General features: G+C 32.8%; 3 protein-coding genes and 1 pseudogene across 3 annotated transcripts; 3 read left to right on the top strand and 1 right to left on the bottom strand.

Annotated features, from left to right (window-relative positions):
• Nucleotides 1-23,414: 23,414 nt before the first annotated feature.
• On the bottom strand, nt 23,415-53,648 carry LOC132804514 (uncharacterized). The gene is made up of 2 exons (XM_060819054.1): nt 52,634-53,648; nt 23,415-23,476 (listed from the first exon to the last, which is right to left on the bottom strand). Exons 1-2 carry the CDS (start codon nt 53,252-53,254, stop codon nt 23,432-23,434), a joined length of 666 nt encoding a protein of 221 aa, XP_060675037.1. The 5' UTR covers nt 53,255-53,648; the 3' UTR covers nt 23,415-23,431.
• LOC107424181 (SPX domain-containing protein 3) lies at nt 39,944-42,468 on the top strand. Its single transcript, XM_048479195.2, has 3 exons — nt 39,944-40,370; nt 41,424-41,589; nt 41,792-42,468. The coding sequence occupies exons 1-3, from the start codon at nt 40,125-40,127 to the stop codon at nt 42,163-42,165; spliced, it is 786 nt and encodes a 261-aa protein (XP_048335152.2). The 5' UTR covers nt 39,944-40,124; the 3' UTR covers nt 42,166-42,468.
• LOC132804573 (SPX domain-containing protein 3-like) lies at nt 53,406-98,197 on the top strand (annotated as a pseudogene).
• On the top strand, nt 77,944-80,874 carry LOC132804537 (zinc finger BED domain-containing protein DAYSLEEPER-like). The gene is made up of 2 exons (XM_060819170.1): nt 77,944-78,814; nt 80,440-80,874. The coding sequence occupies exons 1-2, from the start codon at nt 78,643-78,645 to the stop codon at nt 80,742-80,744; spliced, it is 477 nt and encodes a 158-aa protein (XP_060675153.1). The 5' UTR covers nt 77,944-78,642; the 3' UTR covers nt 80,745-80,874.
• Nucleotides 98,198-122,311: the final 24,114 nt, after the last annotated feature.

The following is a 122,311-nucleotide window of genomic DNA, read 5'->3' as shown; positions in this document are numbered from 1 at the left end:
CAAACCCTCCCGTACAATCAATATTCTGTTAAAAAAAGTAAATTTTGCTTAAGAAATACTTAATGCATCCATAAGTAATTGAATATGCTTTTCAGCATAATAACGACAATAATTTTTGTATATGAAATGTCAATGAAGGGCAATACACGTCCAATTCAATCTGTATCAATAATTACAAAATACATAATAGTAATTTTAATATATCCATACAGCAAATTGACTATGAGGTGCCATTTATATATGTAAAACATACCTATTCACATTACAGAGGAAGAATTATTTGTTCTGAGGACAGCTACTTGTAAACAATCTTGACGACATAACACAGCCATAAGATAAAGCAGAACCACCCAATAGCTGGAAAAATGATCTGCAGATGCAAAATGGAAGCAAGAGCGCCAAACAAGAGCCGAGTATTGCTTAGAAGTCCAGTATAATTTGATCAGGGATAGTGGAGTAGGAGTTTGATCTCTGCCGCCAAGGCAACAATATAGATATGCGAAGTAACGACAACGATAAACATGGTTCTATGGTGTGTTCCAAATGGAGACACAGTTTTCGGTTTGAGCATTAGTTGCGAAAAGACAGCCAACATGTTCATTAGGAACTCAAACAACTTCTGCCATAACATAGTAGCATTCTCTGGTTCCTCTTGCACCCTGTCATAAAATAGAATGAAAAAGAGCAGGTTTTACAATCCTTTTAAAGTGAAACAAAGCAACTACAAAAAAAAATTATCAAATTGATGGAATTTGAAAACAAATAAATGGAAGCGATTTGAACAAAAAGTATCTAATTGACGGAATATGAAAACAAATAAATGGTAGAGATGATCAAATTGATGGAATTTGAAAAAAAATAAATGGCAGCGATTTGAATAAAAAGTATCTAATTGATAGAGTATGAAAACAAATAATTGATAGAGTTTTAACCTTGACAGAGGTACAAGACTCGTTACTGAAGAAGATAAAACATTCCCCATTATCCTTAATATAGTGGGAAGGAGGAGGTAGGGTGGAATGCTTTGCAGTGAAAGAGGAGGGATATAAATAAGGTTTGAATGAAAGATGAGAGGTATAGAAGGAAAGAGGAGTTTGGGTGGATTGCTTTGGAGTGAAAGAGGAGGGACAGAAATAAGGTTTCATGAAAGAGGAGAGGCATAGAGGGAAAGAGGAGTTGGGGTGGGGTGGAATACAGAAAATTTGTCAGCACTTGGTGGGGTCGCTTTTTGAAGGAGTCGCTAGAGTCGCGCCTTCTGAAGGAGTCCACACTTGAAGGTGTCGCGTGGAGTCGCATAGAAAACATAGCATAGAAAATTTGCGCAAGAGTCAAGTTGCATAGAAAATTTGCTAGAGTCACATAGCTAGCATAGTATTACACCATTGAAACTTACAACGAAAATTCATGAAAAACATTAAATATTTAGACTTATATTTTCAACTTTGATGATCAGGTCCCAGCTGCATGCTATCCGAATCACTATTAATTATCATTCAAGCAAATCAAACCCTCCCGTACAGTCAATATTCTGTTAAAAAAAGTAAATTTTGCTTAAGAAATACTTAATGCATCCATAAGTAATTGAATATGCTTTTCAGCATAATAACGACAATAATTTTTGTATATGAAATGTCAATGAATGGCAATACACGTCCAATTCAATCTGTATCAATAATCACAAAATACATAACAATAATTTTAATATATCCATACAGCAAATTGACTATGAGGTGCCATTTATATATGTAAAACATACCTAGTCACATTACAGAGGAAGAATTATTTGTTCTGAGGACAGCTACTTGTAAACAATCTTGACGACATAACACAGCCATAAGATAAAGCAGAGCCACCCAATAGCTGGAAAAATGATCTGCAGATGCAAAATGGAAGCAAGAGCGCCAAACAAGAGCCGAGTATTGCTTAGAAGTCCAGTATAATTTGATCAGGGATAGTGGAGTAGGAGTTTGATCTCTGCCGCCAAGGCAACAATATAGATATGCGAAGTAACGACAACGATAAACATGGTTCTATGGTGTGTTTCAAATGGAGACACAGTTTTCGGTTTGAACATTAGTTGCGAAAAGACAGCCAACATGTTCATTAGGAACTCAAACAACTTCTGCCATAACATAGTAGCATTCTCTGGTTCGTCTTGCACCCTGTCATAAAATAGAACGAAAAAGAGCAGGTTTTACAATCCTTTTAAAGTGAAACAAAGCAACTACAAAAAAAAATTATCAAATTGATGGAATTTGAAAACAAATAAATGGAAGCAATTTGAACAAAAAGTATCTAATTGACGGAATATGAAAACAAATAAATGGTAGAGATGATCAAATTGATGGAATTTGAAAAAAAATAAATGGCAGCGATTTGAATAAAAAGTATCTAATTGATGGAATATGAAAACAAATAAATGATAGAGTTTTAACCTTCACAGAGGTACAAGACTCGTTACTGAAGAAGATAAAACGTTCCCCATTATCCTTGATATAGTGGGAAGGAGGAGGTAGGGTGGAATGCTTTGCAGTGAAAGAGGAGGGACATAAATAAGGTTTCGTGAAAGATGAGAGGTGTAGAAGGAAAGGGGAGTTTGGGTGGATTGCTTTGGAGTGAAAGCGGAGGGACATAAATAAGGTTTTGTGAAAGAGGAAAGGCACAGAGGGAAAGAGGAGTTGGGGTGGGGTGGAATACTAAAAATTTGTCAGCACTTGGTGGGGTCGCTTTCTGAAGGAGTCGCAAGAGTCGCGCTTTCTGAAGGAGTCCACACTTGGAGACGTCGCGTGGAGTCGCATAGAAAACATAGCATAGAAAATTTGCGCAAGAGTCAAGTTGCATAGAAAATTTGCTAGAGTCATATAGCTAGCATATTATTACACGATTGAAACTTACAACGAAAATTCATGAAAAACATTAATATTTTAGACTTATATTTTCAACTTTGATGATCATGTCCCAACTGCATGCTATCTGAATCACTTTTAATTATCATTCAAGCAAATCAAACCCTCCCGTACAGTCAATATTCTATTAAAAAAAATAAATTTTGCTTAAGAAATACTTAATGCATTTGTAAGTAATTGAATATGCTTTTCAGCATAATAACGACAATAATTTTTGTATATGAAATGTCAATGAAGGGCAATACACGTCCAATTCAATCTGTATCAATAATCACAAAATACATAACAGTAATTTTAATATATCCATACAGCAAATTGACTATGAGGTGCCATTTATATATGTAGAACATACCTAGTCACATTACAAAGGAAGAATATTTTGTTCAGAGGACAGCTACTTGTAAACAATCTTGACGACGTAACACAGCCATATGACAAAGCAGAACAACCAAATAGCTAGAAAAATGATCTGCAGTAGCAAAATGGAAGCAAGAGCGCCAAACAAGAGCCGAGTATTGCTTAGAAGTCCAGTATAATTTGATCAGGGATAGTGGAGTAGGAGTTTGATCTCTGCCGCCAAGGCTACAATATAGATATGCGAAGTAACAATGGCGAGAAACATGGTTCTATGGTGTGTTTCAAATGGAGACACAGTTTTCGGTTTGAACATTAGTTGCAAAAAGACAGCCAACATGTTCATTAGGAACTCAAACAACTTCTGCCATAACATAGTAGCATTCTCTGGTTCCTCTTGCACCTTATCATAAAACAGAACAAAAAAGTGCAGGTTTTAGAATCCTTTTAAAGTAAAACAAAGCAACTAGAAAAAACAATTATCAAATTGATGGAATTAGAAAACAAATAGGTGGAAGCAATTTGAACAAAAAGTATCTAATTGACGGAATATGAAAACATATAAATGGTAGAGATGATCAAATTGATGGAATTTGAAAACAAATAAATGGTAGCGATTTGAACCAAAAGCATCTAATTGATGGAATATGAAAAGAAATAAATGGTATAGATGATCAAATTGATGGAATTTGAAGTCAAATAAATGGTAGCGATTTGAACAAAAAGTATCTAATTGATGGAATATGAAAACAAATAAATGGTAGAGATTTAACCTTGATGGAGGTACGAGACTCATTAGTGAAGAAGATAAAATGTTCCCCATTACACTTGATATAAAGGGAAAGAGAAGGTGGGGTGGAATGCTTTGCAATGAAAGAGGAGGGATATAAATAAGGTTTTGTGAAAGATGAGAGGTATAGAGGGAAAGAGGAGTTTAGGTGGATTGCTTTGCAGTGAAAGTGGAGGGCTGTAAATAAGGTTTCGTGAAAGAGGAGAGGCGTAGAAGGAAAGAGGAGTTGGGTTGGGGTGGAATACAAAACAATTGTCAGCACTTGGTGGGGTCTCTTTCTAAACGAGTCGCTAGAGTCGCGCTTTCTGAAGGAGTCCACACTTAGTTCCATCGCGTGGAGTCGCATAGAAAACATAGCATAGAAAATTTGCACGAGAGTCGCATTGCATAGAAAATTTGCTAAAGTTGCATAGTTAGCATAGTATTACACGATGAAACTTACAACCAAAATTCATGAAAAACATTAAATATTTAGACTTATATTTTCAACTTTGATGATCATGTCCCAACTGCATGATATCCGAATCACTTTTAATTACCATTCAGTCAAATCCAACCCTTCTGTACTGCCAATATTCTGTTAAAAAAAGTAAATTTTGTTTAAGAAATACTTAATGCATCCATAACTAATTGGGTATGCTTTCTAGAATAATAACTACAATAAATGAAGGGCAATACACGTCCAATTCAGTCTGTAACAATAACAACAAAATACATAGCAATAATTTTAATATATCCATACAGTAAATTCACTATGAGGTGCCATTTATATATTTAAAACATACCTAGTCACATTACAGAGGAAGAATATTTTGTTTTGAGGATAGCTACTTGTAAACAATCTTGACGAGGTAAAACAGCATTAAGATGAAGCAGAACCACCCAATAGCTGGAAAAATGATTTGCAGTAGCAAAATGGAAGCAAGAGCGCCAGACAAAAGCTGGGTATTGCCTATAAGTTCAGTATAATTTGATATGGGATGGTCGAGTAGGAGTTTGATCTCTGCCGCCAAGGCAACAATATAGATATGCAAAGTAACAATGGCGATAAACATGGTTCTATGGTGTGTTTCAAATGGAGACACAGTTTTTTGTTTGAACATTAGTTGCGAAAAGACAGCCAACATCTTCATTAGGAACTCAAACAACTTATGCCACAACATAGTAGCATTCTTTGGTTCCTCTCGCACCCTATCATAAAACAGAACAAAAAAGAGCAGGCTTTACAATCCTTTTAAAGTGAAACAAAGCAACTACAAAAATCAATTTTCAAATTGATGGAATATGAAAATAAATAAATGGAAGCGATTTGAACAAAAAGTATCTAATTGACAGAATATGAAAACAAATAAATGGTAGAGATGATCAAATTGATGGAATTTTAAAACAAATAAATGGCAGCGATTTGAACAAAAAGTATCTAATTGACGAAATATGAAAACAAATAAATGGTAGAGATTTAACCTTGACAGAGGTACAAGACTCATTACTGAGGAAGATAAAACGTTCCCCATTATCCTTGGTATAGCGGAAAAGAGTAGGTGGGGTGGAATGCTTTTCTGTGAAAGTGGAGAGATATAATTAAGGTTTGATGAAAGATGAGAGGTATAGAGGGAAAAAGGAGTTTAGGTGGATTGCTTTGCAGTGAAAGAGGAGGGCTATAAATAAGGTTTCGTGAAAGAGGAGAGGCATAGAAGGAAAAAGTAGTTGGGGTGGGGTGGAATACAGAAAATTTGTGAGCACTTCGTGGGGTTGCTTTCTGACGGAGTCGCTAGAGTTGCGCTTTCTGAAGGAGTCCACACTTGGTGGTGTCGCATGGAGTCGCATAGAAAACATAGAATAGAAAATTTGCGTGAGAGTCACGCTGCATGGAAAATTTGCTAGAGTCACATAGTTAGTATGTATTACGCGATTGAAACTTACAACCAAAATTCATGAAAAACATTAAATATTTAGTCATATATTTTCAACTTTGATGATCATGTCCCAACTGCATTTTATCCGAATCACTTTTAATTACCATTTATGCAAATCCAACCCTCCTGTACAGCCAATATTCTGTTAAAAAAAGTAAATTTTGTTTAAGAAATTCTTAATGCATCCATAAGTATTTGAATGTTCTTTTAGGCAAAATAATGACAATAATTTAACTATATGAAATGTAAATGAAGGGCAATACACATCCAATTCAATCTATAACAATAATCACAAAATACATAGCAGTAATTTTAATATATCCATACAACAAATTGACTATGAGGTGCCATTTATATATGTAAAAGATACCTAGTCACATTATAGAGGAAGAATATTTTGTTCCAAGGCCAGCCACTTGTAAACAATCTTGAAGAGGTAACACAACCATAAGATGAAGCAGAACCACCCAATTGCTGGAAAAATGATATGCCGTAGCAAAATGGAAGCAAGAGCGCCAGACAATAGCCGAGTATTGCTTGTCCACTGATTCCGACCTCCTGAATCCAAATCCGGCATCCTTTTTCACCAATTCGCGACAGTTTGGGAGAATTGAGGAGTCGAATCCCAAAAGCTTTCCGGCGAGATTCCGGCCACCTCGGGTCCGATCACCGGAAAGTAAAACCGAATCCGTGATCCTCATCACTCAAGCTTCGATTCGGTATATAACTCGTAACTTTTAGTTGTCATTTGTGTTCGCTCCCTGGGTACCCATTTGGGAGTTACCCAATTAAAATATTAATATATTTGGTTGGCATACTGTGGATGTTTTAGGTGCGCGTACGAGTAGTGGAGTTGATCCTGCGGAGGATCTTAGCTGATATACATGCTTAAGGTGAGTGACCCACCTTTGAAAATATTTTTTTGGGGTAATTAATTATATTTATGTTGTGTTAATTTGATTTCTGCAGTTATGTTCATGTGGTGTACTTTAAATATAATCGGAAAAAATATTATTTTATATATATATTTACCCATTGGTGCTAAACGGAAATTTTGGGATCATTAAGAAATTCCCGATTATTATTTTATCGTGATTAAATTGTATTTATTACACATGAGCAAGTATTTTCAGCAATTAATTGTGTCTGGATTTTATATTATTTTTGGGCATAATTGGTTTGAATATTTTGTGAAAATATTTGCTTAAAGTGGTGGTTGAATTTTTATAATTATGCCCTTGGTATTTTATTTGTCAAACCTTGTATTATGAGAAAAAATTGTTGTTTTACTGTTATCGATGTTTTCATACCGGGTTGTTAAAAGGAAATGTGGGATGGTAAATTTGAAATTGGTATATTTCCCACGGTAATTTTGGAAAACGGTACGGTTGATTTAATAATTATTTTTAGACACATTCACATAGTATTGGTGTTCTGGTATATATGTGGTTTAGCGCGCAAGTATTATGTCTCCCGTGAGTTGCCATTGGACCGTGGGCAGGCAGGTTTGATATAGGGCACATAGCCGCCCCCCTCCTTGGCCGGGATGACGGTTTCAGCAGCGGTACTGTAGGGACGCCGAAGTGCCGTTTGCAAGTTTCTCTGTTTAATCTCCCCGCCAGTCGGTGCTCAGGACGGGTATCGGAGGGCATCACCGGTATATGGTGTGGTGCATCAAGTGTAAATTTTCAGATAAAGTTCCAAACCCCAAAAGTGTTCAAAGTTATCTATTATGATTTATTACATTTTAATTATATATTGGGGTATTTATTTATTTATTGTTATCAAATAGTTTGATCCCTTGGTTTTCGGGAAGTACGAATATTGGGTTTTGTGAAATTGTTTTAAAAAGGCAACATTTCCAACAGAGTGATTAGTGAGAGTTTTGAGGGAAAATTATTATTTCCAACTGTTATTATTATTTATTTATTAATTATTGGTATTAATTCAATTCCCTTATTTGTTATAATATTATTATTATTATTAAAAGTGTTCAGTAGCTAGGGTCACTCATTGAGATGATTAGCATCTCACGTTTTTAAGTTCCGTTCTCTTAGGTGCAAGGGGTGGTAGATGTTCTTCCGGGGCGAACCAATTCTTCGCCGCTATCGTGTTTCGAGAAGTACTTTTGTACTCATTCATTTCAGTTGTATTATTTCTGTCATCTTTGTTGTACTTTCAGTTGATTAGCACTTCATGAAGCTCTGTATACTATTTGGACACTTATGTTTTATTTATGCACTCGGCTGCTGTTATTGTTGTCAAGTGCTATAAATTTGTGGAAACAATTTGTAGTTTTGCGGGAGGAATAAGGGGGTGATTATAGAAGTGTGTTTTTAGTGCAGGTAATTTTTGGTAAGTCCTACCCTTAGGGGAGGTGCTGCCGGATTTTCCGTTACAAGGTTCGGTGGTATTTTCCTGGGCTCAGGGCTTGTCTAGGGTTCCGGGGAAGGAATTCTAGGCAGGCCCTGACATCGCGTGGAGTCACAAAGAAAACATAGCATAGAAAATTTGCGCAAGAGTCACGCTGCATAGAAAATTTGCTAGAGTCACATAATTAGCATAGTATTACACGATTGAAACTTACAACCAAAATTCATGAAAAACATTAAATATTTAGACTTATATTTTCAACTTTGATGATCATGACCCAACTGCATGCTATCTGAATCACTTTTAATTATCATTCAAGCAAATCAAACCCTCCCGTACAGTCAATATTCTGTTAAAAAAAGTAAATTTTGCTTAAGAAATACTTAATGCATCCGTACGTAGTTGAATATGCTTTTTAGCATAATAACGACAATAATTTCTATATATGAAATGTCAATGAAGGGCAATACAAGTCCAATTCAATCTATATCAATAATCACAAAATACATAACAACAATTTTAATATATCCATACAGCAAATTGACTATGAGCTGCCATTTATATATGTAAAACATACCTAGTCAAATTACAGAGGAAGAATATTTTGTTCGGAGGACAGCAACTTGTAAACAATCTTGACGACGTAACACAGCCATAAGATAAAGCAGAACCACCCAATAGCTGGAAAAATGATCTGCAGTAGCAAAATGGAAGCAAGAGTGCCAAACAAGAGCCGAGTATTGCCTAGAAGTCCAGTATAATTTGATCAGGGATAGTGGAGTAGGAGTGTGATCTCTGCCGCCAAGACAACAATATAGATATGCGAAGTAACGACGGCGATAAACATGGTTCTATGGTGTGTTTCAAATGGAGACACAGTTTTCGGTTTGAACATTAGTTGCAAAAAGACAGCCAACATGTTCATTAGGAACTCAAACAACTTATGCCATAACATAGTAGCGTTCTCTGGTTCCTCTTGCACACTATCATAAAACAAAACAAAAAGTGCGGGTTTTACAATCCTTTTAAAGTAAAACAAAGCAACTATAAAAAACAATTATCAAATTGATGGAATTTGAAAACAAATAAATGGAAGCGATTTGAACAAAAAGTACCTAATTAACGGAATATGAAAACATATAAATGGTAGAGATGATCAAATTGATTGAATTTGAAATCAAATAAATGGTAGCGATTTGAACAAAAAGTATCTAATTGACGGAATATGAAAATAGATAAATGGCAGAGATTTAACCTTGACAGAGGTACGGGACTCATTAGTGAAGAACATAAAACGTTCCCCATTATCCTTGATATAGTGGGAAAGAGGAGGTGGGGTGGAATGCTTTGCAATGAAAGAGGAGGGATATAAATAAGGTTTCGTGAAAGATGTGAGGTATAGAGGGAAAGAGGAGTTTAGGTGGATTGCTTTGAAGTGAAAGTGGAGGGCTGTTAATATGGTTTCGTTAAAGAGCAGAGGCATAGAAGGAAAGAGGAGTTGGGTTGGGGTGGAATACAAAAAATCTGTCCGCACTTCGTGGGGTCGCTTTCTAAAGGAGTCGCTAGAGTCGCGCTTTCTGAAGGAGTCGACACTTGGTGGCGATGAGTGGAGTCGCATAGAAAACAGAGCATAGAAAATTTGCGCGAGAGTCGCACTCGATAGAAAATTTGCTAAAGTCGCATATTTAGCATAGTATTACACGATTGATACTTACAGCCAAAATTCATGAAAAATATTAAATATTTAGACTTATATTTTCAACTTTGATGATTATGTCCCAACAGCATGATATCCTAATCACTTTTAGTTACAATTCAGTGAAATCCAACCCTTCCGTACAGCCAATATTCTGTTAAAAAAAGTAAATTTTGTTTAAGAAACACTTAATGCATCCATAACTAATTGGGTATGCTTTTTAGAATAATAACTGCAATAATTTAGGTATATGAAATGTCAATGAAGGGGAATACACGTCCAATTCAATCTGTAACAATAACAACAAAATACATAATAGTAATTTTAATATATCCATACAGCAAATTGACTATGAGGTGCCATTTATATATGTAAAACATACCTAGTCAAATTACAGAGGAAGATAATTTTATTTTGAGGACAGCTACTTGTAAACAATCTTGACGACCTAACAAAGCCATAAGATAAAGCAGAACCACCCAATAGCTGGAAAAATGATCTGCAGCAACAAAATGGAAGCAAGAGCGCCAAACAAGAGCCGAGTATTGCCTAGAAATCCAGTATAATTTGATCAGGGATAGTGGAGTAGGAGTTTGGTCTCTGTCGCCAAGGCAACAATATAGATATGCGAAAGTAACGACGGCGATAAACATGGTTCTATGGTGTGTTTCAAATGGGGACACAGTTTTCGGTTTGAACATTAGTTGCAAAAAGACAGCCAACATGTTCATTAGGAACTCAAACAACTTATGCCATAACATAGTAGCACTCTCTGGTTCCTCTTGTACCCTATCATAAAACAGAACAAAAAAGAGCAGGTTTTACAATCCTTTTAAAGTGAAACAAAGCAACTACAAAAAACAATTATCAAATCGATGGAATTTGAAAACAAATAATTGGAAGCGAATTGAACAAAAAGTATCTAATTGATGGAATATCAAAACAAATAAATGGTAGAGATGATCAAATTGATGGAATTTGAAAACAAATAAATGGCAGCGATTTGAACAAAAAGTATCTAATTGATGGAATATGAAAACAAATAAGTGATAGAGTTTTAACCTTGACAGAGGTACAAGACCCGTTACTGAAGGAGATAAAACGTTCCCCATTATCCTTGATATAGTGGGAAGCAAGAGGTAGGGTGGAATGCTTTGCAGTGAAAGAGGAGGGATATAAATAAGGTTTCTTGAAAGATGAGAGGTATAGAAGGAAAAAAGGAGTTTGGGTGGATTGCTTTGGAGTGAAAGAGGAGGGACATAAATAAAGTTTCTTGAAAGAGTAGAGGCATAGAAGGAAAGAGGAGTTGGGGTGGGGTGGAATATAGAAAATTTGTCAGCACTTGGTGGGGTCGCTTTCTGAAGGAGTCGCTAGAGTCGCGTTTTCTGAAGGAATCCACACTTGGAGGCATCGCGTGGAGTCGCATAGAAACATAGCATAGAAAATTTGCGCAAGAGTCACGCTGCAAAGAAAATTTGCTAGAGCCACATAGTTAGCTTAGTATTGCGCGATTGAAACTTAAAACAAAAATTCATGAAAAACATTAAATATTTAGACTTATATTTTCAACTTTGATGATCATGTCCCAACTGCATGCTATCCGAATCACTTTTAATTATCATTCAAGCAAATCAAACCCTCCCGTACAGTCAATATTCTGTTAAAAAAAGTAAATTTTGCTTAAGAAATACTTAATGCATCCGTAAGTAATTGAATATGCTTTTCAGCATAATAACGACAATAATTTTTGTATATGAAATGTCAATGAAGGGCAATACACGTCCAATTCAATCTGTATCAATAATCACAAAATACATAACAGTAATTTCAATATATCCATACAGTAAATTGACTATGCATGCCATTTATATATGTAAAACATACCTAGTCAAATTACAGAGGAAAAATATTTTGTTCTGATGACAGCTACTTGTAAACAATCTTGACGACGTAACACAGCCATAAGACAAAGCAGAGCCACCCAATAGCTGGAAAAATGATCTGCAGCAGCAAAATGGAAGCAAGAGTGCCAAACAAGAGCCGAGTATTACCTAGAAGTCCAGTGTAATTTGATCAGGGATCGTGGAGTAGGAGTTTGATCTCTGCCGCCAAGACAACAATATAGATATGCGAAGTATCGACGGCGATAAACATGGTTCTATGGTGTGTTTCAAATGGAGAAACAGTTTTCGGTTTGAACATTAGTTGCAAAAAGACAGCTAACATGTTCATTAGGAACTCAAACAACTTCTGCCATAACATAGTAGCATTCTCTGGTTCCTCTTGCACCCTATCATAAAACAGAACAAAAAAGAGCAGGTTTTACAATCCTTTTTAAGTGAAACAAAGCAACTACAAAAAACAATTATCAAATTGATGGAATTTGAAAACAAATAAATGGAAGCAATGTGAACAAAAAGTATCTAATTGATGCAATATGAAAACAAATAAATGGTAGAGATGATCAAATTGATGGAATTTGAAAACAAATAAATGGCATCGATTTGAACAAAAAGTATCTAATTGATGGAATATGAAAACAAATTAATGGGAAAGATTTAAACTTGACAGAGGTACAAGACTCGTTACTGACGAAGATAAAACATTCTCCATTATCCTTGATATAGAGGGAAAGAGGAAGTGGGGTGGAATGCTTTGCAGTGAAAGAGGAGGGATATAAATAAGGTTTCGTGAAAGATGAGAGGCATAGAAGGAAAGAGGAGTTTGGGTGGATTGCTTTGGAGTGAAAGAGGAGGGACATAAATAAGGTTTCGTGAAAGAGTAGAGGCATAAAGGGAAAGAGGAGTTGGGGTGGGGTGGAATACACAAAATTTGTCATCACTTGGTGGGGTCACTTTCTGAAGGAGTCGCTAGAGTCACGCTTTCTGAAGGAGTCCACACTTGGAGGCATAACGTGGAGTCGCATAGAAAACATAGCATAGAAAATTTGCGCAAGAGTCACGCTGCATAGAAAATTTGGTAGAGTCACATAGCTAGCATAGTATTACACGATTGAAACTTACAACCAAAATTCATGAAAAACATTAAATATTTAGACTTATATTTTCAACTTTGATGATTATGTCCCAGCTGCATGCTATCCGAATCACTTTAACTACCATTCAGTCAAATCCAACCCTCCCGTACAGCCAATATGTTGTTAAAAAAAGGAAATTTTGTTTAAGAAATACTTAATGCATCCCTAAGTAATTGAATATGCCTTTCTGCATAATAACGACAATAAATGAAGGGCAATACACGTCCAATTCAATTTGTAACAATAATCACAAAATACATAGCAATAATTTTAATATATCCGTACAGGAAATTGACTATGAGGTGCCATTTATATATTTAAAACATACCTAGTCACGTTACAGAGGAAGAATATTTTGTTGTGAGGACAACTACTCGTAAACAATCTTCACAACAATCTTGACGACGTAACACAGCCATAAGATAAAGCAGAACCACCCAATAGCTGGAAAAATGATCTGCAGCGGCAAAATGGAAGCAAGGGTGCCAAACAAATGCCGAGTATTGCGTAGAAGTCCAATATAATTTGATCAGGGATAGTGGAGTAGGAGTGTGATCTCTGCAGCCAAGACAACAATATAGATATTCGAAGTAACGACGGCGATAAACATGGTTCTATGGTGTGTTTCAAATGGAGAGACAGTTTTCGGTTTGAACATTTGTTGCAAAAAGACAGCCAACATGTTCATTAGGAACTCAAACAACTTTTGCCACAACATAGTACCATTCTCTGGTTCCTCTTGCACCCTATCATAAAATAGAACAAAAAAGTATCTAATTGACAGAACAAAAATACATAACAGTAATTTCAATATATCCATACAGTAAATTGACTATGCATGCCATTTATATATGTAAAACATACCTAGTCAAATTACAGAGGAAAAATATTTTGTTCTGATGACAGCTACTTGTAAACAATCTTGACGACGTAACACAGCCATAAGACAAAGCAGAGCCACCCAATAGCTGGAAAAATGATCTGCAGCAGCAAAATGGAAGCAAGAGTGCCAAACAAGAGCCGAGTATTACCTAGAAGTCCAGTGTAATTTGATCAGGGATCGTGGAGTAGGAGTTTGATCTCTGCCGCCAAGACAACAATATAGATATGCGAAGTATCGACGGCGATAAACATGGTTCTATGGTGTGTTTCAAATGGAGAAACAGTTTTCGGTTTGAACATTAGTTGCAAAAAGACAGCTAACATGTTCATTAGGAACTCAAACAACTTCTGCCATAACATAGTAGCATTCTCTGGTTCCTCTTGCACCCTATCATAAAACAGAACAAAAAAGAGCAGGTTTTACAATCCTTTTTAAGTGAAACAAAGCAACTACAAAAAACAATTATCAAATTGATGGAATTTGAAAACAAATAAATGGAAGCGATTTGAACAAAAAGTATCTAATTGACAGAATATGAAAACAAATAAATGGTAGAGATGATCAAATTGATGGAATTTTAAAACAAATAAATGGTAGCGATTTGAACAAAAAGTATCTAGTTGACGAAATATGAAAACAAATAAATGGTAGAGATTTAACCTTGACGGAGGTACAAGACTCGTTACTGAAGAAGACAAAACGTTCCCCATTATCCTTGGTATAGCGGAAAAGTGTAGGTGGGGTGGAATGCTTTGCTGTGAAAGTGGAGGGATATAACTAAGTCTTGATGAAGGATGAGAGATATAGAGGGGAAGAGGAGTTTAGGTGGATTGCTTTGCAGTGAAAGAGGAGGGCTATAAATAAAGTTTCGTGAAAGAGGAGAAGCATAGAAGGAAAAAGGAGTTGGGGTGGGGTGGAATATAGAAAATTTGTCAGCACTTGGTGGGGTTGCTTTTTGAAGGAGTCGCTAGAGTTGCGCTTTCTGAAGGAGTCCACACTTGGTGGTGTCGCATGGAGTCGCATCGAAAGCATAGAATAGAAAATTTGCGCGAGAGTCACACTGCATAGAAAATTTGCTAGAGTCGCATAGTTAGTATGTATTACACAATTGAAACTTACAACAAAAATTCATGAAAAACATTAAATATTTTGACTTATATTTTCAACTTTGATGATCATGTCCCAACTGCATGCTATCCGAATCACTTTTAATTACAATTCAAGCAAATCCAACCCTCCTGTACAGCCAATATTCTGTTGAAAAAAGTAAATTTTGTTTAAGAAATACTTAATGCATCCATAAGTAATTGAATGTTCTTTTAAGCAAAATAATGACAATAATTTATGTATATGAAATGTGAATGAAGGGCAATACACTTCCAATTCAATCTATAACAATAATCACAAAATACATAGCAGTAATTTTAATATATCCATACAACAAATTGACTATGAGGTGTCATTTATATATGTAAAACATACCTAGTCACATTACAGAGTAGAATATTTTGTTCCGAGGCCAGCCACTTGTAAACAATCTTGCCGAGGTAACACAGCCATAAGATGAAGCAGAACCACCCAATTGCTGGAAAAATGATATGCCGTAGCAAAATGGAAGCAAGAGCGCCAGACAATAGCTAAATATTGCCTATAAGTCTAGTATAATTTGATCTGGGATAGTGCAGTAGGAGTTTGATCTCTACCATCAAGGTAACAATATCGATATGCACAGTAACGACGGCAACAAACATGGTTCCATGGTGTGTTCCAAATGGAGACACGGTTTTCCGTTTGAACATTAGTTGCCAAAGATAGCCAACATGTTCATTAGGAACTTAAACAACTTATGCCATAACATAGTTGCATTCTGTGGTTCCTCCTGCAACCTATCATTAAATAGAACAAAAAAGAGTGGGTTTTACAATCCTTTTAAAGTAAAACAAAGCACCTACAAAAAACAATTATCAAATGGATGGAATTTGAAAACAAATAAATGGAAGTGATTTGAACAAAAAGTATCTAATTGATGGAATATGAAAACAAATAAATGGTAGAGATGATCAAATTGATGGAATTTGAAAACAAATAAATGGCAGCGATTTTAACAAAAAGTATCTAATTGACGGAATATGAAAACAAATAAATGGTAGAGATTTAACCTTGATGGAGGTACAAACTCGTTACCGAAGAAGGTAAAATGTTCCCCATTATCCTTGATATAGCCGGAAAGAGGAGGAGGGGTGGAATGCTTTGCAGTGAAAGAGGAGGGATATAAATAAGGTTTGATGAAAGATGAGAGGTATAGAGCAAAAGAGGAGTTTGGGTGGATTGCTTTGCAGTGAAGGAGGAGGGCTATAAATAAGGTTTCGTGAAAGAGGAGAGGCATAGAGGGAAAGAGGAGTTGGGTGGAATGCAGAAAATTTGTCAGCATTTGGTGGGTTTGCTTTCTGAAGGAGTCGCTAGAGTTGCACTTTCTGAAGGAGTCCACACTTGGTGGTGTCGCATGGAGTCGCATAGAAAACATAGCATGGAAAATTTACGCGAGAGTCACATTGCATAGAAAATTTGCTAGAGTCGCATAGTTAGCATAGTATTACACGATTGAAACTTACAATGAATATTCATGAAAAACATTAAATATTTCAACTTATATTTTCAACTTTGATGATCATGTCCCAACTGCATGCTATCCGAATCACTTTTAATTACCATTCAGGCAAATCCAACCCTCCTGTACAGCCAATATTCTGTTAAAACAAGTAAATTTATTTTAAGAAATACTTAATGCATCCATAATTAATTGAATGTTCTTTTCAGCATAATAACAACAATTATTTATGCATATGAAATGTCAATGAAGGGAAACACTCGTCCAATTCAATCTGTAACAATAATAACAAAATACATAGCAGTAATTTTAATATATCCATGCAGCAAATTGACTATGAGGTGCCATTTATATATGTAAAACATAACTAGTCACATTACAGAGGAAGAATATTTTGTTTTGAGGACAACCACTTGTAAACAATCTTGACGACGTAACACAACCATAAGATGAAGCAGAACCACCCAATAGCTAAAAAAATGATCTGCAATAGCAAAATGGAAGCAAGAGTGCCAGACAAGAGCCAAGTATTGCTTACAAGTCCAGTATAATTTGATCTGGGATAATGGAGAAGGAGTTTGATCTCTGCCGCCAAGGCAACAATATAGATATACAAAGTAATGACGACGATAAACATGGTTCTATGGTGTGTTTCAAATGGAGACACAGTTTTCGGTTTGACCATTAGTTTCAAAAAGACAGCCAACATGTTCATTAGGAACTCAAACAACTTATGCCATAACATAGTAGCATTCTCTGGTTCCTCTTGCACACTATCATAAAACAAAACAAAAAAGTGCAGGTTTTACAATCCTTTTAAAGTAAAACAAAGCAACTATAAAAAACAATTATCAAATTGATGGAATTTGAAAACAAATAGGTGGAAGCGATTTGAACAAAAAGTATCTAATTGACGGAATATGAAAACATATAAATGGTAGAGATGATCAAATTGATGGAATTTGAAAACAAATAAATGGTAGCGATTTGAACCAAAAGTATCTAATTGACGAAATATGGAAACAAATAAATGGTAGAGATGATCAAATTGATGGAATTTGAAATCAAATAAATGGTAGCGATTTGAACAAAAAGTATCTAATGGACGGAATATGAAAACAAATAAATGGTAGAGATTTAACCTTGACGGAGGTACGAGACTCATCAGTGAAGAAGATAAAGCATTCCCCATTATCCTTGATATAGTGGGTAAGAGGAGGTGGGGTGGAATGCTTTGCAATGAAATTGAAGGGATATAAATAAGGTTTCGTGAAAGATGAGAGGTATAGAGGGAAAGAGGAGTTTAGGTGGATTGCTTTGCAGTGAAAGTGGAGGGCTGTAAATAAGGTTTCATGAAAGAAGAGAGGCATAGAAGGAAAGAGGAGTTGGGGTGGGGTGGAATACAAAAAATTTGTCAGCACTTGGTGGGGTCGCTTTCTAAAGGAGTCGCTAGAGTTGCACTTTTTGAAGGAGTCCACACTTGGTGGCGTCGCATGGAGTCACATAGAAAACATAGCATAGAAAATTTGCACGAGAGTCGCACTGCATATAAAATTTGCTAAAGTCACATAGTTAGGATAGTATTACACGATTGAAACTTACAACCAAAATTCATGAAAAACATTAAATATTTAGACTTATATTTTCAACTTTGATGATCATATCCCAACTGCATGATATTCGAATCACTTTTAATTACCATTCAGTCAAATCCAACCCTTCCATACAGCCAATATTCTGTTAAAAAAAGTAAATTTTGTTTAAGAAATACTTAATGCATCCATAACTAATTGGGTATGGTTTTTAGAATAATAACTACAATAATTTATGTATATGAAATGTCAATGAAGGGGAATACACGTCCAATTCAATCTGTAACAATAATCACAAAATACATGGCAATATTTTTAATACATCCATACGGCAAATTGACTATGAGGTGCCATTTATATATGTAAAACATACCTAGTCACATTACAAAGGAAGAATATTTTGTTCTGAGGACAGCCACTTGTAAACAATCTTGACGAGGTAACACAGCCATAAGATGAAGCAGAACCACCCAATAGCTGGAAAAATGTTCTGCAGTAGCAAATGGAAGCAAGAGCGCCAGACAAGGGCCGAGTATTGCCTATAAGTCTAGTATAATTTGATATGGGATAGTGGAGAAGGAGTTTGATCTCTGCCACTAAGGCAACAATATAGATATGCAAAGTAACGACAGCGACAAACATGGTTCTATGGTGTGTTTCAAATGGAGACACAGTTTCTGTTTGAACATTAGTTGCAAAAGACAGCCAACATGTTCATTTGGAACTCAAACAACTTATACCATAACATAATAGCATTCTCTGGTTCCTCTTGCACCCTATCATAAAACAGAACAAAAAAGAGCAAGTTTTACAATCCTTTTAAAGTAAAGCAAAGCAACTACAAAAAACAATTATCAAATTGCTGAAATTTGAAAACAAATAAATGGCAGCGATTTGAACAAAAAGTATCTAATTGACAGAATATGAAAACAAATAATTGGTAGAGATGATCAAATTGATGGAATTTGAAAACAAATAATTGACAGCGATTTGAACAAAAAGTATCTATTTGACGGAATATGAAAACAAATAAATGGTAGAGATTTAACCTTGACGGAGGTACAAGACTCGTTAGTGAAGAAGTTAAAACATTCTCCATTATCCTTGATATAGTTGGAAAGAGGAGGTGGGGTGGAATGCTTTGCAGTGAAAGAGGAGGGATATAAATAAGGTTTCGTGAAAGATGAGAGGTATAGAGGGAAAGAGGAGTTTGGGTGGATTGCTTTGCAGTGAAAGAGGAGGGCTGTAAATAAGGTTTCGTGAAAGAGGAGAGGCATAGAGGGAGAGAGGAGTTGGGGTGGGGTGGAATACAGAAAATTTGTCAGCAGTGGAGTCGCTTTCTAAAGGAGTCCACCGGTGGAGTCACATAGAAAACATAGTTAGCATTGAAAATTTGCTATAGATACATAGTTAAAATTTGCTTGTGTGGAGTCAGCATAGAAAATTTGTTTTTAGAGGAGTCGGAGTCGAAAGCACGGAAAATTTGCTAACGAGAATTGTTGCTGTACGAGATATTTTTTTGCTGTACGAAGATTATCGTATGTTATATTAATTTTCGAAAAAATGCATCAATCTACGATGTGGGACTAATTTATAGTAATCAAATTAAAGTTTTGGTAATTAACACTTAAAACAATGCGTCATATAATTACTTCCTCGTGGTTGCATGTCAAATAGTCAATATACAAACTTTTATTACATATTGAAAAAGGTATATATCAATCCAGTTCCTCTTTATGCCTTCAAGACTGTCTATGGAGATACCTGTTTCTATATACAAAAAATAGATAAGAGAAAAACATGTTCAATTTGTGTGTTTCGCTTTTTTCTTTTCTTTTTTTTTTTTTTGAAAAAAAAAAAGAAAGAAAGGAAAAGAAAAGAGTATATTTTCGAACGGGGCACATCAATCTTATAGAATTAACTGTTTTATTAACAGTTATTTTTGTTTGCCGATCATTGTGTTAACTTACAGAATTAACTGTTTTATTAACAATTATTTTTGTTTGCCGATCATTGTGTTAATCGTAAATGTTAGTTGAGGTTCAAAAAATACAAGAGTGTGTGAACTCTTTTTTTTTTTTTTTTTTCCCCCTCTTTTTTTCTCTTCCTTCCTCCTTTTTGGCAATAAGTTTTGAGAACACTTTTTCATAACACCATTGATATTGATATCATTGCACATCAAATTATAACGGTATTTACAAACTTGTAGTGTTGGTCTTTTCTGCAGTATCAGTCCAATTAATATAGGAAACTGGGTAGCGGATTTGGGGGGTCCCAGCTTAGTTCTCCCCCGTGGTTTCTCTACCGTATCAATAAGACACTAATTTAGTCTCTTATTTATTTGGTCTAATTATTATTATTAGTTTAAGAAGCTATCTGGTTTGCAATAAGCCTTTAGTATGTGTATTCTATCCCCAAAAAAAAAAAAAAAAAAATGGGGAAAAAGAAAATATGCTTTTTTTTATGAATTTAAAAAATATGTCGGATTTCAAAATTCAGAAGAAAATTAAAAATAGGAAATACAACATAAGGTCATAACATATTTTAAGAAAGTATTAACAAACAAACAGGAATTAGAGATGGTAATACAAAGATATAACATATATGGTACCCACTATGAGTGGCATTTAATGTATTTTCTACATACCACGAGAGCTTTTGAAGACAGCTACTCGTAAAATAAGACGAAGTAGAACCGCCCCAAAGCTGTAATGATAATCTGCAACAGCAAAATGGAGGCAACAAAGCAAGACAAGAGGCTAGTATTCCCACAATTCCAAGGAAATATGAATTGGGATAATGGAATAGTATTTTTTTCTCTGTGGCCAAGGAAACATTATATAAATATGCAAAGTCATGAAGAAGATAAACATAGTTGTATAGCGTGAGTGTCAAATGGAATCACAGATTTTGGTTGGAACAGATCAGTTGCAAAAGGACAGACAGCGTGCCTATAAGAAATATGAAGATCTGATGCCATATCATGCTACCATTCTCTGGTTGAACAATGAGATCGACAAGTTTAATGCGTTTTTCATGGAGCAGGAGGAGGATTTCATTATCCGTCATAAGATACTGTTTTTTTTATTTATTTTTCTTTCCTTTTTATAAACTCGGCGTCCAAACAGCTTTTTCGATACGATCAGGTAGCTAGTTAGTAAAATAGTTTTGGTTTTTGTTTGGTCGCTGAAAAAAGCAACTAATCGATATAGAAGCCGCATATGCTAGTTAGAATGAATTTCTCGCTTAAATTGACAAAATATTTGATATCATTCATGATTCAACAAATTTAATGGTCCAGAGTGAAAAGTTACGGTAGGGGTGGTTGTATCACATTGCTCCCACCACGAGATATTTTTTTTTTTTTTTTTTTTCCTTTCTTTCTAGGGATGCTTGTGCTTTTATTTAAAAAAAAATAAATATTGAGAAAAGAAAGTTTCATCTTAATCATTTATGTTCAAATTATGTAAAAATATATTTTTCTTTTTAATAATATAAAACAACAATGTTAAAGTGATCAAAATTTTCACCAAATTTATTTTTTAATTTTTTTATATATAATTTATATGAAATTATCAATTAATAATATTTTAATATATGTCATTTGTATATAAATTTAATTAATATTTTGGCTTATATATTATTATTGAATGTAAAAATATATTTTAAAAACTGTCATATTACTTGTATTATAGAATTTATACGTCAAATAAATTAATGATTCCACATTATTTATTTTGCCTTAATTTATTATAGCTTAAATATGGTCAAAAGCTAGAATTTAACAATCATACTAATTAAAATCTAAACAATTACACAATAGAGGCTATGAATTTATGAGGTAAACAGTATAACATCTTCCTAGCATCTTGAAATGATACAATATAAATGACGTTAAAAAAAAAAAATGTAGTTTCCCAAAAAGCCTTGTGAAATATTATGAGAGAAGAGTCAGTGTAAAAAGGCCGCTTTCAATTAATTGAAGAAAGAGATTGAATACAACATGATTCTAACAACTAGATATAACTAGATACATACATACATATACATATACATATATATATATATATATATATATATATATGTATATATATGTATATATATATATGTATATATATATACATACTGATGCTTAGCCTAGTGGTACAGCCAAAAAAAAAAAAAAAAAAAAAAAGAAATATACAACCAGAAATAACAACAGATAAACAATAGATAAATTTACAAATTATATATTGACTATTAAGTGTAACATTTTGTTTTCCTTTTTTAGCCAAAAAAAAAATAATTTGTTGTTTTCCTTGAAAAAGTGAAGATTAATAAACTGTTGTTAGTCCAAGGCCGCACCAAAATGAAAGTAGTCCACAAATATTAGATAAATTAATCAAAATTGCCCAACTAATGCTGGCCCAAAGGTATGTTCAACCGCAGTTTATTTTTATGTCCGCGCTGCCAAATGATATTTTTGAACGAGTGTCACGAAATAAAGAATTAATATAGAAAATTTAGCAATCCTGTTAATTCACTATCTTTTAGGATTGGCAATTTTTATGTACAACAAACGATTATACGCGCTATGGTAGTTGTTGAAATATATATTTACAAATGCAGGTCATAGATAAGTGGGGTCCAAGCTCCTGTGTAATTGCAAAGATAATCCACCTCCTAAACATCATTAATGCTGGATACTAAAAACATTGAGTTTAAATTATATACCGTAGGATTGGCAAAAATATTGAAGAAGTATGACAAGAGAATAGGAGGACTATTGCAATTGCCATTCATTCAAAAGGTACTAGAGCAACCCTTTTTTCACTACCGATCGTTTTATCAATTTTCTCCATCTCCTCTCGTATTGGCAGATTCTGATCTCATTCACTCCTTCCAACTCAACTCTCCCATACCAATTGTATAGATACTTGATGGATTAGTTATTCAATTAAGCAAAAACACTATACGATTGCAATAGCATAATTGAAATATGTTTTGCGGGATATATGCCACTATCCCCTGATCATATATGTGCTTGCCCTGCTTTGCTAGTGAGCAGGCAGTTTAACAAATTTCAATAACATCTGTTCTTTTTTTTGGTTGTGTAACATAGTCTAGTAATCACGAATATTAATGGAGACTATGTTGTTGTAGAAATTGTATCTGGAAAATGAACCATTTAAATTTCAAGAAATTATCAGAAAATAAAAAGAAGGTGCTTGCAAAGTAGAGGAAACATAATTGATTATTATTCTTTTAAAATAAGGTGCATGCACCATTGGTCCCCTTCAGAATCTCATAGAGTCTGAAAATATAAGAGGATCGAACTTAAGCTACAGTAAAACAAAAGATAAAACAGATGTCATGAAATATTCAAAAAGAACTTTGCAGATTTAAAACTCCAGGTACGTAAATGCATAATGGCTCCTGTAACATGCTAAGAATCAAAACATTACAATGAAAAAAGTACTTTAAGCTGCGGGCTCTGTCAGGAGTCAAAATTGTTATGAATCTAAAATAATGACAGTTTATTAGCATACCAACTTTGTTTTAGGAATGCTTTCAAAATTAAAGCCAGAAAGTTATTTCTTTATCTCGCATTATAGACCAGCATTGGTTTGGATATAATGAGAATCAAGAATAAAATCTCCAGGCCGTTGTTTTCAACAATACCAAAAACCTTGACTCAAAAAGCCAATTATAAGTTGAGAGTTATGACCATAATCTCTGTGTGTTTATTTATTAATTATTATTATTATTATTATTATTTATATATTTATCTTTGTCTTCCAGGGTAAAACTGTCTCATTCAACTTGCAATCCAACCGCTCAGAAGAAAATAAATTAAATAAAAAGACTTTTATTAAGCTTATGAACTTGGCTTAAAACTCAATTAAAAAAAAAAAAAAAAAAGCTTAAACATCTACCATAGTGTGATTCACCAATCCAACGTCCACTATATTGGTATTAGAAGACTGAAACTTACAACGAAAATTCATGGAACATAAAAAATTTAGAAATATATCTTCCACCATTAAATTTTCAATAAATGATTGTAATTATTACATATATTTATGACTTCAATTTATTTTTTTTGCAAATAAAATTAAAAAAATTAATATATAAAACTATTTTTTTTCTCTCTTTTTCTTTTTGATTTTCATGGATCAACCCTAAGTTTTTTTTTTTTTTTTTTGCTTGTTGTTTTATTTTTTTTCCTTTTCTATTTTTTTTTTCTTTTTGCTATCTTCTTCGTTTGGGTTTTACATACCCACTCAAATAATAATGATAATAATAATAATAATAAAATAAATTGGCACCATGGGTAATTATGATTTGAGTAGTTCATGTTTTTAGTCATTTTATACAATAATAGCTATATTTTTAGCAAAAATAAAACAAAATCTCAGAACAAATAATTAATTAATTGATAGAACAATCTTTTATTTATTTATTTTTTTTAAGACTTATGAACCTTGATACATAAAATACTTGTTGGAGTTTTACTATAATATTGGTACCCATTGATATGAAATTTAAAAAAAAAAAAAAGTGAAAAAAGTTAAAATTAATCTCCAATAACTAAATTTTTTATTGAATTTTGGTTTGTATTGATCAACTATAAATTTTCTTTTCCAAACATGTTGCTGTAGTGATGCACCCAGAAAATGTTCTCAAAAGGGGCATCTCCCAGTAGCCAAATTATTACTTGTCTAGAAAAGAGGTCCGAAATTCCAATTTCCCACCCAATATTGAAAACGATATATATTTATATTAATATATATATATATATATATATATACACATAAATGATAAAATACAAACTAAACTATATATTCATAATATAAAATAAAATCAACATTTTTCTTTTTATTTTTTCATGTTAATTTTCATTTTAAAAAATGTACGTGAAGGGGTTAATTTTGTTAGCAATTATCACTTAAATAATGAACTAATCATTCAATATGTTGGGTGTATATATATATACATATAGAGATTTGCTATAGAGTGAGAACGTGCGCAGCACATGGAGTGAGATTTAACCATTGACACAGAAACATTAACTTCCTTTATCTGCTTTAATGAAACGGTGCATGGCACCCATTTAAAAAAATAAATAAATAAACAGCAGAGCCAGAGAGTGTGTGAGGTGATTTTTCCCGTCCACTTTTTTTTCCTGCTTTAATGAAACAATGCGTGGCACCCATTTTCAAAAGAAAAAAGTTAAACAGCAGAGCCAGAAAATGCAGGTCTTTTTTTTTTCTGCATGAAACTGTGCGTGGCACCCTTTTCTTTTTTCTTTTTCTTTTTTTTTTCTTTTTTTTTTTTTTTTGTGCTGAAGCAAATGCTTAGATATAAACGCAAAAAAGAAATTTTGTTAGATGAATTGATATAACATTAAAAATTTAGTGCAGTCATCGTGTTGCTATTAGTTTCAATATTTTATTTTTTGTTTTTTTTTTTTTTTTTGGCATTCAGTGTTTTGTAATTGATAGGGAAGTTGCTCAAGGGGTTTGTGATTTGTTTCGAAATTATGATTATTTTTCTGGCTTAATGTCTAGGGAGAACTGAACAGGGTTGTCTTCATAAAGGTTAAATCTTTATTGGATGCAAGATTTGGAAAAATGGAAACAATGGGATTACTGATGGAATTTGTTATTTACTATGTATGTATATATGGCACTTTGAGGAAATAGGATATTTAAGTTAGGTTTATGATTAACGATGGGGCAGAAAAGATTAGACATTCTATAAAGGGTTGGATTTTATGGCAACAAGAAGCTGGTTTTGGAAAATAAAACTTTCAGAATTTGAGTTGAGAAGTTTCGAGTTGGTTAATTTAAGAAGATCAGGCTGTTAGAGTTATGGTTTTTTTCAGGACTATGTGAGTTAATCGTTTGTTTTCTGGTGAATGGAAATTGGGTGGAGTTTGAGCTTAGCCTGGCCTCGTAAGACATAAGTCCCCTAACTTGATAGTTTGTTGCCACTTGCTAGGCCTGCCTTTTAAAATCTAATTCCTAGGTCTATGTTCATCATGAAAACACTCTGTATAAGGGTATAAGGGACTAGAACCTTTCTTGTCTAGACAACATTTAAAAGCTATCATCCTGTTGGAGTTGGTTTAGGGATTTGGAAAGAAAATTCTGGAGCTGGAGCTGCCGAACTTGCATTTTTTGGCTCTGCTGTTTAACATTTTTTTTTTTTTTTCGGGAAAATGGGTGCCATGCACCAAAGTAGGAAAAGAAAGTGGATGGGAAGAATCACCTCACACACTCTCTGGTTCTGCTGTTTATTTATTTATTTTTTTAAGTGGATGCCATACACCGTTTCATTAAAGCAGGTAAAGGAAGTTAACATTTTCATATCAATCCGTTGAATCTCACTCCATGTACTGCGGACATTCTCACTCTATAGCAAATCTCTATATATATATATATTTAGAAATTATCCTTTTAAACTAAAAAGTTATCTAAACAATCTAAATGAAAGAAATTTAAAATTTAAAATAATATTTATTAGTTATAATTTTAACAAACTAAAAATAGAAAATTAATTAAGATAATAACATTTTAATACAACAAAATATAAAGCTATAAAACATATTTATTTATGTAAAGACCAAATTAGACAAAATCGTGATGGGACATTTCCATAATTAAGGGGTAGAAAAGTAAATAAGTAAAAAAATGAAAAACAAATTGAAAGTGAAAAAATTTGAGGGGGCGCGGACCCCACCTGTGTCCGTCCTTGTGTTGTTGGAGTTGAGAAGAAAACTCACATGAAAAAAATAAAAAATAAAAAAATAAAAATCAAAGATGCAAAGAATCCCAATTAATTAAAACAAGACATGCGAGGGAATTTCGGGTAAAAATTGGACACTGGATTGTTGGTTGGGGGGTCCCATTTGTCTCGGAGGCTTGTTCAGCTATTCTGTCTGTTTCTTTTCTTTTCTTTTTTTTTTTTTTTTCTCTGTTTTGTTTTTAGGAAAAAACCTTATTCATGTAATCCTTCATAAGTTATGTTGGCTGAATGAACTTGAAGGACAATTAGATTGTGGAGTAAAAGAAATGGTAAATTGACTGTCTAAATTGTTTCCAAGAAATGGTTTTGAATATAAGTGAGTTACCTCTTTACCTTTCATGAACATATATAAAATATAGTTGTATACATTCCATGTAAAAATTAGAATGCTTACAACTTGGAGCTTTTTCAACGAAAATCATACAACTTTCGAGACTGGATTATGGAAATTTATTAAATATAATATATAAGATGGACAAAATATCTTACACAAATAGCAAAGCATATGATAGAAAAAGGTCAAATCCTCTGTATCTGCATGGCATTTTTTATTTTTTCTTTTCCCCATTTCGCTCTTGTTCCCAAATCATTCATAAACCTTGAATCATCTTGATTCACAGGGGCTTAACAAATTTGCAATTTGAAAGCAGAGAGAATTTTCCCACTTGGACATCCGTGTATGGACAAATCCATTTCCACTCATTATAATTGGATTTTACAAATTGTCTGAAATCTTAATTCTTTATCATTAAACTTGCAATCAAACCAGTCATCATCAGAAAAAAAAATAAAAAGCAAAAAAAAAAAAAACAAAAAAATTTGCGAACAAACCGTTTTTTTGGAAATTCGTGGAGTTTATTAAAAATATAAACTTGGCTTAAACATTAATATTAAAAGTCCCTACGGACAATCAATCTAGTGGTAAAAATTCCTTTTTTTTTTCTTTTTTTTTTGTTTTTTGACAATGGTCAAATTCGAATCCCAACACTCCTAATATCAAAATAAATAAAAATTGATTAAAAAAATGGTTAAACATCTAACAAAGTGTGTTAGACTTATATCTGCCACCATATTCATCAGCCTAGGTTTTCTTCATGTCCACTGCATGCTATCCAAATCACTTCAGTTATCATTCAAGCAAATCCAACCCTCACAGGGAGCCAACAACAGTCTGTTAAAAACCCAAGTAAATATAATTAAGAAATACTTTATGCATCCATAAGTAATTAAATATGCTTTGCAGCATAATAAAATAATAATAATGTATAATTACATGAAATGTCTATGAAGAGAAATACTTGCCACTTCTATCTGTAACAAAATTCACAAAATACATGACAGTAATTTCAATACATCCATACATCACTACAGCAAATTGACTACAAGGTGTCATTTATATATTTGTTGTGAGGACAGCCACTTGAAAACAATTTGGGTAGGTTATAAAGCCATACGATGGAGCAGAATCACCCAATCGCTGGAAAAATGATCTGCAATGGCAAAATAGAGGCAAGAATGCCGGACAAGAACCTAGTACTGCCGACAATTCCAATATAATTTGATCTGGGATAGTGGAGTAGGAGTTTGATCTCTGCCTCCAAGCTAACTGATATGCAAACTAAGGACAAAGAGTATTTCAAATGGAGGCACAGCTTTTGGTTGGAGTATTAGTTGCAAAAAGACACCAACCCGTTCATTAGGGATCGGAATATCTTTTGCCCCATAACATAGTAGCATTCTCTGGATGTTCCTGCATCCTAGCATAAAACAAAACAAAACAAGTGCAGGTTTTGAAATCCCAAAGTAAAATAAGTAGCTACAAATAACAAAAGGTATCTATGCGACAAAGATGGATACATGAAAAACATGCGAGGGAATTGCGGGTAAAAATTGGATACTGGATAGCGGGTTTGGGGATCTTTTTTTTATTTTTTTTATTTTTTAACCGTACAGTATTTTAAAAAAAAATAAATCTTCCGATAAATAAAACGTGATATTATACAATTAATTTTTCCTTTTATAATTATTAAACATAAATAATTTATTAAATATTCAAATAGTATTGTTTATCAAAATTTTAATAAATAAAATTTGCTAAGTACAGTATCACTCAATATTTTTTTTAGTTATTACAATTCCGCAATTGTCTGCTTTCTCATTGTAAATGACCGTATCAGTACATGACCATATTATCCGTGGGTATTTATTTATTAATTATTATTATTATTTTATCCTTGTTTTGGAGACTAAAACTGTCTTATTAACTTGTAATCAACCCGCTCACAAAAATGATAAATAAATAAATAAATAAAAATAAAGACTTTTATTAAGAATATAAACATGGCTTAAACATAAAAATAAATAAATAAATATATAAACATCTAGCACACACAGTATGGTTCACTAATCCAATATCTTCTTTATTAGAATTACACGATTGAAACTTACTACGAAAGTTCATGAAAAACATTAAATATTAAGACTTATATCTTCCACTATAAAACATTAATTCATCTGCCAAAAGTTTCCTTTTCACCGTTGATGATCATGTCCCAACTGAATGCTATGCTATCGAATCATTTTTAATTTCCATTCAGGCAAATCCAACCCTCTTTTACAGCCAATATTCTGCTAAAAAAACAAGTAAATTTTGTTTAAGAAATACTTAATGCATCCATAAGTAATTGAATATGCTTTGTAGCATAATAATGATAATAATTTATGTATATGAAATATCGATGAAGGGCAATACACGTCCAATTCAATCTATAACAATAATCACAAAATACATAGCAGTAATTTTAATATATACATACAGCAAATTGACTATGAGGTATCATTTATACATAGGTGTGGCAATTTATATTATCATGCCTGTCAATCCGTTTATTAATCATATCGAAATAGCTCAATCCGAACCTGATCCGTTTATTAATCGTATCAGAAATCTTTAACTCGAACATGACCCGTTTAATAAACAAGTAACTTGACACGACCCGTGTAACCTGTTTATTAAATGGGTCAATTTGGATCAACACGACTCATTTATACGAAATTAATCATTTTACATGAAATTTATTCAATTAAATAAATTACCCTATTTAAATTAATTATTCATATAAAATAAAAATAATTTAGTGATTAATTGATCCAAAATTAAAATATATATGTGAAACTATATAATTATAGTTACAAATTTACAATGATATAACATATGATATAATAATATAACAATCTCATATAATAGTTAAATATATATATATACATAATAAACCTAATACTACTTTTCTAAAAATAATATAAATTTTTTTATTAATAATTATGTTTATTATTTTCTACATCTCCAATATTCTTAGGCATATTAATTTTTATTTTTTAAATGTGCATAAATACATACATGTATTAAACATATTATATTTAAGCAAATAAATACTATTTTAATAATTTTTAATTTTTATTTCTTTAATTAATAAAAGAAAACTAATAACACAACCTTAAATGTCAGGACTCGTCCAAAATTCCTCGCCGGAACCCTAGACAAGCCCTGATCCCAGGGAAACCTTACCGGATCCTCTAATGGAAAATCCGGCAGAACCTTCCCTAAGGGTTGGACTTACCACAATTTTCCTGCACTGAAAATACACTTCTATATACACCATCTTATTCCTCCCACATTACTACAATTTAAGTTCCACAACTGGCAGTACTTCGATAACAAATTATATAAAAGGCATATAATGGAATTAATTTAGTAAATAACCAATTAAGATATACCATCATAGATTCTCGTCCACCCACACCACCCACTTAGTGCTACACATGTCAAATACACTTTAAATATCGTTTTACAAATATGTTAATGCGTAACATAGAAAGAAAGGTAAAACAACATCACATTAACAATCAAGAAAAAAAAAACTATAACAAACGTTTTAATGATGATGGTATTGATGTAACTTGCCTGAGGGCTATTATATTCCCATACATATATTAATGTAACTTGCCTGAGGGCTGTCATATTCCCATACATATATTAATGTAACTTGCCTGAAGGCTATCTCACCTACCCAAAGGCTACCACTTGTCTGAGGACTATTATACTTGCCCGACGGCTATCTTTCTTGCCCGTAGGTTGTGATACTTATCCGAAGGTATCATATGGTAGTAATAATAATAAAAACAATAACAAAATTAAAATTAAAGATCTCCTAATAATATTAATAAAAATAAATATAAAAACAAAAATAATAATAAATATTATTTACTAAAATCTCAATAACTGAGAATAGCAACTGCAATAATACTTGATAATAGTTTTGTTAATATATACCATTGATAATAACAATAATATCAACTATAATTATAATAATGATAATAATAGAAATTGGAATTATAATAAAAATAATCATTATAAATAATAATAACAATCCCGATAACAGTGACAATAATGATTAAATAAATAGTCAAATACAATTAATAGTAATAAGAATATAATAACATCGATTAAGAATATTAGTAAGAAATTAAATCACAAATAGATAACATAACATAAATACATAAAATCATATCTTAAAATCCATAGCATAAAATGAAATATGCACGCTCGTAATGGAGATACGTACGATACCTTCTGACATGCTACGTGATCAATGATTCCAGCTGTCGCCGGCACTTTGCTACCAATACAAACCAGGGTGGTTGCCTATATTGGCCGTCCGATCCCCTGGACTCGTAGGCAACATGGTTATGAGGCTAGCTCTACATGGACCACATTGGTTCGCCGCCTCCGTATGGTGCGGTATATACAGTATAATATCAATAATATAACATACAAATATATGTACAAACATATAAAAAATACTTGATGCACCATACTATGTACCAGTGGTGCCCGAAGGTACCCAGCGTCCCGAGCACCGACTGACAGGAGGTTAAAGAGAGAAACTTGCATACGGTTGCTTCGGCGTCCCGACAGCGCCGCTGCTTAAACCGTCATCCCGGCCATGGAGGGGGGCAGCTTATGTGCACTATATCAAACTTGCCTGCCCTCAGTCCGGTGGCAACTCACAGGAGACATTATAACTTGTGCGCTTATCATAATCACGTATGCAGTACAGAACACCAATACGTGTATGGGTGCATCTTTAAAAAAACTATAAATTTCGTAATATTATAAAATATTAAATTTAGATAAGATATAATCCAATTCATATGCTTTTATCAAATATACCAAAACAATAAAAAAAGAGATACATAGAAATTCATACAGTATTAAAATCACATAAGTGCATTATTTATGCATCAAAATTTCAACATTTAAATCAACAATAAACTCAATAAAATTTAAATCATAATTTCATAAAATTAGTCTCTTCCACAATAATTCAATTCAACACAATTTGGCATCTTCAATATCAATAATAACTTAGTTAAATATCCAACACATAAAATTCATTTTTTCAAATATTTAATTAACACAAAATATACTTAATTTAACAATCCAAAATATAAATATGAGGCAACATATATACTAAATCAACATAACTTAGCATCATAAATTTAAATAGCAGTTTCTTAAATATTAAACACATATGATATAATAAATTCTATATAACGAATATATTTAAATCACATAAAAATAACACATTAAAATCAAATAACAAGCTATCTTAAAATTTAAAATATATATGATATACTTCAAGATTTTGAATGATATAAAATACAAATGTATAAATGTCTTGATGCACACAAGTACATAGATATATATATTCACACACACACACATATATATATCCACATATATATAATTATATATTTTCATATAACATCACACATCTCCATATATATATATATATACATATATATATACATATATATATATATATATATATATATATGTATATGCCCATTAACAATACATATAAATATATATATATATATATACATACATATATGCATCATATATATGTTCACAGTACATGTGTATACATACATATATGCATCATATGTTCACCGGACCTGTGTATATATATATATATATCAATCTATACACATGCTAACTATAATTTTTGTATAATAATTCCAACCAACATAACAATCCTTTTCCACCTTCTGCTTAATATTATCAACATTGTCCACTCTAATTTGATAGAATACCGGATGAACCCGTATGGCCTAAACGGCAAATTTGGGATTTTTCAATATCTTGACAATTAATTCAAATTAACCATTCATTTAGCCTCTAACAATCATTAAGAACCCAAATGTAATGGCAATTGGCTAAGGACTTGTCCAATCTCTATCCAATTTCAACATAAACACAACCTAACTCCATCAATGGCAACTTTCTAATTACTCAATTATAATTCATATTCTAGCTACCAATTTGAAGATTATGATGAGAGCATCAAGAAGATACCTTCAATTGGTCCAACCGCCGCCGGAGGTCGCCGGAATCCTGCCGTGAAGTTGCTGCCAAAATGGGCTCTTGTCATATCTCACGAATGAGCAAGATTTGAGCCAATCCGAGCTTGGAAACGGACTCAGGGCCCAAATTCATGGGAAAGGACTAGTCACGCCACTGGTAGCCGCCGGAAAACTGGTCAACAGGGAGGACGCCGGTTACCGATGTTAGGCGCCAATCCCAGTGCGTCCGTCGGCCGACCGGCAGAAGAATCAACGGCTAAGCACGCCTGGCCGTGGGCCGTCCCGTCGCCTGGCGTGTGTGGCCGTCCGATGGCCCGAAAAAAAATTGCAGACTGAGGGAGAGGGGTAGTCGGGAGGAAGAAGAAGAAGAAGAAAGAAATACCGAGCCGCCCCCCCCCCCCCCCCCCCCCCCTGTTTTTCCCACGTGGGGAGAAGAAAAGAAAAAGAAAATAATAAACAATTATATAAAATAATATTAAAATAATATTATTGTATAGAATAAAAATAAAATAATATGGTATTTAATCATGGTTGACATGTGGCATCTCATCCTTGTGACACATGGCACCCTTTATTAAGTAACATGTGGCACACTATTCACATATTTAAAAATAATATTAAAATAATACTGTATTTGAAAATTTGCAGGTCCATAACTTTTTAACCAGATATCCAATTTAAGCGTGCCGCTAGTCTATGAACTCGTATCGATGAGTACTTCACAACCATGCATGAGTCAAAGCTCAACTTTGCATGAACAAAAAGTCAACTCCGGCATCTCTTGGACAATTTGGACCTCAACTTGTTTTGCTCATAACTTTCAAACCGTAGCTCCGTTTTCAATGTGCTACTAGTCTATGAACTCATGACAATGTGTACTTTTTAATGGTACCTTGGTCAATGTGAAATTTCATCATGAGCAAAAAGTCAACATTTGACTCCTACTCGGTCAACGACGGTCAAACCCAGTCAACCTTGGTCAAATTCGAAAAATTTCCGGTGTACTTCGGGACGGGGTGTTACATTAAATATGTTTGATATTTCATAATAAGAAAGTATAAGTTAAGTTTTATTAATAATAAATTTAATATACTAAAGTTATAAGTTAAACGAGTTATAACTATGTCGGGTTGAATTGACATGTTAATTGACACGTTTAATTAAATATGTCAATTTTATAGGTTAAACAGGTCAACCCAAAACTGACACGTTTATTGATCGTGTTAAACGTGTCGATCTGAATTTGATCCGGACCCATTTATAATAAACCCAAACTCGCTAACTTCGTGTCGTTTTCAAATCGTGTCACCATGTTATGACCTAAATTGCCATCCCTAATTTATATATGTAAAACATACCTAATCACATTATAGAGGAAGAATATTTTGTTCTGAGGACGGCCATTTGTAAACAATCTTAACGAGGCAACACAGCCATAAGATGAAGCAGAACCACCCAATAGATGGAAAAATGATTTGCAATAGCAAATGGAAGCAAGAGTGCCAGAAAAGAGCCTATTATTGCCTATAAGTCCAGTATAATTTGATCTGGGATAGTGGAGTAGGAGTTTGATCTCTACCGCCAAGGTAACAATATAGATAAGGAAAGCAACGACGGCAATGAACATGGTTCTATAGTGTGTTTCAAATGGAGACAAAGCTCTTGGTTTGAACATTAGTTGCAAAAAGCCAACCAACGTGCTCATTTGGAACTCAAAACATTTTATGCCATGACATAGTAGCATTCTCTAGTTTCTTTTGCACCCTATCACAAAATAAAACAAAAAAGAGCAGGTTTTGAAATCTTTCTAAAGTAAAACAAGTAACTGCAAAAAAACAATAATAATAATAAGTGTCAAATTGATGGAATTTAGAAAAAAATAAATGGCAAAGCTTTTAACAAAAAGTATCTAATTGATGGAATTTGAAAACAAATAAATGGTAGAGATTTAACCTTGATGAATGTAAAAGACTCCTTAGTGAAGAAGATAAAAGGTTCCCCATTATACTTGATATACTTGATATAGAGGGAAAGAGGAGTTGGGGTGAATGAGGAGGGTTATAAACGCAATGCTTTGGAGTGTAAGAGGAAGGATATAAATAAGGTCCAGTATAGTTTATTTTTAAGTGTGGAGTGAAATTACCAATATGACATCTCCATCGTCGTCTACCAATATGACTAGTATGTATTGTCGTTTACCAAAGTTGGTAAAAAGTGTGGAGTGAAATTACCAATATGACATCTCCATCGTCATTTACCAATATGACCAATATGTATTTTCATATACCAAAGTGTGGAAATCTCCATCGGAGTGAAATTACCAATATGACATCTCCAAAACATATGTATCATCATTTATGTTCGTCGTTTACCAAAGTGTGGAGATCTCCATGTCCGTAAACATATGTATATGATCAATATGTATGTGGAGCCATATGTTAGAGCTAACGAGATATTTTGTTGCTGTAAAAATGTTATCGTATGTTATATTAATTTTCAAAAAAATGCATTAATTTACCATGTGGGTGATAGGATGATTATCGAAGTATACGGATCGTATCAAGTAATAGAGTGATGAGTGAGTATCGTTCCTACGAAGATTGGTTTTAATATTTAATTAATTACCAAAATTTTGATTAATTGTTTTTATCTAGGCACACAATTAAAATGTAGCAATTGAAATTAAAAATAAGACAAGAATTTAAAAAATGGAGTAAATAAAACCTAAATAAATGACAAGAGAAAAGAAATCCACTCACAAACACACAATTCAACAACTTAAAATGGAATTACAATGAACTAAAAACCTAGGATTTTGATGCACCCTTTACCCTTCCTATATTAGACTAATTAGGTTGACATAATACCACATTTTATCAAATTTCTAGCATAGAGAAATTCCAATTTAATCTAATCATTTTTTCAAAAATGAAATTAGAATCTATGAGTTCTTAAAGGAAATGAGAAATTCCTTCCCAAAATTCCTAAGTCCTCATGCCTTAAGCCCCCTCTTTTGTAGCTACTCAAATGCTAATTAAATTTTTCAATATTAACTAGGGCCTAAGTTGTGCCAATCTAGCAATGAATTCACCAAATTAAACCTTCCCAAGTTTAAAATAGTGAATCTACCCAATACCCAAGCAAATTTTCAAATGCAAGAGTGTATTGAATAATAAATGCAAGATTCACACAAGCAAATTGGATAAAAAGCAAAATAAAAATCAATCAATTAATTAAATATCATCCAAGTAGAGGTTTATCAAAATCCTAGATAGAAATTTAGCTACACATGTTTATCATAAATGCCATAACAAAAATCAAAGAAAAGTCCATGAGGGAAGACATAATATTCAATAATTAACAATAAACCCAATAAAAAGTAGAGAAAAAAAATGGAAGAGAAAAAAAAAAAATTTAGTTGAAGAATCTTGATGCTTCAATATCTTGAAATGCTTCAATCCTCTTCAATCTAAGCTTTCTCTCTCCAGCTCTTCTTCTTCTCTCTCTAAAATCTTCTTGGGTATCTGTGCCTCCTTTTTTTTCCTCCCTTTTCTCTACAATGGTGGCTGCCTCGCTTTCTTGTTCAACCCTAGCCAAGAATGAAGATCCACCCTCCATTTTGATCAAAAGCCCTTTTCTATTTGACACCTCAACATCCATTTTTTTATCCTTCAAAAAAATGCTATAAGTGTAAAAAAATGTGGCATGGAGCTTAAGGGTACACACTATTTTGGTGTGACTCCACGCCACTCCCTCTGTGAAAAGAAACAAACTGATGGTTGGTGTGAAGCTTGTAGCATGGAGAGTGGTGTGGAGGTTGGTGTGGACCTTGGAGTGGAGGGTGGTGTGGAGCATGGCTTGGTGTGGAATGAGGCCTTCTAGCGTCAAGCTTGGCGTGGACTGGGGTTCACTCTATCCTGGTGTGGAGCTTGGCATGGACTCCATTTTTGACATAGAGCATTTTCATGTTTGCCAAAATTTGCTCTACACTTGATCTTTTGTTCAATAACAAACCATTAGTTCCAATCTAAAGCTTACCTTCAAAATTTTCACGAAAAAGCATTAAAAATAAAATAAAACTTGAGTTATTAGGCCATTAATCAATAATTAAGGGTAAAATAAGTGAGTAAAAATCTCACTTATCAGTGGGACTAATTTACAGTAGTCAAATTAAAGTTTTGGTAATTAACACTTAAAACAATGCGTCATATAATTACTTCCTCGTGGTTGCATATCAAATAGTCAATATAAAAACTTTTATTATATATTGAAAAAGGTATATATCAATCCAGTTCCTCTTTATGCCTTCAAGGCTGTCTAAGGAGACACCTGTTTCTATATACAAAAAATGGATAGGAGAAAAGCATGTTCAATTTGTGTGTTTCGCTTCTTCTTCTTCTTTTTTTTTTTTTTTTTTTTTTTTTTTTGGGACAATGGTCAAATTCGAATCCCAACATTCCCAATATCAAAATAAATAAATAAATAAATATTGATTAAAAAAAATGGTTAAACATCTGACACAGTATGCTAGACTTATATCTTCCACCATATTCATCAGCCAAGGTTTCCTTCATGTTCACCGCATGCTATCCAAATCACTTCAAGTTATCATTCAAGCAAATCCAACCCTCCCAGAGAGCCAACAGCAGTCTGTTAAAAAACCAAGTAAATATAATTAAGAAATACTTTATGCATCCATAAGTAATTAAATATGCTTTGCAGCATAATAAAATAAGAATAACGTATAATTACATGAAATGTCGATGAAGAGAAATACATGCCAATTCTATCTGTAACAAAATTCACAAAGTACATGACAGTAATTTCAATACATCAATACATCACTACAGCAAATTGACTACAAGGTGTCATTTCTATATTTAAAACATGCCAAATAACACTACAGAGGAAGACGATTTTGTTATGAGGACAACCACTTGAAAACAATCTTGGGTAGTTTATAAAGCCATACGATGGAGCAGAACCACCCAATCACTGGAAAAATGATCTGCAATGGCAAAATGGAGCAAGAACGCTGGACAAGAACCTAGTACTGCCTACAATTCCAATATAATTTGATCTGGGATAGTGGAGTAGGAGTTTGATCTCTGCCGCCAAGCTAACAGATATGCAAACTAAGGACAAAGAGTGTTTCAAATGGAAACACAGCTTTTGGTTGGAATATTAGTTGCAAAAAGACAGCCAACCTGTTCATTAGGGATCGGAATATCTTTTGCCCCATAACATTAGCAGGCATTCTTTGGATGTTTATGCATCCTAGCATAAAACAAAACAAAACAAGTGTAGGTTTTGAAATCCCAAAGTAAAATAAAAGGTATATATACCGAGGGAATTAGAAAACAAATAAGTGGCAGATACATGTAAAAAAGCGCGACTAGAAGAGCATAAAAGCCAAACCATTGACCCTAACCTTGATGAAGGTAAAAGACACCCTAATGAAGAAGATAAAAGAACTAATGACTTGATTTTTGAGTGACTCCTCTGCTTTGTAATTACTTCTTCCCAAGTACCCAAGCATATATATATAGATGACTCCTGCTACTTTTCATTCTCAGTCAGAATCAGTCAGATTACCCAATATGTCATTTTCAATCAGAGTGAATCTTGCTGCTCACTCTGCAGCTTTTCTGTCGGAGTGCCCAAGTACGTGGATGACAATGGGTTAGTGTTAGCGTTGGGGTTTGAAGAAGGGAGGGAGTGAGAATGGTAGAAAGAGATGTGGGAGATGAGCGAGTCGATTTTGAGCTGGTCCTAAGTCACAAGCGAGTTTTTGCGAAGAAAATTGAGTTTGGATTTGGACATTTTCACTGGTTGCACAGAGCGACCATGCGACAGAGATGGAGACATGAAAAACATGCGAGGGAATGGCAGGTAAAAATTGGATACTGGGACTGCTGGTCTATGGGTCCGATTTTTGTTCTCTACAGTGGATTTCTCTGCTGCATCAGAAAATAAAAACGCACATCTGTTGGGCTATTGTTGGGCCTGGACAAGTGGCCTTGGCCCATTTATTGAGAATAGAGCATCTTCTCTAATAGGTTCAAAAGTCCCACATTCCCATATTTGGTTTCATCTAAAGCGTCTTCCAAACTCCCAAAATACTTAAATATGTCTATTTTGTTTTATTTGTTCATTTGGAGTGAAACTTATACGTCTGTTTCCTTCAACTAGAACATAGATGATTCTTGGGAGATTCCTCAGAATCATCCTCTCTCCAGGTCCTTTTCTCATCTAACAATTCTAATCTCACAGCCCATCTCTCAACCCCTAAATCACAAACCCAAGCGAAATAACCAGGACCCACTTCACATAGTATACGGCACCAATCAAAGGCTACCTTAATGAAACTTTATGGCACATCTACCACTTTTATTTAATGAGAGAGCATATTTTCATTGGTCATAAGGATGACCATATAGTATTCAAGCAAAAAAAAAGGATGACCATATAGTAACCGAATATGCCTAAGAATTCTATTTTCTTCAACGACTCGCTTATACCTTTTCTAAACGCACTTCGTCACGCCAGGCATATGCCCTTTAATATTCTACTAATCTTTTCCGCTAATAAAAACCTTTTCACAAGTCCCAAACATTCCCACACTCATTGCCAAAAATCTTTCACAATTCTCCCTCTCAATTTTTCTTTTATTACATTTTCACTGTCTTATTTTTAGTTAAAAAAGCAAGAAAGTAGTTTTTTTTTTTTTTTTGGGGGGTTGTGGAACAACCAATGAAGTTTGGGAAGCGACTGAAGCATCAAATTCAGGAGACATTACCGGGTTGGCGGGACAAGTTCTTGTCGTACAAGGACTTGAAGAAGCTGGTGAAGCTGATTTCTTCTGCTCCGACGCTGTTGAACGGATCGTCGGAGTATGGGAAGGCGGAGGAGGAGTTTGTATACTTGTTGAACAATGAGATCGACAAGTTTAATGCCTTCTTCATGGAGCAGGAAGAGGATTTCATTATCCGTCATAAGGTACTTCTTAATTTTCTTTCCCTTTTTATATAATCTCGGCGTCCAAACAGCGTTTTTGATTAGATCAGATAGTTAGTAAAATAGTTTTTGTAAAGTTCGTTTCTCTAGCTGCTAAAAAGAAACAAGTGATCGAGATAGAAGCCCCACTACTTGTTCGAATGAAATTCTTGCTTAAATTGACCAAGTTTTTTATGTGATTCATGATTCAACAAATCTAATGGTCCAAAATGAAAAGTTACGATAGGGGTGGTTGTAGTTGATCGAGTCATCTGAGTTGACTGGTTGACAACTAAATTGGGACATCGAATAGGACAACATATAGTTTACTTGCTTGCCTCCTTAAAGCAGTCACGGGTATATAATAACATTGCTCCCACCACGAGATTATTTTTTATTTTTTGAAAAAAAATGACTTCTTGTGCTTGCTTTTATTTAAAAAATAAATAAATAAATAAATAATCATTGAGAAAAGAAAGTCTTATCTTAATCATTTGTGATTGGATTATGTAAAAATATATTTTCCTTTTTAATAATGTAAAAATATCTTTTAAACTGTATATTACTCTCATTTAAAAATATTACTCATATATTTTGCGTTAATTTATTATAGGTTAAATATTACTAAAAGCTGGGATATAACTACTATACAAAATTAAAGTCTAAACAATTACACAATAAGGGCTATTAAATTTATGAAGTAAAAAATATAATATGTTTTTAATTTGAAATGATTCAATATAAATGATATTAAAAAAAAAAAAAAAAAAAGGAACGAAAATAATGAAGTTTCCCAAAAAGCCTTGCAAATTATATATTGTTGTTTTCCTTTGTTTGGCAAAAGAAAAAAATGGTGCTTTCCTTGAAAAAGAAAAGATTAGTAAAATGTCGTTATTCCAAGGCCCCCTCCAAAATGAAAGAGTAGTCCACAAACACTAAATAAATTAATCAGAAAGAATTTGCCGCCCAATTAATGCCAGCCCAAAAATATTTTCAAGTGCTTCTTACAAACATTACAACAATGGAAGCTGCTGAAATATGTATCTGCAAATGCAGGAATTACAACAAAGGATCCAAAGAGTCATAGATAAGTGGGGTCCGGACGGAAGTCATCCTTCAGCGGCTCTCTATAAAGAAGAAATGGTGAAAATCAGAAAAGACATTATTGATTTCCACGGTGAAATGGTTCTCTTAGTGAACTACAGCAATATCAATTACACAGGTAGTTGTTGAGGCAAATCTCTTCCTATTTTCTATATAAAATTTACACTACTAGAAAAAACAATAAAAAAATGGAAACAATGATCCTGAAAAAAACAAACTTGCTGTGTGATTGCAAAGATAATCCAATGCCAATCCACCTTGTAAGCAGCATTAATATTGGATATACTGAAAACATTGAGTTTAAATTATTATACATGTAGGATTGGCAAAAATTTTGAAGAAGTATGACAAGAGAACAGGAGGGCTCTTACGGTTGCCATTCATTCAGAAGGTACTGGAGCAACCCTTTTTCACTACCGATCTGATATCGAAGCTGGTGAAGGAATGTGAAATGACAATAGATGCAGTGTTCCCCGTCGACAAGGAAGAAAAGAAAGAGAAAGAGAAAAGAAAAGAAGCAATAACAGTGGCAGGGGAAGGAATATTTAGGAACACAGTTGCAGCTCTAATGACCATGCAAGAGATAAGAAGAGGAAGCTCCACTTACAGTCAATTTTCTCTGCCTCCTCTCGTATTGCCAGATTCTGATCTCATCCACGCCTTCCAACTCAACACTTTCATACCAATTATCTAGATTTTATTATTCAACTAAGCAAAAAACACTACCACACGATTGCAATAGCATAATTGGAATTTTATACCTTTTGAATATGTTTTGGGGGATATGTGCCACTCTCCCCTGCTGGTTATTGTATCTGCTTGCTCTGCTTTGGTTGTAAGCAGTTTACCTAATTTTATTCACATCTGTAATTTTTTTTTTTTTTTTTGGTTTTCTTTTAGGGGTTGTGTTACATAGCTTAGTATTCACAAATTAATGGAGACTATTGTTGTAGAAATTCAAAATAACTATCGTATTTGGAAAATAACCATTTAAATTGCGAGTAATTATCACAAAATGCAAATAAGGTGCATGCAAAATAGAGGAAACATAATAATTATTGTTCTTAATTTTTTGGCAATTTCATTCAAATTAAGATGTATGAGCATTCCTTAATTGTGTTTTTGGACCCTAAGAGAATCAGCACAAATCCTGTTTGTGAATGACTTATTCATTTATTTATTTTTTTGCTTTTCTTTTTTGTAAAAAAAATTAACTCAAACACCAGACATTGCAAACATACATTTCCCCAGACGTTGATAAGCTGGTAATGGTGGATATATATAAATTTAACTTCTTTTTCATTTTTTTAAGAGAAAAATTAACAAATAGTTGCAGGAAACTTGGAAAAAACAATATAACCAAAAAAAAAAGAAGAAATTTGCGGGGTACGATAGCAATTAACATTGAAGCCCAAATACAGTGGCAGAGCCGCACTTGGGCTGGCGGCACGGCCCCTGCTCTTTTTATGTTTTATTTTTTATTTTTTATTTTTTGCTATATATATATTTTATTATATTTGAGATTTATTTTAGTATTTTACATATACTGGCCCCAATATTTTATTAGCTTTTTTTATCAATTAAATATGACCATAAAGAGTTTATAATTATATATAAATTATTATTAAAATAATTAAAATAATAAATAAGTTGTATAAAAAGAATATAAATTGGTCTGTTATTTAGATATAGATAACTAAGCATGTATGTTATAATCTTTAATTCTAAACTAAATAATTTTTATAGAGTATGAGAACTTGAGTATTTTACTATCAAATTGACAAATGAATCTTTGCTCTTTCTCTTCCAACATATTTTTATTTATATTCAATAAAATTAAATAATTTAATTTATGATTGTTTAATTTATTTTCAGAGAAAATAAACATTTTATTTTTTTTAAATAGTTTGATTATAAATGTTAATTTTTTTATAAACAGTAATTTAACTTCCAGCCCCTACATCCTAAAATTCCTGGCTTCCTCTTGTCCGTCCGATTGAGCTCGATATCGAAAATGTTGAATTCCATGTCAAATTTTAAAACCATATTTGGCCAGTTTTGCTATCCAAGTCCAACCTATTAAATATTGGAAGAAACATAATCCAAGAGTATTCTCTTTTGGGCCGTTACAACTTTGGAACTTTAGCTTAAGGGTTTTTTCGATAAATAGCCACTATACAACTCTATTTTAGAAAAATAGTAAATTTTTTTATTTTTTTAAAAACTAACCAATATTTTATCCATTTGGACTAAAGTACCCTTATCTATATATATATATATATATATTTTTTTTTTTTTGTTCTTTTCTCTATCAAAACGCAGGGCCATGTATAAGGGTTTCAGTTTTTTTTTTTTTACTTTCCCTTTGAAAACGCAGCTAGGGCATTTCAAAAATTACCATCCCGGCCACCATTTTCACCGACATTCGTCTCCCATTCGCCGGCATCGTCCTCGTCCATTGTAACATAGCATCCTTATAAGTGCTCAATCGTTTTCTCCCATATTCTGTTTTGGGCATGTGCTAGGCGTACACTATGGAGTTGGAAGCAGAGGTTGCAAAGTTGAAAGAAGAGAACCAGGAATTGAAGAAAAAGCAGGTAAATTTTCATGCGTACGCTTATATAAATCAGTGATTGCAAATAAGCTTGCATTCCATTCCTGTGGCTAACAATTTTGTGGTTATCTTTGGTTGCTGCAGGCAGAAATGCTAGAAATGCAGAAGAATCAGGTATTGCTCCGACTTATTATATCCTGTCAGTCCCCCTGAAATATTCAATTTAAATATTTGATTCTTTCAGCTAATATTGCATCCAGATTCAGTTCAATTCAACCATGTCCAATTCTTAATACTCGCTATCTTAAGCAGATTCTATTTTCCTTATGGTAAATTGGACAAAATGTTGGTAACCGAACTCAGCAAGGATATGATCCATAGTTTTCGGATTACTTGTTATTGTGTTTGCAAATTTAATATTGCTGTTCCAGTTTGACATTTATCATAACTAAAGGTAAATTCTATTATAATGTAGGCAATGGAGATGATGAATGTGCAGCGGGGAGTAAAGAAACGGTGCTTGAGACGAACGCAGACTGGTCCATGGTGAAGCATGAAGGGATTGTGATTTCTGTGGTTGAAAATTATGGCACTCAGGCTGTAAATATCTTTTAAGGCAAATGCGTTTTTCTGGTGTAGATCAAGAGAGGTTTAGTGTGCTGTAGATTAAACCTTCCTTAATATTTTACTTGCTAGCTTTGTACATTTATTTATATTATTATTTTTCATTTTTTTATACATTTTCTTACTCTTGCATGATGAAATAGCACTCTAGGTACCCATATGTCATTATCTGCTGGCAAATTGTGCATTATTGAAGTTCTAAAGAAACAAGTGGCAGAAGACAGGGGAGCCATACATATATGGTAGGAAATGTGTGTGCGTATATATATATATATATATATATATATATTAGAATATTTTATTTTTTTGGATGACTATATTATAGAATATATATTTGTATATATAATATATATGATAACATTGTCATGCTGGCAAATTGCAAATTCTTTATGGATCAGCAATGCGTAAATACATGTATAAATATGAAACATCTAAATAATCAGTTAGTCTTGAGCTTCTTTGAAAATAATTTCTATACTTAGATCTAAGCCATCTAGAAATGGAATTTGTAAATGGAATTTGTTGAGTTGTATAGGATAGCAAGGTGTTTGAAGTGACTTTCACAGTTCACACTACAATCTTGCCAAACTATTTTGGTGGTTTTGTTTACTTTCTTAATAAAAACATCACATTTTTTGTCCACTCTACACCAATATATATATATATATATATATATATATATATATATATATTATCTCTGTTTTAGAAAACCTGCTGTCCACGGATTATCATGAACCCACTTATACATATAAATAAAATTGTTGAGCAATCAAAACCAAAAGATTATTACGCATGTGATAGATTCAAAACTATGTCATTTTGAGTATTTAATCCTGATATGAATCTTCAACATGACATATGATCTGGTTTAGCTATCAATGCAATCTATCTTGCTTGCTAGGTCCCAACCGATATTATATATTATATGCATATATATTCAATAAAATATCAGAGATATCTATATCATGTATCTATAATCTATATATTAATAATATGTGTCTGTCTGAGCTTGTTATTTTCCAATCTTACCTAAATTTTAACTGCTATATCTTCATCATGTTATATATACAGTTTTCTAGGGAGACCAATTTAACAATTTTACAATATAGTACGATATTATAAGAGAAATGGTAAAGATTTGCAAGTAGAGTCCAAAAGAAAGTGAGACAAGGATTTGAAATGAAATTAAAGAGAGAGAAATATCTGCCTCCTGTCTAGGTAGAAATAATATCTTTGAGATGGTGATGGATGAGAGGCAAATTTTGGAATACAACAATATATGTCTTCTCATGAAAGACATGAACATTTCATGGAAGGTAGATCATAAATGCATGCAAGTTGCATTCGATTTGGAGACGAACTACATACATGTATTTATGTATGGACCATTTTATTACAAAATTACATATTTCCTGGCCTCTTACTTCTATCAACTCAGTCCCATTAACTTTTGGTCATTAACTTTTGGACCTTCAATTAATTTTTATGTCACAAATGTTCCCACCACATTACCATCCTCACCTTTTTCATTAATTTTTCGTTTTCAATTTTATTTTCAGTTGCATTGTTTTTTTGCTATTATATTCTCCATAAGAAAGACAGCTCCATATCTATATATGCATTAATTGTTTGCAATTTGTACTTCTCTACTATGTTCAGTTGAGCATTGAACTTTTTTTCTTTTTCTTTTTTTTTTTCCTTTATTTCTTCTTTTGTTTTTGGCCAAAGCAAACGGTAGAAATAATTCCATGCCAAACAGGAGGTTGATTAGCTATCAATGTTTATCTTAACCAGCCTGATAATTTGCTCAACTTATTCAATAAGGCAAATGATATGGAATTGTATGGATTATATTTGTTTAAAAGGGTTTATGCTTCTTGTGGTTTTTTTCTGTTGGTGGAAAATTTCCAAATTTCTCATATGCTCTTGTTCATATGCACATCTTACACATATAATATGCTAAATTTGATTGCTGCATGGTTACTAATATTGATTTTCTATTTCTTTCAGCATTGGAGGAGCAACTGATGGACTGAGCAGAAAATTGAAGCACAAAATTTGCGATCGTGGAGTTACAAGTGCAAGCTGATAAAATTACACATAGACTCACAGAGATAGATAAAGAGAGAGAGATATATATAAATAGATAGAGAAGCATTGGTGGTGGTTTGTCCCCCATTAATGTAAGTTGCTTCTCTGTACAACATAGAAAATATTTTGCAAACTAATTTCGCTTTAATGTAACGAACTTATCTGAAAACCTTTAGTTGTGCTGTATTGAATGAGTTTTACAATTTTGAACTTTGTCATTATGCGCTATGCTTATAATATTGTTTTATTTGGTGTGACAGAAATGTTTGTGTTGCATGGTTAGAATGTGAAATGTGAAATTAGAACTATTGTGAAGTTGTGTTTTTGTTTGAATTTAATGGGAGGTTTGAATGTGAAACCATAATATATCTATAGGTTATCTTTACGAAGCAATGTATAATGTACACTATTAATGTATAATGTATTATGCGCTGGTTTGAAAATCCCGTTGGTGTATGTTATTTTGGTTCTGGAAAATTTTCCACCCCGAGGAAAATATTTTCTCTTTTTTTCCTCCTGGCGGGAATTTTTTTACTCCTGGAGGAAAAAATTTCCTCCAGGCGGAAAATGTTTTCCTCCTGGAGGAATTTTTTTCCTCCAGGCGAATTTCCTCCAGGAGGAAAACATTTTTCTCCTGGAGGAAATTTTTTCCTCCAGGCGGAAAACCTTTTCCTCCAGGCGGAAAAATTGTCCTTCAGGCTTTTCTCGTGTCGGAAAAAATGTTTCCTCCATCTGTTATGTTTTGTTGTATTTGATTTGCAGATAAATGGATTCAGATTACCAACGAAGGTTTTGGGACTCGGAGATATCGAGGGCAAAGGTTAATTGTAGATCGAACTTCTGGAAAGCCGTGTCGGATATTAAGTTCAAACTGACTCCAGCCCAAATAAAGAAGTTTGAGGATAGCTCCACCGAGGATAGCCCAAAGACAAACATTATATAAGATGAAGATGGAATTAACAAAAAATGTAGTGACATTTAAAATCAATAACCATTTTAAATAAAAATAAAATTGATATATGTTTGTTTTTATTTTCAAAATCATTTGGACATTTCATAAAATGATATGTAAACTAAATATTGAAAATCAATTCCAGAAAGCATCTGTGTACATTATCAAAAATTCTCACAACAAATATTTCTCCATTTTTAAATGTGGTTGCACGTAGTCGCCATTTACAAGTATTTTCCAAGCATACAACCTCATACCGTTGTGTAGTTGATCGTGTCACCTTGAACTCCTTATTTTCTCGCATGCAATAGATACTCAGTTTATTCTGTAGGTCACGTTTGTTGCGAAATAATTGTCCAACTACTATGCTCTCACAGCCAGTGAACTTTGACGAAAATATGGCCATAGAACCACTTCTGTTGCTCGATGATATGTGGTCACTTGTAGCACGATGAACCCTAACATTATCAACTCCTTCATTGTTCATTTCAGGATGCATATCATTATCATTATCCGGCAACTCATGATCAAAATCTACATCATTATGACCAACATCATCCCCTGCTGCATTGTAATTCTCATCATGATCAATATGATGCAACTGCTCATACTCCTCGTCGTTAGGAAACCGTTCAGCATAGTCACCTCCAACATCAACTCCTTCGTGAATGTTAAATGATGTCCAGGCCCCCCCACGAACATCAACTTGATCTCTAAACTGAGTTTTTTGAACCATAATTTCCTGAGATGTAGCCTGAATTGGTTCAGTACCGGAAGCTTGTGGTAGACGACCGCCAATTGGAGGACAAGAAAAAGAATGAAGATTACTCCCACTATCCGAAGCAAATGCTGTTTGATGAACATTTCTACATACATGTTCAACTTTTGAAATCACCTCAACATACAATGGAGGCCGCATCATTGTCATCCCTCCATTCCTCACTTCTTGAAGAAAGCATTTCACATCCCTATCACATCGTATTTCTGTAGGATCCAACTTTTCTGCACATCGTCCATATATCCATTTTAGCTTTAGCAAATATTCATTTCGATCTATCTCAATAGAATTGAAAATCTCATCCTCTAACTCTGATTTTGTGCATCTCTTGCCGATGGAAACCATTACATTTTTACCATTTCGATATTCCCAATCACCACTATCATTTTGTACCAATGTTCCATTGTATAAAACCGCAATTACAATGTCATCATCTTCCATTTGACTACAAAATTAAATGAATAACGTTAAACTAAATCAATAAATATATAAAATTTTGAATAATATTAAACAAACATATTAACTGTATTAAAAAAGTTGATTCTGTTTTTTTTTTCGGGCCAAATATAGCTTTTTCCTACTGGCGGAAAACTGGCGGAAAATTGGCGGAAAACTGGAGGAAAACTGGCGGAAAAATGGCGGAAAATTGGCGGAAATTTGCGAAAACTGACAAACTGGAGGAAATTGGCGGAAATTCATCTTTTTCGCCAAATTTCCTCTGTTTTTACTGTTTTTCGCGATTTTTCAGTTTTACACAAAATTTCTCCCATTTTCAAACCATATGCCACCTAAAGTATCTTTAAAATCACATAGAACATCTCATAAATCAATTTCTTGCATACCCATATCAAATAAAAAGCTTAAAAAACCCTAAACTAATAAAACTTACAAGAAAAAATAGAAAGAGAAAAAACAAAAAAAACATATATTTCCTTACTTTCATTTAATAAGAAAAAAGATAAAATTTTTACCTGATTTTAGTTTGAGATATGAGAAAATACAAAAAAATGAGAGTGAGAGGCGATGAGATGCAAAGAGTTTAGAGAAACCCCACGAACAGTTTTGTATAAACCCCACCCCCACGAACGAACGGCTGTGTAGAAGAAAGGAAAGCTTTTGTGTAATTTTCAATTTTATCAAGGGTATTTTTGTTCCAAGGTGGCTAGTTTTTTTTTAAAAAAAAAATTTTGCTATTTTTCTAAAATGTAGTTGTAAGGTGGCTATTTATGGGAAAAACCCTTAGCTTAATTTTTAGGATCTTTGCTACCATCGTGACCACCTGAAAGTTGTGTTTGAAATCCAAAGTTTCCAATTAGCTGAAAAGACCTTTTGGAAATAAACTAAGTTTAGCTCGATAATACTAAGATTTTAAAAAATTGCTGTAGTTCTATTGAAGAAAAAATCAACTTCTTCTATATTGAAGAAAAAATCATTAAAGTGTCTGGTAACTCATATTAATAATAGTATTGTTAAATGTAAAAGTTACAAATAAATATTTGATTACTTACTAAATTGAATCGTTGTAAATTTTATACTTATTAAAATGGACATGATGTATATAAATTCTTTTCAAAATATATATATATATAAATTATGTTATGATATTTTTAAAAAAAAAATCCAATAAACCAATACTTTATAAAAATGCTTAACTTAAAAAATTTTTTATTTTGACAAAATGGCAGAAGGTGTTGCGTTAAAATATATGATTTTTTATTCATTTTATCCAGATCCTAATTTTAAATTAAAATATTTAACAGCCAAAAGATTGTTTATATATATATAACGTTTATTTATATATTAATTTAGTTAATTCATATTATAATTTATATTTGAGTTTTTATTTAGAGAGTTTTAATTTGTGTATGATTTTTAATATGATAAAAGATAAATATAATTTAGTATTGTATTAATTAATTAAGGATATTTTAGAAATTTAAATTTATTTATCCTTATTACAAAAGAATCAAATTTGAAAAATCATCTTAGAACCTACCTGATTCTAGAAATTGCTTTGCAACTGTCAAACTTCTCAAACAATCAATTTTATTAGAGTTTTAACAAAACCTAAATGACTTTAAATTCTTTTATAATTGATTTTAGAACTTGCAAAATCATTGTCAAGGGAAGCCTAAAGCCATGTTTGGCATAGCTTATGAGAATCTAAATACAGCTTTTGAGGCTTAAAATATGTTAATTAAAATGTCTATTATTTTATTTATTTATTTATTTTTATCAGTTACGATAATTTCTTCCAACATCTTGAATTCATAATCTTGAGTGATATATTAATTGAACCAAACTTATCATTGAGGGCAAAGTGGGACATTTGAATTATTGACTTTTATAAGGAGAAACAATGGAATGCATATGACACTTTACACCTTACCATGTATAATGGCCAACTAACCTCTTAGATCTGTCTCAAAAATGCTAGTTAAAAAATTTATTTTGTTTTATTATGCTTTTTTTTTTTTTTGGTTAGTTTATGTGATATACCAAAATATGAATATATGTATATATATATATATACATGTAAAACTTTAAATAATTTTATATTTGTAATTTTTTAAAATTTTTCAACATTTATTTCTGTGTTTTAAGAAAATCAAAACGTATCACTAATATTATGATTATTAATTAGAAAATATTATTTTATGTCCAAAAAATATCTATTTGGAAACAAAACTTATGTAATATGAATGAGTTTTTTTTTTTCTTTTAACACAATTAATGGCTTTTTTTTTTAGGGTAAATATTATTATAGCACTCCCTAATTTTTTATTTTTTGAATGCTACGTATATTCCTATTATAAAACATTATTATTATAGCCCCTTTACATTTTGTTTTTATTTCAGTATATCAACATTTTTTTAAACTCTTACTCATAAAATCAGAATTTAATCCATTTTCCCTTCCTTTACCATTTCTTTTTTTCACTTCTATGTATATATATATATATATATATATTTTTTTTTTGAGAACTTTGGAAAAAGAAAAACAAGCGCGCGCACGCACACGCCAGCACGCATGCACCCACACACACACAATGTTTCAATCCCCTTTCCCAATTTATCAAAAAGAAAAAGTTATACATAATAACCTTGACTTGACTGTGTCAAATATAAATTCAAGATTTAAGTTTAATATATATAAAACTATTTCTTTTTCATTAAAAGAAAGAAAAAACAAATTATAAATTTGATTTTATTATATATTATTTTTATTCATTAATTTTCATTTTTAAAAATGGATAAAAAAAATTTATTAAATGCAGAATAAATTGATCAAATTTTAACTTAATTGTTAATATTTTTTTTTTAAAAAAAACCTATATTGAAAAGAAAGTGAAATGTAAAGAATTATATTGATATTTTTCTTAACAAAAATGTCATATTAAAACAAGGAATGAAGAACATATCAAAGCTTTGGAATATTATTTTCGGACACTAGAACGGAATTTATTTTTAACACAAACTTTTAATAATATGGTCGTGATCTGTCATTATGTGTGACTATCTCCACAATAGGCTGTGGTTATATTTATCCTTTTATTTTTTTAATTGGGTAAACCATTTGAAAGGAAGTTTAATTAAATATTGAGGAGATCGAAACACTTATGCGAGTAGAAGAAGTAGAGGAGTTACCATTTGAAACATTTTAAAGGAAAGAAAGCAAGCAATAAAAGTTTATTATAATAATTTTGACCCCCCCCCCCCAAAAAAAAATAAAAAAAAGGTTGATTAGAATCAATGCAATGGGAGCAAAGTTGACCAATAAAGCTAAAGGCTGAGTTGCAGCTGTGATAACATCTCCGGCGTTCCAATTTGAAAATTGCATACCAACATATTTAGTCTTTTAACAGACCCAACATTGATTACGAACAAACTTCAGCCTCTTAGGGAGAATCAGATTGAACAAGTAATTACCTCAACATTTCTATTTAAAAGCTTCTCTCGATCAATGCATATCACGATCATGCAGTATTGAATGCCAACTCTAATTAGCTAGTACAATAACTCCACTCTTATTTTCAAACAATCATTTAGCGATTTCCTAAATTGTCAACCAGCCAGTAATAGTACACAGGTATAATACTATCAAAAAATGAGGGCAAAAAAAAAAAGAAGAGCTTTTAGAACAATATAGTAGCGATAAGTACCAAATATTTAGCTATTTTTCCCAAGACCGCAGTCAAGAGTTTTCCCCTAGTTGTAATATCCAAATTCCGCCACCAATCCATACAACCCTTTTTCCTCCAATACACATTCGCAGCCACTCCCACGGCATTTGCTTTTTCTTTCAATTTCACCCCTCTTTTCTTCTTATTATTAGTGTTGTTATTTAGCCACGCCAACCTCAGAGCCACCTCTAGCCCGTTGGCCACAAATGCTTCAATACTGTAATACCCTTTTGCTTTCAACCACTCCAATTCTACCCAATCCGATCCCAATTCACTACTCTCTTCGCCTCTCAAGAAGCTTCCGTTAGAAATTCCATCCATGGCCTCCACGAACCTATCCAAATTCTCCACCAAGTCCTCGCTCACGGTCAGGGAATCCATATCCTTCACTGAACACGAGCACTCCTCGATTCTCTCACCTTCCCTCGAATTGAACAACCGAGTTGCCTCAAATATTCTCCTCTCCGACCGGTTCGACTCGGCAACCCTAGACAGGAGGCCACGTGACTTCTTGGAGCAGAGGCCTGGAAGGTCGCGCGTGGGCAGGTCCGGGAGGACTATGAAGAGGCCGTGACCGCGCGTGCGTACTGTTCCGAGCATCTGAATGAGAACCTGGACAAATTTCGAGTTCGACGACCGTGAGGTGAGCTTGACGCTGGTGGAGGCTGAGAGAGGAGAACCATTTGAGAATGGAGGACCTTGGGTTGGGGTTGGGGTTGGGGTTGGGGTTTGAAGAAGGGAGAGAGTGAGAATGGTAGAGAGAGATGTGGGAGGTGAGCGAGTCGATGAGCTGGTCCTGAGTCATGAGCGAGTTGTTGCGAGGGAGATTGAAGCCGGATTTGGACATTTTCGATGGTTGCAGAGACTAAGCGGCAAAGATGGAGACATGAAAACATGCGAGGGAATTGCGGGTTGGATACTGGATAGCGGGTTTGGGGATCCGATTTTTATTCCTTATGACCGTACAGTAATTTTTTAAAATAATTCTACCTTCCAAAATTTGGATAAACAGTAACACAATTGATTTTTTCTTTCATGATTATTAAACATTAATAATTTATTAAGCATTTAAATACTATTACATTATTGTTTTTCAAAATTTTAATAAATAAATTTAATAAGCATAGCATCACTCACTAATTTTTTTTTTGGGTAATTATTATTCCGCAATTCTCCGCTCTCCCCGTGTTAATGACCGTATCGGCAAATGATCATACTCTCCGTGGATATTTATTTATTAATTATTATTATTGTTTTATCTTCCTTTTTTTTTTTTTTTTTTGGTTTACCGATCAATGAATCTCGAACTCAAGACCTGCAATTTGGAATGATTTGCATTGCCCACAAGCTGAGCTCACGGATCGGTTATTTTATCTTCGTCTGGGGGGCCCAAAGGGTCTTATTCACTTGTAATCAACCCGCTCACAAAAAAATAAATAAATAAATAAATATGGCTTAAACATTAAAAAAAAAAAATTAAATTAAACATCTAACACACACAGTATGTTACACTTATCCAACATTTTCTTTATTAATATTGCACGATTGAAACTTGCAATGAAAATTCATGAAAAGCATTAAAATTAAATATTTAGACTTATATCTTCCACTATGAAACATTAATTCATCTGCCAAAATGTTTCCCTTTCAACTTTGATGATCATGTCCCAACTGCATGCTGTCCGAATCACTTTTAGTTACCATTCAGGCAAATCCAATCCTCCTGTGCAGCCAATATTTTGTTAAAAAAAAAAAAAAAAAAAAAAGGTAAATTTTGTTTAAGAAATACGTAATGCATCCATAAGTAATTGAATATGCTTTGCAGCATAATAATGATAATAATTTATGTATATGGAATGTCGATGAAGGGCAATACACGTCCAATTCAACCTGTAACAATAATCACAAAATACATAGCAGTAATTTTAATATATCCATACAGCAAATTGACTATGAGGTGCCATTTATATACAAAATATACCTTGTCACATTACAGAGGAAGAATATTTTGTTCCGAGGACAGCCACTTGTAAACAATCTTGACGAGGTAACACAGCCATAAGATGAAGCAGAACCACCCAACAGCTGGAAAAATGATCTGCAGTAGCAAAATGGAAGCAAGAGTGCCAGACAAGAGCCGATTATTGCCTATAAGTCTAGTATAATTTGATCTGGGATGGTGGCGTAGGAGTTTGATCTCTGCCGCCAAGGAAACAATATAGACAAGCAAAGCAACGACAGCGACGAACATGGTTCTATGGTGTGTTTCAAATGGAGACACATCTTTTGGTGTGAACATTAGTTGCAAAAAGACAGCCAACATGTTCATTAGGAACTCAAACAACTTATGCCATAACATAATAGCATTCTCTGGTTCCTGTTGCACCCTATCATAAAACAGAACAAAAAAGAGCAGGTTTTGAAATCCTTTTAAAGTAAAACAAAGCAACTACAAAAAACAATAAACAAATAAATGGTAGAGATTTAACCTTGACGAAGGTAAAAGACTCCAAAGGTTCCCCATTATCCTTGTTACAGAGGGAAAGTTCCTCATTATCCTTGATACAGAGGGAAAGCAACCAAACCGCTGGCTTTGATTTCCGGATGTCCTAGCTGGAAAGAAAGGAAGGTTGAAGTGGAACCGGGAAAGAGGAGGTCGGGTGGAATGCTTTGCAATGAGGGAGGGGGATATAAATAAGGTTAAAAAAATCCTGTCTTAACGTCAAACCGATCCAATCTTTTCATTTATATTACCAATCTTTTGATTTAACGTCAAACCAATCCAATCTTTTCATTTATATTACCAATCTTTTGATTTATACAGCAATATTTTTGCTTGTGCGAACGTTACCGTATCTTATATTAATTTTCAAAAAAATGCTAATTTATGATATGGGACTAATTTATAGCAATGAAATTAAAGTTTTGGTAATTAACACTTAAAACAATGCGTCATATAATACTCCCTCGTGGTTGCATATCAAATAGTCAATATAAAAACTTTTGTTACATATTGAAAAAGGTACATAATACATATCAATCCAGTTCCTTTTTATGCCTTCAAGGCTGTCTAAGGAGACACCTGTTTCTATATACAAAAAATAGATAAGAGAAAAGCATGTTCAATTTGTTTGTATCGCTCTTTTTTTATTAAAAAAAAAAAGAAAAAAAAGAAGAAAAGAGACTATTTTCGAACGGGGCACATTAATCATACAGAATTAACTGTTTTATTAACAATTATTTTTGTTTGCCGATCATTGTGTTAATCGTAAATGTTAGTTGAGGTTCAAAAAATACAAGTGTGTGAACTCTTATTTATTTATTTTTCTTCCTTTCTCCTTTTTGATAATAAGTTTTGAGAACACTTTTTCATAATACCTTTGCTATTGATATTATTGCACATCAAATTATAACGGTATTTACACCCCAAACTATATAAAAACTTGTAGTGTTGGTCTTTTTGCAGTATCAGTCCAATTGATATAGGAAACTGGGCAGCGGACTTGGGGGGTCCCAGTTTAGTTCTTCCCCGTGGTTTCTCGGCCGTATCAATAATTGACCTTTGTGGGTGTACCGCGCGTATCAATAAATTCACCATACACTAATTTAGTGTCTTATTTATTTGGGTCGAATTATTAGTATTAGTTTAGGAGGCTATCTGGTTTGCAATCAAGCCTTTAGTATGCGTATTCTATCCCCCCACACCCCCCCCCCCCCCCCCAACAAAAAAAAAAAAAAAAAGAAAAAGAAAATATGCTTATTTTTTATGAATTTAAAAAAAAAAAAGATGTCGGACTTCAAAATTCAGAAGAAGATTAAAAATAGGAAGATACAACATAAGCTCATAAAATATTTTAAGAAAGTATTAACAAACAAACAGTAATTAGAGATAGTAATAAAAACACATAACATATATCATACCCACTATGAGTGCCATTTAATGTATTTTCTACATACCACGAGAGCTTTTGAAGACAGCTACTCGTAAAATAAGACGAAGTAGAACCGCCCCAAAGCTGGAATGATAATCTGCAACAGCAAAATGGAGGCAAGAAAGCAAGACAAGAGGCTAGTATTCCCATAATTCCAAGGAAATATGAATTGGGATAATGGAGGAGTATTTTTATCTCTGTGGCCAAGGAAACAATATATAAATATGCAAAGTCATCAAGAAGATAAACATAGTTCTATGGCGTGAGTGTCAAGGCGAAACACAGATTTTGGTTGGAACATCAGTTGCAAAAGGACAGACAGCGTGCCTATGAGAAATATGAAGGTCTGATGCCATATCATGCTACCATTCTCTGGTTCAACAATGAGATCGACAAGTTTAATGCGTTTTTCATGGAGCGGGAGGAGGATTTCATTATCCGTCATAAGATACTTTTTTTTAACTTTTCTTTCCCTTTTATAAACTTGGCGTCCAGAAGCTTTTTCAATACGATCAGGCAGCTAGTTAGTAAAATAGTTATGGTGAAGCTGGTTTTTTTTGGTCGCTGAAAAAAGCAACTAATCGATATAGAAGCCGCATATGCTAGTTAGAATGAATTTCTTGCTTAAATTGACAAAATATTTGATATCATTCATGATTCAACAAATTTAAATGGGTCCAGAGTGAAAAGTTACGGTAGGGGGTGGTTGTATCACATTGCTCCCACCACGAGATTTTTTTTTTTTTTTTTTTTCTTTCTTTCTAAGGATGCCTTGTGCTTTTATTTAATAAATAAATAAATATTGAGAAAAGAAAATTTCATCTTAATCATTTATGTTTAGATTATGTAAAAACTTATTTTTCTTTTTAATAATATAAAACAATAATGTCAAGGTGATCAAAATTTAATTATTTATGTTTACATTATGTAAAAACTTATTTTTCTTTTTAATAATATAAAACAATAATGTCAAGGTGATCAAAATTTAATTATTTATGTTTACATTATGTAAAAACTTATTTTTCTTTTTAATAATATAAAACAATAATGTCAAGGTGATCAAAATTTTCATCGAATTTATTTTTTAACTTTTTTATATATAATTTATATAAATATATCAATTAATAATATTTTAATATATATCATCTCGTATATAAATTTAATTAATATTTTAATCTATATATTATTATTGAATGTAAAAATATTTTTTAAAAACTGACATATTGTATTATAGAATTTATATGTCAAATAAATTAATGATTCCACCATTATTTATTTTGTATAATTTATTATAGCTTAAATATCGTCAAAAGCTAGAATTTAACAATCATACAGAGTTAAAATCCAAACAATTACCCAATAAAGGCTATGAAATTTATGAGGTAAACGATATAACGTCTTTCTAGCATCTTGAAATGATACAATGGAAATGACGTTAAAAAAAATGTAGTTTCCCAAAAAGACTTGCGAAGTATTATGAGAGAAGAGTGAGTGTCAAAAAGCTGCTTTCAACTAATTGAAGAAAGAGATTAAATACAACATGATTCTAACAACTAGATATAACGCGATACATACATACATATATGTGTATATACTGATGCTTAGCCTAGTAGTACAGCAAAAAAAAAAGAAAAAAAGAAAAATGCATCCAGAAATAATAACAGATAAATAATAGATAAATTTACAAATTATCTATTCACTATTAAGTCTAACATTTTGTTTTCCTTTTCTAGCCCAAAAAAAAAAAAAAAAAAATTTGTTTTCCTTGAAAAAGTGAAGATTAATAAACTGTTGTTAGTCCAAGGCCGCACCAAAATGAAAGTAGTCCAAGGCGGCCCAAAGATATGTTCAACCGCAGTTTATTTTTATGCCCGGGTGACAAATGACATTTTTGAACGAGTGTCACGAAATAAAGAATTAATATAGAAAATTTAGCAATCCTGTTAATTCACTATCTTTGAGGATTGGCAATTTTTATACACAATAAACGATTATAAGCGCTATGGTAGTTGTTGAAAAATATATAATTACAAATGCAGGTCATAGATAAGTGGGGTCCGAAGGGGAGTCATCCTCCAGAGACTCATAAAAAGAGGGAATGTTGAAAATCAGAAATGGCATTATTAATTTCCATGGCGAAATGGTACTCTTAGAGAACTACCATTAGAGAGGGGAAAAAAAGAAAAAAAAAAGGAATCGATGATTTTGAAAAAACGAACTTCCTGTGTAATTGCAAAGATAATCCACCTCCTAAACATCATTAATGCTGGATACTAACAACATTGAGTTTAAATTATATACTGTAGGATTGGCAAAAATATTGAAGAAGTATGGCGACAGAATAGGAGGGCTATTGTGGTTGCCATTCATTCAGAAAGTACTAGAGCAACCCTTTTTTCACTACCGATCTTTTTCTCAATTTTCTCCATCTCCTCTCGTATTGGCAGATTCTGATCTCATCCACTCCTTCTTATTTAACTCTCCCATACCAATTGTCTAGATACTCGATGGATTAGTTGTTCAATTAAGCAAAAACGCTATACGATTGCAATAGCATAATTGAAATATGTTTTGCGGGATATATGTCACTATCCCCTGATCATATATGTGCTTGCCCTGCTTTGCTAGTGAGCGGGCAGTTTAACTAATTTCAATAACATCTGTGGGTTTTTTTTTTTTTTTTTTTTTTTTTGGGTTGTGTAACAGAGTCTAGAAGTCAAAAATATTAATCGAGACTATATTGTTGTAGAAATTGTATTTGGAAAATGAACCATTTAAATTTCAAGAAATTATCAGAAACTAAAAAGAAGGTGCTTGCAAAGTAGAGGAAATATAATGATTATTAATCTTTTAAAATAAGGTGCATGCACCATTGGTCCTCTTCAGAATCTCATAAAGTCTGAAAATATAAGAGGATGGAACTTAAGCTACAGTAAAAACATGTCATGAAATATTCAAAAAGAACTTTGCAGATTCAGAACTCCAGGTACCTAAAATGCATAATGGTTCCAGTAACATGCTAATAATCAAAACATCACAATGAAAAAAATACTTTAAGCTGCGGGGCAGAGACATACCATTTTACTCGAAACGGATGAAAATATACCCGCTATACAGTGAGAACAAAGAAAGTTAAAAAAATCTAACGGTATTTTAAACTTGGGCATGTTACCATACAGCTTTTACCAGAATATACAAAGATGTTAAAAAGGTCACTGGCTTCAATCACACTGATCATATCGATTACAATTGCACCTCAACTAATCAAACCAAATTCCAATGAGAATTGAACTTAACGATCCCAGGCTCTGTCAGGAGTCAAAATTGTTATGAATCTAAAATAATGACAGTTTATTAGCATACCAACTTTGTTTTAGGAATGCTTTCAAAATTAAAGCCACAAAGTTATTTATTTATCTCGCATGATAGACCAGCATTGGTTTGGATATAATGAGAATCAAGAATAAAAACTCCAGGCCGTTGTTTTCAACAATACCAAAACCTTGACTCAAAAAGCCAATTATAAGAAGAGTTTTGACCATATTCTCCGTGTGTGTTTATTTATTAATTATTATTATTATTATGATTATTTATTTATTTATCTTTGTCTTCGAGGTTTAAACTGTCTCATTAAACTTGCAATCAAACCATTCAGAAGAAAAATAAATGAAATAAAGACTTTTATTAAGATTATAAATTTGGCTTAAAAATCAATTAAAAAAAAAAAAAAAGCTTAAACATCCACCGTAGTTTGTTTCACTAATCCAACATCCACTCTATTAGTATTAGAAGACTGAAACTTACAACGAAAATCCATGGAACATAAAACATTTAGACTTATATCTTCGCCATGAAATTTTCAATAAATGATTGTAATTATTACATATATTTATGACTTCAATTTAATTTTTTTGCAAATAAAATTAAAAAATTAATATATAAAACAAATTTTTTGCTCTTTTTCTTTTTGATTTTCATGGAATCAACCGTAAGTTTTTTTTTTTATTTGTTGTTTTATTTTTTTTATTTTTCTTTTTGCTATCTTCTTCGTTTGGGTTTCACATACCCATTCAAAGAATTAAAATAATAATAATAATAATAAAATAAATTGGCACCATGGGCAATTATGATTTGAGTAGTTCATGTATTTATGTTTTTAGTCATTTTATACAATAATAGCCATATTTTTAGCAATGATAAAACAAAATCTCAGAACAAATAACTAATTAATTGATAGAACAATCTTTTTTTTTTTTTTTTGTTTTGGTTTTTTAAGACTCATGAACCTTGATACATATAATACTTGTTGGAGTTTTTACTATAATATTGGTACCCATTGATATGAATTTTTTTTATATATAAAAAAAAGGAGTGAAAATAGGTAAAACAAATCTCCAATAACTAAATTTTTTATTGAATTTTTGTTTATATTGATCAAATATAAATTTTCTTTTCCAAACATGTCGTTGTAGTGATGCATCCGGAAAATGTTCTCAAAAGGGGCATCGCCCAGTAACCAAATTATTACTTGTCTACATAAGGGGTCCGAGATTCCAATTTCCCACCCAATATTGAAAATTATATATATATATATATATATGTATATAAATGATGAAATACAAACTAAACTATATATTCATAATATAAAATAAAATCAATATGTTTCTTCTTTTTTTTTCATGTTGATTTTCATTTTGACAAATATTTTCTATGAAATTTCAAAATAAATTTAAAGAAAACAAATATACGTGAAGAGGTTAATTTTGTTAGCTGCTATCACGTAAATAATGAATTAATCATTGAATAAGTTCGGTATATATATATATATATATAGAAACTATCCTTTCAAACTAAAAAGTTATCTAAACAATCTAAATGAAAGAAAATTAAATTTTAAAATAATATTTGTCAGTTATAATTTTAACAAACTAAAAATAGAAAATTAATTAAGATAATAACATTTTAATAAAACAAAATATAAAGCCAAAAAACATATTTATTTATGTAAAGACCAAATTAGACAAAATCGTGAGGGGACACTTTCGTATTTAAGGGGTAGAAAAGTAAATAAGTAAAAAAATAAAAAACAAACTGAAAGTGAAAAAATTTGAGAGGGCACGGACCCCACCTGGGTCCGTCCTTGTGCTGTTGGAGTTGAGAAAACTCACATGAATAAAAATAAAAATAAAAACGAAAACGAAAAGCCGAGATGCAAAGAATCCCAATTAATTATACTGGATTGTTGGTTGGGGGGTCCCATTTGTGTCGGGGGCTTATTCCCTCTGGTTTTTTTTTTTTTTTTCCTCTGTGTTTTTTTTTTAGGAAAAACCTTATTCATGTAATTCTTCTTAAGTTATGTTGGCTGAATGAACTTGAAAGACAACTAGACTGTGGAGTAAAAGAAATGGTAAATTGACTGTCTAAATTGTTTCTTTGAAATGGTTTTCAATATAAGTGAGTTACCTCTTTAACTTTCATGAACATATATAAAGTGTCGTTGTATACATTTCATGTAAAAATTAGAATGCTTACAACTTGGAGCTTTTTCAACGAAAATCATACAACTTTAGAGACAGGATTATAGAAATTTACTTTAATATTACATACAAGATGGACAAAATATCTTGCACAAATAGCAAAGCATGTGATAGAAAAAGGTCAAATCCTCTCTATGTGCATGGCATTTTTTGTTTTTTCTTTTCTCCCTTTCGCTCTTCTTCCCAAATCATTCATAAACCTTGAATCATCTTGATTCACAGGGGCTTAATAAATTTGCAATTTGAAAGCAGAGAGAATTTTCCCACTTGGACATCCGTGTATGGACAAATCCATTTACACTCATTATATTTGGATTTTACAAATTGTCTGAAATCTTAATTCTTTATCGTTAAACTTGCAATAAAACCACTCATCATCAGGAAAAAAAAAAAGAAAAAAAAAAACCTGCGAACAAACCATTTTTTTAGAAATTCGTGGAGTTTATTAAAAATATAAACTTGGCTTAAACATTAATATTAAAAGTCCCTACCGACAATCAATCTAGTGGTAAAAACCTTTTTTTTTTTTTTTTGACAATGGTCAAATTCGAATCCCAACACTCCTAATATCAAAATAAATAAATAAATAAAAATTGATTAAAATAAAAATGGTTAAATATCTAACACAGTATCTTCCCTTCTCTCCCAAGACTCGAACCAGCGTCCACTGGCCGGGCTGTGGTACTCTGACCACCGAGCTTACATGCGAGCCTCTTAACACAATGTGTTAAGATTTATATCTTGCACCATATTCATCAGCCAAGGTTTCCCTCATGTCCACTGCATACTATCCAAATCAGTTCAAGTTATCATTCAAGCAAATCCAACCCTCCCAGAGAGCCAACGGCAGTCTGTTAAAAAACCAAGTAAATATAATTAAGAAATACTTTATGCATCCATAAGTAATTAAATATGCTTTGCAGCATAATAAAATTATAATAACATACAATTACACGAAATGTCGATGAAGAGAAATACATACCATTTTTTTATTTGGTTATCCAGCTTAACTATTTATTTATTTTTTTATACAAATTTATTTTACAAACTATTTAAAAAAAATTTAAATTTTAAAATGTTCAACCATTAAAACTATACGTTTCATCTTAACTACTTATTTGAAAAAATTAGTATCAAATTAAGAAGTTACACCATTTCAATATTGCTTTTTTGGGAACTATAATGTAAAATAATTCCAATCCTAAAATAAAATTATCTTCTCCGCCTCCTCATTAAAAACCGTAAGGTAGAAAATCATTTTGCGCGGACTGTGTATAAAGTGTAGTGCATCAAAAACCCTACTTTATCATATTATATCTTACTGGACCAAATCAAGGCCAACTGGATTGCTAACTACAAATTAAGGACCGAGGCCCATGGCTCTTACCCAAACCACCAGACCACGGACACGCGGTTGTCCTCCTTTAGAAGTTAAGATATGATCAATACCAACTCATTTTCTATATTATTTGGTAAATTAATTCTTTTACGGATAAATTATTATTTATTTGGCACTTCTAGTTTATTCAATTTATAAGACATATGATTATAATAAAAATATATGAATACATTTGGTCCGCAACATGCCATCAGAAAATTCGTCAGACTGTGTTGACACTGTACCGCCATTTAAATGTAGATATTACCATGTACACATTTGCTTTTGAAAAATAAAATAATAATAATAAAAAATCATACTTAGATAATTAATATGGGGAAGATGCTTGGAATAAATTATTGATATCTAACGCATAATTATCATTACCTTCCATTTTCGCAACAATAATAAAATATTAATTGAACGAATAATACCAGGAACCGCAGATAATTGATAAATATATATTACAAACACATAAAACAGACCTCGGAAACCATCATTATATTATTCACTTACACGATAATAATATATACAAGTAGTAAAATATAAATATTACAAACACATAAAACATGCAACTAACTAACAATCATAGAAGCTCAGTGGAATCTAGTCTTAGGAGATGCTTGTGGGAATTGGAGTACTACTGATCACTTGTAATAGTTGGTGCAGCAGTTTCAACGGTTGACGGAGTTGAAGTGGTTTTCTTCTCACCAACGGATCGGCGAGGACAAGGCAAGTTTGGGGGACCTTCGCGTTCGCGACCATCGTAACTCATGGCTAGTCTTGATCTAGTTATAATAGAACCACATATAGCTCCTAACACAAACGCACAACCAGTCTTGAGCATACTGTTTGGCTTATGTCTCAAATTCAATCAGTAATGATCACGAAAAAGCTGATAAGCTAACCGAGTTTAGAGAGATAAAAAAAGGGTTCTGAAAGTATGCAGGAAAAGGAAAATTTTGATGGGTTTTTTATATTGTGAGGAAAATTTTGTGTTGCTTGAAAGCCAAGATTTTTACGGAGCAGGTTGATTTTTTTGACCAGGTCATCTTATAAATTAACCCTTGTCCAAGCGTCAACACACCTCGTTAAAGAAAAAAACAAAAAAAAAAAAAAAAGAAAGACAGGAAGGTATTCGATTAAAAAAAAATACGGCAGTCAGAACAGACGGCTTCAGCCCTCAAATCTTGTGCTCAATGAGGTCCCGGTACCTTCTTCTCGGAGCTAGGCTAAAACTCGTCCACATCTCCTGTCCGAACGATCATCTCCTGTCGCCAGTCAAGACAGATTTGTCAATGCCCATCCCAGTTCTATTCTTTGGGATAGTTTTATTGTCATCTGCAATGCGTGCAGAACCTAGGTATTCAAGAAGAAACGATTTATTGCGAGTGATCCATACACAGTAGATCCAATCAATTCGTAGCCAAACACTAACAGCAATTTCATTACCTTTTTTTGTTGCCGATTTTTCTGTTTTTCGAAAGCAAAACAAAAGGCAGAAAAAAGCTTGGAACGTGTTCAGTTTCTGGGGCATTTACCTGAAAAAAGATTGAGATAAACCCTAAAATAAATTCTTATTATCTGGCTTTTCTTCTTCCTCGTCGTCCAAGAAAGAACAGAGCTTTTTTTTTTTTTTTTGGGTGATGGTGGCTTGAAGGAGTTTTTTTTGTTTTTTTTTGTTTTTTGGGTAGATCATGTTTTAATATAATTATAAAATCTAAAAATAAAATCTAATTAATTAATTAAGAATTTTATTAATGATATGGCATTATTAGGTGAAGTGCCATGTGAAATGCCATGTTATTTGAGTTATAATTTGATTAAATTTTTTATGTACATAGCATTATTGTAATTGGAAAGTATAAATTTAAAAAATCAAGTAGGAAAATAATTATTATAGTTCAAAACATTGATGGGAAAAAATTAATGCAGTGATTAAAAAACCAAAAGAATTAAATAAATTAAGGTGCCACGGATGATTTTTTTTTTTTTTTTTTTTTCCTGGGGTTTTTGGAATGAACCGCTAAGATTTTCCAAGAGGGAATGTTTGGACTGTACACACAACTCCCAAATCCTCCATGTAAAATGGAAAGGCCGAAATAAATTTACGCCGAGGAGTGTGTATATATTGTATAAAGAACCATCGTTGTAGAAACTTATTGGGTCCAATACGAGGCCCAAGAGGTAGCTCTCTACATATTATGGACTGAAGCCCATTGGATTTTCCCAAAGCATTAGATCCGAGAGAACCAACGCAATCGGGTACGCATTGGTACGTGCACGCCAGACTTCAAACTCAATGAAAGGAGCTTGGATGCAGAAAGAAAGAATCCTGCCTTGAAATGATGGTGCACCACGGTAGTATTGACTTGCCTTATAAACATCGGCATATATAATACACAAGGAATTGAAGGCAACCAAGTCTGAATTAGCAAATCCAACCATGTTCATGCGTATGAAATATTATTGAGCCTTGGCAAAAAGTAAAATTAATGCGAAATGCATTGATTATAATGGTATGCGTATATTGATCACCTTCCAAACCTGCTTCTCTATCTCCTCCAACACTTTGGCGGCAGCTTTATAGTTTTTTGTTGTCTATAAGACAGATAGAGTGAAGCGTTATAGCATACTAATCAAGTTGAATATTATTTATTATTCCTATTCCCGATATAACTCATAATCTGGTCCCTAAAGTCATTTGCCTCTTTCATCCAACGTGCCTTAAACAAAGCCACCAATGATTGTGCAATACCCAAAAACATCCAAGCTGAGTCCGTCCCTCCTTATGTCGGAAACAATTGATCATAGTCCCTTCTCCGAAAGAACAAACCATTTTATCAATGTATTGTTATACACTATGGCATTTTGATTTCATAGGATCCAACAGGATTACCCTTTCCGTCCACAAACAGCCTATCTTGCGAAACGATTTGAAAACATTATAGTATGTCTCCAATTCAAGAATAAATCCCTCACGCTTGATTCGATAACCTAGAAAACCCTAAGACCACTCTGTGCAGACCCATCCCCACCAAAAAAAAAAAGGGTCAAAACACGCATATTCAAAAACCATTAATCACGATGTTGAATGTCTCTGGAGTAGGAGATGGAGGAGCATCACCACCTCTAACATATGCTTGAAAATAAAATAGGCTCGATGTGTCGTTCCAGATTTAAGTAAAATTTGCAGCATATATATGCTATTGAAGCTCCGTACATCTGAAGGAATCCCTGATACTATGCCTTGAACAATAAGTACTTCAGCTTTCCCCAATTTCTTCCTCTTGCAATTTCACATCTTCTCAAAATTATAATTGTTTTCGTTGTATCCATCATCTACAATTAATGTTAATGCCGATGCCTCCGTACTCAAAATTACAAACAAGATTGATTGCAAATTATATAGCTTATAAGAAGGTGCATGGCCAATAAAACAGTAACGCTGATCGTGCTGATCCAATTTAGATTATTGTAATATATTGTCTATATGTATATTATTCATGAGTCATATAATAATTTTTTTTTTATTTCTATAATTGTTATAGTATAATTATGTATTACATGGAAAGTTTTGATGTTTTTGTGTATTGTGTTTCTTATGTATTTAAGGTACGTAGCATTTAGTAAAATGTTTATTATTTTATATTGTTTGTCTATTATTATTGCTTTTCCTTATTTTTTGGTGAAAATTGTTTGTTTATGAATGTGAAAATCTTTATTTTTTTGGGTCAAAAATGACAAAAAAAATGCATACTCTTTGGAAAAATTCAAACTAACAATTGTTTTTTAATTTTTTTTTGTGTTATTATTATTATTATTATTATTTTCTTTTTATAACCGTCCCAAAGATGATTTAAGATCTTGTTCGGCCCTACATGTGACCTAAACCATACAATAAGATTTCATTCACCGTTCCCCTCATCAATACAAAATTAAAATTTACCAACAAAAGAATAGGGAAAAGAAAAAAATCAATACGAAGTTAAAGGTTTTTGTTTTTGGTAAACCATTCAAAAGGAAGGTTAGATATTGAGAAGCGATCGAAACATTAACAGTGCTGTGTTGAAGAAGTAGAGATCGTTTACTGCTGCTGACAGCGCCCGAGAAGAGTTATCGTCCGTCTGGACCTGGTGGCTTCGAGTTTGTATGTCCAGGTTTGTTTCACCATGAAGAAAAGGAAATTGAAAAAAAAAAAAAAAAAAAAAAAAAAAGCTCAAAGCAAGCCAAATTAATTATAATAAATACGGTAAATTTGAACGAGTCCAAAGAAATCTAAATTTGTCTCTTTATCGGGAAAAAAACAAATCTGAATCTGTCAGAAAAAAAAAAAGAAAAAAGAATACCAGAGTTGCTTTCCCAAGACAGGGGATTTTTTATAAGTTTACTTAGTTGACTTGATTTCAAAAAAATAAAAATAGGATATGTACTCACGTGGATAAGGAATCCAGCTCATTGTCAGTAATAAACCATAATGGTGGAATGGAACGACCCTTTTTCTCCTGAAATTGTCAAAAGAAGAAAGAAAAAGTCAAATTCACACTGTATTTGCAGCATATGAAAAAATAACACATCTACATCGTAACGGTCAAAACTGAAAATCAATCTCCCTTCATGGTTCAAATGTACCAACTTTTTGAAGTGCAAGAAAAAATTCATAACATCAGAATACTCTTATGCTTAAGTGATGCATCCTAGTACAGAGTAAGAAGAGCTCCTATTCAAAAGATATAAGCAATTATTCACAGCCATCACACTACACTGTCCAGCCTGTTCACTGCAACAGATTGGAGGGGGCAACTACTCTTTAGTAACATTAACACCCAGAGGCAGTTCCAAGTTAATGGTGTTTTGGCCAGCACATTGCTGGCAGAAAGGGGATTGGAGACAGGAGATACTCTTTTATTAACTGATATCATGCTGTAGATTTGGCCCTCCCCTGTTTTACATACTTTTGTTCTTTCATAATTGTTAAGTAGGCCAAAAGTCACTTCAAGGAGATGCTCTTTTATTAACTTATACCATGATGTAGATTTGAGCCTCTCCTTCGTTACATACTTCTGTTCTTTCATAATTGTTAAGTAGGCCAAAAGTCAATGTGCTGGCTAAAAGTAATACCTGCTCGTGCATTATCAGTTTCACATGCACAGAGACAATTCCAAGCGGTTATTGGTTAAAAAATAAAAAATAATTACTACCATGAGTCAAATGTTACAAAATATGTAGCCATGGAAGATTGGGCAGTATTTTCCCATTAACAAGAATGACAATCTTTTTTAAGAAAAATTACTAGCCATAGGCAATATCTAGAAGTACAGAATCATGAAAAGGACATTCAGTATGATTGCAGATTCAAGTGGAAGTTGGAATTCTGGCTTAGTAAACATCATCTACAAGAAGAAAACTATATGATATCATTTTGCTTTTAAGTAAATTAGCTTCTCATACATGCAAGTCAATCAAAGAACATTTAGCACATTTCAATGAATCTTCTTCTGACTATACCATGCTTTAAATTGGAAGGTCTAGAGACATAGAATGAAAAGATTACAAATCTTGTTATAAATAAATTAGATTCCTACTAACACAAAAGTTGAACATCCAGAATGAATGACATTAAAGAATAGAAACAACTTAACCAATTTCCACATAGCTTTCTTTTAATCTATTCGATATGCAATCAAAAGGACTAATTGGTCAAGACATACATAAACAAGAGTGTTCAGAGATTCAAATATAAATGAAGTTTCCTCAACTAACACCAATGATTTCAAGTTTCAATACCCAAGTCTAAGAAAACCCCCAATAAACTAGTTAGGTATTTATTGCATTATGATAAATGGCTAGCAAAAAATAACAATAAAAAAAAAGATAAGAAAAAAATTGTATTGTAGCTCACCTCCACAAGAGCATCGTGTTGTTCGGTTTCAGCCATCTCCACGTACATCTGGCAATATTCCTCCTCCCATTCCCTTTCAGCCCTCTCCACCATATGTTTGCAAATCACCTGGCAACGTTCCTCCCGTTCCCTTTCAGCCATCTCCACCAGACGTTTGGAAATCACCTGGTAATATTCCTCCCATCCCCTTTCAGCCATCTCCGCTAGACGTTTGGAAGTCATACGACTCATATTGTTCATTTCCATATACTTCTGAAATTCCTCCTCAAATAGATGTTCATCGTCATCGGGACCTTCTTTCTTGCTAGGAAGATCCCGGACATGAGTAGATGAGGCTTCATTACTTTTCTTCTAGTCGTTGGTGGGACCTTCTTTCGTGCTAGGCAGATCCCGAATACGAACAGATGAGGCTTCATTACTTTTCTTCTGGTCGTCATCGGGACGTTCAGACTCTATGTACATCTGGCAATACTCCTCCCATTCCCTTTTAGCCATCTCCTTGAAAATCACCTGGCAATATTCCTCCCATTTCCTTTTAGCCATTTCCGCCAGACATTTGGAAGTGACATGACTCATATTGTTAATTTCCATATACTTATGAAATTCCTCCTCAAATAGACGTTCAACGTCGTCGGGACCTTCTTTCTTGACAGGAAGATCCCGAACATGAGCAGATGAGGCTTCATTACCTTTCTTTTGGTCGTCGTTGGGATCTTCTTTCTTGCCAGGCAGCTCCTGCGCACGAGCAGATGAGTATGCAATGGCTGCAAGTCTGGTCATTCTAGCCAGTATTAGAGTTGCCGAAAGGCTGGCCATGTCAGAGTAGTACAGCGAGAGAGAGAAGATTTGAGTGAGAGGGAGAAAAGGTTTGAGAGAAATGGGTTGTTTTCTAAAACCGTTATTTGTGGGGCCAAAGCGTGTGTCTGCTAGAAAGAATAAAAAAAAAAAAAAAACATTCCAAATTTCTCTTATTTTGGGCCCAAAAAATCCCAAGGTTTTGAAATACAGAGAGATGTTAGAGAGAGAAAGAGAGAGAGAGAGAGAGAGAGAGAAGGTTTGAGAGAAAATGGAGATAGGGACAGAATTCTGTTATTGTAAGTGAGGCCAAAATAATCCCCAAAGCGCGTGTCAGCTAGAAAGCAGGGGAGAGAAAGAAAAAAAAAAAATTCCAAAATTCCAACCTTTTGTGAATTGCTCGTGTCAATGCCACACAGCTTTTTCTTGTATTTAGTGGTTTTTATCAACTGTATGCTTTATGGTGTTTTATTCTAAAATCCACCTTTTAATTTATCAATTGGAGGATGGGGTTTATTTATTGACTGTAGTTATAAATAACATAACTTTACCTTCAAAGACAACTATTTTTTATTACTGATCAGTAAAGGAAACAATTAATATCCAATGCATCATGTTCAGCTAATAATTTTTTTTTTTTGTCTTCGCAAATGTCAGTTAATCAGTCCATTTTAATGTCTTCTTCATAAGATATAATTTATGATTGATGACGCATCAAATTATAGTGACATGTATGAACTGCTAGTACACATGTGAAGTCCCACATCAGTTGGAAAAAGGGAACGAAACACTCCTTATAAATGGGTGTGGATACCTTTCCTTGAGAGATCTTTTAAAACCTTAAGAGTTGGGTTGTAAGAGGATTCCCCAAGCTCAAAGAGAACAATATCGCATGCGGATGGTCTGGGCTGTTACAGTTGGTATCAGAGCCAGTACCCAAATCGATGTGCCAATAAGGACGCTGGGCCCCAAGGGGGGAGGATTGTGAAGTTCCACATTGGTTGGAAAAGGAAACGAAACACTCCTTATAAGTGGGTGTGGATACCTTTTTCTTTTCCAACCGATGTGGGACCCCTAGCTTTCAAAGCGGAAAATATCTCGGTTGGGCCTGGGGGGCTCGGACTAGTGGGAATGGCAGGTGAAGGGGTAGGACCCCTAACCACTGAGAGGCCTTCTCCAAAAGAGCCCAGATAGGCCTTCCTCACAGGAAACATAAAATCGTGAGGGGTAGGATTGAGTTCACCACCTAGCTTCCAAAACAGACAATATCTCGGTTGGGCCTGGAAGGTCCGGGTCAGTGGGATCGGTAGATGAAGGGGTGGGACCCCTAAACCATTGAGAGACCTTTATTGTGGAGTCCCACATCGGTTGGAAAGGGGAACGAAGCATGCCTTATAAGTGGGTGTGGATACCTTTCCCTTGCGAGACCTTTTAAAACCTTGAGGGCTGGATTGTAAGAGGATTCTCCATGTCCAAAGAGGACAATATCGCATGCGAGTGGTTTAAGCTGTTACAGTTGGTATCAGAGCCAGTACCCGGATCGATGTGCCAGCGAGGACACTGGGCCCAAGAGTGAAGGATTGTGAAGTCCCACATCAGTTGGAAAGAGGAACGAAGCATTCCTTATAAGTGGGTGTTGATACTTTTCCTTTACGAGGCCTTTTAAAACCTTGAGAGCTAGGTTGTAATAAGATTCCCCAGATCCAAAGAGGACAATATCGTATGCGGATGGTCTGGACTGTTAAACACAGATCATTTAGATAAATATAATAAATTAAGGTACATTAAATTTTCTTTTAAAAGATAATATCCGATTTATTTATAGGACATAATGATTATAAAAAACGCAAACAATATAAAAATATTTAAAAATAATAAAAGATATATCAATTCCTCTTGGATAAAAATAAAGTAAAATAAAGTAATATGAAATTCAGAAACATGTATTAGTATAATTAGCGGCCAATTGAAACAAGAAAAATTATGCATTTTTTTTTATTTTTAAAATTGCCTATTCAAGGTTGTTCAAAATCATGTATATAAAAGCTTCATTAGTATGAAACTTAATGAGATATTAAAAGTTAATAGAGCTAATTAAATTATTTTGCTGATCTTGGCTGTTTCTTCATAATATATAATTAGGACAAAGGAAACTACTTCTTAATAATATGCTCCACTGAAAAAGCCTTGAATAGCTTTGTTTTATCAGCTGCCGCTGCAAGACAATCACATTTTGAATCCTTCTACAAGAAAACATACATGTTTCGAAGCAATCACGTAATAATCTTTATTTTTATTTTTATTTTTACTTTTTAACAAAATCCACTATAAAAAAAACTACATTTCTGGAACTGCTGTGGCCCAAGAAGGATGAATCAATCTTTGAACCATTCATCTGCTGATGGATTTGGGCCCAGTTTCCGAGTCCTCTGACTTTAGCTTACGCTCAAGGTGTTTGGTTGCTTTTTTTTTTTTTTTTTTTTTTCCTTCTTCTTTGTTGAAAATTTTTATTAAATATTTTATGGTATTAAATAACTATAAATAACTATTTTTGAATATTAAACAACTGTAAGGTATTAAAGTATTAATAACTATAAAGAAACTATCAATTTTTTCCTATTAAATAATTATTTTTGAATATTTGCCACCCTTAGGCTTGGTTTAAATTCCAAATATTATTTGTTATAAAGGAAAAAAAAATTAACAATTATAATTCTACACGGAAATTTTTTTTTTGGGACAAGTGAGAAAGAAAGTTGTATTCCCATAATAGAGTAGATTTTTAGTCATTGCCTGAAGTTATCTGTAAGCCATTATTTTTGATAAATTACGATGTTTGAGATATTAATTTTCTTATTTAATCTCTATTCTTTGTAGGCTATTTGTAACATCCCAGATCATCCGTATGCGATATTGTTCTCCGTATGCGATATTGTTCTCTTACAACCCAGCCCTCAACGTTTTAAAAGACCGGAAGCGATATTGTCCTCTCTGGGCCTTGGGAATCCTCTTACAATCCAGCCCTCAAGGTTTTAAAAGGCCTCGCAAGGTAAAGATATCCACACCCATTTATATGAAGTGTTTCGTTCCCCTTTCCAACCGATATGGCACTTCACAATCCTCCCCCCTTGGGGTCCAGCGTCCTCCCCGGCACACTGATCTGGGTCCCGGTCTGATACCATCTGTGATAGTCCAGACCATCCATATGCGATATTGTCCTCTTTGGGACTGGAGAATCTTCTTACAACCTAGCCCTCAAGGTTTTAAAAGGCCTCGCAAGGAAAATGTATTAACACCCACTTATATGGAGTGTTTCAGTCCCCTTTCCAATCGATGTGGGACTTCACACTATTTAACTAGTTATTTTGAACTGAATGAAGAAACATTTTATTGATAAGTTGAAGAATCCGACATTAAAAAAGTAGTCAATTTATGCTGGTTAGAGTGGTCCCAATTAAGTGGCAACATACCAATAAGGACCTGTTTAGCTATCCATTCTGGGTACTAGATGGATGAACAATGTGTAAAACGATTGCATGTATGGCGTATATCTTCTACAAGCAGTGCAATATTTTAAATATTGCCTGTAGGCAATTTATGTTAGTTTGACCTAAAGAATAGAGGAACTGACAAGCATGATAGCAAAATAATTAAGAGTTCATATTCCTTTTGGCTTTGCTTTTGCTTTCGCTTACTGGTCAAATAGAATCTATTTGTCATGACTCTCATCCAAATATCCAATCTATCATGCATACATATAATAGTACATCTAGAAACATAATTTAAATAAACATGTAAAAAAAAAAAAAAGAGTCAAAAGCATTTCTGTAATTATGGATCACGTAGGTCCGAGTGCACTAAGTTAATAAACCCCAAAGAAGGAGGTGAAGGCTGTACTTTAAATGGAAAGAGATGAACATGCATGATTGAGAGTGTCATATCTTACATGGCAAAGACACAGAGAGCCGGTCGTGAAAAGACTTTCTTTTATATATATGTATATATATATATATAATTCCTTCCATGAAAACGATATACAAAAGTAGACTGGCTTTAATTTTGTTCTAGCTGGTATTCATAACAATACAACTGATGCACACTGGAAATATTAGCTACAATAGAATTGCAATAGCGGGACCATCGATGATACTAATGTCCATGTTGTTGTTTGATCAGTTCAAACTAATTAGTGAATTAGGCCTACGTGTATGCATTATATATTTTTTGAGATGAGATGGTGATGTTGCGGTACTAGCAAGCTAGCTAAGCGATGCTGGAAGTAACGTTGCATGCCTCTGCTCTGATTGCCCCTCGTATGCACTGTCGTATTCGTAACATACATAACATAAAACGTCCTCACACAGCCATATAGAAGTAGAATGGCAATTAATTAACATATACATGCATGGTAAAGAGAAGAGACCATTTATTCCATATCTATGAGATTGCAGATTCGAGATATCACACCTTCTTTTCCTTCTAGATTAGAAATTGTTGTAATAACATATACGTATATGTATATGTATATATTGGAAGGTCATCTAAAAGGGAAAGAGAGAGTGTGTGGAGGAGGATGACTGGCTTTGTTTGATTAATCCATAAAACTAAACAGACAAAATTTTAATTTTGATTAAAATTTAGAAGTTATAATATATAATATAGGACATGGATCGCACCTTTGGTGTGCTGTTTTGTTTCTCTTCATGATCATCAGATCCCTCTTTAAGGAGGCATTGCTATGTCTCCCTACCAGAAAACCACCACTTTGTCCACTTCTCTGATGTTCTCTTGTTTCCATGTTTCTTGCCTTTTTAGCGCACTAATTAAGCTTCATATTCTTCTTTTTATAAATAATCTCATGGAAAATAGAATTACTACTTGGCCTACTTTTCAGCACATGAGCGTGCCACCAAGTAATTGTCTGCTTCAAAGAGTTCTTTTTTTATATTTATTTTATTATTATTATTTTTGGAGATAATATTGTCTGCTTCAAGAGCTTAAGTAAATGACCATTATGCCTACTGTCTATTTTTATATTTATTATTAAATTATCTTATTTAATAACATATACGGTTACATGATATAAGCATTTAATTCTATATAAGCTTGTTTGTCTGGTAGATGTCACATTTTAATATTTTTTACAGGTCCCAGGACAACTTAGTAGCATTGTAGCAACGTCTAAACTAGACCTGGCAATTTAGGTCATGACACGGTGACACGACTCGAAAACGACACGGAATAAATGGGTTTGGGTTTATTATAAATATGTTCGGGTCATAATCGGGTCAACCCGTTTAACACGATTATTAATCGTGTCATTTTCGGGTTGACCCATTTAACTCGAAATTGACCCGTTACGATCCATTTATTAAACGGGTCAGTTTCAACCCGACACGATTATACACCTATTACAACCCATTTAAATTTAATATTAAATTAATATTTTATTACTAATATAATATTTAATAATTAAAAAATATTAGAAATTAAAAATTTTATACAAATAATTTTCTATTATTAATTTTTTAAAAACAAAAAATATATTTTTAATAAAACAAAAAAAAAAATTCAGATCTAAAACTCAAAAGTCGAGAGTCAAGCCCTATTTTTCAATTTTGCATCTTATTCTCCAGCACACAATGCAGCCACCACAGACCACACCAGCCAGCCCCATCTCCAATCTCCATCAGCCATCAAAGCCTCCTTCCTCTACCCCTGCTTCTTCTCTCTGCCTCACCAGCCAGCCCCATCTCCAAACTCCATCAGCCATCAAAGCCTCCTTCTTCTACCCCCTGCTTCTTCTCTCTGCCTCACCAGCCAGCCCCATCTCCAATCTCCATCAGCCATCAAAGCCTCCGTCCTCTACCTCCTGCTTCTTTCTCTAAGAACAAAGGAGAACAGTGAGTCGTTTGAGAGTTGAACTGTTGAAGCAACTGAGAGTTGAAAGAACAAAGGAGAACGATTTGGGTTCGGCATTACAGGGTCTTTGAGAGTTCTCTGCAGATTCTTGACAAACGGTGAGTCGTGCTAAACTTTCAAATTTTTGCATATCATAAAGCATTTTTGAGTTACATCAAAAAAAATATATATATATATATATATGTGAAGCTGTTTTTGCAATTGTCATAAATGAAAGAAAACAGATATTAATATTTGAATGTATGTTTCACACTATCTACCGATCTTACATTGCAACCCCCACTTTTTGTGGATCTTCCATGGTCCGGCCTAAGTTTTTTCCCATGGGCGTAAAAGTGCAGCTGAAATTCCAACTAGAAATTGTATAATATAATAAATTATCATATATAGCAATAATATAAGTCTCAATAAAAGATTAGATGACATTTATGTGCTGATATCATATATCAGCCCAGAACTTGATCAATCTAATCCCATTTTGTACTGATAAGGAGACCAATCTCCATCTTGGTTCCACCAGGATAGATCTCTTTTGCCACTTTCAATTCATTTTGTACTGATATATTTGGTTGTATCTGAATCTTGGTCGACGCTGATGATTAAAAAGGAACCTAATAATCTCTACCTTTTTCTGTCAGGCATGCTTTAGAAACTACATGTCATAGATTTTGGGTGTGTAGCATACTTTCTAAGTGTTTGGATAATAGATCAACAAAAATTCTTCTTTTTTCTTAAAATCTTATTTTTGTTTGCCATAATTTTTTCTTGTTTTTTAATTTGTTAGGATATGTAAAAGGATAAAGTTCCGTTCCCTTGTACCTCCTCTCTCTTTTTCCCATGCAAACTTTCCAACTTCTCTAACTATTGGTTGTAATGTAACACTTCCAACAAACTTCTATATTTAATTTTTCCAACAAGTCTCTATGTGCATTTGCTTGTTAACTCCTCCAACTCCAGTGATGATAAAGGAAAAGTTATTCAGAATATATATACGAAATAATTAAAATTAGATAAGGTTGAGTTTCTGGGATGTGCTAATTCTTTTTTTGTAAAGAAGGTTATTACCTGTGGATTCCTTCCACTGGAGGACAGAGAGAAGTCACTCAAGGTGCTTGTTGGATATGGCTTTTTTGGTGGTTGTATACTAACAAAAGAGTAGACTGTATCGTATCAATTATTTACTGACATTCAGCACAGTTAAAACATCAGTGATTCATTTTCTGGAGATATTTGAACTTATTGAATACTATTTGCTGATGCTTCCTATACACTTATCATAGTTTAGACTTGTGGGTTTGGAAAATAAAGCATTTAATGATATGTTGTCATATTCTCTGATGTGTGGCTGGACAATGAAGAGGTGATTCATTTCAGATTCCTTCTATCTTCCAGTAATTTTTTTTCTCGGGAGTAGTCCTGCTGCCTGCGTAACTCAGATGCTATTCTTTCTATAGAGAAGGCTTTCTTGGTGTTTTTTAGAATGGACGAGGTGGTTCCTTGTTTGTGTGTTCATGGGGAATTTTTGTTCCCACCTGTGCAACCTTTAATTTCACTCTTTCTTTAATTTCACTTTTTTTCAAGTCTCAGGTGAGCAAGACATTGAATATCTCTAGCATATTTTTAATTGATCTCTTAATGATATTTTCGTTGTTCCATATACAAAAACAATAGTAATCAACCTGGTTGTGTAGATCACAATTTGGCAAGCTTGGCCAAATGATCGGAAACCATCCATGGCCGAAAGAGCGACAGTTTCTATTTGTCCCATGATAGCAATAATATAAGTCTCAATAAAAGATTACATGACATTTATGAAGAGTTACTATTTCTTGCTTCTTCTTCAATTAATTGGTATTAATCTTATAAATTTGCTCTATATATTTGTGGTTCTAAATGGACAGATATGGTTTTTAGATAATTTTCTTTTCCTTACTCTCCAATTAATTAATGTTACTTTTACATATTTATTCTTAATATTTGTGGTTATAAAATGAATGTAATATGATTTTTTTGGTCTTTTTATTTAATCTATCTCCTATATATGTAAATGCTTATGTTAGAGTTGGTATTTATCAAGAAACAATTTGTTAATGCTCTCGATCCTCTTCATTTTTGTGGTATTTCTCATTTTCTCTTGCTTCATTTTTATTTTGTAGTTTAGAATACATTTTATATTGTATTTTACTTCATATGCTTGAGTAGTGTATAGATTAAAAAGGAAAGAATTAGACAAATTTTAACTTTAAAAAATGTTGATGACTCAAATAAGAAATGACAATGCATATTAGCTAAATTGTCATTGTTGGAACTTGGAAGTACTAATTTGGAAGATTGCATAAATATTTAGCCATCTTGTACCTCTTATAGCTTGGGAAATGAAAAAATTATATATGTGCATATGTGTGAATATATTTTGCTTTGTGATTTGGAAACAAAAAATTATATACATGTTTATTATAAGGTTGTTATAATATTTTATTTTAATATATAATTTTTTTTGGTTTGAAAACATGTAGATAAACATGGATGGACTTCAAATAAATCTTGAATCAAGTAGCTTTGAAATGCCTATTAATTTAGAAGATGTTGCAAGTCCTATGGAGGGAGTCACAAGTGGGCATAAAGTGAAACGCAAGAGAAAACTCACTTCAAAGGTTTGGTCTTACTTTGATGTGCTTCCTTTGGATGTTGATGGTAAGCAAAAATGTAAATGTAAAGCTTGTGGTACCATTTATCTTTGTGATAGTAAATATGGAACGGGAAATTTGGTGCGTCATTTGAAAAATTGTGTGAAAAGAGACACTCGTGATATTGGTCAATTATTGATATCTCAAGATAGAGGGACTATCTCATTGAATGCATCTAAATTTGACTTTGAGCATTTTCGAGAATTGGTAACTTCGGCCATAATCATGCATGATTTGCCTTTCCAATTTGTTGAGTATGAGGGAATTAGAACCATATTTCAATATTTACATCCTGATATACAACTTGTTTCTAGAAATACTGCTAAGTCGGATGTTCTTAAAATGCATTTGAAGGAAAAATGTAGGATAAAATGTATGTTGGATGCAACTCCTGGTAGAATTTGTTTGACTTCTGATTTATGGACTTCTGCAACTACTGATGGATATATATGTCTTACTTGCCATTTCATTGACAAAGAGTGGATCTTGCAAAAGAGAGTATTAAATTTTTGTTATATGCCACCTCCACATACCGGTATAGCATTGGCAGAAAAACTATACTCTTTGTTGTGTGAATGGGGAATTGAGACAAAGTTATTTTCTTTAACTTTGGATAATGCTTCTTCCAATGATGTCTCTGTTGATATGTTAGTTACTCAATTGCAATTAAAGGGGGCTGTAGTTTGTGATGGTGATTTTTTTCATCTTAGATGTTGTGCTCATATCATTAATTTGGTAGTACAAGATGGGTTGAAAGATATTGATAATGTTGTTCATAAGATTCGGGAAAGTATTAAATATGTAAGAGGGTCACAAGTAAGAAAACATAAGTTTTTAGAATGTGTTAAATTGTTGTCAATGGACTCTAAGAGAGGTTTGAGGCAAGATGTGCCTACTAGATGGAATCTGCATATTTAATGCTTGAAAGTGCATTGTACTATCGACGTGCCTTTTGTCATTTGGAGCTAAGTGATTCAAATTATAAGAGTTGTCCTTCTAGTCATGAGTGGGAGAAGATTGAAAAGATAAGTAGATTCTTGGGTTTGTTTTATGATATCATTTGCATATTTTCGGGCACTAAATATCCTACTTAAAATTTGTACTTTTCCTCGGTTTTCTTTTGTTATGTTACATTCAAGGAAAATATTGAAAGTGAGGATGATTGCTTGAGAACCATGGCTAATCAAATGCTTAAAAAATTTGAGAAGTATTGGTCAGAATTTAGTTTGATATTAGCCATTGCAGTGGTTGTGGATCCTCGATATAAGCTTCAATTTGTAGATTGGTGTTATAGAAAAATTTATGGAGCAAGTGGTTCTAGTGAGTTTATACGTGTGAAGAGCAAATTATTTTCAATATTTAAGGAGTATGTTCAAAAAAGATCTTTGACATCTTCTACACATTCTTTGGAGAAAGAAAAGAGTAACACATCTTGTGGTGTTGGAGAAGATGTCATTTCTTTTAGAAAGACAGCTAGTTCCATTTTGAAGGTAAATAACTCTTAATTTTTTTATTAATTTTAATTGTTTGTATTTGTGTTAATTAGTGATTATTTATAATTTTTTGAAAAATAATCTTATTGAAATTTTTATTTTCTAACACTGTAGGAATTTCATATTTGTGAAATTGAAGAGTTAGGTGCCAATACACAAAAATCACAATTGGAGCTTTATTTAGAGGAGCCAAGGATGGCTACTGAAATTGAATTGAATGTGCTTGATTATTGGAAAGCAAATCAGTTTCGTTATCCTGAAGTTGCTTCAATGGCTCGTGATCTATTGAGTATCCCTATATCCACCGTTGCTTCTGAATCTGCTTTTAGCATTGGTGGACGAGTATTAGATCAATTTCGTAGTTCATTAAAGCCTAGCACTGTTGAAGAGATAGTTTGTACAAGAGATTGGTTATTTGGGCAAAGAGGTAATTATTTTTATTAATGTTTTCTTTATTTCATTTGCATATATTAATAATTTTTTTGTTTCACTAATTTATTTTATTAATGATTTTTTTGTTTCACTAATTTATGGAATGCAAGAAAAATTTGAAGCACAACTTGAGGATCTTACTGAAGATGTTTTGAGCTGTGACATCAATAAAGAAGAATCTTCAAGTCAATGCTCTAATTATGCCAATACTCAAGCATAAGGTAATATCAATGTTAAAATTTATTTAATTTAATTTATTTTATTTTAACATTTTAACTTTTGTATTATATTTAATTGATTTTTTTTTATTTATTTTGATATTATGGTCCCAGGTTGGATTGTTGAGCACCAAAAATCGACATATTTGGTTTGGAATCTGGACATCGATAAATAAATTTGGAGCATAATGATAGTTATGTCCTTTTTCCTTTGGTTTTATATGTATTATGATAACAATTTGATACCATTTATTTTATTTTGTATTGGTGTTTTACTATTATTAGGACATTAAATTTTATGTTGGTGTATTGAATTTGTCTTTTTTAGCACATATTAAGACTTATGTATTGTGAATTATAATTTTTGGCATTTTAAACAAGTTATTTCAATAAATAGGTTAGTTTTCAGGTTAATAGGTTAATTTTCGGGTTAACGGGTTAATCGATTAGTTTTCGGGTTAATAGGTCAATTTTCGGGTTAACGGGTTAATAGGTTAATTTTCGGGTTAATAGGTCAATTTCAGGTTAACGGGTTAATAGATCAACACGACCCGTTAAAATAATCGTGTTAAACGGGTCGTGTCGTGTTGACCTGTTTATAAACAAGTCGGGTTAGTGTTTTGGATACCTGACATGATTAATAAATGGGTCGTGTTCGGGTTAGGCATTTTTGACACGATTATTAAACGGATTGACACGAACACGACCCACGAATCCGAATTGCCAGGTCTAGTCTAAACACTTTTTTTTTTTTTTTTCATAATGTGGTCTTGGGTTGAAATCAACCAATGATCAATATTGTGAAGTCCCATATCGGTTGGAAAGGAAAATGGAGCATGTCTTATAAGGTAGTGTGGATATTTTTCCCTTGCAGTGCATTTTTACAAAACTTTGAGGGCTGGGTTGTAAGAGAATTTCCTAGGCCCAAAAGAGGACAATATCGCATACGATCAGAGCCAGTATCCGGATCGATGTGCCAACGAAGATGCTTCCCCCCAATGGGGAGGATTGTGAAGTCCCACATTGGTTGTAAAGGGGAATGAAGCACACCTTGTAAGGTGATGTGGATACATTTCCCTTGCGATGCGTTTTGACAAAACCTTGAGAATTGGATTGTAAAAGGATTCTCAGACCCAAAAAAAACAATACCACATACGGATCAAAACCTTAAGGATTGGATTGTAAAAGGATTCTCAGACCCAAAATGACAATATCGCATACGGGCTGTTACAAATATATATATATATATATATTGGGTTTTATAATAACTTGATTAGTCAAGTGAACAAATAAAATCCATTCAGACAATTTATGAATTAATTAATTTTAAACAATTGATGAATATATAAAAGAAAAATATATTCCTCTCTTAAAGGAAAATATAAAAAATAATAATAATAACAATAATCTACCTCTGGTTAGCTCAAATTTTTTAAAAGGAAAATATAAGATTTTTATTAGTTTAAATTTTTAGAATAAATAATAATTTAATTTATTATTTCTTTTATATATATTTTTTTTCTAATTCCCACAGTTAATCTAAGGTCAGTACAAAATTTTCAATCTTATTTGAAAAGTACTATTTTTTATTATACATATATATATATATATATATATATATATAGAGAGAGAGAGAGAGAGAGAGAGAGAGAGAGAGAGAGAGTTGATCGACGAGAAGGATAAAAAAGCAAAAGTGGATTTTAGTGACAATATCAATTAATATTCGTGGGTTGTAAATAAAATGTGAGGCAATAGTTCAAACTAACTAATTATGGTTAAACTCCTTTCCCTTTCCTTTACATATGAATTAATTACAATTGTTATGTGAAAGAGAAGTCCAAAGTGTCAAGCGAAGGTTCGGCAGTCATAATTAGTTTATGCAGTCAAATCAGTTAAATTAGTTAGACTGCTTGTAACTAATCCTTGGACAAGAATTTTTGTTCAATTATAAATTGGGTATTTCTATGGTATAGAAAAACTGATTAAGAGTTAGTGACATATTCAATCTTTTATTATTTTTTTTTGGGTCAATATACATATTCAATCTAATTTGTCTCACGTTGCCTGAATAAAATGATAATTGAACATTGTGTTTTTAATATATAAGGGAAAAAAAAAAGATGGAATATTGTAGTAAGAATATATATTCATTTTTATTTATGATATCATATCTGCATTATTTGTCGAAGAAAAAATTATATTTGCATTTTTTGTGGGTCAGCAATAGCACATTAATTAAAGCTGCATTCAAGCAGAAAAAAGATTAAAAAAAAAAAAAAAAACCCAGTTCTGCGTGTCAAACAGAAATGATGAGTGAATTTTGGGACTATTTGTGATGACATGTCATACAACTATTATATGAATCTGGACTTCCGATATTTTCACTTGTGCTTTTAAAATTGCTTCAAGGGAAGCTTATTACTTACGTTATTCTGAACTGGTCCTGTTTTTTCTCTGCTTTAATTTATTACTTTTCTAACTCGATCTACAGGATAATATATGTTTTAAAACTAAAGTAAATTTTAGACCACCTAATTGTTATCAGCCTAAAGTTAAAAATGAGATTAATTAAATTTGTAATAAAATTTTGTTTTGTTTTGTTCATTTATTATCTGTTTTTTGCTTTTCTCATACTACTTTATATAAATGTTCAATTAGACAGACCATTCATCTTATCCTTGTCATGGACTCATAGGTGATGATAGTGCGAGTAGACACCAGGCGTCTTGGAACATGCAAAAACCGAGACCATGACTCAATTCCGTGGGCCCTAAAGTGATTTTCCCTTCATAACTCAAAAGCTGGAGGATGAAGAAATTTCTTAGTAATTGGTGTAGCGAACAAATATCATGAAGGTAGCTTCTTAACAACTAGTTTATTAGAAGGAAATTAAATATAAAAAAAATTGTAATCAAATGTAGCTGTTAATCACCTGCTCAATCCCTTTAAACTGTAATTAATCGATTCTCTCTTTCTATCACTGCAATTTATTTAGAGGTACGTAATATTATATAGAAATATGGATGTTTTCTCATGTTAATTGGAGTTTACAATTTTTTAAAAACAATTATGAGAAAGAAATTATAACATATACAAAAGCTAGAGCAAATTTTCATAACATGTTTGAAATTATAATCTCTTTCTAAATATAATATATATATATATATATTTTTTTTTTCTTTGTAATTTTTGTTTATGGTCACTAAACTATATTCTAAACATAATTTTTAAGCTTGTTAAAAACCTTACTTCAACTCTAAGTGGTCCGTATTTCAAGTTTTAATTTGTCTTATCTCACATATATATATATATATATATATTTATATATACATACATTATGATGGCAAATGATGACGAAATTTTTTGTCAACCAGAACTGTTTATCTCTTTTTTGTTTTTTTAAATTTCTTCACCAAGTGTGTCCCACTTCAACATGTTTTATCAAGTTGAGCGTTTAGTTTGGGCCCTCCACTATGTTTTATCTTATGAATGGAAATGCTAGAGTTTCTCGCTAAAGCTATATCCTTCCTTTTGCAGTGTATGAGACAATCAAAATGGCCTTAATATCACATAAAAGTCTATGAAAAAATACCTGTTATGCATTGTTGCCAGAGGAATAAACACATATATCGGAAAACCAAGTCTAAGATTCTTTTTTTATTGGGACAGAAGTTTAAATGATTTTTTTCTCTCTCTATTCCTATTCGATTCACAAGTTAAAAGAAGTAATGTGGCTGTGTTTTAGCTTAGCGTACCTCTTTATATTAAGAATATTATATGATAATATATAACTATATATAACTATATATAACTATATATATATATTGATATATAGTATTATTATCATTTTTAGAAAGCATTTGGACTAGTTGGATTATCTCTGAATGGAATTGTGTCCTGAACAAACCATAGGGATTGGAAGAAGCGCACTAGTATTAGACAACATTGGCCACCTAAAAGACAAACAATATCACGTAGGAAATGCGACATTGTTGGCACTTTTTGGAATAACTAACAATGCGTGAAGAGGACAATTTGTACCCAATTAATTCTTAGGAACCATATATCATATTTTTGAGCTATCATAAACTTTAAATTGAAAAAATAATTAAAAGTAGGTTTCGTTTCATTGGTTCATACATGGCGAAATTTTTCTTGAGAGAAGATAATAATTTGCTTTTTCTTTTGGTCTACCATTAACCGAATTTTCAAACTAGACCGAGAAAACTATAGAGATGGGATTAATGGAATCGAAACGAGAAACTTCAAAGAAAGTTACACAAGGGACAGTGTTGAGAAATTGCATAATTAACCGTATACATTTTCTATTCCATTAATTTTTCCATTGATGAGTTAACCGGGATATATTCACTCCAAGTAACCCACACAAAAGCGTGCCATTAAACATTTTGTTCTCAGCAGCAATAAATGTGAACTTAGACAAATATTAGATAAGAGAAAACTGATTTGAGATTTTTTTTTTTTTTTTACTTTTTCCCCTTTTCTTTTTTATGTTAAAAGGGACCACATTGACTATATGAGAGTTACTACTTTAAAGGCAACATAATTCAATAATAGAATTTAGTGCCATATAAAGTGAAAAAAAATCACTTGCAGCATAACTCGGTTAGATCCGTAAATCAAATCAACCAAGATCATATCCTTAAAATCTAATTAAGAAGTTCTTTTCTCTTCCACAAGTTCATCAATTATTTATTATTATTATTTTTTTGTGGATATTGACGAGTTCATCAATTTGATATATAATACATATTTATACAGAAAATAGAGACATATATTGAAGTTCTTCAAAGTACCCTAAAACGGGTCAATGTACCATTGTGGTTCAACCTGCCCTCTTCCATCATCGATCAAAAGAACAATTTTAAATTTATAGTAGTTGCTTGTGGATCTAAGGGGTTCACATATTGTAGATATATATATATATATATATTAATTTAATATTGACTAAATGAAGTGATATATAAGACTTTTATCCACACGAGTAATTAATGAATGCCCAAGACACGAAACCCATGAGGAAAACAAGTGTCTCACTGCTTATAATTTGGGTTAAAATCAGAATTTCTATGCTTTTTGAATGGGCAGCTGTGAAAGACACGCATGGCTATTAATCAACCATATCCGAGGAACTAATCCCTGTTTGAACAAATCATAACGTCCATCAAATTAGTATATATTTTGATACAATTTAACCACGTAAAAGATTCACACGCCCTCTTGTAAATGTTGTAAATCTCTTTATTCATCGTCAAAATTGTCGCTTGAAGACAAATATCCTTGCCATAATTGTGCTGTAGAGTAGTGAGTCACTTTTACTCCATATTGTTTAGATTACATCATTTTCTTATATATGCCTGGGCTGTTGCGATCAAGCCAAAAATCAGACCAGATTCAAAAATGCAGAAACAACACTACTTTGCTGTCGGCCTTTTACAAAGAAAAAACCTAATAAGCTCTAACTTTGATATTTTAATATATTCCAGTACTTTATTTTATTGGTTAATTAGAATATACACGGCATGCTCCAAACAGGGGAAATTTACATTTAGACAGGCGGTTGTGGCTGCTGCTCAAGCTCAGTCAAGTTGCTGGCCCTGAACCCATTTCCAACGATGTTAAGAAATAGAGCAACTAGCTTTCTGGTCCACTGGAATAGCCAATGAAATATGTGATGAATGAATGTGCGTGCGACGATTAGGGGCAAAATGGTCCAAAGGAAGAAAATTAAGCGGCGAAGCACCCATGGAAGTAAGATGGAGAGCAAAGCAACAGAAGAAAGAGATCCAGAGAGGAGAGCAACATGGCCTGAGATTTGAGAGTAAGTTTTGCTTTTGCGCCGATGACATTTTATATTAGCAGCGAAGGCAAAGCAGTAGACTAATGTGGCCAACAAAAACGTCCACATATCTCCTCGATGTGTATCGAAGGGTGAAGCGTTTTCCCCTTGAGCTTTCACCTGAAGGACACCTATCAGCAACGGATTAACAAATGCAAATATGGCATGCCACGGCATCGAGTAGATCAGATCTTGTACCCTACACAGTACAATTTTTAATTACAAAAAAAAATAATAATAATAATAAAAAAATTATATATCTTAATTTCCTAAAACCAATATTCCTATTAAAATGTATAAGCCTTAATTAATGATTCATAATACATATGATGTATGATAAGATATTATATTCTTATTATACTAATATAGTCCGAGGACTTGGGATGATCAGTACTGATTAAGGATTGTACATATGTGATGGAGCTGGGTGTGGATATTTTAAAGTCCGAATCTTAATTACAGAAAAAAAATAAAAAAGAAAAAAGAAAAACAATGATAATTAAGATTAACTAAGAATTGACTTGAACATATATACCCTATCATATTAATTATTTAAGAGTTTTCTTTTATGTATCTAGAAAATGCATGCAACTAGCTAATATATATATATATATATATAGTTAGTATGAACATAAATTAATCGAGGTACATATATATTTTTTTGGTTTCGCATGTCACTAACTCTTTCATTAGTTCTGGCAAAAAAAAAAATAAAAAAAAAAGGTCTTTCATTAATTAGTTTTTGGATAACAAATTAATAAGTGCTAAGAGACCCTTTTTTTCAAAGAATGCTTTTATAAGCCTACAAGATATAATTTCCTGCAGGTTATACGAGCATATATATAAAGAAGCGAGATCAGAGAGTTTTAAATTTAATCCTTGAGCAATAATTTATAAGGCAATTAATATATTCCTTTGGAGAAGTTATCATGATCTACTTAATGCATGGTTTAAAGAATCAATCGATCAGCGCAAATGAAATCCATTAGTGCTTGTCTTTCCCCCATGAAGTAATAATGCTTGCCATTTAAGTGTCTTTAGAAAGGCCTGTAAAGCTAGCTTGACTAAAGTTTTTTTTTTTAAAAAAAAATATTATATAATTCACAAAAATCACTGTACTGTAAGCATATCATTACCTATTAATCAACCTCGTATGTTTACATTTCAATTAATTGAAATGCAAAAGAAGACAGGAAAACTGAAATTAATGCAAAGCTTTTGTTTTATCAAGGTTTTAATAAATCTTCTGATCCTATATTTTTATTGTATTTCAAAAGAGTTTGCCATCGAACATTCATGTAATGTAAATTTAGCTGTTTGACAACTTGAGCTTATGCATATATACGGTATTGCATATATGATATAATGGTGTGGTTTTGGAGATGGAGATGATGGTTGTTTATCACGATCTGCGATCAAGCTCAACGAACCACAGTAGTTAATTATAAAAATAAACCAACTATATGAATTGAAGAGACTCTATATATTATTTATATAGAAATAATTAATCTCACCTCTGTCTTTTGGCTAATTTCCTTTTTAAGGCTTTGAAACTGTTCCTCCTAACTGGATAACCTGCACTACTCAGCTGCTTGCTGCTATCCATATGTTTATATGTTGGTGTTGGAAATGATATGAGCTTAATTATCTTCTAGCTAGCAAGCTATGGAAAATTAATCAGCCCTTAAGTAGCGCAGCTTGTCAACGAAGAGGAGGCGGTTGGGGGTAATCATATGCGCTTTGCAAAGGATAGGAGAAATTAAGCACTCCTTTTTAATTTATTATAATCTCCTCACACACAACTTTGTCATAGAAAGTGAGATTTGAATGATTAAACCTTAAAATAATACACCTAGTACAAATCTAGCTATAGCTAGCTCTTAATGGAGTTGACCTATCATAACTACGGCTCACGATTTTAAGATTTAAAAATTGAAACATGAAAGACGACCAAAATAAGTTGTTTTGGTGTGTATGTATACATATTAATATTAAATATTAAAATATATCTATTAATATTTAATAGTAATTATATGTAATATATATGCATGGGGCATCGGACATGAGCAGCATCCTTCTGAATCTACTAAGATTTTTCTGCTTTGTGGACCACTAATTAACTAGCTAGCTAAGAAAATTTTCACCGGATAAATTATTTAACATTGTTTTTTTATGAAAAATAATTATTTAACATTGTTAATCTTGTACAAACACATATAATGAATCAACAAAATCACATGTAAACCAAATTCAAAGAAATGTATGAATCCCCCCGCGCGCCCCCTCCCCTACCCTCGAACACAAAAAAAAAAAAATAAATAAATAAAATAAAAAGGGGACCCCTCCCTAGAAATGAAGGTGTAAATAAAGTAATTGAGACAGTGAATTGTTTGTGATATATAGTTGAGCGCAAACGTCATGGTTGAGCACACCACACAGACATCATATATTAACATAACATATGGTGATGGAAAGGCCTCTAGAAGCACTTCTTCATTATTAATGCCCTTTAATATATAAGAAGGAAAGGCCTCTAGAAGCACTTCTTCGATATTAATGCCCTTTAATAAATAAGAAGGAGGTTCCCCTTTCCAAAGGTGGTGATCAAGTCTTTACTGTTCTATCACTTTTTTTTTTAGATGTTTCTTGGAAATTGGAATGGCGACTCCAAAAAATGCTAGTTAATTTCCTTTTTGACTACAAGCTCTAGTGAAAAAATAACAATAATATCGTTCAACTTTTATATGTATAGTAGCTCTAAATGGTGTTCTAGAATTCCAAACCTTTTTTACCCCTTTTTGACGGATTATGTTTCTAATATCAACAATTAATTGATAATTTCCGCATTATATAATGGCACACTCACGGTTAGAATTTTTTTCACACTATTTTTTTGCATTCCAATAAACCCCACTAATGCTTAAGAGATAAAATATGATGGCGTGCTTTTCTGATTTGGGCCCTCCATTGTCCATGGACTTCAGACTTCTTAGGGTATAAACTATGAAGATGCTCTTTCAGACTATACTACTTCATGCGGAAAAGCACATCTTGATGTCGTTTGAGAGTGATTTTTTTTTTTTTTGTGGTTTTTTCTTTTTCCCCTTGAACTTTGTATGGGATTTTCTTGGTTTAATTATATTCCTAGACTCATTCTCTCAATACTTTTTGTTTCACAACAGTTGTAAGCTCATCTTATTACCTAATTAGGTGTGACCAATTTGGTTCTTCCATTCTTAGATTGCTTTTCATCCTATATATTTTGGTCTGTTTCATTTTTCTACTCTTTCACCCATATATCTATAGAGGAAGAGAGGACTAAGATGACTGAGGAATAAAACCTGAATTCTCTGTGCCACTGCCATGAGCATAAAGTATATGTATAATTTTAGTAGGAGAGAGAATTTATCTCTTAAGTTTATTTATTTATTTATTTATTTATTTAAGTTGGAAAGTAACTTTTCTCCTGGAAGAAACTTCCATGTTATTTACATGTTAAATTGTGGGATCTTTTTTTTTCCTGGGAGTGATGATGTGGACATTGTTGTTGAAAATTTTCTCTTTCTATATCGGTTTGTTTTTTATTATTTATTATTTTTAATGATCATCTGTTTCCATGTCGTTGAAGAAATGAAAGTGCTAAAGAAGAAGAGGAAGAAGAAGAGAGAGAGAGAGAGAGAGAGAGAGAGAGAGAGAGAGAGAGAGAGAGAGAGAGAGGGGACACCAATAATCCAATTAAAAAAACCCTGCTAAAAGTGTAACTTTGGAATATTTAGATATTTAAGTGACATGGGTATATCACAATCTGAACTTTTGGATATTTACTCTATAGTTTGTATCAAGTTGAGAATTCATGCATTGAAGAACTAAAATTGACACTTTAATTAATTAGTGTATATATATATATATATATAGGCCGATCCATATTCTTTCAGTAAGATTAAAATTGATCATGAAAACACTCAAATTCGTTTATCTTCTATTATTCAACAAGCGGAATGATCACTTGATTCAATAGTTATGATTCCACTAACCCCCACTTGATTAAATCAAGTACATATCTAGCTTTTTCATTTAAAATGAACTTTAATTATATTTATTTTCAAAATATTATGTAATACTAATTCTCATTTATAACCATATTCATTTTAATTTTGCTTACAAGCTTCAAAACAAAAAATAAATAAATAATAATCCTTAATTATAAGCTTCCTTCATGTTTACCACATCCAAATCAAATATATTTAAATTAAAAATCGATATATATACACACACATATACATGGTTAAATTTAAAATTAAAAAAATGATTAAATATAAATTTAATAATATAATAAAACTTACAACATTTATTTATATGTAGTTGTAGTATTTCTTTCCATAGCTGCTATATTGTTTTTTATATAAAAAAACATGCATGCATATAATTCCATATTTTTTCTAATTAATGAATATAATTTTAAATTTTAATTTTGATATAATTTAAAATTTTAAAAAAAATTCAGATTAATCATATTGTTAAATATCTAATTTAAACATCATCATGTATACACACATTATATATATATATATATATATATATATATAGAGAGAGAGAGAGAGAGAGAGAGAGAGGGTTTTGGTGGGGGGGGGGGCGGGGGGCGGGCGCGGGGTAGAGGGTTTTGGGGGGGGGGGGGGGGGGGGGGGGGCGGGGGGCGGGCGCGGGGTGGTGTGTTGTTGTTGGTTGGTGTGTGTTGTAGGCAGATATATACACCTTTTTCTTTTTTCTTTGGAGACGGAGATATACACACCTTATTTCCCATTTGTTTTTAATGGGGTTGATTTGGGTGCAAACCATATCAAAGAGCCCAGCCCAATGTCCGACAACATCACCCTGCCCAAATAACCTTGCCCAGTCTGGTTTACAATTACCGGAATTTGCCTTCTTTCCTCGGATGAATGGCCATTTGTGCCATCCGTGGCAACCTGATCGATTTTAAACTTTGCTGAAGCATGTAAAAGACCAAGGGCTTAGATTTTTGTTGCTTAGAAACTGGAAAACATAATTATCAATCTAAGTTCCAGAAACCTCTGAAAATTGAGCGAAGCAATCTCTGAGACAACCTTACAGATGAGGATCAGGATGCGACCGTTTGGCTGCTCTTCGCAACTATCGCTTCCTGTTCTTTGCAGCTTCTTTTAGCTTCTGATGACAATACGTTATGTATATATATGTATAGATATATATAGATATATAGGCATATAATCTAGCTTTTTTTTTTTTTTTTTTTTTTTTGTGGTGAGTAATTTTTATTGGAAGTGGGAAATCCTGGTGTTTTACTAGATCTGTAATTTATATGAAATCGCTTAACGATTTTATTAGGTATTTTATTGATTCTTTTGAATCCAGATACTGTAGGAGTCTTTTGACGAATCATTTGAAGACCGTTGATCGTGTCTTAGAAGTTAGAAGGATGACTATAAAGGTACAAACTTTTTGCATCTATGATTACTTTTACGAACTAAGTTTTTAGTACATTTTACATCCATTAAGTTATATATATATATATATAGATAGATAGATAGATAGGTAGATTTTTCATGAGATTGGGTGGAAATGGGATTTAGATTTTTTAGTCTAAATAAGTCTGAGGTTAAGATCTAAAACTTGTAAAAAAGTTTGTATGCATGTATCGTACAGGAGAGAATCAGTGATTCTCGATTTTATATGCTTAAAAAGTTTCTTGCTTTGTAAGCTCTTGGCGAGCTTGGGTTCTGGTATTTTGTTGTTCATTGTTATAAATATGATGGTTATAGATTTCCTAGTCTTATTGTTTGATGAATTTCTTGTTGCCATACTGCATAATATGGATATATGTGTAAGATTTATGATAATGGTTTCCATTAGATTTGAGTTTTAGCCTGTTTAAAATTGGAGTTCTGATTTCAGTTTGATGCAGTTTGTTGATTCAAATGTGCAGAACAATTCAAACTGGGTTTATGTGTTAGAATCAGTGAAGAAAATATCGATGTCGATAAAAATATCGAAGGTATGAATTTACAGAAATATCGATAGAAATATCGATATCGATGGAAATATCGATAAGGTTACGGAAACTGTAAATTTTTAATTTAAAATACAAATTTTGAGATATAAAATAATTAATATAATAAAATAATATAAAAATTCAATAAGTAGAGTACAATAATAATAAAATATAATAAAATACTCATCCAATTAAACATATATACTAAAATCTTATATATTATATAACAATGTTATTTATTTATTTTTAAATAGATAAAATTAAATTTATTAAAAAAAATAAATTAAATTAAATTAAACACTAAAATAAAAAAATAAAGAGATATGTATTAAAATACTGCATATAAAAAAAATCATGTATTATCTTTTATATAATATAATATTATCATATTATTATTTTATTATAAAATATTATCCTATTTTATTTATTTTTTTCTTTTTTTCTTTCTCTTTCCTTCCCCCCACGTGGAAGAAAAATTTCTTTCTTATCCTTTCTTCTTCTTCCTCTTTTTCCTTCGTCTTCTTCCTCCCTCTCTTCTCTGCACATCAGTTAACAACCAATAAAAAAAAAAAAAAAAACAAAAAAATTCCCAATTTCAGCCCTCTCCTTTTTCTTCTCTTCTCTTCTCTTCTCTTCTCTTCTCTCCTCTCCTCTTCTCTTCTCTTCTCTCTGTGGATCCTCCCATCTCTTCCCCCTTTAGTTCTTCTCCGGCCGATTACCATAAACCAAAAACACACACACAAATCAACACAAACACACCCAAGGCCGACATATCCCAGAAATTTCCACTTTCTCTCGTCGATAACCGGCCGATCTTTCCATTTTATCCACCAAAAATCCGAGATCTTCACCGACAATGGACGATTCCGTCGACTTCCATCTATTCTGGCGACAAATCGACGACACGCGTGCAAGAAACTTCTTCCCCCCCCCCCTGTCGGTGTCGGACGGGGTCGATAACGGAAATTGTCGCCGATATTTCCACAGTTTCGACGATTTTTGCTTCCCTGGTTAGAATAAAGATTTTGTTAGTGCATTTGGTTTTCTGGGTTTCTTTATGTGTGTGGCTCTTGAGTTGAAGTGAAGAGTTTAAGCGTTTAGATCACAAATGATCTCTGATGTGCCATTGTGTATATTGCCAACGATTTCAATCTTTGATCAGGAAATGGTTAGTACTGATTTACTTCAAGAACTAGGAAGCGTATTAGGGTTAGGTAAAGAAATAATAATAATAATAATAAGAAAAAGAAGAAGAAGAAGGGATTTGGGTATTCTTAGCATCTCACCATAAATGGGATTGTATAAAGATCAAATGGAATTGTCAAAAATTCTCAATAATATTACCTGTTTGGAGTGTCGCTTTCATACTAATCATCAAAGAATTTTCGGCTCTTATTTGGTGACCCAGTGAAGGCCGTGCTCAAACCAAGGCCCATCTTTCTGGGTTCGGACTTCCAGTGATCTGCTAGGCCCAAAGGGGAATTTTACCTGCTATACCAGGTGAATGAATATATATATATATATATATATATTAAATAAAATTAAATAGTTGATGTCGAAAGTATAGTATTTGTGTTGTTTGATTTAAAAGGTTTGAATTTTTATATTGTCTGTATTAATGCCACAGTAACATGAAGGGTTTTCCTTTGACATTTTGTAGTTTAATGAAAAACTTTGCTTTTTATATAATTTGGTTTTTAATTACACTTGAAAGTAGAGCTTCACTAGCATGAAATTAATTCAAGTTTGGAGATAGAGCTAAATCATACAGCCGATTCTGGCTGCTGCTTCATAATACAATTAGATCTCTCCTTGAATCTTTTCCAAATGCTGAGAACAAAGAAAAGCACTGCCTCAATAGCCATCCACTGAAAAAGTCTTCCATAACTTTGTTTTAACAGCAAGTGTAAGAAAATCAAAGGGAAAATGAGGATCCCAAGAAGAGGTGGAAGAAGAACTGATACCGGACAGATGGAAGAGAGAGAACCTGAGATAACAGCAACATGACCGGAGATTGTGAAGTAAGTTTAAGACGGCGATGACGACAAAGACCAGGATGGCATTTGATATCTGCTGCAAATGAAAAGCATGGACACCAGAAAAGTCCAAATAGCCCTTGTGTGATTTTGAGAGGGATAAACTAGTGCTTCTTGATATTTTACTTGAAGAACACCGATTAGCAGGGGATTCAGAAATGCAAATGCAGTGAGTCATGATATCCAAGAACTCAACTCTTGCAACTCCAACCCGCATATTACGTATTTTGATATCTCTCTCTCTCTCTCTCTCTCTCTCTATATATATATATATATGTTAATAGTTTTTATTAAATTAGTTTGTGTGATCATTCATTATTTATAACTTTTTAATATAAAAGGAGAAGGTACCGGTCGTGTAAATACATATGTCAGTTAGCTCAAAATGACGGAGGCATTTTGGACCGCCGCTTGTCTCTATTCGTGTCTACGATGAACCAGCTGCTAAATGGGGCGGGAGAAGTACAAATAACCAGAATTTGCAATTTATTTTAAGCATTTTCAATTTTTTCTACATACATTAATGTAATTTATAGATGTATGGGTATATAAGAGGCTTTTTTTTTTTTTTTTTTGATAGAAGGCAGTATAAGAGGTTTTTATTAAGCTATAGGAGGTTATTTTCATGCATATTTCTTCTTTTTAAGTGACATTAAGTTTTAACTGAGAGTAGGTCCGGTACATAAAAGGCTTGAATTACTTTTCACATTTGGCTAACTTTTAGTTTGGAACCAGAAGTGAAGGTAGGATTTGAAATTAGTGGGGGCAAATAAACTTAATATAAAATATACAGAATTTATAAAACCTAACTACACTGCCACTATTCAATTCCGATAATGCCTCAATAATTTCAAAGCAAGTTTTGCTTATTAGAAAAAAATACATAATAACTATATAACTTAGTTAATCACATTTTGCAGAACAAGTAGTTTATTACAAATAATAAATAAATATATAAAGCAATGTAACTTTTTTTTCTTTTTTGAATATGCTTAATAGCCTATAAAAATTAATTTTTAATTAATAAAATAAGAATTTAAGTAATCATTAAAAAGATTTTAAAAATAGATTTAAGCATATAATAAGAAAAATATAGTTTAAATAAAAAACAACTTAAACAATTCTAATAAACTATTTTTTAATTAGAATAAACTATATTTAAAAGTTAGTTTGAGTAAAACAATTCATATATTATGTTCAAAAAAAAATCCGCATATAAATAATAAAAAAGATTTTAAAAAAAAACATCAATCGTAAAAAGAGTAATAGAAGAATTTTCTTTTTAGACTTAATTGTGTATTTATGGTGATATTAATTGCGCATCATTTATGATAGCATTAAGTTTGGCTAAAAAAGCAGGATGAATAAATTCATTAATGCAAGAATTCAAAATTAAATTTTTTTTGACCGTATTAACCTTATTTATAAGAAGGGTAAGATTTTTATACGAGGGCAAAGTAAATTATTAATTTTTTTCCTCAAATACCGAGTTTAATTAAGGCATAATTTGGATTAGGTTTGGGCAGCTTGCCCCACTGCCCCTACACTGCCTCCCCCGCTTAGAACCCCAAACCTTAATAAACTAAGCCTAGATTGAGTCATGTGTAGTAAGAGATTATTTTCTTTCTCCCACATGGAGGAGGCTACACCACGAAATGGTGTGGAGACCTCTTGACGAGATAGGGATAAAATAGAGAGGATGTGACAGAAAGGCCAAGTGATATGTGCTTCGAGAGGGTGCACCAGAAAGGGCAAGTGCTATTTGCTTCAGAGGGGTGATTATTAGAAGTGTGGGAACAAAGTCCTACATTAGTTAAACAATAGTTTGACTGTCTGCTGCTCACGAATTAAGTATATAGATTCTCTCTCTCCCCGCTTATATATATATATATATATATATATATATTGTATATATAAATTAGGCGAAAGTCTACAAACTGGGAATATCACAGCCTCCGTATGCACAAAGGTTAACAGCATGATCATGATGTGTTGGTTTATGTGTTCCAGTTGGACCATATATCTTTGTTTGAATAACCCCAAAGAAGGAGGTAAGGTGAAGGTATAGCAAAGGGAAAAAGATGAATATGCTTCATAGTGTCGTATCTTATATATATATATATATATAGGTATAGCACGAACGAGAGTCGTGGAAAGACTTCCATTTAATTCCTACCATGAAAACTATACAAAGGCAGCTGGTTGGCTTTGCTCCACCTGGTATTGATAAATGAAAACATAAGTATTTTACAATCAAATTGATAAATGAAAACAAATAAAAAAACTTTATTTCTTTGCTCTTTCTCTTCCAACATATTTTTATTTATATTTATAGAATTAAATAATTTAATTTATGATTGTTTAATTTATTTTCAATGAAATAAATATTTTATTTTTTTAAATAGGTTTATTATAAAGATTAATTTTTTATAAATAATAATTTAATTTCCACCCTGCATGCTACCTTTTATAGCATTTTTAATGCCAGCCCAAAAATATTTTCGAAGTGCTTCTTACAAACTTTACAACAATGGAAGCTGCTGAAATATGCATCTACAAATGCAGGAATTACAACAAAGGATCCAAAGAGTCATAGATAAGTGGGGTCCGGACGAAAGTCATCCTTCAGAGGGTCTCTATAAAGAAGAAATGGTGAAAATCACAAAAGACATTAGTGATTTCCACGGAGAAATGGTTCTCTTAGAGAACTACAGCAATATCAATTACACAGGTAGTTGTTGAGGCTAATTTCTTCCTATTTTCTACATAAAATTTACACTACTAAAAAAAAAAGAAAAAAAGGAAACAATGATACTGAAAAAAACGAACTTACAATCCAATGCTAATCCACCTTCTAAGCAGCATTAACATTGGATATACTGAAAACATTGAGTTTAAATTATTATATTTGTAGGAATGGCAAAAATATTGAAGAAGTATCACAAGTGAACAGGAGGGCTGTTACGGTTGCCATTCATTCAGAAGGTACTGGAGCAACCCTTTTTCACTACCGATCTGATATCGAAGCTGGTGAAGAAATGTGAATCACTATAGATGCAGTGTTCTCCATCGACGAGGAAGAAAAGAAAGAGAAAGAGAAAGGAAAAGAAGCAATAACAGTGACAGGGGAAGGAATATTCAGGAACACAGTTGCAGCTCTAATGACCATGCAAGAGATAAGAAGAGGAAGCTCCACTTATAGTCAATTTTCTCTGCCTCTCGTATTGCCATATTCCAATCTCATCGACTCCTTCCAACTCTTTCGTACCAATTATCTAGAATTTATTATTCAACTAAGCAAAAACACTACTACACGATTGCAATAGCATAACTGGAATTTTATACGTTTATTAATATGTTTTTGGGGGATATGTGCCACTCTCCCCTGCTGGCTATTGTGTCTGCTTGTTCTGCTTTGGTTGTAAGCAGTTTACCTAATTTTATTTACATCTTTTTTTCCTTTTTTTCTTACTTGTTTTCTTTTAGGGGTTGTGTTACATAGCTTAGAAGGTGGATTGGCATGGATACCAGCATGGATACCAATGTAACTAAAAGTTATATTGACAAGATAAATGTCATTAAAAAAAATTAATAATGACATTTTGAAATCTCATTAAAAGATATAAAATGTCACCAAATAAAACTAATTATTTGGTGTAATAACATTTGAAATTGACAATTAAAATAAATATTGACAATTAAAAATGCCACTAGATGTTACATTAATTCGTTATTGAAAATGACACCAAAAAAAAAAATATTTATAAAGTACTTAGTGTATCTAACTCAAAAAAAAAAAAAAAAAAAAAAAAACCTAACGTGTCTAATGAATTCTATTGTCAAACAATATTAAATGTTGTATCAACAAAATAACATCTTCTTATTACTTCATAGATTCTTCCAAAACCTAAAACAAAAAATGACTTATTAGTATATAAAACTATAAGTTTGATAACATATTCATCACAAGCAATAATCATGTAATGGATTATAACTAATACAAAATATAGTTAGTTTAATAGAATGTAATATTACCTGACTTTTCATCAAGCGCCATTAATTAAATGGAGATGCAATTGTACATATGATAGTTTTAATTTGTAGACGAGTGAGCAGAAGAGTTTCTGGTGCATAAAACGATCGAGGTTAAGGGAGTTTCCTTTTGTTGGACTCTCAAAAAACAAAACAAATAGTAAACTAGCACCCTACCTCCCGCTTTTTAAATTGTTTTGTAATGACATTAAACATTTAAAAATGCTATCAAAACATAAAATTCTATCTAGTTAATTTTAACCAATATAAAGTTAAGTAAAAATGCTATCATTTATTATTATTGATAGCATTTTTTTAAAATGTTATAATTATATGTTATAAAAACTCATATTTGTTGTAGTGTTTGGAACCAAAAATTGCATGAATCTAGAAGGAAAACAGAGAATTAAAAATAGAATCAAGAATAGAGAACCATCATATTAATAGATTCAAAAGTTGAAAAATATAAATATAAATATAAATAAGATAACAAAAGAGATTGCGGCTCACCTATACACTGGCTCCTCATTATCACACAACTTGGCAAAATCCTCTTTTGCACCTTCGAAAATCATACGGCCTATCTGCATTGGGTGATATTCCTTCGATTCCATTTCATAGCGTTCGGCAAAATCCTCCTCCATACGTTTACGAATAATGTCCATTTTGCGATTTTTGATAATTTTGATATAGTTCTTCGTTTGCTTCTCATAAGCTTTGGAAAGACTTTCCCTTTGATATTTAGAAAGCAAGTCCTCATCATCAAACAGCTTGGCCAAATCCTCTTTCTCACCTTTGGAAATCACACGGTCTGTCAGCATTGGGTGATATTCCTTCAATACCATTTCATAGCGTTTGGCAGAATTCTCCTCCATACATTTACAAATAATTTCCATTTGATGGTTTAGAAGGCAAGTCTTCATTACTTTTCCAGGGAAACTCAGTAAACTGCCCTACCTTGTCTTCGTCCAACATTTGTTTCTTTGTTCCCTCATCGGCTGCATTTTTCATCATCTTCTTAGTTTGCAAAAACTTCGAGTTCTGTCTCGGGAAATATTCATTTTGGTCTTCATCGGGAGAGATGACCTGCATTCCTTCTTTCTTGCTAGGTAGATCCCGGACACAAGAACATTCTTGCACTAGCCAGTAGTAGAGCTGCCGAAAGGCTTGGGGCCATCTCAAAAGAGTATAGAGTAGGCCTGGCAAAATCTCATACGACGCGATAACACGATACGAACCCACACAATAATTAACGGGTTTGGGTTGGTGATATCGTGTTGGGTCCGTATCAGTGTTACCCAATAATACCCAATAAATTAATGGGTTTTAACGGATAAAACATGATAAACCCATTAAAGAGGGGTATTTTGGTAATTATATACATTTTATAATATTAAATTTACTTAATTTATTGTTAAACATGTATTAATTTGTTCTTTTTTAGTTTAATTTTTAAAAAAATCTAAAAAAAAACAAGAATTTTTTTAATTTTTTTAAAAAAAAATATTATTTTTTATTTCAAAGTTAAGTGAAATATAAATTTTCAAATTTGTATTTATCGTTAATAAGTTAACGAGTTGGGTGACAGTTTACACGATAATTTATCGAATGGGTTCAGATTTATCTATTTTCATATGGAAGCTTAACGGGTCGTATTTGGGTTAATTTAATTCCACACGAATACGATACAACATGATTTAATACGACATGTTGCCGGGCCTAGTACAAAGAGAGAAGATTATTTGAAAGAAATACAGAGAGATGTTAGAGAGAGAGCAGATTTGAGTGAGAGAGAGAAAAGGTGATTTGATAGGGAGATAATTATGTTATTTGTATCTGGGGCCAAAATAATACCTAGAGCGTGTATCAGCTAGAAAGTAGGGGAGAGAAAGAATTAAAAAAAAAAATTCCAAAATTTTGTTGGGCCCAAAATAATCCCAAGATGTGTGTCCAATGGCTGCCAGAAAATAGGAGAGAGAAAGAAAAAGCTAAAAATAAATAAATTATATTTTGATGAGTGATACGTGGTGGATTGTGTAGACTCGTCCGAGGACCTAATGGCAATTTAAAGTCATGCCTGTTTCTTTTGCTATATATTTAGCTAATACTATAAGGAATTATTCCTTTCCTAGCGCCGATTTTAATTTTCTTGTGAGATGCTTCCTTTAAAACCCATTATGAAATGAATAATATACCAATAAATCCAATTACTATATAGGCCTGGCAAAGTGTCGTGTTAAATCGTATTCGTATCATGTTGTGTCGTGTTCGTGTGAAATTAAATTAGCCCAAACATGACCTGTTAAGTTTTCGTATGAAAATAGAAATATCCGAACCCATTCAATAAATTATCGTGTAATCAATCACCCAATCCATTAACCCATTAATAATAAATATAAATTTGAAAATTTAAATTTCACTTAGTTTTGAAATAATAAAATAATATTTTTTTAAAAAATTACAAAAATTCTTGTTTGTTTTTAGATTTTTTAAAAATTAAACTAAAAAAAAAATTAATACATGTTTAACAATAAATAAAGTAACTTTAATATTATAAAACTTATATAATTAGCAAAATACCTCTCTTTAATGGGTTTAATAGGTTTATCGTGTTTCACCCTTTAAAACCCGTTAATTTATTTGGTGTTACTGGGTACAATTTATTGGGTGTTATTGGGTGACACTGATACGAACCCGACATAATATCGTCAATCCAAACCCGTAAGTTATCGTGTGGATTCGTATCGTGTAAGATTTTGCCAGGCCTAACTACTTGGGAGAAAAGTAATTTGGTAATGGATTTGAGAGTAAATTGTGAACGTGTAAAGCATTTTAGACCAAACAGGAAGGACTGACATGTGAAAATAGCCAGAATTGTGAGCCACCCATGACTCCTTGACTGAGCCTTGATACTTTACTCCCACTAGGGTAAGCATTCTTGATTCATGTAGCCTTCAGTATCAATTAGGAAGATGCTTACTTAATTAAATATTTATTTATGGATTTAGTTTTGTTAAATCCTTTTATCATGTGTTAATTATTAATTAAATTTTGCCACTTTCACCTTTTGTTCAAATTCAAAAGATTTATACATTTTAATCTAAAGTTGTTATTATAACTTTTTTTTTTGGGGCAAGAATTTAATTAATTAATAGCTTTGTTTAGGAGTTACTATCTTTTAATACGTTCATGGGGCAAAAATCACTTTCAATATTGTTTCCATTGAACATGTATTTCAAAATGGATGCACGTGCGGCTACTTTTTTGCTCGAATCCTTAGAGTAGGTCTCCCATCGCAAAATAAGAACCACCACATCACGGCATCATGATTCACGACTCATGCGCTTCTCATGATCCACGTAGACAGGTACTATTGGTAGACTACAGAATAGGATGGACCTCAGTGAAAAAGCCCGGCCACGTGGACCTTTCGTGAGTTACTCTAGCCTCGTGTCAATGTCACACAACTATTTTTTGTATTTAGTGGTTTTTGTCAACTGCATGCTTTATGGCGTTTTATTCTAAAATCCACCTTTTAATTTATCAATTGGGGGATGGGGTTTTTCAATTTTATTCGGCAAATATTTATTGATTGCAGCTATAAATAAATATTTATATGAGCAGATGAGGCTTCATTACCTTTCTTCTGGTCGTCATCGAGACGTTCAGACTCTATGTACATCTGGCAATATTCCTCCCATTCCCTTTCAGCCATCTCCTTGGACATCACCTGGCAATATTCCTCCCATTTCCTTCCACCCATCTCCGCTAGACGTTTGGAAGTCACATGACTCATATTGTTCATTTCCATATACTTCTAAAATTCCTCCTCAAATGGACGTTCACTGTCGTCGGAACCTTCTTTCTTGTCAGGAAGATCCCGGACATGAGTAGATGAGGCTTCATTACCTTTCTTCTGGTCATCGTCGGGACCTTCTTTCATGCCACGCAGATCCCGGACACGAGCAGATGAGGCTTCATTACCTTTCTTCTGGTCATCGTCGGGACGTTCAGACTTTATGTACATCTGGCAATATTCCTCCCATTCCCTTTCAGCCATCTCCTTGGACATCACCTAGCAATATTCCTCCCATTCGCTTTTAGCCTTCTCCTTGGAAATCACCTGGCAATATTCCTCCCATTTTCTTTCAGCCATCTCCACCAGATGTTTGGAAGTGACATGACTTATATTGTTAATTTCAATATACTTCTTAAATTCCTCCTCAAATAGACGTCCACCGTCATCGGGACTTTCTTTCTTGCCAAGAAGATCTCGGACACGAGTATATGAGGCTTCATTACCTTTCTTCTGGTCATCGTCGGGACCTTCTTTCTAGCCAGGTAGCTCCCGGACACGAGCAGATGAGTATGCCCTAGCTGCAAGTCTGGTCATTCTAGCCAGTATTAGAGCTGCCGGAAGGCTGGCCATGTCAAAGCAGTACACACACAAAGAGAGAGAGAGAGAGAGAGAGAGAGAAGATTTGAGTGAGAGGGAGAAAAGGTTTGAGGGAAATTGGTTGTTTTCTAAAACCGTTATTTGTGGGGCCAGAGAGCGTGTCAGCTAGAAAGAATAAAAAAAAATAAAAATAAAAACATTCCAAAGTTCTCTTATTTTGGGCCCAAAAAATCCCAAGGTTTTGAAACACAGAGAGATGTTAGAGAGAGAGAGAGAGAGAGAGAGAGAGAGAAGGTTTGAGAGAAAATGGAGATAGGGATAGAATTTTGTTATTTGTAAGTGGGGGCAAAATAATCCCTAGAGCGCGTGTCAACTAGAAAGCAGGGGAGAGAAAGAATAAAAGAAAATTCCAAAATTCCAACCTTTTGTGAGTTGCTTGTGTTAATGCCACATGGCTTTTTCTTGTATTCAGTGGTTTTTATCAACTGTATGCTTTATAGTATTTTATTCTAAAATCCACCTTTTAATTCATCAATTGGAGGATGGGGTTTATTTATTGACTGCAGCTATAAATAACATAACTTTACCTCCAAAGACAATTATTATAACTTTAACTCCAAAGACAATTATTTTGGATTACTGATCAATAAAGGAAATAATTAATATCCAATGCATCATGGTCAGTTAATTAGTCCATTTTAATGTCTTCGTCATAAGATATAATTTATTATATAATTTATGATTGATAAATATAATAAATTAAGGTACTTTAAATTTTTTTTTTAAAAGATAATATCCGATTTACTTATAGGATGTAATGATTATAAAAAACGTAAACAATATAAAAATATTTAAAACTAATAAAGGATATATCAATTCCTCTTGGATAAAAATAAAATAAAATAAAGTAATATGAAATTCAGAAACACGTATTAGTAGAATTAGCAGGCAACTGAAACAAGAAAAATTATGCATTGCTTTTTTTAAAATTGCTATTCAAGGTTGTTCAAAATCATGTATATGAAAGCTTCGTTAGTATGAAACTTAATGAGAGATTAAAATTTAATAGAGCTAATTAAATTATTTTGCTGCTTCTAGCTGCTTTCTTCATAATATATAATTAGGACAAAAGAAATTGCTTCTTAATAATATGCTCGACTGAAAAAAGCCTTGAATAGCTTTGTTTTATCAGCTGTCGCTGCAAGACAATCACATTTTGAATCCTTCTACAAGAAAACATACACGTTCCGAAGCAATCACATAATAATCTTTATTTTTATTTAGGTTTTTTTGAAAAATAACCACTGTAGAAATTAATATTTGAAAAATAACAAATTTTCATTTTTTTAAAAAAATAACCAACTTTTGTTCCATCCTGACAAAATGTCCTTTATTTTGTTTTTTTAGTGTTTTTTTTTTTCTCTACTTTTCACTTTGCCCTTTTCCCTTCCAAAAACGCATTCTAGGTTTTCTTTTCTTTTTTTTTTCTTGCAGTTTCCTCAAAGATTTGATGGGATTGATCGTCATGATAGATATTCAAATCGGAATGTTGTGTTCTTTGATGTATGTCTGCAATCTTTTTTCATTTCATTTTTGTCTGTCTGCTTTTATTTGAGGCTAATTATATTACTGAAAACAGACCAATATGAAAGGATTAGATGGCAAACAAGGATGTTGGAACTGGGTGTGTCTTCAGAAGTTATACACTTTATGGATATGACGCACCTATTAAGAAGTAGCCAACCGAGCAGGACCTGCACCTGTTGGCCAAAATGGTGCTATTGTCTGTGCTATGGGTCTAAGAAAAAAAAGAGTGGAAAGTCAAAGAAAGAGACCAAGAAGAAATCAAAACATAGGGAAGCATCTAAACAAATACATGCACTTGAAAATATTGAAGAGGGTATTGAAGGTAAGGATTCCAAGTTTCGCTTTCATGTGCCTTGTCTGATATATATTTTATTTTCTATATTTGTTAAAAAGGACACTTCAGGCTAATATATGAAGCTGTGTTGCTATTGCAGAATTAGACAATGAGAAACCATCCAGTGTGTTCCTAATTAAACTGTAGAAGAAGTTTGGGCAGTCACAAGTATTTATCACCTCCGCACTCAAGGAGGATGGTGGAGTTCCTGAAGTTGCTAGTCCTGCCTATCTCTTACAAGAAGCCATCCAAGTCATAAGTTGTGGATATGAGGACAAAACAGATTGGGGAAAGGAAGTAAGTGAACAAGCCATTGCATTATCTTTTTATTTTTCTTATATGTTGGAAAAATGTGAACAGAAAGAATGCATTGTATGGGGCTTGAGCTATACTTAAAGCTCTCACACCTGAATCTTAGTGATACAATAATAATGAACTTGTCACACTGTACTTGTGACTTGGTGACAGTCAGCACCAAAATAATTTTGGTTTAAAAACATTAATTTTGATGCCTAGTGTTGAGCTCTGTTAATTTTTTTTTTCCATAATTAGGATGAGTAGTGAATTTAAACATCCATCTAATCGTCTATATCTTTTGGTCAAGATGGCTTTCTGCTTGTTTGGTAAAGTGTCAATTGGTCCTTCAAATGTATGTGAACTGAATGGATAATTTTTGCCTGTTGCTCATCTGCTTTTTTTGGATCCATCTTCAGATGATCATCACATTGTTGATCTAATAAATACTATTATCAATCAATCACACAATTGGCTAACTGTTTCCTTTTCTTTTCTTTTCTTTTTTGAATATGCATATTAGCAATTATACAAGTCTTTCATATCTATTGCTACCATTGGTATTGTGAGATCCCACATCGGTTGGAAAGGGGAACGAAGCATGGCTTATAACCGTGTGGATACCTTTCCCTTGAAGACTTGTTCCCATGAGGGAAAGTAAAACTATAAGGGGTAAGATTGGGCTCACCACCTAGCTTCCAAAGCGAACAATATCTCGGTTGGGTCGGGGAGGCCCGAGCCAGTAGGACTGGCAGGTAGGGGTTGGAAGAGGATTCCCCCTAACCACTGAGATGCGTTTTAAACCCTTAAGGGCTGGGTTGTAAGAGGATTCCCCAAGCCCAAAGAGGACAATACCTGCATGCGGGTGGTCTGGGCTGGGCTGTTACAGATGGTATTAGACCCAATACCCGGATCGGTGTACCAGCGAGGATGTTGGGTGTAACACCCCGTCCCGAATCATGTCGAAATTTTTGCACGTTGACCGAGGTTGACTGTTGACTGTTGGCTTTGACCGTTGACCATTGACCAAAGGGGTCAAAAGTTGACTTTTTGATCCGGTTGGAATTCTAGGTTGACTGAGGTACCGTTACGAAGTACACGTTGGCACGAGTTCGTAGACTAGTAGCACGTTGAAAACGGAGCTACGGTTTGAAAGTTACGAGCAAACCAAGTTGAGGTCCAAACTGTCCAAGGGGTGCCAGAGTTGACTTTTTATTCATGCAAGGTTGAGCTTTGACTTATGCATGGTTGTGAAGTGCTCGTTGATACGAGTCCGTAGACTAGCGGCACGTCCGATTTGGACATGTGGTTTGAAAGTTATGGACTTGTAGAGTTTTTCAAACACCGTATTATTTTAATATTATTTTTAAACGCGTAATTTGATGTCAGATAACCAATCTACTTTCTTGAAAAGGTTATAGCTGCTGGAAAATTTTTCGCTTGTCGGAAAAAATTTCATCCAATTGGAAAAACTTTCCTCTTGGAAAAAAAAAATTTCCTCCTGTCGGAAACAATTTTCTCCCGTTGAAAATTAATTTTTACTAATCGGAAAGGCCGTTTCAATAGAAGAATAAATTAAAGTTGGGATAAAAAAAAATTAAAAATGAGAGTGAAAATAAAATGTGTCATTGACTCGATGACTGAAAGATTGATGGATTTAAAATCATTGACTTTTAAAATCCTATAAAATAATGTATTGACTTTTAAAATCATTAACCAATTAAAAAAAAAAAAAAGGAGGTATGATACATTTTATTCACTTTTTCAGAATAATTGAGACAATTTAAAAAATCTTTTGTAATCAGTTTCCTTTATAACCAAAATTTCTCCTTTTTGTAGTTTTCCCGTAATGCCTCTTTTAATTTAGGATTACATTATTTTTCAAACACACAACCTCATAGCGTTGTGTAGTTGACCTTGTCACCTTATACTCTTTATTTTTACGCATTCAATAAATATTCAGTTTATTCTGTAAGTCACGTGTGAAGTCCCACATCGGTTGAAAAGGGAAATAAAACATGCCTTATAAGATGGTGTGGATACCTTTCCCTTGCGATGCGTTTTGACAAAACCGTGCGGGCTGGGCCCAAAGCGGACAATATCTCATGCGAGTGGTCTGGGCTGTTACAGTTGGTATCAGAGCCAGTACCCGGATTGGTGTGCCAGTGAGAAGGCTGGACCCCAAGGGGGGTGAATTGTGAAGTCCCACATCGGTTTGAAAGGGGAATGAAACACGCCTTATAAGGTGGTGTGGATACCTTTTCCTTGCGATGCGTTTTGACAAAATCATGCGGCTGGGTCCAAAGCAGACAATATCTCATGCGGGTGGCTTGGGCTGTTACACACGTCTGTTGCAAAATATCTGTCCAACTACAATGCTCTCACAGCCAGTGAACTTTGATGAAAATATGACCATAGAACCACTTCTGTTGCTCAATGATAAGTGGTCACTTGTAGCACGATGAACCCTAACATCATCAAATCCTTCATTGTTCATTTCCGACAGAAACCATTATAGTTTTACCATTTTGATACTCCCAATTACCACCATCACTTTGTACCAATGTTCCGTTGTTTAAAACGGCAATTACAATATCATCATCTTCCATTTTACTACAAAATTAAATTAATAATATTAAAATAAATTAATAAATATATAAAAATATGAATAATACTTAATAAACATATTATTTGTCCCACAAAAATCGCTTCTATTTTTTTTGGCCAAATATAATGTTTTCCTACTGGCAAAAAATTAGTGGAAAACTAGAGGAAAATTAGCGGAAAACTGATAAAGTGGCGGAAAATAGCGGAAGTTCATCTTTTTCGCCAATTTTCCTCCATTTTACTGGTTTTCGTGATTTTTCATTTCTACACCATTTTTCTCCCACTTTCACACTATTTTACATCATTTAGCACTCATCTAATAAGAAAAAAGAGAAACTTTTTACCTGAGTTTAGTGTACACAGTGTCTAGGTTATATAACCACCACCAGTCCCGTCATGTTTATAGATGTAACGATGATAACGATATGTTATTGATGTAAGGATAGCTAATTTACCTTATAAAAATGTACCATGTTTATTTATTAGAATTCCATTATGCACAAACATCTTACATATAGCTCAATTGTAAGTTTTGTAAATTTTTCCACTTGTTAGAAAAATTTTCCTCCTATTGGAAACATTTTCCTCCAATTGGAAATCCCTTATATGGAGGTCAATTGAAGCTTCTGGATAATTTTTCACCTATCGAAAAATTTTTCCTCTAAGCGGAAATCGTTTTCCTCCTATTGGAAAAAATTTCCTTCAAGCAGAAATTGTCGAAAAATATTTACTCCTATTGGAAACTAATTTCCTCAAAATCAATTTCTAATAGATTATTTAAATTAATATTGGGTAAAAAAATTGAGAGTGGAGACAAATATTATATAAGATGAAGATGGATTTAACAAAAAATGTATTGACTTTTAGAATCAATAACCATTTAAAAGAAAAGAGAAAATGATATATATTTGTTTTTCTTTTTAAAATCATTTGGACATTTCATAAAATGAGATGTAAACTAAAGATTTAAAATCAACTCCAGAAAGCTCTTTTCATTTGGGATTAAATTCTTAAAAAAAAAAAAGCTAATAAATTATTACTGTAGAGTAGAAAATATAATATCCAAGATATAAAATAACTATCAAAAGATATTAAACCATAACACTAAATTAAAACTTCCTAATTCGAAGCATAAGACAATCGATTCGTACATCTTTGCCTATAATGTCCAACACCACCGCATCGACTACATCTACGTCTAATAACATCTTCACCTTGGGATGGGAAAAGAGAGCGTGCCCACCTTGTAGGGTCACATGATCGAATGTACTGGGCAGCCCTATTATTTTTTGCCTTAATTTGCCCATATAAAATTCAAAATCTTCAACCAAATATGCATTAGCTGCAAGCATGAAACATTGTATTATTGTTTTATTTTTCGCATGTTCATTTGCTTTAATATTTCTACTTATGTGGTACGTGCACAGCGCATGGTATACATTGGGAAAAACTTTGCGTAATGCCTTTTCAATAACGGGGTGTTTATCACTCACAAACACCAAATTCGAAAAATCTTCAATGGCATCCTTGAGGTTTTGAAAAAACCATATATATGCTTGCTCGTTCTCTCCATCTCCAATGAATAACGTTAAACTAAATTAATAAATATATAAAAATTTGAATAATACTAAACAAACATATTAACTGTATTAAAAAAGTCAATTTTTTTTTTGGCCCAAATATAGCTTTTTCCTACTGGCGGAAAATTAGCAGAAAACTATCGAAGACTAACAAACTGGAGGAAAATGGCGGAAGTTCATCTTTTTCACCATTTTTCCTCTGTTTTTACTGTTTTTCGCAATTTTTCTGTTTTACACAATTTTTTTTCCATTTTCAAACCATATGTCACCTAAGTATCTTTAAACTCTCGTATAACAGCTCATAAACTAATTTATTGCATACCCATATTAAATAAATCTTAAAAAATAAAAAACTAACTAAAAATACAAGAAAAAAGAGAAAAAAAATACATACCCATATTTTTTCAGTTTTATCTAATAAGAAAAAAGAGAAAATTTTTACCTGAATTTAGTTTCAAAAATGAGAAAGTACAAGAAAAAGATAATGAGAGCAGATGAGATGCAAGGAGTGTTTGTGGCCTGTTAAAGAATGTCTTGCACAAAACATGAATGGTGTTTAGAGGAAAAAGGAAAGAGTAAGAGAAAACATATTGTGTAATTTTCAATTTGGTTAAGAATATTTTTGTTCCAAGTTAGCTAGTTTTTATAAAAAAAAAAAAATTACTGCTCTTCAAAAAATGATTTACGGGGTGGTTATTGTTCCAAAAAACCCTTTTTATTTTATCTTTTTACAAAATCCACTGTAAGAAATAAAAAAATAAAAAAAATAAAAACTACATTTCTAGAACTGCTGTGGCCCAAGAAGGATGAATCAATCTTTGACCCATTCATCTGCTGATGGATTTGGGCCCAGTTTCCGAGTCCTCTGACTTCAGTTTACGCTCAAGTTGTTTGGTGGTTTTTTTTTTTTTTTTTTTTTTTTTTTTCCTTCTTCTTTGTTGAAAAAATTATTAGATATTTTATGGTATTAAATAACTATAAATAACTATTTCTGAATCTTAAACAACTATAAGGTATTGAACTATTAATAACTATAAATAAACTATCAATTTGTTTCCTGTTAAATAATTATTTTTGAATATTTGTCGTCCTTAGGCTTGGTTTAAATTCCAAATATTATTTGTTTTAAAGGAAAAAAAAAATTAACGATTATAATTTTACACGGAAATTTTTTTTTTTTCCGAACAAGTGAGAAAGAAAGTTGTATTCCCAGAATAGGGTAGATTTTTAGTCTAGCAGAAAAATTGAATGCCTGAAGTTATCTATTAGCCATTATTTTTTGATAAATTACAATGTTTGAGATATTGATTTTTTATTTAATCTCTACTCTCTGTAGGCTATTTATTTATTTATTTTGAAATGAATGAAGAAACATTTTATTGATAAGTTGAAGAATCAGACATTAAAAAAGTAGTCAATTTATGCTGGTTAGAGTGGACCTAATTAAGTGGCAACATACCAATAAGGACCCGTTTAACTATCCATTCTGGGTACTAGATGCATGAACAATGTGTAAAAAGATTGCATGTGTGGCGTATATCTTCTACAAGCAGTACAATATTTCAAATATTGCCTGTAGGCAATTTATGTTAGTTTGACCTAAAGAATAGAGGGAGTGACAAGTATGATAGCAAAATAGTTAAGAGTTCATATTCCTTTTGGCTTTGCTTTTGCTTTCGCTTACTGGTCAAATAGAATCTATTTGCATGACTCTCATCTAAATATCCAATCTATCATGCATACATATAATAGTACGTCTAGAAACATAATTTAAATAAACACGCAAAAAAAAAAAAAAAAAAGAGCCAAAAGCATTTCTGTAATTATGGATCACGTAGGTCCGAATGCATTAATTCAAGATGTTTCATTTGTTTAAAAATTGAATTTATGATCGTTAAATTAATGAAGATAAGGTTTTCACTGTGCTTTTTTTTCCCGTGCTTTTTTTTCCCGTCAATATATATAAAAGTTTAAACAATTTGAATTCATCCTATTATTTACAACTCAATAAAAAAAAAAAAGTAACTTTTACAAAAATTTAAATTCGTTTCTATATACGAGATGAGCTTTTCAATGTTGATTAGTTTATTTTAAAAAACACATAAGTAATTCAATTGAAAAATGTTATTTATTATCATTTGTGAACATCAAATTTGACTTACTATGAACCCATTCTAGATTCAAGACTTCAAAATATGGAGCAATTTGATTTTCTACTTTTCAGTTTTAATTAAGTTTTAGGATCAAATTTTGATTCGAGCTTGCACTCAAACATATTTTAAATAAATGGCCAAATCGAGATAACTTCCATTTTCATCACTAGCAAAATCATCACTTCCTAAAGTGCAAGCTAAATCAAGCTCTTAGCTAACCCAATTACGGATCCACTTCATGAGAGATGAACCATATCCTATGTATCATTCTTTATATGTATGTGCACTTATTTTTGGAGAAGGGAAAGAATTTCTTTAATCACTCGTTAATAATTTTGCGGTCGCTAATTTTAATTCCTAATTAAAATCGATTTTCCGACCTGCAAACAGAACAACTCTGCCCAAGAATAGTTGGCTACGACTGTTGCTATTTCTCTTCAAATATTTACAAATATAGTATATACACTATAATATCTCTAATAAACAGATATCGTTGTACACCAGAACAGGTAAAAGTGCAATATGTATGCCCGTGTATACATAAAATATACAAATACAGGAGGCGTCCAACGTCTCATTGTATAATTTCGAAAATATAATTCACGTAGTCGGATTCCAGTGACTTTTGTATGGTACATGTGTAAATGGACTATCATACAACAATATTGTTGAACGTGATCTGAATATCACCACCACATTTCATCCCGATGATTAGTTGTAGGAGCAGAAGAATTATTAAATCTAACAAATATGTGTTGAAAAATTCCATGCATTCTATTAGTTAAACCCAAGCAGTGTTCCTCCTGATCATAAAGTGACAGCTGGTCATGTCCATCATCAACTTGCTGGTCCGCTGCTCTAGAGGAATTAGGAGATCTGGAGAAAATTGGCTTAAGCCGATCATATAATTTAGACACATGCGTAGCAAATACGAATAAAAAAGAATTAATAATGAGGAACCACCAAATGGGAGTGACAAGGACGTAAAGAAGCAACTCGCAGGCAATAGTTCCCGAAACAACAAATATATAGATGTAGTAGGTGTTGTATTTTGGGCCAAAAAATTTGAATGATTTGTAAATGGGTTTTTGGGCCTTTATTTTTGGTTTTTGTCTCCTACAGTTGATGGAAAAATGGTGTTTTATTTTAATAAATAATTTAAATATTTTTTGTAAGTAGAGGTTGAGAGTTTTAAGGATATAAAAACTCTGGGATAAGTGGTGGAAGAGGACATGTTCTTTTCAACGTATTTTTTAGTTTTAGAAAGCACAGAAAAAAAAAAATTTCTGCAATTCTTTATGTGAAAAATAGAGAGAAAATTACAGTGATTTTGATACAGTAGTAAAGTAAAAGTACACTGATAGTTTGACGGAAATAGCTTCAGAGATGCTTTATCTGAAAGCTTTTGCAGCGGTTGTATCTTGGAAAACGACTGTCAGAAAACATTTGCACTAATGAGGCGGAAATCATCTTAAGGAGACTGTGGTACCACACAGACCTCGGTTGGACTTCTAGAAATCAGATCTATTAAGAAAATACAGGTTCTAATTATTTTAATTAGTTTATATAATTTTATTTATTTTATATTAATATTTCCACATGTATCTACATATATATATATATATATTCATACATTGGTTCCAACAATCTTAAGACGAATTCTGTTTATATATGTTTATACATGTGTGGATTTATTGGATTTGTGATTAGGGGAAAAAAAAAATTATATATATGTATATTATATTTGTTTGGGCTTGAAACCCGTGTGAACGAATGTATAGTGGGCATGTGTATTATTTTATTTATTTTATATTGTTTTTAACCAATCAGATTCATGCCCATGAATTTATATATATATACATATATATATATATTTTTTTATTCCCTTACTTTGTATGTTTCGGTTTTCAAAAAAAAAAAAAAAAATGTGTCTCCCGTGAGTTTGAAAATTTTTGGGCAATTCTTTATTATTGTTTAAAATCAAAATTTTTTCTAAAATTGAATTACCCATGAATTTTTAAACATTTTGGTGATTTTTCGGTATTTTTTGGTTGCCGAAATAGTGAAAACTGATGAAAAATGATGAACCGGATCAGAAAAATCCATTTACCAGTGAAACGGGTCGAGAAAACCGGGCTGGATGTTGAAGACGGGTCGAAATTAGGGTTAACGGGTTGGAAAAACGGGTTTGGGTAAGAATCTGGGTCAGTGAGCCAGAATTATCAATTCTGTTAGGCCTGTCCAGTTTCATAGCCCAGCCTGCGGTTAGAACAAGCTACTGTTCAGTCCAATATCCAGGTTCGATCCAGACCCAAGCCCAAGTCGAAACGGCCCAATTGCAATTGGGCTCGCCACATGTCACGACGAGAAATTGCCACGTGTCGAGCCGAAGTGTTGACAAATGGCGCACAGTGGCAAGGCGACGTGGCATCCCGTGCCTAGGCCACGTGTCGCACAGTAGCGAGGCCATGTGTCGACCAAATGTTCAGCCACGTGTCGACCTGTTCAGGTGACATGTGTCAGAAGTGTTTTTGGGTGTATACAGTAATTTTTTTGTAGTATATTCAGAAACCCTAAAAATAACATTTTTATCACATTTTGTGTGTTTTCCTATTGGAAATTGCTTATAATTAGTTTGTTGAGATAGAAAATAACAACTAATTGATTTCTATTTTGTGATTTTACAGAAATGGCAAATGGAGACAATAGGACTGTGCCTACGCAGACTTCTGAGATTTATATGCCTCCTTCTGCAAGTCATGCAGAAAAGCCTGAGAAGTTTAATGGAGCAAACTTCAAGAGGTGGCAGCAGAGAATGCTATTTTACCTGACCACCTTGGGACTTGCGAAGTACTTGACTGAAGATGCGCCACCCAGTGATAAAAAGAGTGATAGGGAGACACTCGTGGCGGTGAATGCATGGAATAATTCCGATTACCTATGTCGGAATTATGTTTTCAATGGTCTTTCTGATGCCCTGTACGGATTATACTGTGGTGCGAAGTCAGCTAAGGAGCTGTGGGAAACACTGGACCACAAGTACAAGACTGAGAATGCTAGGTCCGGAATGTTTATTACAGGCCGATTCTTAGACTACATAATGGTGGATACGAAGCCATTAATGAACCAAGTACATGAGTTGCAAGTGTTGATTCAGGAAATGCATGCTGAAGGGATGATCATGAATGAAGCCTTACAAGTGGCTTGTATGATTGAGAAGCTACCTCCAAGTTGGAGTGACTTCAGGAATTATCTGAAGCACAAAATAAAGGAGATGGATACGGAGGCTCTTATTGGCAAGCTTCGCATTGAAGATGACAACAAAAAGTCTGATAAGAGAGCTTCGAAGGCCGGATTGAAGGATAATGTTATGGAGCATGGTCAAAGCTCTAATAACAAGAAGAAGACTGGAAAAGCTTCCAAGCTGGGGCCTAAAGGAGGAATCTCCAAGAAGGCCAGGTTTCAAGGCAGATGTTTTAACTGTGACAAGATGGGTCATAGGGCTGCGAAATGCAGGCTGCCAAAGAGAAAAAGGAACCATGCACAGGTGATGGAGGACATCACTCGAGAGGTTGATGAGATTGACCTTAGTACTGTGATATCTAAGGTGAACTTGGTGGGATCCAATCCTAGGGAATGATGGGTAGATACTGGTGCAACCCGCCATGTGTGTTCAGATAGGAGTATGTTCACTTCCTTCAAACCCAAGAAGAATAGGGAGAAGTTGTTCATGGGGAACTTCGTTACCTCAAAATTCCAAGGTGAGGTCAAACTAATCCTGAAGATGACCTCGGGAAAAGAGCTGACTCTAAATAATGTACTGTATGTTCCAGACATTCGCAAGAATCTGGTATCTAGATCGCTACTGAGCAAACATGGTTTTCGCTTAGTGTTTGAGTCAGACAAGGTTATTTTGTCCAAATTTAGGATGTTTGTGGGAAAGGGCTATATAGTCAATGGTTTATTTAAACTTAATGTAATGATTGTAAAGCCTAAAGAAATGAATAAAGTTAGTACTTCTTCTGTTTACTTACTTGAGTCTTCCATTTTGTGGTATGGTAGACTAGAACATGTTAATTTTAATTCTCTACGGAGGTTAATTAACTTAAATCATATTCCCACATTTGAAATTGATTGCAATTATAAGTGCGAAACTTATGTGGAAGCAAAATCAACGAGGTCATCATTTCAAACAATTGATAGAAATAATGAACCTTTGGATTTAATACATAGTGATGTATGTGATTTAAAATTTGCACCGACTAGAGGTGGTAATAAATATTTTATTACCTTTATTGATGATAGCACGAAATATTGCTATGTATACCTGCTAAAGAGTAAGGATGATGCTATAGAGAAATTTATTCTCTATAAAACGGAAGTTGATAATCAACTTAACAAAAAGGTTAAAGTGATCAAAAGTGATCGTGGTGGAGAGTATGTGACTCCATTTGGAGAGTATTGTGCTCAACAAGGTATAATACATGAAGTTACTCCACCATATTCGCCACAATCAAATGATGTGGCTGAACGAAAAAATAGATGCTGATAAGTTCTAGAGTACCTTAGAACTTGTGGATTGAAGTCATGTTGTTGGCGAATGAACTTTTAAATAAGGTGTCCTGGAAAGATCAGGTAAAGACACCCTATGAATTGTGGAAGGGAAGACAACCCTCCTACAAATATTTACGAGTATGAGGGTATCTAGCTAAAGTAGTGGTACCTACACCTAAGAAGGTGAAGATAGGTCCCAAAACTGTTGATTGAATTTTCATAGGATATGCACAGAATAGTAGTGCATATTGGTTTCTTGTGCATAGGTCAGAAATTTCTTATATTCACAATAACATAGTATTGGAATCGAGAAATACATCATTTTTCAAATATATTTTTCCATATAAAGTGGATGAAGGACCGAATTCGTCTAAACGAGCTTACGATACTATCGGTGATGATGATAACGATAGTGATCTAGAGCAAGAGAATGAAGATAAGACTGAGGATGAGATTAGACGTAGCAAAAGAGTAAGAACCGAAAAATCCTACGGTCTGGATTTTCTTATATATATGCTAGAAAGTGAACCTCAAAACTTCCAAGAAGCTGTAAATTCTCTTGAAGGAAATTTATGAAAAGAAGCTGTAAAAAGTGAGATTGATTCCATCTTACAGAATCACATTTGGGAATTAGTAGATCTTCCTCCAGGTTGTAAACATTTGGGTTACAAATGGATCTTTAAAAGGAAGATGAAAGCAAATGGAACAATAGATTAATACAAGGTAAGGCTTGTAATTAAGGGATACAAGCAAAAAAAAAAAGGCTTTGATTATTTGGACACTTATTCTCAAGTAACGAGGATAAATTCCATAAGGATGGTACTGGCAATCGCTACATTGCAGGTTCTTGCAGTACGTCAAATGGATATGAAAACAGCCTTTCTTAATAGAGATATAGATGAAGAGATCTATACGAAGCAACCTAAGGGTTTCACTGCTCCAGAACAAGAAAAGAAAGTCTATAGATTGGTAAAGTCCTTATATGGACTTAAACAAGCTCCAAAGCAATGGCATCAAAAATTTGATAATGCCATGCTAAAAGATGGATTTAAAATAAATGAATATGACAAATGTATCTATGTAAAAGATACAGAGAATGGATATGTCATTCTATGTTTGTATGTAAATGACATACTCATAGTAGATAGTGACGACAATATGGTCCGAACTACAAAAGTCATGTTAAATTCCAAATTTGACATGAAAGATATGGGACTTGCTGATATGATTTTAGGTATGAAAATCACGAGAACTTCGAATGGAATCATTCTTATTCAAACTCATTATGTAGATAAAATACTGGCTAAATTTAGTAATAATGATACTAGTATAGCCAGAACACCCATAGATTTGAGTTTACACTTATCCAAAAATAAAAGGGAAAGTGTATCTCAAGTGGAATATGCTAGGGTGATTGGAAGTCTGATGTACTTGATGAGTTGCACCAGACTAGACTTAGCCTACGCTATAAGTAGACTGAGTAGATATACGAGTAATCCAAATGAAGATCATTAGAAAGGGATTGTAGGAGTACTAAGATACTTGTGATATACTCGTGAATACGATCTGTACTATACAAGATATCTTGCTTTATTAGAAGGTTACAGTAATGCAAATTGGATATCAGATGTTAAGGACTCAAAGTCCACTAGCTGGTGCAGCCATGACATGGAAGTCCTCAAAACAAACTGTGATAACTCAATCCACAATGGAATCTGAGTTTATCACATTAGATAAATGTGGTGAAGAGGCAGAATGGCTACGCCAATTTTTAGAGGACATTCTTAGGTGGCTTAGACTTGTGCCAACAATAAGTTTACATTGTGATAATCAATCTGCGATTGGCAGGGCACAGAATATTATGTATAATGGAAAATCTAGACACATTCGTCGTAGACATAATTCTATCAGACAGTTAATCTCAACTGCAATTATCTCAATAGATTATGTAAAATCAAAAGATAACACTACGGATCCGCTAACCAAAGGGTTAAATAGAGAATTAGTTGAGAATTCGTCGAGGAAAATGAGATTAAAGCCTGTGAATAAAGTCAATATGATGGAAACCCAACCTAGTTGACTAGAGATCCCAAGATCTAGGTTCAATAGGATAATGCAATTGTAAAAATTGGTATGGATCACTGTGGGGGTTAATCCTATGCCCATTCCTATGATGAAACAGTGATAGAAATAAGTTAAGCATAAAATATCCTTTTAATGATTCCTATAGGTGTGTTTTGGTAATCTATGCATAGTCATGCTGATTACGTTGGAAATATGAATCACCTATGTGAGAGAGAAGAGTGGCCAATTCTAAGGAGAATTATTGAGAGCGCAATTCTTTAAAAACTCTCACAGAACCAGGGAGGTGTTCAGGGCCAAAATGAACACAACAGTGAGAACTGAAATGTACCAGGAAGGAATCATGTGTGGGCTATATTGTCATTTATAAAAAAGATAAAATAGTTCAAAGATATCGCATCTACCATAAGTCAGTAAAGAAGATGTAGTCTCATAAGGGAAGGTTCAAAGAATAACATCTACCTATCCTATGCAGGTTCCAACTGCAGATCTTTACCACAAGAGTCATATTTGTTTTAGAAATTAAATCATTCATGCGGGGGATTGTTGTATTTTGGGCCAAAAAATTTGAATGATTTGTAAATGGGCTTTTGGGCCTTTATTTTTGGTTTTTGTCTCCTATGGTTGATGGAAAAATGGTGTTTTATTTTAATAAATAATTTAAATATTTTTTGTAAGTTTGAGAGTTTTAAGGAAATAAAAACTCTGGGATAAGTGGTGGAAGAGGACACATTCTTTCAATGTATTTTTCAGTTTTAGAAAACACAGAAAAAAAAAAGTTTTCTGCAGTTCTTTACGTGAAAAACAGAGAAAAAATCACAGTGATTTTGATATAGTGGTAAAGTAAAAGTACACTGATAGTTCGACGGGACAAGCTTCAAAGGTGTTTTATCTGAAAGCTTTTGCAGCCGTTGTATCCTGGGAGACGACCGTTAAAAAACATTTGCATCGATGGGACGGAAATCGTCTTAAAAAGACTGTGGTACCACACAGACCTTGGTTAGACTTCTAGAAATCAGATCTATTAAGGAAATATAGATTCTAATTATTTTAATTATTTTATGTAATTTTATTTATTTTATATTAATATTTCCACATGTATCTACATATATATATATATATATATATATATTCATACATTGGTTCCAACAGTAGTAAGGAATGGAGTTTGCATTTTGTTGATGGGTAGCAGCTTCAAGGGTCAACTTCAGCAGTGCAATGGCGTAGACTAAAACAATCATTATGAAAAGAAGCGTAACCAAGCTATGTTCTTTGAACAGAGTAGTTCCCGACCCTTGGTACTTGATTTCCACGAGGGTAAGCATTGAACCAATGATGAACCCGAAAGCCGTATGGAACTCGTTGCAGGGCCCATACTGACTTTGCTCTGACCTACAATCATAAAAAAGAATTCAGCAAATAATTTTCTTTGTTGCCAAACAGTAAATTATAACTCTGAAGAAGAACAAAAAATTAAAAGTACAAATAAACAGTTGCCCTGCTAACCTCTCTGGCACCCTATTCGCCATTTTCTTCTTCAGGACCGACTATATGAGCTTCTTTGGACTAGTAAGTTATTAGAGAGCACTTTTCTTTTATAGACTTTGATACTCGTAGTAGGCAGAAAAGAAATATAGAAATATTAAAGAGTTAATAAGTACAGTATCAAAGGTTTGACTACGAATCATCACATAGTATATTACAGCTAACTATATATATATATATATATGATTTTAAGACATGCCTCCCTTCTCTTTGGGGGTTTCATGAAAAACAAAGTGTTAAAACTTTAAAGAGAAAACATAATAATTACAATTAGTCTTAGGAACAGCTTTAAATTCTATCTTGATGAAAATCAAGTAAGCCTATATATCGACAAGACATCAAGATTTCTATCCTCTTAATTATTTTGAAGTTTTAATTTTATAATGAGCTTGAAATATCTTATCTTAATTTCCATACAATTTTGTTTTAATTTGTTAATATTATTTTCTATTTTAACTGGGCTATTCACAACCACAGGTATGTGATTTTGATTATAATCTTATATTTTTTCTACATTTTTTTGTTTTTTTTAAGAATCTTGTATTTTTTCTACATGTTCACATATATATGCTTGTCTTCACATGGAGAGTAGTACTTCTTTATTCCAACACGACTCATAAAATTTTTGCACTTGTTAATATCCAACTCTAGATGGATCAATTAAATAATTCCACTTGCATGAATAACTTTTAAAAAAAAAAAATTCGAAAAACTTATCTCATTTGAATGGATAGAAGGAATGAAAATGATATTAATAGAATCAACTCTGTGATGCAGTAGCACGGGCTAACTCATGCCACCTCATCATTTTTCAGGTTGGGAAAAAACAAAAAACAAACAGATTTACATAAAGTGAGACTTTTTTTGACCTCTTCTGCGTGCAAAGCTTTCTGCGAATGTGGTAAAAAGTGGGCCAATGCACAACGACAATAATTGACCAACTTAAATAAATGAAACAAAGTGTTGAAAATCTGCGTCAAGTTTAATTAATAAACATACATGTGTAGACTGTCTATTTCATACTAATCATCAAACAATTTTCTCATAAAAAAGACTAATCATCAAACAATTTTGGAATTCGGCTCTTCAATAGAGACCTAGTAAAGGTCGGACCCAAACCAAGGCCCATCTTTCTAGGACTTCCGGTAACCAATAACGAGTTTCACCTGCTATAGCAGGTGTTTGAATTAAAACAGTTGATATTGTAAAATATATATATATATATATATAATAGTTGGTATTTATTTATTTATTTTTTTTTGGGAATAAAATTAAATAGTTGATATTGAAAATATACAGTACGTGATGTTTTGAATAAAAAGGGCTGAAATGTTATATTGTCTACATTAATGCCAAAGTAACATGAAGGGTTTTTCTTTGTCAATTTGTAGTACAATGAAAAACTGTGCGTTTTATATAATTTGGTTTCCTAATTAAAATTACACTTGAAAGTAGAGCTTCATTAGCATGAAATTAATTAAAGTTTGAGAGAGAGCTAAATCATACAGCCGATTCTAGCTGCTGGTTAATAATACAGTTAGATCTCTCCTTGAACCTATGCCAAACGTTGAGAACAAAGGAAAGCCCTGCTTCAATAGCTATCCACTGAAAAAGTCTTCCATAGCTTTGTTTTATCAGCTGGTGTAAGACAATCAAAGGCACAATGATCAACGAGAAGAAAACGAGGCTTCCAAGGAAAGGTGGAAGAAGAACTGATAGTAGAGAGATGGAAGAGAGAGATCCTGAGATGACAGCGACATCACCGGAGATTTTGAAGTTTTAAGACGACAAAGACGACGATGGCATTTGATGTCGGCTGCAAAAGAAAAGCAGTAGATTAATGTGGCCACCAGAAAAGTCCATATGGCCCTTGTGTGAGTTTCAAAGGGAGAAACTAGTGCCACTTGACATTTCACTTGAAAGACACCAATTAGCAGGGGAGCTAAAGTGTCAAAATATATTCGGTTAAGGAAAGAAATATGCTAATTATCCTATGTGTAAGATATAATTTGAGTCTAAATTGGATAGGTCTATATAGGATAGTTATATGTGTTAGAAGAGTGTTAGATGAGTATGGAGATATACATATTAAACTTATGCTATACAAATATTTTTAAGTTAAAACAACAATTAATTTCAAGACTTTTGGTTCTGTGGTACAAAGATTGGAGTTAAATTTTGTATGTATATATATATATATATATATGCTGAGAGTGTCTAGAATAGGACCAACCGCATGGCTTTCATCAGGACAAAAAACGTGATAGAATAAGGAC

Source organism: Ziziphus jujuba, chromosome 7 (assembly GCF_031755915.1).
Source record: "Ziziphus jujuba cultivar Dongzao chromosome 7, ASM3175591v1".
Lineage (NCBI taxonomy): Eukaryota > Viridiplantae > Streptophyta > Magnoliopsida > Rosales > Rhamnaceae > Ziziphus > Ziziphus jujuba.
The sequence above is the reverse complement of the archived record's forward strand: the minus strand, read 5'-3'. Positions and strand labels throughout refer to the sequence as shown.

Excerpts from the sequence above, each read along its gene's own strand:
- LOC132804514 (XM_060819054.1), bottom strand. The coding sequence starts at position 53,254 with ATGCTCGGAACAGTACGCACGCGCGGTCACGGCCTCTTCATAGTCCTC. Across the intron at positions 23,477-52,633 it reads GAAAAATAGCTAAATATTTG|CTTAAGTTCGATCCTCTTAT; the intron begins GTACTTATCGCT and ends GTTTTACTGTAG.
- LOC132804537 (XM_060819170.1), top strand. The coding sequence starts at position 78,643 with ATGGATGGACTTCAAATAAATCTTGAATCAAGTAGCTTTGAAATGCCT. Across the intron at positions 78,815-80,439 it reads GCTTCCTTTGGATGTTGATG|AGTTAGGTGCCAATACACAA; the intron begins GTAAGCAAAAAT and ends GTGAAATTGAAG.
- LOC107424181 (XM_048479195.2), top strand. The coding sequence starts at position 40,125 with ATGAAGTTTGGGAAGCGACTGAAGCATCAAATTCAGGAGACATTACCG. Across the intron at positions 40,371-41,423 it reads ATTTCATTATCCGTCATAAG|GAATTACAACAAAGGATCCA; the intron begins GTACTTCTTAAT and ends CTGCAAATGCAG. Across the intron at positions 41,590-41,791 it reads CAGCAATATCAATTACACAG|GATTGGCAAAAATTTTGAAG; the intron begins GTAGTTGTTGAG and ends TTATACATGTAG.